A 144,179-nucleotide genomic window follows, 5' to 3' on the forward strand; every position below is an offset into this window, starting at 1 on the left:
GAAGAAAGCCACAGCTCCTCTTTTAGCATGAAGAGCTACTAACTATGGGCCGGCCTTCTCCAGTATCGGGCCTGAAGACACGTCTGGTTGCCTGGAAATGGCAATCACAGTGTGCAGCGCTGCAACGAGTGACCCGCTAACGTTCTGAGCCCCAGATGAGCCGAACGAGGGACCCTTGCATACCCTGACGACATGAACGCCTTCGGACCGACCTGGAGCTGAAGGAGTCTCAGCTGCTGTGACCATGCTGCATCAAATAGGGGGGTGTGATTAGTTGTCCTTGTGCGGTGTAACTGTTCTCACAGTGATTCTTAAAAACACAGTTACTCTTAAAAAACGGACTAAGTCTTGCTGCTGTTTCAGCTTTTTTTTGTGGCCTTGTGCTGAAATGAGATGATAAAACATTTGGTTTGTGTTGATGTTACTTGGGGATGCATATGTTGCACGTGAGTTAAGGATATCAAAATCAAACATTTTTATCCTCGGCGGTGGGAAAAATGCGCGTCTCTAATATTTTGGGCCCCTGTTGGAGGAAATGACTCCCTGGACAGGTTGCCAGTCCACCCCAAGGCCACATTCAGAAAAACAACCACAGCCACTCACGCATATGGACAAATAAAATCACCACTCAGTCTAACATGTTTTTGGACCGATGGAGGAAGTTGGAGTACCTGCAGTAAACCCATCCAAGCACGGGGGAGAACATGCATGACATCCGTATTCTCCAGATGATAATGTCACTAAACTGGCAGCTTGTAAACAAGGAATATTCCTCGTAAGTATTGTTACAACTTCTCCTTTAAATCGTTACCAACCATTTATGTCACTGTAGATGATATGAATCCTGAGGGCATATGGGACAGATACAGTGTGTTTGCAGGAAGAATGGGACAAAATAGCAACTTGGACTGTTTATCACTGGGTATGATGAATGCCATATCACCTTTTAAGTGTTTCAAGAAGGAATGAAAACATAACAAAAGTGGTAAAAACTGTTTTATATTGAAGGCCTGAAATGCAAAAATGAACAGCTGCTAATTATTTATAGTTGACATGAAAAAGCGTGAAATATCTTGGGATATCTTGGATACTGCAAAAACAATAATATCAAAGTACACATGAGAGTGACTGCAGGAGTTTTTCTTTATTTCGTTTCGTCATGCTTGTTACTTGGTGACGCTGCAGCTACAGCTCAGGCGGCAGCAGCACATTTTTTATTTCTCATTTTACTTCAGATGAGAACACTGGACCATGCCTTTTTTATATTTATTATTACCTTTATTAGTACTTGGGCAGTGAGATGTACTTCCACACAAATACACGTGGATGTTTGTATTCCATTGTTCTAAATGTAGACGTCCATCAGCAGTGACGGGGCCAAAATCCAGCAGTTGTTACACTCTTGAAAACACACAGTTGCCTTCCTGAAATAAGAAAACCACATCATTTTTGTTAAATGCTGATTTAAACAGAACCAGTTTGAAAATAATATCAATCTCTGAAAAAAAATCAACAGCACTTACATATTGTATGTAGTCGTTGTAACAACCTGTAAATAATCCAGTAGAAGAAAGTGATAATTGTGAAGAGTGAATATTTGAATGCACACATTCACTTCAAAACTTTAGTTGTTAATAATTAACTACATTTGGGTGAGGCTGCAACTGCAGTTTAAAATAAAAAATCTTCTGAAATAAAATGCTCGTTCCTTTTTTCATCTTCATGATATCGATAAATGACAAGATAATGAATGCTGATCTTTTTTATCATTGCTGTTTTGAGGTTTTGTCAAGCCTTATTTTGTGATGCAGTAGGAGTGAATGCACATTAATCCATCCATCCATGTTCTATTCCCTCTCAATCATGTACAGGGTCACCAGCATCTGCTAGAATCTATTCCAGCTCATTACAGGCCAAAGACAGGGGTTCACCCTGGACAGGTCACCAGTGCAGATGCACAGTAATACATCTTAATAATAATACATTTTTTAAATTGAAGAAAAAAAACAAACTAATGTAAGTCGCCTGGACAAAATAATTAATGGCCCAGAAAAAATGTATTATAGTTAGACCATAGTGAAATGTTAAACTAAAGTCAGATATTGAAGGTGAACTAAAAAGTCAAGGTCCATGAGACTCAGATCACACCATCCATGACTGTTTGAGACAAAGTGGACAACTGAGGACTCCACTGTTGGAAGCAAATCAAACAAAAACCGTACTGGAATGGTCTTTTAACATATGAGACAAAACTGAAGCTTTTTGACAAGACTCATCAGCTCTATGTTTCAGACATAAAAATGAAGAATTCAAACTGAAGACTGTCGCTACATGACCGAGATTCGGTTCTGTTCTTGACCTGCTTTGCTGCGTCTGACACAGGGCGTCTTCGGCCTGTGGAGGTACAATGAAATCTCAAGACTATCAAAGCGTTCTGGAGTGAAATGTGCTGCCCAGAGTCAGAAAGATCGGTGTCAGTCACGAGTCATGTGTCCTCTGACAGAATAATGACCCAAACACACAACTAAAAAAATGTTTGGTTTGTATTTTTTAATAACTGTTGAACTAAAACTTAAAAGCAATGTCTAATTTCCATTAGTCAGCGTTCAGTGTAAAGTAAAGTATTAATTCATGTAAACATGTAAGTTATTTCAGTGACCATTTTGGGTTTTCTTTCATTCATGGAAAGGTACTAACAAATCTATTCAGATGTGTTTTTTTGTTGATTTTAAATACTGAGGTATATTTTAAATACGGTGTGAAATGTGCTGCAAAACTCAATCAACTCAATCATTTGTAATAATTAATCACAATACATAATTTTGTACTGTTGTACAACAGTTTTGAGTTTCCTGTAAGTTAAAGATAATTGCACTTACATTTAAAGCCCTTGAGAAAAACAATATTGTGAAAGAAACTGATATTTTGGTGGAAGCTCAGAGGGACAAGCCATGGCATGCTGTGTAATTTGTTCGTTTGTAAATGTTTTTAATATTTTTTTGACAATAAGGAAAAAACAATTGAAAACATTTCCTTCATTTTAATAATCCAACTCAGTTTCTGTTTTTGTTTTTTTGTTCATATTTAAGCCAGTTCTGCAGAAATATATCAAATCCTGGATAATTAGTCTCCATATGAACCAGCTGATAATAAAAGGGCTGAAATCATGTCTGGTCATGTGGAGTATTAAATTGAAATGAGAAGTCTTCACTTTTAGACTTACAGCCGGTGGTTTCCAATCTTCTGTTGTTGCACCGAGCAAAAAAAGTGTAGTATTGCCACCGGCATGGAAAAGACTCTGATTTACCCTCTTCGATATAAGTAGTTGAAGATAGGTTTATGTATCCCTTGTAATCAGCTGGCTCCATCCCACATGGTCGACCTTTACAAGATGAGCAGAAACAAACAGGACAATTATCAGACAAATATTTTGACTCAAAAACAGATTTAACTTTAATCCTGCTTTTGAAACTACCGGTAATGATCTTGTAACAGAGTTGCTCTGCACCAGCCTGTGTGTAAAAGATACTGACAGAATAACAATTTCACATCTGGCCAGCCTTACACAAAGTGATAGGATTGCTTTGTACTGGGGTATACTAGAAAAGACTGGAGTATATTGGGGTATACTGGTATATACTGGAGTATACAGGTATATACTGGGGGATACTGGTATATACTGGGGTATATTGTGTTAAACTGGTATATACTGGAGCACGCTGGAATATGCTGCGGTATACTGAATATACTGGAATATACTGGTATATACTGAGGTAAAATAGTACAAACTGGTATATACTGGAGTATACTGAATTATACTGGAGTATATTGGTATATACTGGGGTATACTGGTATATACTGGGGTATACTGGCATATACTGGAGTATATTGGAATATACCGGGGTATACTGGTTAGTGCTGTCAAGCGATTACAAAAATTGAGAAATTAATTAATTAAGATCTGTAAATAATTAATCAATCTAATTCATCTCTTTTTCTACCTAACCTAGAAATTGCTGAGAAAAGCCCTCAACTAAAGGTGTTTTCCTTTTTTTCCTCCAAAACATTGATATATAACAACAAAAAAAGTGGCTTTATAAATATTTTTTTTCTTTTTTTTAACAGACCACAACAGATGCAGTCCCAGTTCCTTACATCCACATTTACATCGCCAGCCTCTCGGTCAAAGACTTGCGCATAATTTCCTCGAGTTTAGTGTAAGGGTTTGACACTTCCCCCCAGTTTTTGAGTTTCAGTTCTGTCCCTCCTGTTTCCCATCTGCCCTGATTGTCTGCACCTGTGTCTCGTTATCCCCTGTGTATATCTGGTCTTGTCATTCCCCTTCTCCCTGTCGGTCCGTACTGTTTCTTCCCTCTGTGTTCCTGAGCCCAGTTTTGATCCTTGTTAAAAGGAACCCTGGCTATTAAGACATGTAGGTCTTAAAAGATAAATGTTGGTATCAATTATAACAATGTGATATAAAAAACCTTGTTGATGTCTTCGTTTTTATAAAATTTGAAAATATAATTTAACTCGTAGGTCGCCATTGTTGTTTACATTCTGGGTAGTGACGTCAGACGGTGGCCCCTGCTAGCCCCCGTCCACTGTTTTGACACCCAGAAACAGATGAAAACCAAGCTAAACAGGTGACAGCGCACCAGAAACACAGATCAAAACACAGCTAAACATTAAGGTGACGGCGCACCTACAAAAAAGTAAAAAAAAAAAAAAAAAAAGTGCAGCACCATAAAGCATGAACTATAAAAACACCATAAAACTCAGATAGACTAACAGACCACACGTTTCAACTAGCAGATAGCCGATGCTACAATAAAAACCCCAGCCAGATCTGGCGTCATTAAATAAATAAAGATGTTCTTGCCTATTTGACGCGAAGTCTGCGCCTCCCGCTTCATCAAACTCCCGGGCCAGTCCCCTCAGCCTCTGGTCTGGCATCAAACGGTGGACCCAGCACTGAGGCCGGTTTTAGGGGGCGGCAGGGGGGGGCTATGCCCACCCAAACGTGCATCCTGCCCACCGGGTCTCCATCCCGGCGGCGGCGAGAGAGGATGGCGGTGCGCTGCAGGGTCATAGAGCCAGGGCTACGCCGTCTACGCAGGAGCCCACGCCGTTGACGGCGTAGGCTACGCCGTTGACGCCGTGGCCTAATGCACTGGTAAGATGTGCACGACATTGATCATTTTTGCAGATCTCCCGTGCATCACAGAACTTTGATCCAGTTTGCCTGAACCGAGACGTCTTATGGGCTCCCTCGTCAGCCTCCACGGCCGGGAGATGCTGCTCATCTATGTTTTAGATACCTGTCCCAGTTAAACTAACGCGGCTTATCTTCCCAGAGCCACCGGTCTACGTCATCGCCCCCAGAATGCATTGCGCAGGTAAAACATGGCGCCTCCTGCAGGTCAAAATATGTGATAAACATTGTAGATTTTTAAAGCAATTAGATTATTTTATGTGTTTCTAACAACATATTTTAGTATAAGAGAACAATTGTGGCTAATTAGGGACTACAAGTCTTAATAACCAGGTTCCTTTTAAAGCTTTAGTTTTTTGATCCTGCTCAGCAGCTTTTTTAGGGCCCGAGCACTTACAGTGCGAAGGCCCTATTGTATCTGTAGGAATTCTTTCTTCTGACGAAAGGAAGGCCTTTTTGCCGCCCTAAACGTGCCCAAAAAGTCACCAAATTTTGCACGCAAGGCAGGCCTGGCGAAAAATTTGATATTTAATGGTTTGCATGAATGGGCGTGGCAAAATGGCTCAACAGCGCCCCCTAGAAAACTTTGTGCCTCAAGCCCCACAATACGGTTTGACGGACATGCACGAAAATCGGTACACACCTGTATCATGTCGCAACTTAAAGGAGCATGAGGCTCCTTTTAAGAAATGAGACTCTCTAGCGCCACCCTTTGCCACGACGGCCGTCGGGGGTACTGCAGCCAACAGTGAAGCCGGCACAGGAGAACGGGGAGAACGCGCATGCAGCGTCATGTGACGTCACATCCGCAGGACAGCGCGGGAAATTCGGTCCCAGCATTGCAGCACATTTTGCTGCACACAGCCTGTTCAAGGCAACGGAGAGATACACTAGAGGGCTCATTCGTTTTGATTTGGAACGCTTCATCTGACATAATTACTAGAAAACTTAAAACGTATACAAATTTTTTTTCATAAATCCTGCCTCAAGCTCCTTTAAAGAAAAGTCTCTTGGCGCCATCGCCGAAAACGAACAGGAAGTCAGCCATTTTGAATTAATCGGGTCATTTTGGCGACATTTATGCCATTCCTTCGGCAAATACGGCCCGAACCGTAACATGCACCCACGTGTGTTAAACATCAAAATGTGCGTCTCCATGTTGCGACTACGCGCATTACTTTTCTCTTTCAAAAGTGTTACCGTGGCGACGCTAGACACCAAAAAGCGCGCCCACCCTTCATCTGATTGGTCCATATTTCATAGTTCCCCAAAAGTCACCAAATTTGGCATGCAAGCCAGGCCTGGCGATAAATTTGATATTTCATGGTTTGCATTAATGGGCGTGGCCTAACGGCTCAACAGCGCCCCCTAGAATACTTTTCTTTACCATAACTTTTGAATGGTTTGACATAAAGAGTCGTGGGTGGTGTCATGGGACTCGGTATTGAGTCCTTGACCATAATTGGTGAAAATTAGCCCCGCCCTTCTTCTGATTGGTTATCCCTATTTTCTGCTATAACTTTTGAATGGTTTGACATAGAGAGTCGTGGGTGGTGTCATCGGACTCTGTATTGAGTCCTTGAGCTTCATTGGCCTGAATTAGCCCCGCCCCTTCTTCTGATTGGTTGTCCCTATTTTCTGCTATAACTTTTGAATGGTTTGACATAGAGAGTCGTGGGTGGTGTCATTTCTGATATGCTTATGGGGGGCGGTGGCTGTGAGTGCGAGGGCCCGTTCATCGCTGCTTGCAGCTTTAAAGGGGACCTATTATGAAAAACACGTTTTTTCTTGTTTTAACATATATAAAGTGGTCTCCCCTCACCCTGCCAGCACAGGGGAGATGAAATCCCATGAATTTCTGCAACGTCTGTGACCCCCGCCCGGGAGAATCCCCCAGTGTCATGTGATTTTTTTGAGCCGTTTAGAATCTGCTCCTGTCGTGACATCACGACAGGAGCAGATTTCCATAGGTCAGCCTCCGCTGCTGAAACCACGCCCACAACCAGTTCTCTCCGCCGGCTGGAGCTTCAGCCATTGTTCAGCAGCGGTGACTGTTTTCCACCGGTTTCAACAGCGAGGGACAGTTAAAATGAAGTTTTGCATCGACATTTACCCTCATAAAAGGATCAGTTCCAACAGCACGGACCCGGCAACTGCACACGAGTTATTATTATGTTATTTATATTTGTATGATCTTTGCATGGACTAAGTATTTAGCTTAGCTCCGGAGCACCGGGGCCGCATACATAGCTGCCGGAGCTGCTCACGGACCGGACCGTCGAGGAGCTCCGGGCCCGGAACTCCGAACCCGGGGGAGCCGGCGGCTCTATTAGTACCGTAATACATTTTTCTTCTGTGGTTTCAGATCTTCCAAGCAATGCACCTGGAGCTGTCCAACGACACATTCAGAAGACGCGCGGTCCTTCCTTGAGCCAGCAATAGTGCATACATTTTATTTATATATTTTAACAAAGTTGCCATTTGTGAAAATTCAGTGTTGTGATTTCTTTACAGTTAACATGATTAATTTGTCTTGTAACATAAGAAGTGAAATGATGAGGAATTGGAGTAAATAACCGTGGTGTACCTGTTTAGAATTAAATTCAATCTTCCTGTGTGAAGACGAGGTGACTAAAGGCTGATTTATGGTTCCGCGTTACACCAACGCAGAGCCTACGGCGTAGGGTACGCGTCGATTTAACGCAGAACCGTCGACACGCTTTGCTACGCAGCCGCTGCTCTTCTCTCCGGAGCGACACTTTGTCTCCTCCCCTGCTACACGTTATTCAAGCAGCCAATCAGCACAGAGCCTCATTATCATAGCCTCGCCTCCCCTCAGAATGAAGCACAGAAAAGGCTTTAGAAGCGGTAAAACTAAAGACATGGCCCACAGGCTGAATTTCTGATTTATGTAGAAAAAACAAGCTTTAGATTGTTTTTAAGACATTCAAGGTCTGTTTAAAATATACATTAAATGCCATAATATATCCCCTTTAATTGGTTTTGTCTTTATGGAATAAATCCTGCTTTTTTGACGACTCCTGCATCCTGCTCTCTTGCTTTTGGGTCCTCAACTAAACCATATCCTGACATTTAGTTTGGAGAAGTGCGCTTCTCTGGCTTGATAAATTGCTAACATCTTTGCCGCTAACATTAGTTGTGGCTGTGCTCGCGACCTTGTGCTGCTTCGGTGGTGAGCAAAGTCCTTTCCACAAAGAACACATATCACCTTTATCAATGGTGCTGTTTTTGAAATGTAAATTCCCCATTCACTGGACCGCCAACTTTCACATGCTCCTCCATTTTCACTCCTCCGCTACTCACCGTTCCTCCCCAAGCCTGTCCAGCTACAATGGGAGTCTACCAGTGTTTGCTAACCACGCCCAAACACGGTGACAGCCAATCAGTGTCCACTTCAAGGTGGGACTGACCGTTGTTTTCCACCCCTAACAATTCAAGCACAAGAAGCCCAACGCACAAACAGATTTCATAATAAGGGCAACTCTTGAACAGAAAAAGTAAAGTTAGAGATTGAAGAATAGATTAAGTGATTAAAAAAATACCACTCTAAATATGCCTGTAAATAATTAAATGCAGTTAATGTGTTAATTGACACCCCTAATACTGGTATATACTGGGTTGTAATGGAATATACTGCTGGTATACTGGAATATACTGCGGGTATACTGGAATATACTGGAGTATACTGGTGTATAATGGTATACCAGTCTTACACGCTTCTCTGTTGCTTCTCGAGGACTACCGCCTGCCAATAAAATATAGGAATGCATTATGAATTGGCCGCGGTTATGCGGTCGATGTACAGGACCGTCGTAGTGAAGAAGGAGCTGAGTCGAAAGGCGAAGCTCTCGATTTACCGGTCAATCTACGCACCTACCCTCACCTATGGTCATGAACTTTGGGTAGTGACCCAAAGGACGAGATCGCGGATACAAGCGGCCGAGATGAGTTTCCTCCGCAGGGTGGCTGGACGCTCCCTTAGAGATGAGTTTCCTCCGCAGGGTGGCTGGACGCTCCCTTAGAGATAGGGTGAGGAGTTCGGTCACCCGGGAGGAGCTCGGAGTCGAGCCGCTGCTCCTTCACATTGAGAGGAGTCAGCTGAGGTGGCTTGGGCATCTGTACCGGATCCTCCTGGACGCCTCCCTAGGGAGGTGTTCCAGGCATGTCCCTCCTCCCTAGGGAGGTGTTCCAGGCATGTCCCTCTGGGAGGAGACCCCGGGGAAGACCCAGGACACGCTGGAGAGTCTATGTCTCTCGGCTGGCCTGGGAACGCCTCGGACTCCCCTCGGAAGTGTCTGGAGGAAGTGTCTGGAGGAAGTGTCTAGGGTGAAGGAAGTCTGGGCCTCTCTGTTGAGGCTGCTGCCCCCGCGACCCGGGAACAGATAAGCGGTGGACGATGGATGGATGGATGGATGGATGGATGGATGGATGGATGGATGGATGGATGGATTATGTATTGGCAATTCTAACAAAGTGCCTAGCAAAATAGAATTGGTGTGGAGTTTCTGTCTGAATTTTCAGATTTCCTAACTGGTTTTGTTGATCAGTACAGATAAAGTCATCATTGTGGGTGACTTTTTACATTCATATGGATGTTGACAGTGATAATCTTAAATTAGCTTTCGACAGGTATCTCACGAAAAGTAAACAAACCAACGCACTATTTTAATCATACCCTCGATCTCGTCCTCACCTATGGTGTCGAACCGGATAATCTGTTGGTGTCACCTGTAAACACTCCTATCCGACCACCATTTAATAACGTTTGAATTAAACATTGTTGAATGGAACAGTGGAACATAGCGAAGCAGTTGAAACCAGTGACCTAGGTTTTTCCTCTACAGATGTTGATTTCCTTGTTATTAACACTGCTGATTTGCTGCACTCAGTTTTAGATGCAGTTGCTCCTTTGAGAAAAAGGGTTTTTAACCATAGGAGCTTAACTCCCTGGTATAATTCAGATATCCGCATTTTGAAACAAACTACTACTCTTGTAAATCTGTAGACTCCTATCGTGAATGGAAAGATATTCTAATAGTATATAAAAAAGCCATTCGCAAAGCCATAACAGCTTATTATTCATCGTTGATAGAGGATAACAAAAGTAACCCACGTTTTATGTTCAGCACTGTAGCCAGGCTGAAAAAGAGTCACAACTCTGTTGAGCCGTGCATTCCTGAAGCTCTCAGTAATGAAAACTTTATGAGCTTCTTTAACAGTAAAATCATGGGAATTAGAGAAGAAATCAACCAGTCAGTTGTGGGCATTTCTTCAGCTTTAGCGTTTTTCAAACGGATCATGTGGAGTGTTAAATTGAAATGGAAAGATTTCACTTTTAGACTTACAGCCGGTGGTTTCCAATCTTCTGTTGATGCACCGAGCAGAAAAAGTGTAGCCTCGCAACCGGCATGGAAAAGTCTTTGATTCTCCCTCTTCGATATACGTAGTTGAAGATAGGTATATGTCTTTGTCGTAATCAGCTGGTTTCATCCCACATGGTCTGACTTGTCCTGTCAGAATCAGACAGGACAATTATCGGACAAATATTTTGACTTAAAAGCAGATCTAACTTTAATCCTTCTTTTGAAACTACCGGTAATGATCTTGTAACAGAGTTGCTCTGCACCAGCCTGTGTGTAAAAGGTTCTGACAGAATAACTATTTCACATCTGGCCAGCCTTACACAAAGGGATTTCTTTGTACTGGGGTATACTAGAATATACAGGTATATACTGGGGTATACTGAGGTATACTGATATATACTGGGGTATACTGCTATATACAGGTATATACTGGAGTATACTGGGGTATACTGCTATATACAGGTATATACTGGAGTATACAGGTATATACTGGGGTATACTGCTATATACAGGTATATACTGGAGTATACAGTATATACTGGGGTATACTAGAATATACTGGAGTATGCTGCTTCATAGAAATATTGGATCAATATAGTAATCAATAACTATACTCCTGCAGGCTGGGAAACACAGGTCTGCTCCCTTCACTGCTGCTCCACCTCGTCTGTGATTTACACTTTTTTTTTTTATTGATACATATTTATAATCCTAAACCACTTACTGCACGCTGGGCCTTGAGTCCAGGTTCCATCCTGGCACACGACTCTCCTCCTTGTGGCTGCTGTACCTGTATCATATCCCTCTTCACATTCATACTTCAGTTCAGAAGAGGCAGCAAACACCTCCTGGGGTTCCTGACCAACGATGACCGCATTGCGAATTTTAGGAGGCATGTCGCACGCATTCTGCCTCTCTGAAAAAGAAAAGAACAGCACAAAACTCCTCAACATCATTATGATTCAGAAACTAGAATTATAATTCAAACCTGAACATTTCACATACTTACTCTCACACACAGGCAGATGAGACCATTTTCCATTGTTACACTTTATATTTGAGCCTTTGCCTTGACTTTGCAGTTCATATCCATTGTCACATTGGACCGTAATTATGTGGCGCTCTTCATACCAACCGTTTTGGGTTTCTACGTATTTTCGATTAGGGATAATTGGTGGAATGCAGGATCGTTCATCTAAAGAAAACAGAATCAATATATTAATTTAAAATCACTATGGCAACTCTCTTCATGCAGTCTGGAGCAGAAACTATTGCCTATTTTTATAATTGACTAAGCTTTCGATTATTGAAACAATTGATTGACGAAGAGGATTATGTACTGCGCAACAACTTAATCCCTTTTATTTACCTAACTAGATTTTAAAAGATTGTTTGAGGCATGTGGCAAAACAAAAAGATAACACTAAAAATTGTTCAAAATTCAGTAAAAAATATATATGATTTATTCAACTTGTGCGATGAACAAACCTTGCTGCTCATAAGAAAATAAATGAAAAATAAAAAAAGTTAGGTCAGGCTAAAGGGGACATATTATGGCATTTAATGTATATTTTAAACAGGCCTTGAATGTCTTAAAAACAATCTAAAGCTTGTTTTTTCTACATAAATCAGAAATCCAGCCTGTGGGCCCTGTCACTAGTTTTACCGCTTCTAACCCCTTTTTCTGTGCTTCATTTTAGGGGAGGGGAGGCTATGATAATGTGCTGATTGGCTCCCTGAATGACGTGTAGCAGGGGAGGGAACAAAGCCTGCGGAGAGAGCTGGTTGTGGGCGTGGTTTCAGCAGCGGAGGCCGAACCTCTGCGCCTAGCCCTAGGGTGACGTCACCATAGGTGCAGATTCCAATCGGCTCAAAAAAAATAACGTGACACTGGGGGATTCTGTCGGGCGGGGGTCACAGACCTTGCAGAAATTCATGGGATTTTCTCTCCCCTGTGCTGGCAGGGTGAGGGGAGACCACTTTATATATGTTAAAACAAGGAAAAACGTGTTTTTCATAATAAGTCCCCTTTAACTAAGATTTTCTGCAGTTCCTCGACTGACCACTGGAGGGTGGCTCCAAAGAGCAAGACAATCTCCATGGACCTCCTTGTTAAAATGTCTGACTTTAGAGCAGAAATAAACATATTTACAGCCTGGTTCAAAAAACGTGTTTGATCTTAATTGTTTTGATTTAAAAACTTTTACAACTCTGAGGGGGTTGAATGTTTTTGTTCCACGAATTTGTATAAAGCATTACATTATTTTCCAAGATGATTGTTGACAGTCGGCTCAGCCAATGGCTAGTCGTTATCACTTGGCAAAGCAACCAGCAGTTTATACTGACCCCATTTACATAACAGATTCATGCCAAAAACACAGGATTGGTTGTAAAAGTCGACGTTTAGGTTTCATTTCATTTCACCAGTTCACATAAGCTTTTTAATGAATTTGTGTTTAAATATTTGATTACTAATGCATATTCCTTAAAGTAGAGCTACTATAAATATTTTTTTACCAACTAGTATTAGTTTTATATTAAGAAAAGGCAGAAAATATATTTTAATTCGGGTTCTCTTTACCAATTCAAATAAATATCAAAAATTCAATTAACATTTACAACGTTTTGATACCACCTGTGTTATAATTTTAATTCTATTGGCTTTGTATTAATTAGACTACTTTGAAACGAGTTGAGTTTATTGTTGAAGTGCCTTGAGATGACATTGTCATGATTTGGTGTTTTATAAATAAAGTTGAAAGGTGAAATAAACTGATAATTCCATGGTCACAGATGGATGAGGAGCTTTATAGAAGAGAAGACCATCTCTTTTTAAAAAAGGTAGTTTCAGAGAGGCTGTTCTTCTGCACGGTGTCAAACAAAGCCAGCGAGATGGACCTGATCACTTACCAATACACTGAGGCTCAGGAGACCATATGCCGTCTTGACATGTGGCTGTTGCCCACCAACCCTCCACCACTGGTTTTTTTCCAGTATCGCAGGAGTAAGTCAGTGTTTCTTTACTATATTTATTTAGTTTTGGAGAAAAATAACCTCCATTCAGGACCGGTGGAGCACAAGACAGATCTTCCTGTGCTGAAACAGTGAGGAACAAGTCAGATCTATGATAAAAAAAGGGAAAAAACAAACAAACCAACAAGTGAGTGTGGAACAATCCCTGGGCTGAGCGTTGAAATTCCTTACCATGCAGCGCTCCTGGAAGCACAGCCAGAAGCACAAATCCAAGAAACCTCACAAGCATGTTCTCAGGAATTCAAATGTTGCGCAGCAGAGCAGAACAAAGAGCCCAACTCACATCAGAGTGAGTTAATAATTGTTGGAGCAAATCTTCCAAAGTTAGCAAATGTGGACTACACACACTCTGATGTCACACTGCTGTTCTGCCAAAATGCTGCAAACAAATATTCCACAAACAAGTGTTACACAAGCACATGAAACTAGAACCGAAATTGCACAATTTTTCCATTTGGCCGCTCTGATTTTAGACGATAAAAAGTATCAAAAAGGAATATAATCCCAGGAAACAGCGACCTGAGCTCTGTGACAGTTGATTTCATCCTGAATGATGATGTCATCATTCTTTTGGCTCCCACAGGTTACACTTGCACATTCTGTTCAGTTGTTTATATTTTTCAAAGGTGTGAATATCAGATCAAGTTCAGCGGTGTTTGGAGTGGTCTCAGAGCTGTGATTTATTTGTTTACAGTCCACATTTCAAAATGATTTCCCGGACAAAGTTACAGAGGTCAGTGTTGCAAAACTCAGACTGGTCAAAAGCTGGACTTTAGAAACCGGGGAAAACGTACCCCCAATATGTGATAAAACTAATGAGCTACACGTTTGTTATTAATGATAACTACAGTTAAGTTCAAACATTTTTGGACAATTACCAAAAATCACCACAAAAGATTTGAAATGAAACAGTCAAGGTGTGAACACAGTGTAGACTTTCAGCTTTAATTCAAGAAAACAAACTTGTTTACAATTTAGATTTTACAGATATTTCAAATAAAGTACCTACATTTTAAAGCAGCACAACGGAACTTTCAGCTTTTGTTGAGTTTGGCGCCATCTTTTGGACAAAAGCGGTAGTGCTTTACCAGAAAGAACGCTACGTTTCCCATGAGCACCAGCGCATACTACCGGAAAGATCCTGTCCCGGTCACATGCATTTGTTTGGATAGCGAATGAAGACGGGACGGACTTTTCTGTTTCACCAAGTGAACAGATGGAACGCAAAAAAAAGATGTTAAACTGCTGGAAAGGAACTGGAATTTACCGGGATACCTTAAACAAGGAAGCCAGGGAGCGGTATATGGAGAAAATAATGATTATTAACGGTCTGGATCCATATGAAATCACTACTAAACAATGGAGCTCCTCGTCGGAGCTCCACTCTTTAGAAGGACTTACTGCCGCAGTTCTGCAGAACCACCGTCTCCAGCTACATTGTTTAGGAGTGTTTGGCAGCTGCTTTGGTAAATGTTTGACTCGCCATGTGTTTCAATAAATTTGTATAATAGTACAACATACAGTACATGTTTTGTATCCCTCTTACTTCTCTTTTCTTTGTTTTTGACTGCTATATTATGTTGAAGAGGCTCCGAGGCGTCAGCAATATTTTTGTTTTTCTTGTGAGATTATTTATTTCCTCTGCAGCTACAAATAAGAGTTAATATTTTTTCCTCAACAAACTAGTTTTATCTGAAGATTGGGGTTAATTGCACCGCAGAGAGCTGGCCAGCAACTGCGTTTAGCTGGCGAAGTGGGGAATAAAACCCGTGTTTTGATCCGACCCAGTCTGTGTGAGTGTTTGTGGTTTAAGGCTGATTTATGGTTCTGTGTTAAATCGACGCAGAGCCTACGGCGTAGGGTACGCGGCGACACGCACCGTACGTTGCGCGTCGCCACGTACCCTACGCCGTAGGTCTGCGTCGATTTAACGCAGAACCATAATTCAGGCTTTACTGTGTGGAAGGTTTGGTCGTTACAGCCGCGATCCAAGCGAGCCGACGACTCTTTCACTCTTTTACTCTGTTATCTCAGATACTTGGCTTCCATGGTTCTGCCTCAAAGCAGGAAACCGTTGAAAAGTTAAACCATTAGCGATCTTTTCCCCACGTCTGTTATGTGTGGAGCTGCTGCAGCCACAACGCAGCAACAGCTTCTGCTGAGCTCTGCGCTCCAAGCCCCGCCCATTTTCATCTCGACTGCGAATCGGGAAGGAGGGGGAAGTGACATATGCCGTAAAGCAGTCAAAGCCGTAAAGATTTGTAGTTTTTTAGTGTGGCAGGGTTCCTACCATGCTCCTCAAAGTTACATAGTGCCAGTGAAGGCGATACAGACTCCCTCAGACCATGACAGAGGTGTCATTAAATCTGTTGGAAGTTGATGTACCATCACAATGACTCTGGAAATATGATATTAAGGTGGAAAAGTTACGTAGTGTCGCTTTAAAGGGCTCAAAAGAATATGGACAAGTGACTGAAGGAAATGAGTTGGCCAGGTTCAATCCATTTCCATGTGGCTCGGAGACAAATGGAGCAGATAAAAGGTCTGGAGTTGTTGTCTGGTTGGTTTCACATCATCCACAGATTTTAGAAATGTTTTGGAGAAGGTATCAATGTCAAAAACGTACACTCAACCGTCTTTGTAGTGAATAAGAGTAGATCCCAGGGATGGTGTTGGCTGTGGTTACTAGATGGCTTGTCTATTGTGTTGTTGCTTAGCAGCGGTTTGAGAAATGCTTTGAGTTTATTTTCTTGTCTTCAGTTGGGTCTTCCTTTAGTACCTCGTGGGCGGTGTCATCCAGTAACTGCAGCATTTGTTATTCCTATTGCTCCGTGTCCATTATAACTGTAGTTCTGCCTTTGTCTGCTGGGAGGATTGTAATGTCTTGGTTTTCTCATGGCTTTTGCTTCCTGCTTGGTAATATTGCTGGCAGGTGTTTGGGCCGTTTTTAAAATACCTGCTATTTCATTTCGTTGTGCTGCTCTTTGTCCTTGATTTTGTATTTTTCCACATGCTAATTCTGTTGCCAAATTCAAATCATCATGTGGTATGTTTCTGGGCGTGATGGCGTATTTGAGTCCTCTTGCTAATATGCTGCATTCTGCTTTTGTGAGTTTGTACATTGATATGTTGTGGATCAATCTGCCAATCATGCAATAAAACATACATCGGGGCGACAGGGAGGAGCTTTATTACAAGAAAGAAAGAACACAAAAAAGAGTGCGAGGAGGAGACAACAAGACAAAAGAGAGCAAGAAAAGAAAAGCCACACCACAAATCAGCCATCGCCAATCAGATACCTGCCAAGTCCGACAGATGGGTCACGCCTTGCGTTGTTCATTAAACATCAGCTGATAAATGACGAGTCACACACCATCATGTGACACACTGGTGAAGGATGAAAGATTTCTGCTGAAACATGTCAGGTAAAGAACAACCTAAAATACTTCGTCTGAGAAAAAGAACCAGCAAAGTTTAATTATAAACCAAAGACAAAATTAACTTTGTTGAAATATTGCATGTCACCTGCTGCTGCTTCTATTTCCAGGGTCCAGCGCGGGTGAGGGGGGGGGTGCTGCTGGTCAGGCCCCATGTCTGGCTCCATCCTGCAGCAGCGAGCAACAGCTCCAGCTCAATCTGCAGATGGTGTGTGTACCGCCGAGAGAGAAAGAAGGGATAAGCCAGGCGGCTGGGCTGCTTCCATTTACAACCACCAACCATTTCCACCTACTGCCTGTAATGAACCTGGCTCCCTGGCTATGCTGGCAGATTTGGCGGGCCTGAATCGGGCCTGAATCGGCACCAACAAGAGAGTCGGGTTCATCTCCAGGACGACGGACAAAATATGTGCACAGTTTTTGTAACCTGGCTTTTTGTCACTCTCTTTTTTCCTTTTCTTTCGCTTTGCCGTTCCACTTTTGTGCTTATAGAATAGAATAGAATCCTTTATTGACACTGTAAACTTTGTTTCCAACATCGCTGTGAAAATCTGTTTAGCAGCTCCACATGACAGCATAACACTCACACAGAAACAACACGAATAAAGAAGAAGAAGCACCACTCATGTTAACTTAAAAACGCTCCACCTATGGCGTTTTTCCACTAGTACCTACTCAGCCCGCCTCGACTCGCCTTGCCCTCGTTTCTTTTCAATACCCAGATCAGAAGTAGGAGGTTGGAGCGAAGCTGCTGTGACGTATTTGATTGTGTGATCTAAACGGAGAAGACAACAACATTAAAGATGTAGAACCTGGAGGAGATGATAAATGTGCTGCTGGATCTGTGGCTTGTGTTCGATATCAAGTTAAAAAATGAGAGTGAGAGAAGCTTCAAGCGGCAACGCTTTTTTTTTAATTACTCTTCTCTTGGCCTCCACCTTCAGATCGCACCACTTCTTTTTTATTTCTGCCACAGATCTGTCCGGGGCACTCTGTGACCACCAAATAATGTGGTTTTCCTGCCTCCACCTCAACCACAACATCTCAATCTCAGTCTCCATGAAAATTAGTGGCACGGTTGCTCGACACGTCTCATTCATCCTGACGCAGCAGAAACAGACTGCAGGAAGCCGCTGCGCATGCTCAGCAGGCTCATTTATATGCAAATACAGTCATGAACTACTTTGCATTGCCCATTTATGGTATGAAGTGGGCGTGTAGAGGGCGGAAAATGAGGCGAATTCAGCTGCGCAACCTTCCAGCTGGACTGTGATTTATAAAGCGAACATTGCGTGCAAGTGTGCGTGCATGCGGTTTTATAAATCCGGATTTTTTTGTGCGCCCGCCATTTTTGGCTTTTGAGCACACGTACACTTTTAGTATGAATCCTACGCATTTTTTAATAAATGAGGCCCCTGGGCTGCCAGTAGCTCGAAGCGAGTTCGTTTTGTCTGTTTGTTTGTTTGTTTGTTTGTTTAGTTGTTTTTTTGTTCAAAGAAAGAAATCCATAACAATTAAGTTGCAATTTGGTTGGTAGGATATGTATGTGTTTTATGTATTTTATGTATTAAAATAAATAAATTGGTAAGGCCATATGGCAATTTGAATAGAAAAATTTTTACAATAAGGCTTTGATGGGTAAATACATTTAGTCAGACTATGATGGGAATCAAATTGGTTCAAGAATGAGTCCCAGCCTTGTGGCAAACAGTCCACAGTAATTTCACACTAATTCCACAGACCAGAAGCTGTTTCATTGTCCAGAAGATGCTCAATGGCAGGGAATCAAGTATTCAGGGATGTAACCTGGTGTATAGTTGATGGACACTCCAGGATAGATATAAAACACTGGAGTCAGCCTTTTGGCATGGCAAGGATCTTGATGCATGTTTCCTTTTCTTCAGTCAGTCAACGTGTTCTACCGCCACCTGCTGGATAATGTGCTTGTTGTATTGTTTCCAATTGATGTTCAGTCAAGCGGCGCTATTTCTGGATGAAAATGGTAATACTGTTGGCTCCTGAAGGTTACATTTGTCCCCATAACGGCCCCTGTTTCAGAAAAATCCTAGAACCGCCAGCGTTTCTATTATGAAGAGGAATGAACTCCCTTCACCTCTGCTGAAAATGTTGCACCGCTGTACAATAGAGAGCATCCCACTCTAGGGACGCACGGTGTGACACTCCAGCTGCACCGCAAGGGGGGGGGTCATTGAGTCACGATTAAATCTTGATTTTGATACATATTTACGTATATGTATTGATATGTAGCTGCTTGTTACGTATGTTGCCGTGCTCTGTGGATTTGGGCCCGCCTTGAGTGTATGATGCGCGTGACAGTTCAGATTGCTGCTGTGTCATCAGAAACTCCAACAATGAGAAGGTAGATCGGGTTGATAAGGGCCAGCAGACCAGGACCCAGGGGCCACAGGAGCATCAAAATCCTGCACTGCTCCTGTGCCCTAGCTGTTGTTGTTTAGCAGTACTTGTTTTGTTCTTAGTTGCCTTATTGTTAAAACATACTTTTGTTAATAAATAACTTTCAGCTACCCAATTTCATCTGGTGCCAAACAAAGTTTCATTGTCACGCTGTATAATAACCAGTCCTGGAGTTGAGGGGGGATGAGGGGAGATGGCATCCCCCCCTGAAATAAAAACAGTCCAAATCATCCCCCCCTGTAAAAGTGCCATCCCCCCTTTCCATCCCTTGTCATTTCATCAATGAATGTGGTTTTACTGCTATTTCAACATTAAGAGTCATCACCAGAAAAATAACACGAGAAAAATGTGACAATTTTCACCTGTTTCAGGTAAATTTTCACTTGAAATAAGTAGGAAAATCTGCCAGTGGGACAAGATTTATCTTCTTATTACAAGCAAAATAATTCTGTTCCACTGGCAGATTTTTCTACTTATTTTAAGTGAAAATCTACTTGAAACAGGTGAAAATTGTTGTTTTTTCCAGTGATGAGTTTTGTTTTAAGTGTAATGATATTTTTTTTACTAAAATGAGACATTTTAACTAGAAATAAGACAAATATTCTTGTTAAGATTTTGAGTTTTTGCAGTGATCCATTGTACTTATCCTGTGAAGGACAGAGTCATATTGATAAGTTCAGAAAAGTGTTTTTTATTGTTGTGTTTTGATGTATTTGATGTAAGCCCAGTGGATATTTAAAGCTTACAGAAGGCTGCATTTAACTGCTGCTATGTCATTCCTGCAGTATTTCTGCAGGTGTTTTGGTCACTGCTATTATTTGTAATATATTATATTATTTGTAATCAGCACAAATTATCTGTCCCCATATGATAAAATCCACCATCCCCCCTGATTTCTTTTTACAACTCGAATACTGATAATAACAATTAATGTTGTTTTCCATCTTCTCAAGGACTGGAGCCCATCAGGGAGGGAGGGCGTCTACAGTAACTTCACCGTGCCAGAACACACACATTTCAAAGAAATTATTCTTTTCAAATCAAATCAAACTTTATTTGTATAGCACTTTACATGCATGTATAAAATGCAACACAATGTGCCTCACATAAAACGTTAAAAAACATCAAACTTATTGAAGTCACTTCCCCACTGGACCAGCCCCCTTACTCACACTGAGAGGTAAAAACAGCTGCAACTAGTGGAGAAGACGGGATAACAGCCGATTATCAGCTTAAATTAAAGGCAGTTGGACTTGACAGTGACCCGTACAGTTACCAAGAACCAGTGGTCCATGGACATTAATATTTGGTACAGTTACCAAGAACCAGTGGTCCATGGACATTAATATTTGGTACAGTTACCAAGAACCAGTGGTCCATGGACATTAATATTTGGTACAGTTACCAAGAACCAGTGGTCCATGGACATTAATATTTGGTACAGTTACCAAGAACCAGTGGTCCATGGACATTAATATTTGGTACAGTTACCAAGAACCAGTGGTCCATGGACATTAATATTTGGTACAGTTACCAAGAACCAGTGGTCCATGGACATTAATATTTGGCCATGAATCCAGTTTCCTGATATTTATATGTACTTAATTTCTACACCGGGGAAATACACGAAGCAAAGCTTGAAGGCTTACAAAAGTCTTGACGCTTGGTCCGACTTCAAGGCAGGATTTGTTGGTGAAATTAAAGTGATGAGGACACCGAACTTTATGATTTAACCGTTTAACGTTAGCTACCCAAAAATCCAACATTACCTGATACAAAATGGGAACCACAAATCCACGTTTCGGTGTCTGGAATCCAGTTGTTTCTGTGAATTACAGCGATCCATTTGTCTCTCTTAAGCTTATTTTTCGACATTCTGTAAAACAATAACTCCGATTTCTTGCTAAATCTATGAGTACAGTCGATCTCACAACAGCTCTTTCCCATTTTAGATTATTTCCAGTTGCTCAAACTGAAAGTTTACCCTGACACTCAGTCTTTCTGACACTCAGTCTTTCTGACACTCAGTCTTTCTGACACTCAGTGGGCGTAACCCGCTGTGAAGTCGCATCTGTGACGTCATGCGCATTCCCTCTATACAAGAAAGACTAAAAGGAATCAGTTAAAAGCCAATTTAAAAAGGTGAGTCTTGAGCCTGCTTTTAAAAGCATCAACAGTCTCTGCGGCCCTGAGGTTCTCCGGCAGGCTGTTCCTCAGACGAGGGCCGTAGTAGTGGAATGATGCCTCAGTGTGGGTTATGGTTCTAACTTTAGGAATGATTACCCCCAGCTGGTGGTGCTGTGACAGACAGGCAGAGTATCCATTCATCCTGAAGATTCCCATAAATCATCCAGTGCTCTGTGACTCTGTCCTGCTCCCTGCTGGTCGTGGCTAATGCTCTGTACATGTGAAAGGTGTCCACACACACCTGCCAGGCTTGATGTGTAGCTCCAGTACCCGAGTTGTAAAAAAAAATCAGGGGGGGTGGTGGATTTTATCATATGGGGACAGATAATTTGTGCTGATTACAAATAATATAATATATTACAAATAATAGCAGTGACCAAAACACCTGCAGAAATACTGCAGGAATGACATAGCAGCAGTTAAATGCAGCCTTCTGTAAGCTTTAAATATCCACTGGGCTTACATCAAATACATCAAAACACAACAATAAAAAACAGTTTTCTGAACTTATCAATATGACTCTGTCCTTCACAGGATAAGTAAAATGGATCACTGCAAAAACTCACAATCTTAACAAGAATATTTGTCTTATTTCTAGTTAAAATGTCTCATTTTAGTAAAAAAAATCTCATTAGACTTAAAACAAGACTCATCACTGGAAAAAACGACAATTTTCACCTGTTTCAAGTAGATTTTCACTTAAAATAAGTAAAAATCTGCCAGTGGAACAAGATTTTTTTGCTTGTAATGAGAAGATAAATCTTGTCCCACTGGCAGATTTTTCTACTTATTTCAAGTGAAAATTTACGTGAAACAGATGAAAGTTGTCAAATAAGTAATTTTTCTGCTGTTATTTTTCTGGTGATGATTCTAAATGTTGAAATAGCAGTAAAACCACATTCATTGATGAAATGACATAAGGGATGGAAAGGGGGGATGATTTGGACCGTTTTTATTTCAGGAGGGATGCCATCCCCCCTCAACTCCAGTACTGTGTAGCTCAAACCACAGAATTCTGTGACATAAGAGGATGGCTACGTACCAGGTTTCATGAGTTTTTTTCGAGCCACTTAAAAAAAAAAAAAGAACCGCACTAAGAATAATCATAATCCTTCCTTACAGAAACAACAGAGGCTTTGCATCTCTGGCGCTCGGGCCGTTGTCAAAGAGAGAAACAAAGAATTGATTTGGGGAAAATAGGATATTTCTGATGGACTCTCTCAGGAGAACTTCCCTGCCATGAAACACGGTGGAGACGTTAGGATGTCAAGACTTTCAATGGGATAAGGAGGATGCTTAACTGAGCAGCATCAATAACCAGAGTCCAGGTGTGAAACCCACTGAAGTGTCTGGTGAAATGGAAAACCCTAAAGTATGACCCAACTGCACACTTTCACCACGGAAGAGTGATGAAAACCAACTTGGTGTGGGCAATAAAATGACAAAGAATAGGCAGTCATTGCTTCACTGGTGGTGTTTCCCAGAGCAGTAGTGGGCTCCGTCTACTGACATTCTGACTAATAACTAAAGGATTAACTATGATTAACTAAATGAGGTACACGTTGTTTTTCTTGCAGTGATCCAACCACTTCTGTAACACTGCTTTGGGAATAGTCTTTGCTTTTTAAAAAGGTTTTCCTGCTGTATTTTGTGTGCTTTTACGGATCTTGAGAATGCATTTTGTTTAATGCCACCTGCACTCAGGGCCACTCACTCCCCGACCCTACAAAATAACAGTTTCCTCATCAGACTCCTCCTAGTTTTTTCTTTTGTGTGGCATGCACATTGGTGAATTTCTAAATAACTATATCATCAAAGACCAATGAGGGAATTTCGTTTTTTAGACCATAACTACAATCTCTGTTCATTTTTCGGTAAAGCTCTTCCGTGTCCTGCCACATTGAGATGATATTCATTGGTCCGGCTGATATCAAGGACATAAAACATGAAATTGTATCATAAATCATTCATTGGCCCTATAATTTGGCCAAACTGAGCAAGAAATCTGAGAACAAATTATTTTCTCCTTCATCGAGGTTGTACTTGTAGCATTTTGGATCATCAGGCAGTAGAGCTGGAGAGTATTTATTGTTTTAATGCCTAAAACTCCTGTAAAGAACTTGAGGAGGCGGAGACGATGGACCATGTTGTCTGGACGCCTCTGGTCATGTGACGGGACGAGCTGGCCGACTCTGGCAGCAGGAGGAGGGAAGACCGGTGGGGTGGGCAGCCCGTCAATGTGCTCCCTTCAGGACCCCCGCATCTAGGCTTAGAGCTGAGAGGAGGAGGAGGAGAAGAGAGGAAGAGGGCCATGGGAACGACGTGCACTCCTGCCTGCCCAGCGTGAGTAATGAGCAGAGCCGACAACAAAGGCTCCCTGTCAAGGCCTTGATACAAGCTCACAAACACATTCTTCCACATTTCTGTGCTCATGAGATCGACTGACCACAAGACTCTGACTGTTTTTATATATATATATATATATATATATATATATATATATATATATACATATATACACACGCACACACATATAGTTATTTCCATGTTATATAGTTCACTTTCATTGAAGGTAATAGATAAATATAAATATCAGCCATTCAGAATCCAGCCCCACACTCACAAAGACTTTTGGTTGTCATTACATGTCCATGTCATGTTTGACTTTACTGGTGAAGTTTGTTTCACAAATGAGATTTTAGACTAAGTACATCTACAACTTACGTGGTCTTTTGGGTTCTGCTGCAAACTTTGCTGTTTTCTAATGTTTAAATTGTGTTTTTGTATTTTGATTGTTGTACGGCGACCTTGAGTGCCATGAAAGGCGCCTAACAAATGAAATGTATTATTTTATGCATGCATACTTGCATGCATGCATACTTGCATGCATACATACATAGAAATATTGCAAGCCTTTTATTATTTTAATATTGCTGATCATGGTTTACAGCTTAAGAAAACTCAAATATCCTATCTCAAAAAAATTGAATATTCTGGGAATCTTAATCTTAAACTGTAAACCATAATCAGCAATATTAAAATAATAAAAGGCTTGCAATATTTCAGTTGATTTGTAATGAATCCAGAATGTATGACTTTTGTTTATTTTTTAATTGCATTACAGAAAAGAATTTTATCACAATATTCAAATTTTCTAGGACAGTCCTGTATGTATGTTGTGTATATATATATATATATATATATATATATATATATATATATATATATATATATATATATAGAAAGTTTGACAGTCTCAAGTTATCCTCAAGCAGTTTTGAGATCTGCTTTCAAAAGTGTTTACATATCTTATCAGGTCAAATGTAGGTGCGAACATGTTAACTGCATCACTTTAACAGGAGCCAATCCCAATGAATATCTTGTAGAAGCACCACCCATCATCCAAACCTCCGTCTTCCCCACATGGATCTGGACAAAAGGCAGATAGGTGTTGGACATGTGACCAGTCCTCACAGAACCACACAGACTCCCAGGACCTTCCGCCAGGGAATCTGGAGGAATTCTATCCCATTTCTGTTGTTCATACACAACCGTGCAAACGTTACAAACAGAAACATGGGCAGAAAAAAAAACTCCCGCCCTCTTCTGGTCCTCCGTGGGGCGGCTGGTGGCCTGGGTTTTGGTTTCTTCTTGTCTGCTTCTGGTCTCTCGGGTGGCGTGGTTGTTCCCTCCCTCCCTCCTCCACTGTAGTTACACTTCAGGTAGAGCATCGTTTTCACTTTACACACACACACACACAGTTACACAGACACACACACCTGCTCACACACCTACACACTCACTCTGCAGTTTCTGGGGACAGATAATCGCAGTAGCCTCGTCTGGATTCAGTCTGAGGAACCTGAAATGGTTGCTGTTTTTGACTCTGCCTGTTCCTGTTCGTTTGTTTTCTCTTGCAGATTTCAAAGGCTTGTGTGCCCGTTGTGAGGTTTCCTGTGTGATGCCACCCCTCACCCCACCTCGTATCTGACGTTTAAAAAAAAAAAAAAAAAAAAAAAAAGCTTCATACAACGATGAGAAAACTGGCTTATAGGCTTCTGGGCCGTCATTGCGAGAAAAAAAAAAACACATGTATAAATGTATAACTTTCTATAGTAATATATAAAATGCTCCCATCCATCTACCAAGCAGACCAAAGACGTGTCTTGGATCAAGGTGCGAGTGTTTAGTGCTGCTTTAACGATCTGAACGTGGGGGTCGGTGGAGGTCAACTCCCTCCAGGAGTCCGCCCCCTAGTGGTCGTTTAAGGAACTGCTCCACTGTGGTTGCCAAAGGTTGGGCTGCATTTCCAAGTCCTGACTGATAACCTGGTGATGTAGCCAGACAATATGGGTGGGGGAATCCAGCAGGTGGCAGCGGGGACGCATGCAGCAAACCCAAACAGTTAAGAAGCAGTAGTGTAGGAGCAGAAATGGAGACTCCGAGATCGGTAGAGCGTAGCTTTGTTTACAGGCGTTGGAGTTAAACGCTGACGGAGTCGGCCATCCAACCATCCACAGACAACAAGACTTTTTTCTCAGGCTTTATTGTCCATTTTCATGTGATGATTTAAAGCAACACTTTCCACCATTTCTCATCTATCACAACAAAGAAGAAAAAAAATAGGATTTCATTGCGACCAAGCGATGCTCCGATCCGTCCGACACGTCAACTGGGATGCGACTGCTGGATTGAGATAGTTCACCGAGCCGCGGCAGAGCAGCCGTCTGGCTCTTAACGCGGTTTATTATATACACACACAGATCACAAACAAGCTAAACAAAAATTGGAATAAAGTCTCTTTCCTTAAACCCAGTGGTTGCTTTGATTTGTGAGAGTTAATGTTACATCTATCTGAATCTCAACGGTTTAAGTAAAAATGACAAAACTTTCTCTTGACAACTGAGATTATGATGCTTCCTCCGACGCCGCGCTGCTTCACGTCTCCACCGCCTCCTCCGTCTGCTGCTTTTTGTTTTGTTTTTTTTGTTTTTAAATATCAAACATTTGGTTTTTCTGTTTAACAATCTGAAAACATTAGAAAACAAGTCGAACTAAAAGCACAACATTTCTAAATCTCAATGTCCGGAGCAACAAATCCAGCACGTGGCATAAGGAGTCCTCGGGGAAGTTGACCGGAGGAGCTGCTGGCGCCCTCTTCCTCATCCGGGGCGAGTCGGGGGGGCGTGGTAGGGCGTGGTAGGGCGTGAGGGGGACGGCGCGGCGGCTCGGGGGCAGTTTGGACCGAGAAGAGCTGGAAGGCTGCAGAATCAATGGTGGGATTTTCACCGATGAGCCGTGATCTGTGCTCAGAACCTGAGGTGAGATTTGTGCTTGACCATGTATCTGAAAGCAGAGGAGCGGGCCGGGTCAGGTTGGGCCAATGTTGGAGAAATTACAGTATAAATAATAGGGGTGTAACAATACACTAATCTCACGATACGGTACGATATTATAGCAGTATTTTTTCAACAACCTTGAATGAGGAACATATGACTAGAAAAAATTGTCTTTTATTTGAAAGACACAAAATACAAAACAATGCTGTGCGTTTGCCCTATTGTTCCAGTTTGTAATGCTTTATAACTGTTTAAGTTTTAAAGAGAAAGCCAGGCCAACCATTTTCCACAAACTGAACTTAAAGTAAATGTCAGGTTTACATTATGCATCTTCAGTTTCATACAAGTACAAATATTTTGCCACAAACTGAATAGTTTCTCTCATGTATGATTTGAATTTCTTTTCCAGAAATTTAACAACTAAAATTAAATAAATAAATAAAAGTAAATAAATATATACAATTTTACATCATAAAAAAGATTGATTCATGCTCACGTAAGTGTAAGAGGAGATTTATTTTTGTTAAGAAGGTTATTTTGGTAATTCAGGGTTCATTATTTTATAAATATATTCTTTATATTCTGATGTAAATCAGGGACTATAATGACACTAGTCAGTGTATTTGTAGTGATTAGTCTGTTTTAGATTGGGCGGAGTGATACGCCACAGTACGGCACTAGGTGCTGTGTTGATGTTCTAAAATCCTACACTGTTGAGGGACATTAAAGTACACTGGAACTCAGCAGAAGTTGTCCCCGTGTTTATCCTACTCACCACCCCAAAAAGGTTTAATTTAATAAGGTAAGGCTTAACTCTACACCAGACTTAAAAGTTCAAAGCTCAAAACCCCCCAAGAGTCCCGTGATCGGGACTGCAAAAAGGTACTAGTTTCTTCTGAGCGGAGTAAGATTTTGGTCCGCAGGTCGAGGCGCGGTCGTCACAATAGATTAATATTAATAATCCAATATCGCAATACACTTTGTCACCTCCACAACATGTTTCGTGACGTTTTTGTATCGCGAAATTTCGTGGCACGATATATTGTTACACCCCTAATAAATAATGAGAATAAGGCCGGTAAATACCTGTCCAGGGTTTCCCAGAAGCGCAGGAAGACGGGCCGGTCCAGGTGGCGTCTGTGGCGGCTCACCTCCAGGACCGTCACGTCCCACTTCCCGACGTTGGGATCCGTCTTTGCCTCATCGTACTTCAAATGAAAAGCTCGGACTGGAAGGTAAAAGTAGATTTGTAACGCAGAAGTATAGATGCCAATGCTGTCAGCATCATACTGCACGTTTTTATGCTGCCGTTCATCCATCCATCCATCAATCCAGCCCAGAACTTTCCATGTGCCAAAACATGCAGGTGTTAGAGCTTCATCTTGTTCTTTTCATAATGTTCACGTTATTAAAGTGGAACCTGACTCTTCCTGACTTGTTTTCCAGGACGCCAAGGACCAAAGAAGCAGTGTTTACTGCTCACGACTCAGATCCCATTTGGACAATTTTATTTTCTAATACAGACTTTAATCATCTAAGGAAACTCTTCACAGGCCAGTTACATTTGTTTCTTTTTCTTCTTTCTTTCAAGCCTGCAAATGGCACTAACATTCCCACAGCATTAAAAATCCGTCAAGTTGAAAGTCATTTAGAAGCGTCTGCTACTGCGGTTAAGCCTCCGAATGACAAACTGTCACACGGTCTATTTATACACGTCTTGTGTGGTTATGATTGTAACACGCTGCATTTTCAGCGCAGTACGAGATGACAGGGTCTCAGTGTGAACACACGTTTGCGTTTACAATAGGTGCGGTGCACACCTAGGCGCTTTAGTCAGCGTGAGAACCACAAGCTGCTGCTGCTGCTGCTGCTGTGAAGCTCCCGCTTCATGGATAAAGCTGAAAGTCCATAAATCACTCACTTTTGGCAAAGATGTCGACAGGAGATCCGTCGGGCAGCAGCCAGGGCCAGCCTTTGAACTGCCAGGCAGGTCCCTGCACGAACACGGCCACCACTCGATCCCTGCAAGGACAGAGCTGCATTTAAAACTCACGTTTCCTTCTGAATACAGTAATCCCTGGTTTTTTCGCGGGGTTACGTTCCAAAAAGAACCCATGAGAAGTGAAATCCGCAAAGTAGCAACCTTTTTTTTTTTTTTAAACAATTATTATACAAGGCTTCAAATTGCGGAGATCAGCCCCGCCCCACCGAGACACGAGTAACTGGATTTGAAAGGGAGAAAATGAAAAATGATGAAAAAAAATTACAAGTGCAGCAGGGCAAATTGTGACTGGTGTGTATTTCCCTGCTCTTCTGATGCTGCTGCATCCTGACTCGCTCTGTAGCGTCTTTTTCTTCTAAAGCCGCGGTGCAGGTGTGGTTTTTCCAGAGAAGAACATAGTTATGTGTCGTTGTTGTTGCTCTTTTTTTTCTTCTGGGCAAAAAGATTCTTATAACCCGACATGCCACCATGGATTATATCTGAGACTGTAATGAACGATTCATCAAAGGGTCCCGTTCTTGAGCTGCTGCTGAAGCTCATTGGTCGTTCTCAGCTTGTTGCTAAGCAACCAACGTTATTGACACAGGAAGTGAAGAAGCGGGGAGACTGTTTAGCCAATCAGAATACAGAACACGATGCACAATGCAAATCCGTGAAGCAGCGAGACGTGAAAGGTGAACCGTGTTATAGCGGGGGATTACTGTATAACTTCCCACGGTCACGTAGAACGGTCATTTAAAAAAGACATAAGTGATCAAATTAGACACTACTGAAATGAGAAGTTTGTGATGCTTATTTTATTTTTCCAGTCATGTCCTGAAAGGATTTTCCAGAGAGGCTAAAGAAGCCGGACAGGCAAGATGCTTCAGTTAGCATTGGGTAAGACTCTCCCACTGGTGGCAGCTCCACGACGGTGCATGTCCTCGCCAAGCGGACTGAAATCCTCGTCAGCCCGGTGTATTTGGGGAGAAAACTGTTCAAATATGGGCTAATTAGCTCGGGCCGGTGCTGAAAACCCTCATCGGTGCAAGTCATTTCCAGGCAACGGCCAAACACAGGAGCAGTTTCAATAAATCGTACCTTTGCTGCGTTTCATCTTTGGATTTGTAGCGGGACGCCACTTATTTTTGGTTTATTTCACCGTACGAATTGTTACCGATTACTTTTGTGACACTATATTTGACCCGGTCTTTGTACGTTTTGACCGTATAGTAACGTAATTCTGGCCATTTTAAGAATGAGATGTACCTGCTGTATCTACTGCCCTTACTTTTTAACAACTTGTGCTTTTTATTATTTTACCTCTTTTCTTCTATCTCTTTTCATTTTATTTGTTAGTTACTGTTTAATTGTGTCTTGCTGCTTTCAATGTTGATGTAAAGCACTTTGAATTACCTTGTGTTGAATTGTGCTATACTATTAAACTTGCCTTGCCTTATTTTGTCCTGTACCATCATGCACCTGGCTTGGTGTGTTGGTTGTTTCAAGATCAGTATTCATCAACAAGTACCTGCTGTGCCATGTGCACGTAAACCACAGAAGACTGAACAGAGCGAGCATTTCCCTCATGAGCTTGTGATAGAAGAATTCAGCCTTGGCTACTTGATTAAAGCCAATCCGCTGAGAGCAGCAAAATAACAGCCTTGTGTGCAGAGTGGGAGTCTGATCCAAAAAGATTAACACTGTCCTTAAAGATGTTTTTGTCTACTCCAAGCGTATCAATGAATCATCCTTTGTGCCTTAAAATCTGCACGCTTCCTTTGTTACGTGGTCATTCTGCATTGAGATGCCTCATGTATGTTCTGACCAGTTTACATGCAATTGTTTAAATCTACTGAAATCTGGCTCATTTCTCAAGTCTTATTCTTGGTAACTTAGACACCCAGTTTCAGTCCAGTTATTCACCTATTTGGAAAGAACACATTAAAGAGCATTTAGTGTTTTTTTCCACAACGTGGTGGTCAGGGGGGACGCCAGGGCTGCACGGTGTGATTTCAACTAGAACAATGTAAACGTTGTGCATTTACATTTTCAACATAAAAAAATGAGTGCTTTATCGTTTCCTGTTCGAGTCACACCTACGTCCTTATCAGCTGTTGAACTATTGAAGTCTGTAAACTGGCTTCCTGCATGCACAGCATAATAGCAATGGTGTGAGCGCCTCTTTCATGGTGTACGTTACTGGTAAACTTGAGCAAGGAACACTTCTCCCACTACGTCTTTTTTAACAGGAGATATGACATTAGGGCCGTACAAAGCCATGTTCCTTGGGGAAATCTAGGTTGTACAGTTTCCAAGTTGCTTATTAGAACAGCTACAAGCGGGGGTGTTGCTGTCCTGCCTGATTTGACTAAAGCCCTGAGAATTGACATTTAAAAAGGCCCGGTTTCTCATATAGCGTGATAGGAATGAGGTGTTGGCACCTCTGGTACGACACACACCCTTCAACGAGCGTGACACGAAGAGGAGGATGTGAAACTTCACCCCTTCAATGGAGCTGCAGATGCAACTAAAAAGGAAAATAACCAAAGAGAACAGCGCCGCTCTGCAGAGGTCATACGTGCACCAGCTGGGATGGAGACGTCGTTTGACCTGGTCCAAAACACTTCCTGAACTTTGATTCTTTTCACAGAAAAGAAAATCCAAACGTTCAAATCTCATCACGGCACACCATGTGGGCATGACGTTGCCCCGGTGAGTCTGATACTGGAGTCTGACAATGACGTGCAGCTGCAGAGCAAGTTCTGATGCACTGAAGCTGCAAAGCAGAACGAGACCGGAAGTGGCAGCGTTCATTCGAGTCACTCGGACTCCACTGAGGTCCAGTTTAAAAATAAGCCCATGCTCCCGCCACCACAGCCGTTGGGGGAACGGCCTCTTGCTTCGTGATTCAACGGGGCCAGTCAACCACTAAAAGTGAAACTATGCTTCAGTTGATCAAAAGGTTCTTCATCCTGTGTGGCATCTAGGGCTGGGGATCCATTCAAATGTAAAGAATCAATACTATTCCGATTCTTAAGATTCAGAATCGATTATCACGCTTTGATTCGATTCAATCCGTTTGGTTGGTATTATTAAAAATGTTTTTTCAGCTGTTGCATGAATTATATGACTGTAGTTATGCAACATATTAATACTAGTATTATATTGAGATTCAACAGCAAGTATTGGCAGCTAATGATGCTGTAAGGACCAATCACCTCCCAGAATGCTGATAGAACTGCTTTCAGAAACATCATGGGTCAGAATTACCAAACAAATCCAGGGCAGCAAACAGAGACGGATGAAATTTTTTCCCCCATTTATGAGATTTTGGTTTTTAGCATTTTATGCAAATGTAACCCCAAGATGGTACATAAAGCAAAGAAATAGACAATTTATGCAATTATAACTGAAAACTTGAATGTTTTCATACCATTAAACATATTTAAAGGCAAAAACATGGCACCAGTTATTCTCGTGCCAACAAAATATTCCTTTTTTGGGGATAAACAAAAAAATACCAAGAGTTGGATTGTAATGAGAAAAAAAAAATAAAAATCGATGTTTAGAATATGAATCGATTTAGAAAGGGAAAATCAATCTTTCCAACACAGGCCTAGTGGCATAGTAAAGTAACCAAGCAAGAGGCTAGAAACCGAGCTTACCAGTCCTGTGGAGCCAGTTTCAGCGGCTGATCGATGACCCGGTAGGGGACCGTAACGCTCAGCGTCGCGCCGCCCGGCTGGATCTGGTCTTTGCGCCTCTGAAGCAGAACCTCGTTGTCGCGCGGGATGCCCTGCTTCTTCTTGTCCTCCGAGGTAACCAACCTGGTGCAGAGTAAAGTTTGGCATTTCAGTCTGAACTTTTACTTTTCTCTCTGGCAGGTTACACACGTCCAAGAGGAAATGGTTGTTATTCAAAAGTAGAAAGATTTGATTTTGTGAAAATGTATATTTGAGAAGTTGCTGACTGTCTTAACAGATTTATGAGACATAAACACAGAAGTTTAGAAGAAAAAGTCGGTAAGCCGTGCATCCAAAAACACGCCCCCCCACCACCACCACCAATTAAGTCCTTATGTAACGGGGGAACGTAGCTCTTTTCAAAATACATGGTTGATCTGTTAGTTCCTATGAAGCTCCCAGACCCCTGAGGTTCATCTGGATCTGGTTTGTTGTGGTTCCAGAACCAGAACCAGCAAGGTGAGGCAGCGTTCAGTTATTCTGGTCCTCACCGGTGGAACAAACTTCCTGTAGACCTGAGGTCTGCTGCAACTGTAGATCCTTTAAATCAGGCCTAAAAACATTACTGTTTACTGAATTAAATACTTAACTGCTGTATTCTACTGCCATTACTTTTTAACAACTTGTGCTTTTTATTATTTTACCTTTGTTCTTATTAGGGCCCGAGCACTGACAGTGCGAAGGCCCTATTGTATCTGTAGGGATTTTTCTCGTTTTTTTATTTAAATTTTTCCGACAAAATGAGGGCCTTTTTATCCCCCCTAAACGTGCCCCAAAAGTCACCAAATTTTGCACGCAAGCCAGGCCTGGGGAAAAATGTGATATTTCATGGTTTGCATTAATGGGCTCAACAGCGCCCCCTACAAAAACTTTGTGCCTCAAGCCCCACAAAACGGTTTGACGTAAATGTCAAAGAGGCGTCTCTTTATATGTGTCCAATAATTTCGATTTTACCCCTAGAAATGAACTGAGTGTCCACTTTGAAGGTACCCTAGTGGAATCTGTGTTTATCGAAATCCCATCTTGCCGTCCCTTTAATGGGAAGACTATTATAATTGGCTGTATATACAGACCACCTGATGCTGACCCCACCACATTTAGTGAGGCACTTTTTTCCACTTTGGAAAATGTAAGCAATGAACATAAAATGTGTGTACTTCTGGGTGATTTCAACATTGATCTCTTCAAGAGTGAATTGCCATCTACAGCTGATTTCCTAAACGCACTATATTCTACTTATTTTTTCCCTTTAATTCTTAAGCCTTCTCGAATCACCAGATCTTCAGCTTCACTCATTGACAACATTTTATTCAATTCCTTGGATTTTGAAATCACCTCTGGTTTATTAATTTCAGATATTTCAGACCATTTCCCGATATTTCAGATAATACATACCAATGGAAATTATAAATGCAATAAGTCTGATCATGTGCAAACTAAATATCGCAAATTTAACAAACGTAATATGGAGTCCTTTAAATCCTCTATCAGTGTTGTTTCCTGGGATGAGGTTCTCAGTTTGCAAGATGTTAATGAAGCTTATCAGTTATTTCTAGTTACTCTCAATTCAATTCTGGAGACTAACTTTCCTCTGGTCACTTTCAAAACCAAGATCAACTCACCCAAAGGGAAACCTTGGATGACAGACGAGTTAAAAAAGTGTTCTCGTAAGAAAAATAAACTATATAGGAAAGCTATTAGTAAACCTACTTCTGAAAATGTTGAAACTTACAAAAAATATAAAAACAAATTTACTCAATCATTAAGGAAGATAAAAAAATCATATTACGCTAATAAGTTTACTCAAGCTTCTAATAACATTAAGTCAACCTGGAATCTCATCAACCAGTTGCTTAATCGGAAAAAAACTCAAGCTGTTGTACCTACTGAGATGTTGGGAAAGGATGGGCCCCTCTGTGACTCGAGAGATATAGCTGAGGGTTTCAATGAGTTTTTCATCAACGTCAGCTCTTCCTTGGCCTCAACTATAAAGGACTCTGATATTAATCCTTGTAGTTTTATCAAAGGGACATTTTCATCTCTTTTTGTGTTTGAGCCTCCCAGTACTGAAGAAGTTTATGAAATTACCAAGAATTTAAAAAACACAGCTCAAGGTCACGATGGTATTAGAAGTAGTCTTATCAAAGAATCTATAGATTACATCATTCATCCTCTAACCCACATCTTTTCCCTATCTCTTCAGTTTGGTATTGTCCCTCAAGAACTTAAAATCGCAAAAGTCATTCCTATATTCAAATCTGGTAGCACAAAGGAGTTTGGCAACTATCGGCCAATATCCATACTTCCTTGTCTCTCAAAGATTTTGGAAAAATTGGTTTATGTAAGAATCTCCAAGCACCTAGCTGTTAACAACATCCTCTATAAACATCAATATGGCTTCCGTAAAAAATATTCTACCGAGCATGCATTGCTACAATTTGTCAATAACATTTCTTCAGCTCTGGACGGGAAAAAAAATTCCCTTGGTATTTTTCTTGATTTAAGCAAAGCATTTGATACAGTCAACCATAGAATTCTTATTTCAAAGCTTGATAGGTATGGAATCCAGAATGTTGCCCTCAAATGGCTGATTAATTACCTAGACAATAGACAACAGTTTGTTTTCTCTAATGGTATATCATCTACCAAATCAAAAATTATTTTTGGGGTTCCACAAGGATCAATCTTGGGTCCTTTATTATTTTTAATTTACATTAATGACATGCCTATGTCTTGCAATAATCTTTTTCCTTTATTATTTGCTGATGACACTTGTTTAACAGCTGTTCATGATGACTTCAAGTCCCTTATTGCATTGGTAAATAATGAATTACAAACTGTTTCTAACTGGTTCCAGATTAATAAATTAACTCTCAATATAAAAAAATGTAACTTCATGATCTTCTGCAACAAAAACAAACCTCATACAAAAGAAGAAACCAAAATATTAATTAACGGAACTGAAATCCAACAGGTACCTCACACCACATTTTTGGGTGTTGTTCTGGATGAAGGCCTTAATTGGAAAAACCATATTGATCAAGTATGCAAAAGATCTATGAAGATGCTTGGTATACTGAGGAAAGTCTGTCCCCTGATCCATCACTCCGCTCACTTAACTTTGTATTATAGTTTTCTGTTTCCGTATATGAATTACTGTAATATTGTCTGGTCTGCAACTTATCCATCCTCCCTTAACAAACTACTGATAATCCAGAAGAGATTCCTGAGATCAATCTCTAGATCCAATAGACATAATCCATCCGCACCTCTGTTCAAAAAATACTCTATATTACCCATTCATAAACTCAATGTTTTTCACTCATGTTTATTTGTGCACAAGTTTATCAACAATAAGCAAGATCTTCCGGACACCTTTCATAATTTCTTTAGTTTTTCATCTGACTTGCATTCATACTCAACTAGACACAGTGTCAATCTACATTTACCCTTCTGTCGAACATCTTTTCATCAGTTTAATATTTCATTTAGAAGTTCTAAACTCTGGAACAATTTAGATATGTCTCTGAGGTCCACATTGTCATTTATATCCTTCAAAAAATTGCTGAAAAAACATCTCATGTCCTAATTTTTCAATGTATTCTCTATTATGTATCCTTGTTTTCTTTTCATGTTTATAATGAGAGTTTTCCTATGTTTGTACATTTAATTTTCTGTTTACAGTAGATGACGGGGGTGGAACTCTGTACAAGCCCTCTGGGCTTCGTTCCCTCCTTGCACTATTTTAAAAAAAAATTGTGCTAAATAAATAAATACAAATACAAATGTATTAAAATCGGTACACACCTGTATCATGTCGAAACTTAAAGAAAAGTCTCTTGGCGCCATGGCCGAAACCCAACAGGAAGTCGGCCATTTTGAATTAATCGTGTAATTTTGGCGCAATTTATGCCATTTCTTCAGTCGCTTCTTCGCCCGAACCGTAACGTGCACCCAGGTGTGTTATACATCAAAATGTGCGTCTCCAACGTGCGACGATGGGCATTACTTTTCTCAGTCAAAAGCGTTACCGTGGCAACGACAGATGCCAAAAAGCGCGCCCCCCCTTCATCTGATTGGTCCATATTTGGTAGTTCCTACTTTCTGCCATAACTTTTGAATGGTTTGACATAAAGAGTCATCGGACTCAGTATTGAGTCCTTGACTTTTATTGGATAAAATTGCACTCGCGAGGGCCCGTTCATCGCAGCTTGCAGCTTTAATTGTGTACCGTTTACTGAAGCGTACTCTAAAATTAAATACTTATGATTTTTGAAAACCGCACAAAGTTACACTAGTGATGGATAAGCCCTGAATAACAGGCATTGTGACGTAGAATTGTCAAATTGGTTTGATTCACCGCACGGATTGTTACAGATTACTTTTGTAATAATGTATTTGACCCGGTCTTTGTACGTTTTGACCGTATAGAGATGTAATTCTTGCCATTGTAAGAATGAGATGTACCTGCTGTACTCTACTGCCCTTACTGTTTAACAACTTGTGCTTTTCATTATTTTACCTCTTTTCTTATCATTTTATTGGTTATTTACTGTTTAATTGTGTCTTGCCACTTTTAATGTTGATTTAAAACACTTTGAATTACCTTGTGTTGAATTGTGCTATACAAGTAAACTTGCCTTGTCCTTTCCAGAGATGTGCACAGTACACATTTATGTTTGCGATTTCTGTGTTTCTGTTCTCGTGCAACTAGTCAATCAACATTATGCTGATGGAAGTTTACAGAAAAGAGAGAACAATGTCAGCAGGTATTAGCCGGTACAGAGCTTTGAGCACAGAGTTTAACATGAGCCCGTGTCTGATTCTGTTGCTTGAGAACGGCACTGAAACCAGACATACTGAAGGAAACGGGTCACATGAACAGCAGTACGGCGTGTACCGTCTCTCTGCTCTTAGTCGCACAAACCGTTGAACAATAAAATGATACCTACTTCAGATCCTGCAGGAGATCCTTGGCATTGAGCATCGTGATGAGTGAGGTGGTGGCAGCGGGGATGATGATGATGGGGGTCCGAGACCCTGAAGTCACACAGACAAATCAAATAAATAAAGGTCTTAAAAGCTCATGTGAATACACCTCTGGCAGTACAGCTGCTCAGCACAATTAAAGTACAATAAATCGGTATTTGAGTTACGTGATACAAATATGGTGAAAGTTACATGAAGGATTAAAACTGTACCTTTCTTCTGATTTGGTGGAGGTCTGGCTTGTGAAACTGGAGACAGAAGACAACATGGACAGATAAGCACAAACATCTGAGTGCAGGGATGTACAGTAATCCCTCGCTATAACGCGGTTCCCCTTTCACGTCTCGCTGCTTCACGGATCTGCATTGTGCATCTCGTTCTGCATTCTGATTGGCTAAACAGTCTCCCCGCTTCTTCACTTCCTGTGTCAATAACATTGGTCGCTTAGCAACAAGCTGAGAACGGCCAATGAGCTTCAGCATCAGCTCAAGAACGGGAACCTTTGATGAATCGTTCATTACAGTTCTCATATAATCCATGGTGGCATGTCGGTTTATAAGAATCTTTTTGCCCAGAAGAAAAAAAGAGCGACAACAACGACCCTTAACTACGTTCTTCTCTGGAAAAAACACACACCTGCACTGCGGCTTTAGGAGAAAAAGACGCTACAGAGCGGAGTAAAGTCAGGATGCAGCGGCATCAGAAGAGCAGTGAAATACGCAACAGTCACAATTTGCCCTACTGTACTTATTGTATTTTTTTCATAATCATTTTTCATTTTCACCTGTTCAAATCCAATTAATCTGGTTGTGGTGGGGCGGGGCTGATCTCTGCAATTTGAAACCTTGTATAATAATTGTGAAAAAAAAAAAAAAAAAAAAGTTGCTACTTCGCGGATTTCACTTATCACAGGTTGTCTTTGGAACGTAACCCCTGCGAAAAAAACGCGGGATTACTGTATTCATGTATACTACTGCAGCTGGGCACGCTGGTGCTGCCCTCCGGTGCACGCCCGGACTGTCACATGAAACACGGCTGAGCTGTGGGAAGACGTTGGCTCCGACTCCCGGCTGCTCAACGGACGCGATTCTTCTTTCCCGACAAAAAGTCCTTTCACTGATGTTTCATCCAGATATCAAGAGCATATTTGTCTTCATCTGCTCATAATTCAGTTGGTCATGGAGGAAGTGAGTGGGTCCATTTTCCACACTCTGTAACTTGATACTTTGTTTTGAACCAAATTCTTTTTAACGCATTTTTGTGAGATGACACATCGGCTAATCGAGCGAGACCATAATGTCACAGCCAAGAATGAAAAGCCTTGACAGCGAGCTTCATTTACATTAACAAACTAAAAACAACTGAGACTTTTTATTCTCTTTAAACTCGCCGACAGAAATAAACTAACAGACTGCCACTGTTCTTGTTCAACAGGTCAAAAACTGAATAAACCCTTTCTTCTAATTGGGCTCATCCATTATCTGCAAGAAACTATACTCTCCTGCCATTATTAAGAAAAATACTTCTTTCCAAGTTTCTGAAAATGTCTCACTGACTCTTTCTTGCACAGGAAAACATGTTTAGTCCATGTGAAACACGGTGGGTTCATGGTTAAAGTGTGGAGCTGAGAACCAACCTGGACGCGGCACCGGCTGCAGGGCTAGAGTCTGGGCCTTCCGAGCTGATGCTCCTTCCTGGAAAAGAGATCACACCAGATTTATACACAATTTGTTACGGGGGTTTTGCCCCTTTTTAATGTTTAATTTTGCATTACCATAAACTTGCGCCAAATAAATAAATAAATAAATTAATAATTAAGTAGGAAAATGTGAGTTTTAGAGAGAAAATACCAATAAGGATACTGCTTCTTCTGTACTCGCAGTGAACGAATTGAACCAAGTGAACAGATTGTAGCTTACAGCAGTGATTTAACTCGTGTTCTTCACCTTGGCTATGAATGATTAAAGATGGTTCTGGTACCACCGAAGTTCTCTGTTGTGGTTATGCTGAAACTGAAACGAAAATTTCCCCAATGCCGTTTGCAGGCAGAGCAGCTTTTTCATGCTACAGCTCTGTTTTCACTCTCCCTCTCTCACACACACATTCTGCTCCTGTGAAACTGATACACTTAATAGCCACCATGTGTTCAATTCACTTTCATTTATATAGAATCTATTACATTACAAATTGTCTCTAGAGACCCCCCTGCAGCGTAGATCTATAGCAGCATATCTACCATGAAGCTATGTTTGAGACTAACTATTATAGTCTTGTTCTGTAGCTGCAGCTATGACTACTGACTCTAACTCACTAGAGTTTACACTAACTAGAGGTTTACTAACACCAACTAGAGGTTTACTAACACTAACTAGAGGTTTACTAACACCAACTAGAGGTTTACTATCACTAACTAGAGGTTTACTAACACTAACTAGAGGTTAATAAACACCAACTAGAGGTTTACTAACACCAACTAGAGGTTTACTAAACACTAACTAGAGGTTTACTAACACTAACTAGAGGTTTACTAACACAAACTAGAGGTTTACTAACACCAACTAGAGGTTTACTATCACTAACTAGAGGTTTACTGACACCAACTAGAGGTTTACTGAACACTAACTAGAGGTTTACTAACACTAACTAGAGGTTTACTAAACACTAACTAGAGGTTTACTAACACTAACTAGAGGTTTACTAACACTAACTAGATGCTTTACTAAACAGAAACGTTTGAAGTTTGGTTTTAGAGGTGGAGGTGGTGTCAGCCTCCTTAACCCAGATTAGAATAGACTTTGTCATTGTGCTCAGGTTACAACGAGATTGGTTGGGATGTTCCCACCAAAGTGCAAAGGAAGCAGAAATAGGAGGAATAAATAAGTATGAAAAGCACAGTATAAAAACATAAAAGCAATACAAACAATGTCTGGATAAAGTGCAACAAACTGTGACCTAGACATCACCCCCACATAATTCAAAAAAATACACCTGTTCTCTTATGTTAGTTGTGTATTTAACAGTCTGATGGCCCAGGGATAGTAGGTGTTTTTGAGTCTATTGGAAGTTGGTTCCATAGTAACGGTTCCTGATAGCAGAAGACCCATCCTCCAAATCTACATTTGGATACTCTAAACCTGCTCTCTGAGAACGGAGAGCTCTGCCAGGAACATAAAGTACTATCAGGTCTTGCAAATATCACAGCACCAGGGTGGTCTCTCCTGTGTTGATTCCTGTCAGCACTCGCGCTGCTGCATTTTGAATCAGCTGGAGGATATTTACTTGGACATCCTGCTAATAACTCATTGCAGTAATCTAGCCTAGATTAGAAGATACAAACATGTGAATTCGTTTTTCAGCATCACTCTGGGAGAGGCTCCAAGGTTTCGCTAAGTCATACTGGAGGCCATCCCAACACCATTTAACACCTTCTTTAAAAGGTGGTTGGGACCAAAATGAATAACCTCTGTTTTATCAGAATTTAGGAGTAAAGAATTGGTGGACATCTAGTCCTTGATGTCCCTAAAATGTGCCTGAAGTTTGGCTAATGGTTCTGTTTCATCTTCATAGACAAATAGAGCTGCATATCATCAGCATAGCAATGAAAGTGTATGCCGTGATTCTGGATTATACTTCCCAACGGCTGCATGTATAAACTGAACAAGATTGGCCCTAGCACTGAACCCTGCGGAACACCATAACAGACCCTTGACTGTTCTGAAGAAACCTCATGTACATGAACAAACTGGAACCTGTCAGATAGATATGATTTAAACCAACGTAGAGCTGTCCCTTTAATCCCAACAACATGCTCTAACCTGTGCAGTAAAATGTTGATCTACAGTGTTAAAAACAGCACTGAGGTTCGTGACTCGAACCAGTGCTGTCTCTGTGCGATGATGCATTCTGAACCATGACTGAAAAACTTCAAGCCGCTGCCGGGTGGGCCTGGTGGATTTCTCAGAAAGTCTTCACTACTGAGAACTACAGGAACGCAGATCAACAGACTGTCGGCCTGGCTCCAGTGCTGAACAGAAAATGTAGATTATTTTTATAATCATCTATCAACAACGAATGATAAGCAGTTAAATAGTGGTTAGATCAGAGGGAGTTTACAAGCAACACTAACGTATCAGGTTCTACACCATAGGTGAGGAGATTGAGAGTGTGATTAAAGCAGTGCCTCATTTCATTTACTTTTTTTGAGACACCCATCAATTGTAAAAAGAGAATTAAAGCTAGTGCTGGACGGTATGACCAAAAATTTATATCACGGTATTTTTCAAAATTATATCGGTTTCACGGTATATCACGGTATTTTTTTTTTCATGCACAACTGGGTGTTAACCACATTTTCTAATGATTTGGAAAGTAATTGCTGCAGTAAATTGGCTTAGAATGGCCTATTTTACTGTCAAATCAAATACATTTGATTTAGGCGTGCTTTTCAAAGAAAAAAATATTTTACAAAATTACAAGGTAGAAAATATTTATTGAACATAAAAAACTGAAAATGTTTTAATTTCCCAGCATTATGTGGTTTTGGTTCCACCTCCTGGTGAATGTTAGGTAAAATTCTTATGTGGTTACTTTTTGGTTGGCCAACGATTTATGTTTGTGGTGCAACCGTTACGGGAGCGGCCAGTCTATTTCCTGTTATTAATTGTTTGGTTTTTTCCCCACTTATTCCACCGAACACCGAAAGTGGTTTTTTTGCCATTTTCGGCCGAACAATTTCGGTTACCGAACAATCGGTGCATCACTACTGCTAAACAGTCCCCTCACAAACAGTGTCCAGCGGTGCGGCGGAACGTAGCTCCGCGCGGCGTTCCCAACGTTGTGTACGCTACTGTACATACTCACCGGTATTACAGTGTATAAAAAATTCATATCATAAGAAAAATAAACACCGGTATTCGGTATGAACCGGTATACCGCCCAGCACTAATTAAAGCTGCAAGCAGCGATGAACGGGCCCTCGCACTCACTCTCAAATAATTCTCAAAAACAAGACATTTTACCCACCCCCTTTTCCCCCCGGACAGCATAATCTCAAATAATAGTTTTTGTGGGGAGTGGGTGTGAATACAAATAGGTCAGTGGCACAACCCCCTCTGCTGTAACAGCGCAGGCAGCAACAGCAGCGGCGTGACGTGGTGGGAGAGCGTAATGCCACCAAGCCAGAAGCTGCCTTTCACAGCGAACGCACAACTGACAGCACTGCTGCCACTTTATCTTCCTCCTCCCCCGCCGTTTGCACCCCCATCACTCTCTCACAGACGGCGATGGGAACTGAGCATGAGGCGCCGCTGACTGCGGAGGGTGAAGAGAAGACGCTCAAAAAATGGGCAGAAGCACAGCTGATGGAAAGAACAGGCGCATGAATCAAAGAAGGGAGCATGAGAGGAAAAAAAGCATCGGCATGGAAATAAGAAAAGGAAAAAATTAAAAAAAGAGGAACCAAGAGATGGAAGGCTCAAGCATTTCTCAGATATGGAGCCAGTCTGACCGTTGCTGCTTGGATCTGCATAACAGGAGAAGGATGGCAGTGAACGGACCTGGGCTTGCAGCAAACCGCCAGCAACAGACTCTCTGCTCCTTTCTGCCAAAAGCAGCAGCAACACGGCGCTATTAGAATCAGGTCTCTTGGGATAAAGCGCCGAGACAGACTGCAACACCGGAGCCCCCGTCACACATGTTCGTACCGCGCACAGAGACACAGGTATGCACATTACACGAATCTGGGAGAAAGCAATGATTGTCTGGAATAATCCATTCTCAGTGATGACTGAAGCATAATCCGTCGGAGGAAAAGAAGATTTGTCTCATGATGCGGAGGAAATGGAGGACATGAAACAACAACCCCCAGCTGTATGCGACTTGGACAAGAGCAGGAGGGTGACTGGTGTGTGCAGATTTAATTTCATTACACCCAGGAGTGATGGATGCAAGAAAAGAGACAAGTTCATAAAATAAATTGGGTAAGTTTATGATGTGAAGATTTAGACTGCAGCTGTGCACCAATTAAATGTTACAGCATAAAAACGGTCAAATATCCAAGCAGGGTTTAATATTCCAGTACAATGTAAAGGGCACTTCCCTTTTAAAGGAAACATCTGTTTCCAGCAGTTTGTAACAACCACTGACAAACCAGCCTTTGTCTTTTTGACATTCTCTGACTCTTTTTTTCCCCCCCTTTGCTTAATTTGAAGATGAGATTTAAATCAAGATTTATAAAACACATGCTTCAAGTGTTTTAGTAGAAACTGGAGCTTATTAAAAATCATGGGCTGGTTATTTGGTGAATGACACAATTTTAGAGTTTAAAATAGTCAATTTGCAGCAAAACTTTACAGAGTCACTGTGAGTAATTTACCTCATCGTATGAGGAAAATGTTTTTGGCACTATCACTATGCAATAAGCAGAGTCTGTACATCATTTAAAGAGCACGTCAGCAGGCTCCTCGGCCCCACATAGATTTATTTGCACAAGCAGCGTCTACAGTCATCCTTGTTGTTCATCACCAGCTCTTCTCTTTTTCTAAAGTACAGCTTGCATGGCAAAAACCACTACTACCTGCTAAATGCAGAACGGTGAGTAAAATGCATTGTCAAATACGGAAATCTTCAGTTTCACAATCAGTGAAAAAAAAAGCCTGTACTTGGCATACAGACAGAATTTTCAGAGATGTTTCAATTGAACATGTAGTAAAAAAAACAGCAAAAAAACAAGCCCAACTCTAAAATAATTGTGCCACTTAGTAAGGGGCAGCTGGTAAGGTCTGCAGGGTTCTGCAGCACCGCAGGCGCACATCACTGCGGTTACACAGTTTTACAATCGTTTTACTCAACCCATTTCCCAAACATGTTGTACAACCCTGAAGTGGGCAATACTAATTTCAAAACTGGTACACCCTTCAGAACAAGCGGGTGCAGAGGAGTCAGGCAGCCAACCGCCTGATAAGAGGGCATGACTGAAAATGAGATTTCTGTACTCTGTTGCAAACTGTAGTCAAAATCCTGCAGTGACATTTCATTAATATGTCAGGAAATTGTGGCTGTTGTAAATCAGGGGCAAAATATGACTCATTAAAACAACTATCAGTTAATTGTGTGTGTGACACAGAAACATATATCAAAAATACTTATTTTACTACTTCTCAAAAATAAATCTTTTACAAAAAAATCAGTTTGAAGACAACAAAAAAATGTCACATTGGATATGATTTTTCAATTAGTTAATAATTAACATCTACGTTCAACAGATAGTTGCATGAAATCACAAAATGCACCATCTCAAACATATTTAACATACTTTAGATATAAATACTCAATTCCATTTTATTTATATAGCGTCTATTACAACAGAACTTGTCTCTAGGATCTTTCCAGAGACCCAGAACATAAACCCCTGATCAATTATTACATAAACAATGGCAGGTAACAACTCCCCTAGTGGGAGAAGAACCTTAAGCCAAACAGTGGCAAGGAAAAACTATAAAATATCTAATATATCAAGGTAGTAATAATTCTGTGATTGGCCTTTAATAACCAAGCGGATTAATATCTACTTTTGTGTCTACCAGGTAACCACAAGGCATCAAAGAGATTTGCATACATGGAGGCGATATGAGCAAGCGTGAAAAGCCCTGAAGCATCGGAGTGCGAAAGCTGCGAGCAACTGAACCAGGAGAACCATGCAGTGGAGACGCCGCCACTGTTGTACACACACAGCTAAACTCCTGTATCTCCTCTCGGTGTTGGGCGTGCTGCTTTTCCTGGTCCACCAAGTGTGGCTTCCTAAGCTCGGCGGGACGCCGTGGTGGCGGGGCTACGTCCTGGTGCCTCAGGGGGATCACACCAGCGCGGTCAGATGGAACGCCAGCATCCAACATTCACGACTGAGCTTTGCGTCTCAATCTCAGCTAACTTTCAAGGCTGAAGCCAACGCGAGCTCCCCGGAGAAGCAGGACACTCCTCTCCCTAAAGGCGAGCCGCACTTGGACAACAATGGCTCGGCCAACGGCAGCCAAAGTGAGGACCGAGACTTCAACGGCACAATAACTAACGGGCCCTTCCGTTATATTATCAATGAACCGGACAAGTGTGCCGCGAACCGGCCGCCGCCGTTTATCGTGCTGCTGATCGCCACCGAAGCTCGAGAGGTGGAAGCCAGGAACGCTATACGCCAGACGTGGGGAAGTGAGGATGTCGCCCCGGCTCTGGGATTCATCCGGCTCTTTCTCCTGGGGATGAAAGAGGGCGAACTGGGACTCGTGCAGCAGAAGATGCTGCAGGCCGAGAGCCAGAGGCATCAGGATATCATTCAGCAGGACTTCCTGGATTCCTACAAAAACCTGACATTGAAGACGTTGATGGGAATGAACTGGGTCTCCATGTACTGCCCACGGGCCAGTTACGTCATGAAAACGGACAGCGACATGTTTGTCAACACAGAGTACCTCATTTACAAGTTGCTCAGACCAGAGCTGAAGCCCAAGAAGAACTACTTCACAGGCAACAACATGAGGGGCTTCGCGCCCAACCGAAACAAGAACAGCAAGTGGTACATGCCGCCGGAGCTGTACCCCGGCGACAAGTACCCCACCTTTTGCTCTGGGACCGGATACGTGTTTTCAGGAGACATCGCGAGGAAAATCTATCAAGTTTCTCTGAGGATCCATCACCTGCACCTGGAGGATGTGTTTGTTGGAATCTGCCTGGCCAAGCTGAGAATCGAGCCCACCCCTCCGCCCAACGGCTTCCTGTTCAACCACTGGCGGGTTTCTTACTCCAGCTGCAAGTACAGCCACCTGATAACGTCGCACGGCTTTCACCCAAACGAAGTACTCAAGTACTGGCATCATCTTCAAAGCAGCAAACGCAACGCCTGCCTCAACACGCTCAAAGAGCGATCAGGAAGAACGCACGGCAGAATCAATGCACAGAAACCGGCTCATTGACTGAAACAATGCGGATTACATTTGGTGAAGAGTCCAGGTCTCATATTCCCATCTTAACTGGACATCCGGTGACTTAGCAACTGGCCTCTTATTTACACAGCATCTCAATACAAATACAGAGTAAGGAATGATGACACAATCAACAATTGTCGCCAATTTTGTACAAATGAAAGTTGTCTATCGGAGGGAAACCACGGAGGGTTATGAACACATTCCATCACACTGAAAAACACGACTTTCCCTGTGTTTCAAAAGCACATTGGTCGAATATTAGACCAATCGTACATGCCTGACAAACTGAACCATACGGCGGACACTGCAATGAAGCATTTCCATATTTGTACAAGTCTAAAGGAGTCAAAAGCACAGTTTCTAAAACAGCACCAGCACCAGGTTGAAACTGCTGCAGTCCTACATATAAAACATTTAAAAAAAAAAAGGAATTATGCAAGAATAATTCCAACTCGAAATGTACTACCAAGTTTGCGTTCTGTAGTTTGTGCCAACTATTTTGAAAAAGTAAAATATAGACCAGCAAACATTCTTTGTTATGATCTAGAAACGTGCCGTTTTTAACTGACCATGTCTCTAAAGCACAAGAGAGCTGTAAATGTGCCGTGATGATGTTTAAGTGGATAAACCACCGATCTTACCGTCACTGACTTCAGGGTCATACCGTGGTACGTCCCCATGGTATCAATTTTGAAACCCTCCGTTTCTAGAAGGGGGAAGAAGAAGAAAAAAATGTTATGGCAGCACAAAATAGCTTATTTTAATATTGCATAAGTAATACATGAATATATATATATGTTATGATTGCATCTTTCAGGTCTTTTTTGGTATATTAAGCTCCATGTTGCCAAAACTATGTAAAAAGTTTTAAGCTTCTATTTACTGACTTTTCCAGACCTGACACTGGGATGTTACAACACATGGGTTAAACGGGAGGACAGAAGTTGTAATCCGCGTCGTTGTGGCATAAAGCAAATGTTGTTGTGTACTTCATGTAGCTCTGACTTGTTTGATTAGCGTCTGATTTAAAAGTGGTCACATTAGTAAGTTAGAGGTATTCTTTTAAAGTTGGATCTGTAGAGATTTCAGCTGTCCTTGAATGTACGTGGAGGGAATGGGCGTGTTTACTTGGTAAGTTGCACAGCCAGATGTGTCCTTCAAATGTACACATGTGGATAAATCTGTTGGTACTCTTTTGAAAAGTAAAGAACTGTGAAAGACTTTTGAAAGAACCGAAAATGACCAAAGTTAATGGGATCCAAAAGGATTTATTAAACATTTAACACAATCAGACTTTGCTTTTTATTTTGTCATTAACCTGATACCATTCCTGTAAAACTTGCATAATTTAGCATAAAACGCCTATCCAAGCCATACCAAAAGTAAATTGAAAGCTGTTCTTGAACCGTTTGTAAGTACATAGATGGTTTTGGTCCCTCAATATTTTACACATGTTTTTGTAAGATTGTGTCTAGACCCTTCCAAAAATGGCCATTTGGAGACACTATTGGCGCTTTTGCATTAGTACCACCTTAGCCCGGCTCGGCTCCGCGCGGCTCTTCCCGTTTGTCCCCGTGTGTTTTCGCACTGCCAGGGGAGAAGTGGGCAGGTTGGGGTGAAGCTGCTGTGACGTACTCGATTGCGCAACCGCTTTGTTCATGTCGGCGCTGATCAGAAATCAGCTGGAGCCGCGAGCGGCTGAGAGTAAAACAGCCCGTCTACATCCCTTTTTTATTTCTCTCCTCAGCCACCAGGTTTATGAACATCTGCACCTCAGAGTTGGATCACCAAACAGACGTTTTGCGCTTTATAATTAAATCGCCGCGAGCCGCGGGTCGCTCTCGCTCTGACTCCCGCTTCCTGATTCAAACGTTTGACGGCCCCGCCCCCCGACCAATCAGAGGCGCGGAGGGTGGTGACGTCAGAAATAGTCCCGGCTCAGCCCGATATAGAACCTGGCTGAAATGGTTACAGAAAAAAGTATCGACTTGGAGCGGCTTTACCCGTCTCAGCTCCTAGTGTGAAAGCGCAAAATGGGGCCGTGGCGGGTAGAACCGAGGAGAAGCGATACTAGTGCAAAAGCGGCTCAAAAGGACACTTGGATAACCATGGTCACATACCTAGGATAAAAGGGCATAACTCTTGAACCTTTCGACGTATAGTCATAATTTTGGCCTCTAATGAAAGCTGACAGAGGTATCCTATCCCATATCCAGATTCACAATATTGCTGAAAAGAAGTTACTGAAACATTAAGCTAAACTTTGCATACAAAAGAGTCAAAACACAGACGCATGTTTCATTCGCTGGAAGTGAATTCACTTTACGCATGTACTTCCTTGTTGTGGCTTTATTACCACCCGCTGAAGCGGCACATTGTTGTTTTCAGAATTTCATTGGCTATACAATGTGCCAGTCATCAGCACGATTGGTTCCAATTGGCTAATTCTTTTCATGACAAAAGGAGGACATGGGCTTCATTTCTATACAGACGCTCATTGGCTATTGTAGGTTGTGGAGAGGACAGGGAAGCTCCTGCATGGTTGAATGAGGTGTCAATCAAAAGGACAGCGTACAGACTCCATTTCGACCCCAAGTTATCTGTCATCTATACGTGCAAAGCGGAGTTACAGCGAATAATACGTTGAAAATTTGGGACATTGAGCAGCTAATTTCAAATGATGCAGTGGCCATTTGTGGATATTTACTGGTATAATCATGTATTTTGGACTAAATACTTTACTGGATTGTATCGACTGGTCCTTTCTGAATGTAACCAGACCATTTTTGTGGGAATGCTTTGATCTGACCAGTACTATGAGGCTTCATTGGTGAGTTGCGTCAATTGCGTAAATGTTTGTGGTGTGACACAGGCGTTGATTGCACCTGCTGTTATGATTATATCCTGAAAGGGTTTGCATCGGTGGAATCACAAAAATCTCAGCTTTCCAAAGATATGTCGGATGAGTACGTCACGTAACATATGAGTTGTGTAAATGACCTAGTTTTGTTAATTATGGACTGGGTGGCAACGGGTTAAACTGAATATTTCACACACCAGAAAAACGGCACAAACAAAAATGGCGGTGGCTTCACAGCCTTTCCAGCGGCTGCTGCCGACGAGCTTCTCAAGCGGAGCTCTCAGACCTCTGCAGCCTCGAGGTGTTGCGGCCCGTTCTCTCTGAACAGTGGCTTCTCCACATCTTTACACAGATGTAAAAGTGGACTGAAACCACAGGGAGCCATGTGAGAACAGCCCAGCGTTTTCTTATCAGCCATTCTCCATGCTCGGAGCTGCGTTCTGCCTCGTTATCCTGTTGGAAGACTCACGACCTCTACAGAGACCCAGCTTCCTGACACTGGACAGGATGTTTTGCTTCAGGCCTCATCACGTTTTATACAGAGTCGAAGCCGAAATGTCAAACATTTGGGGCCGCCAGGAACACCATAGCAACAATAAAAGTACGTATATTGATCTGACAGAGCTGTGGCGTCACCTTACGGCCTCCAAAGAGCTTTGGTTCCGTCAGTCTAAAGGACTTCTAGCAGAAGCCGTGTAGGTCACCAGCATGCATTCCAGTTATGGGAGTCCTCTTGGATCTGATTCCATCTTTTATAAATGGTGGGACAATGATGTATTTTGAGCTTTGAGATCCACTTGAATGTCTTTGTTTTCTTGGTTTATTATCTACTTAATTAAGTTTCCCTGCAGTCACATCCCAGGAGGCTGGATATAGGCTAGTGGACTTTGTACTTAATAATATTTGCAGCTACAGCCACACGAGTAGGATGCTACTTGGAGATGGTCTTACAGCCTTATTGACCCTGTTTTTCCATCGTCCATCGTTAGTAAGAGAACTGACACAAAGTACAGAGTGGTTTTCACACTTTAAATTAGTTGATTAATGACTGATAAAAAACACCATGATATTAATTAAGGTTATAAATTAGTTTGACTTGATTAATAATCACTTTTATGAGTACTAATAAATGTGGCCATACTATTTTGTAGAATATTGTTTTAGGATAAGCTTCTAGCTTTTATTGGTTTACTCCATTTCATACTAAAAGGCATCCATGTGTATATTAGGCAACTGTTTTTAATTTAATCACATTCAGACAGCGGGTCCCTTGTTTCCGTGTGCTGTCAGGGTAGCAGCACGTCTGTAAGTACTCTAGCACAGAACGGGGACGCTGCACTGAAGGGCGACTTCTGTTCCACCGGGCTTAAACCTCCCTGCATCACAGAGGTGATCTGACGGACACGGTGCCCTAAAAACGGACTGAAACTGAATCTAAATGACTTAACGGTCATGGAGTTAATAACATGTAGGTTTCAGTGACTCAGACCATCTTAGAGCCAACTTGCAAGCAACCTAACATACAATTCACTAACTAATGACAAGTACAAACCCACTCACCCTCTTTTCCTTTGAACTGCTCCTGAATGTATCTGTTGTAGGGTGCTGGGCCCGGCTGCTTGTTCCTCAAGGACGGATCCTGGAAACAACAGCAGGCACGGACGGTCAGAACTCCCGTTTACTAAACCTAGATCTGCAGAGGCCATTTACGTTCACGACAGCCAATGACACACAAGCCGTTCATGCCGGCCAGCTTCGTAGGTAAATGACCTCTGGATTTCAGGTACAATGGATTACCACTTGGGTCGTGTTCTGTGCTGGTCTCTGCTCCGGCGCTCGTCCTTCTTCTCTGGCTTTCACTGACTGAAGGATGGCAAAGATGTTTTTCGAGAAGTTCTGCATGAAAACGACAGACACACACGTTCAATTTAATGCATGGCGGAAAAAAAAACAACAACTTTTAATTCATTAAACTCCAAGTTCTGCAGGTGCTGCACAGTGCCAGCTCAGTTTTACACTGTGTTCAATCAATACGTGACATCAGTCGCGCCTTTGGGTGTAGCATCTAAGAATTTCTTTCTTTCCAGTTAATCAAGTAAGATAGTTGGACCAAACTAGGGCTGTAATCTTCCAGTCGACTGGTCGATTTATTAGTCCATGCTGCCTGACTCGACTAAAATTCAGATTGGTCGATTCTTTAAATTAATCGGGAGGAAAGTACCAAGTTCTAAAAGGGGGTGTTTGCAGAGCACACCTCTTTCACAGGTAACACCCCTTTGTTTTTGTCATTTTGGATTAGCCCAACCCGCTGACCAGAGATGGTCAGATTTTGAAGTAGAAGGACGAGGTCCGGTGATTTGTTAAACTCTATCATCATCTGTAGTGTGGCAGAATTTCATAAAAATAGACAATGGAAAAAAAGTTAAACACAAACTTTGTAAGCAACAGTTTAATAATATTCTTTCCTATTAATTTTAACATGCTGTAGTGTGTAATTAATTTCAGTGCAAAACATTAGATCAAAAACTATTTAAAATATAGCAACCCCCCCCAAAAAAGCCCAATAGTGGAATTTTTGTTGAAATTTAAGAGCTTCAGTTGACCAAGACTTTTTTGGGTTGATTACAGCCCTAAAAAACTATGCTGAATCTTTTCTACTGTATTTATGATTACTCAGCCTCTACACTGTGTGACAGGAACCTGAATTCATTTTTAAAAACTGAGGATCTACGCCTGGTTACCTGGTTCACGTCAGGGGGGTTTTGCATGTTTGTCGCACTTTATAGTTTCAGATCATCAAACAAATTTATATATTAGACAAAAATAACAAGTAAACACAAAATGCAGTTTTTAAATGAAGGTTTTTATTATTATGGTGAAAGAAAAATCCAAACATACATTGCCCCTAGGTGATTGCCCCCTAAACCTAATAACCAGTTGGGCCCCCCTTAGCAGCAACTACTGCAATCAAGCGTCTGTGATAACTGGCAATGAGTCTTTTCCAGCTGTGGAGGAATTCTGTCCCACTCATCTTTGTAATTCAGCCACATTGGAGGGTTTTCGAGCATGAACTGCCTTTTTAAAAGGTCATGCCACAACATCTCAATGGGATTCAGGTCCAGACTTTGACTAGGCCACTCCAAAGTCTTCATTTAGTTTTTCTTCAGCCATTCAGAGGTGGACTTGCTGGTGTGTTTTGGATCATTGTCCTGCTGCAGAACCCGAGTGGCTTCAGCTTGAGCTCACGAACAGATGGCCCGACATTCTCCTTCAGGATGTTTTGGTTTTGGTGATGTGTTGGTTTTGAATTCATGGTTCCATTTACCACAGCAAGTCTTCCAGGTCCTGAAGCAGCAGAACAGCTACCACCCCCATGTTTTACTGTTGGTAGGATGTTTCTTTTCTGAAATGCCGTGTTACTTTTACACCAGATGTAATGGGACATGCACCTTCCAAAAAGTTCAACTTCTGTCTCGTCAGTCCACTGAGTATTTCCCCAAAAGTCTAGGTGATCATCAAGATGTTTTCTGGCAAAACTGAGACGAGCCTGTTCTTTTTACTCAGCAGTGGTTTTGGTCTTGGAACTCTGCCGTGCAGCCATGTTGCCAGTCTCTTTCTTATGGTGGAGTCATGAACACTGACCTTAACTGAGGCAGGTGAGGCCTGCAGGTCTTTGGATGTTGTTCTAGGTCTTTTATGACTCTCAGATGAATCGTCGCTGCTCTTGGGGTCATTTTGGTCGCCGGCCTCCTGGGAAGATTCACCACTGTCCCATGTTTTCTCCATTTGTGGATAAAGGCTCTCACTGTGGTTCGCTGGAGTCCCAAAGCTTTAGAAATGACTTTGGAACCTTTTGCAGACTGATGGATCTCAATTACTTTGTTTCTCATTCGTTGCTGAATTTCTTTGGTTCGCAGCATGATGTCTAGCTTTTGAGGATTTTTGGTCTACTTCCCTTTGTCAGGCAGCTACTATTTAAGTGATTTCTTGATTGAGAACAGGTGTGGCTGGAGAAATTGAAATCAGCTATCCAAATATGTGATAAACCACAGTTACTTTATGTTTTAACAGGGGGGGGGGGGGGGGGGGGTAATCACTTTTTCACACAGGGCCATGTAGGTTTGGATTTTTTTTCCACCTTAATAATAAAAACCTTCATTTAAAAACTGCATTTTTTTTAACTTGTGTTTTCTTTGTCTAATATTTACATTTGTTTGATGATCTGAAACAGTTAAGCACGACAAACATGCAAAAAAATAAGAAATCAGGAAGAGGGAAAACACTTTCACATGTACCAGGTTGGAAACACTGATATTGTAAATTACTGCCTCTAAAAAGGAACCAGTGAATAAAACAGATAGGTGGATGTATGGACGGACTGATGAGTAAGGGAGAAAGAAAGCCGCGTTACATTTCCTTCAATCCCAAGGTGTTTTTTTTTTTAAATCAACAGCAACACATTCTCCCCAGTTTCTCCACCTTTCTAACAGCCGTTTCCCTCCATCCACGAGACTTAAATCAAATGGAGACCATGCAGCCGTAACTCAGAGACTGAAACCTGAGCTTCGTCGCACCGTTTTGCTGACATCTAGTGAGCTGCTCGTGGTGCTACATTTTACCGAGCAATAAACAGTGCTCCACACATCCAGCCACACCTCACCCCTGTGAGAGTGGCTTCCATGCATGCACACCACGACAGGGGCACGTGCACCAAAATTTATTTCCCAGTATTTTGAGGGTACGTATGCTGGCTATACGATATACAAAGTCTGCATTTTACATGAAACGCATTAAATGGAAAAACTTGCTGCCATGGTCCATATAATAAAACTAGCCGCTTCTCTATCTGGCAACTCAAAAAGGAAAGTGGACATATTGCGCAAGTTCCTGTGTCGTCTTTTAGAGCAACAAAGACGTTTTTAACTGAGATTTTAACTGTTTTCGTGCCATTTTTTATTCACTGTTCTTCATTGAAAATACTCATTTTAAAACAAAGGCTTCATCATTATTGATCTTTTAATGTTCTCAACATCACTTGTTTTATTAAATATTGATGCTGCTCATTTCTAAAGACATTCTGACTTTCTTTTTTTATTATTGAATTTTGAAACAGTTTTATCTGACCTAGTCTGTGCATTACATTCTTTTTCTTCCTTAAACATTTCAACAGTTTCTTTTCCAGAGCATGACTGACACACACTCAATCCTGCCCTGCATGTTTTATATGCTAATCAGCACTTCTAAACAGACGGGTTCTTGTAATTATTCTTAAATTTGACTTTTACCGTTTATTTGATTGAGAATTACAAAGTTTACGGCCTCAAAAAGTTTCACGCCAAAACACTGGTTTTAATTAAGATCTGTACCCACACAGATATCTGATAATATTAGCTGCTATTTAACAGGAGGGCACTTCTCACAAGTTGTGATGTTGTTCGGTTTACAGAACTAAGATTCCCTGCAGTTCCTCCACTGGCCACTAAAGGCTCCAATAGCAACTCCGCATCCATCTTTATGTTAAAATGTCCAACTTTAGAGCAGAAATAAACAAATGTATAGCCTGGTTCAGAAACTTGTTTTGGTCTCAATCGTTTGATTAACAGGACAGTTAATAAACAAGTAATACAATTCTTCGTAATATGATTAATTGACAGTTGGCTCAGCCGATGGCTAGCCGTTACAACTTCCTCATCCGTTTTTGTCATGCCACCACGCTCAGTGAAGTGACTGCTTTTTGATATGTTAAACAGTATATTCTAATAAACATTGGCCAGCAGCTCTGCAGACCTAATGCTTTGACCATTATTGTTTACAGTCTATGATAATAGTCACATTTCCATTTCCCCTAGATTTGTGCAAAACCCAAATATCGAGAAAAAAAATCTTGAAAAGGAAACTGCTCTAATTTGGAAAAAACTCCCCAAATATTGCAAAAATCTTTTTACTCTTTCACAAGGTAGTTTTTCAGACTATGTCTAGAATCCACTTCTATCACAAAAGTGTCATGGAAACACCCTTTTCACATTTCCACGTCTGGCAGTGCTGGATGTGAAGTAACCAGTCAATCTAGAGCAATCTAACTGTAGTTGGGGAGATTTTCTACGTTAAATGTTGATTTTATGATGTAAAGCACATGTTACTATTGTATAAAAAGTGCTACATAAATAAAGTTTGATTTGATGCAGTTATGCTATACTTCCCATTATACATTACATAAGGGTGTTATCTCTGAATAATAATTTAAATAATCATTTGCTGCCTTCATCATCCACCTAGTTTCTCAACAGCGGTAGTGGCAATCGCAATAAGTTGTCAAAGACTTTTTGTACATGATCTTCAACGTTAACATCCTCTTTTTCATTCTTTTGAAGAGAAATCTTGCAGGACCAGAAACGAAGAGTTACAAGAATTAAACTTAGACACAGACCCCCTGCAGCGCTACCTTTATCACAAATTTGTAAGTGTAATGGAAATACGGCTAATTACTAGTAGTACAGTTTTCAAAAAGAGCCAAGCACACAAACGCATTCATCCTCTACCAAACCACCGGCCTCCGTAACTTCAGTTCTCCAGACAAAAAAGTTGATCACCGACCTTGTTTCAAAGATAAAATAAATATACTCAGCAAGCAAGCTCACAGCTGTGAAGGTCAAGTTTAAACCCTCCTATAACTACGTGTCACCACCGACAGGAGTTGGCAAGCGTACCGGAACACCTGGACCGTTAAAATTATCTAGAAGATTCAAAACCTACAAGAAAGCAAATACGTCAAACCACGGACAAGATTCACCTGCGTGTCACACATTTATATCATCAACTTCACAGTACTGTAACTCCTGAAACTTTTTCTAAAAGTAGAGAGCAAGTTTTCCGACAGTGCAGGGTCTATTCACTGTCATCACACTAAACGTACTCTGGCAGGAAAGGAGCCTGACAGAGGACGTTGTGGAGAGTTTGGAGAGCAGTCTCAGAGATATCTGAGATTTAGTCACAAAGAACAACAAAAAAAAAAAGGAGCACAACATGTCAAGCAAGATTTTTGGTCATGCAACGAGAATTTTCTCTACTTTCAGTGTCGCACACGGTGGAGTTTCGCCCTGTTGTATGGTCTCACACACACACACACACACACACACACACACACACACACACACACACACACACACACACACACACACACACACACACACACACACACACACACACACACACACACACACACACACACACACACACACACACACACGTGTGCACATGTGAATGACCAGGTAACGCCGGTTGAAAGACAAAACAAGAACGGACCCCCCCAAAAACGCAAGCCTCAAACACGAACATGGAAAGACTTGTTTAATGAGACTTGTTTATATGTTAAGAGCACTATCAACTCTCATCAAATAAAACTGCCTAACAATATTAATCTAGAATGCGTCATGGTAAAAATCTCTCTCTCTTTAAATGTCTTTGTTTTTTTTTTTATTTGTATGTATCGTAAACCCACAGCTAGTGCAGAATTTTATGATCAGTTTAAGGCCCTACTTAAGTCTCTAAATCACAAAAAGGAGATTATTCTGACTGGAAATTTGAATGTCAACTGGGATAACAAGAAAGATAGGAAAACGTTTAAGACAATTACAGACTCATTTAATTTGATACAGCTAATTGACCAACCGACAAGACTAACCATTCGCTCCAGAACTAAAATTGACCTGCTGTTTTCCAACGAGGCAGAAAGAATCTCTAAGACTTACAATCTCATCACAGGACTCTCAGACCACAATATAATTTTCTTTGCCTGGAAACTAAATAGAAACCGTCTTCTAGATTCTCATAAATCGGTCAAAGAAATCCTCCAATCCTTGCTTCATTCCGGAAAACCAGCAACAAAATGTTGTCAAAGCTTTTAAGGAGCTAGAATGGGAACACTTGTTTTTTGAGGGTGATATAAACTTGAGTGCTGACTCTGACACTAAAAAAAAAAAATAAATAAATAAAAAAATAAATAAAAATAAATCAAGGAGGTTATAATGTCCTTCTCCAGTAAAGGAAGCTCCAGGACAAAGAAATCCAACTGCCTTCCATAGTTCACTCAAGAATGTCACGCATTGCAAAAAGTTAGACACCGGATGTTTAAAATAAAAAAAATCGTTAAAAACCGGTCTAATTGTTGATCGGCAAAACTTAACTTCTGCACGGAATAAAGTGACATCAGGCCTATGGAAAGCTAAAGCAACATTTTTTTAACAAAATCAAGAATGCTAAAGGAAATTACAAAAAGGTGTGGAAAGACATCAATAACCTATCAGGTCAGCGGACTAAACATAATACTAAAGGAATGGAGCTAAATATAAACAACCAATTAGTGAGAGATCGTGTCACCCTGGCTGAAGAATTTAACTCGTTTTTTATTAAGTCTATTCAAGAAATATCCGGTCTGTTCACTGCTCCTGATTGAGTTTCTCACCCTGTCAATCACGAACAGCAAGTTTTTAACATATCTGAGGTCTCTGAAATAGAAGTTTAAAAACATTATTAGCGCTCTTAATAAATCCAGTGCCAAGGATGAGTATGGCCTTGACACAAATTTCTTAATACGCCACAAGGAGTGTCTTGTCTGTCCCATCACTCAGCTAATAAATATGTCCATCAAATATTCTGTTGTCTTGTGTAACTGGAAGGTGAGTGCAGTAAACCAATTTTCAAATCCGGAAGTACATCTGAGCTTAATAACTATAGATCAATCAGTATTCTTCCAGTAATTTCCAAAGTTATTGAAAAATGGGTAGCGAAACAGTTAATAAATCACCTTAATTGTGAACTGTAGGTTCACTATTACTGTAGGTTCACTGTAGGCATTGCATCCATTGGCCATAACTATGTTTGTGGAAAAGACTAAATGCCTCCTTGATAGAAGCGGCTGTGTGGGAGCAGTTTTTCTAAACCTCAAGACGGCCTTTGACACCGTCGACCACCGCATACTGCTGAAAAAACTGTCCAAGTTTAATGTCCCTGCTCAGGCGATCAGCTGGTTCAGATCCTATCTCACAGATCGAAAACCGTGTGTTGTGATTAACAGCGCCAAATCCACTTACCTAAACTGTCCAGTAGGGGTCCCCCAAGGATCAGTTCTTGGTCCCCTTTTATTTTCTGTCTATATTAATGACTTTTTTGATTGTTGTAAGCCCAGCTTTACGTGGATGACGCGGCTATTTTTGTCCCCGCAAAAAACACCACAGAGGCTGCCCAGATTCTGACCTCGGCAATGACGAATGTTCAGGACTGGCTGGTAAACTCATGCTTTTCCCTAAATGTTAAAAAAAAGTGTCTGCATGTTTTTCACCAAACAGCCACCTAAAACTGTCTGTTCTGGCGTGTTTCTGAGGAGAGAGGAGCTTGCTCTGGTAAATCAGTTCAGGTATCTTGGAGTCGTCCTTGACTCAACTCTCATTTAAGAAACATCAAAAAGGTGACAAAGTCGGTCAAATATAGATAATTTTAGACAAATGAGGAATTCACTGTCCACTACTGCAGCTCTCGTGTTTTTACACTGTATGATTTTTTTTCTCATATCGATTACTGTTGTACAAGCTGGGCACTGGCATGTTCTACAGCACTTAAACTGATAGTCACTCTATAAAAAAGCCTGAAAGACATTAGACATTTCTATAGTTAGAGTTTTCAAATTTGCTTGTTTTATCCAAAGAAGCCTACATGGTCTAACTCCGCCACCTCTGAGGGATTAATTAAAAAAAAAGGACTGTCAAAGGCATAAACACCAGGGCAGTGACAGAGGAGATGTTGAGTTTCCCTGCAGGCGACTGCGTTCGGCAGGAATGTTCTGTCCATCTCGAGACCCGTTACTGTATCATTACATACATTTAGTATGTATGCAAATGTACAATTTCCATACATAATAACAAATATGTATGCTATAATGCCAACTTGTGCAATAACATCAGCACACACACGTCAGTGTGTGCCAGAAAAGTGCAATAGGCATCAGCACTTTACAATTCTGAGCACTAAAGCACTTTAACTTTATGGTCACTTAATTACTGGTTTATCAATGGTAACATGTTTTATTGCTTAATGATTTTTATCTAGCTCAGTTGTGTTTTTTAATGTTGTGTTTTGTTGGTATGGATGTCGTATCTCGTATGTCTGCTGGTGTCCGATTCTGTGTCTGGCATTAATTTGCCGCAGGGACGAATGGTGGAAATTAGCCTGTGGCTACAACCACGCACATTTACTCTTGTGTTTATTAATATGTACGGTCCCTGTTCAACAAATAAAGTATACTGAATTGAATGAGGAAAGACATCCTCAGGCAGACTGACCTTCCCGGTGCTCTGGAGAATGGTTGTCCTGGTCCTCCAGACCCTCTCGCGGCTAACAATATCCCTGGTGACATCCACCTCGGCGTCCACGAAGCTTCTCTGCTTCAGGGTTATGTCATCGTCCAAATCTGTCTTGATGGTTGAACGTTTCTTGGCCATAATCTTGGCCTTGATGGCTGCGATCTTCTCCACCGACATGGCCTCAGACAGGGATCTGGCAGCAGTGGAGAAAAAGGTGGACCCTTTGAATGGCTCATTGCTTTAAGGGGAACTCATCTCTTACATGACTAGAACTTACCTGATCTGATCAGTCTGCACGATGCCCTCTTTGTGGCCCTCCAGACGGGCAGCGAGGCGCTCCTTGTCCAGACGCACTCGTTCTTCATCCTTAAGGAAAAACAATATCAAGAATGTAGCTAACTGGAAAATAAGTTCAACACAACCCGCACCTAATCTGTTTTGAATTCATAAAATATACAAAATCCAGTATTTTGTCACCTGCACAGCTGGTTTGAGGTAACCACGCCTTTACATAGGGTTCTGGGGTAAAGGTCACACTAGATTAGAGTTGAGGATTAATAGTTTAATAGTTTCTTTTTACATTGAACGTATTTAAAAAAAAAAAACTTGTCACCATGTTTATCAGCTAATATAAGTACATGGATAGCTATTTTTTTTTTTTTATGACAAGATAGACATATATAAAAGTCGTGCTTATGTAATCTTAAATAATAAGATTATAAAAATCTAAAGTAAAATAATTTATCAATTTTCAATGACATATTTCCTAATTTCAACTTACTTACTTTTAGATTTTTCAGCACAAAAGGACTTCTGCAATTTTTAGCACTTTGAATCCCCCTAGAGGCCGTGGAGGTTTCACAACACTGCCAAACATTTACCGTTTACACCGTAAACGGTTTCGTCCTCAGTCACGCTCTCATCTTTTCCTCCATCATTTGTTTCTGGATTCTCTTAGTCTTCTCTGCCATTACATAAATTCTAGCTCTGAGCTAACGAGTTAGTTTCATCGTTGTTTATGTGTGACAACGTTTTTTTTAAATAGATACGCAGTTGCCCCACTGGCAAAAAAGTGAAATATCACTGTGTTTTATTTCTGTTATCAGGGACAGGAGACTGCTGCAGCGAAACTATGACGAAACTGAACCTGATATTTTAACATGAACAAAAGTCCCTGGCACTTCTTTAAATGATCAAGTGTGTGTTTCACTTCATCAACCAGAATGTAATTACCAGTGTCATTAAAGCACATTTGTCTTTAGTTTAAAGCACCGTATTCCTTGGGGGACACTGCTCAGCCCAGTTTAGATGTTGCCCTGCCCCACTGCACCCCCGCCTGGGTCACCATCAGCTTCTTACAATCTTCCCAAGTCTGTCAATGTCCCAATTATTTGGCTGGTGTGTTAGAGCAGGGCAACATCTAAAACATGCAGGCCATTGTGCCTCAAGCAACAGCAAGCACAGGTCTAAACGAACGGTTAGTTTTCATGCCAACTTACTTCAACTCTTGGTTTTTTGGCTTCAGAAGATACCTCGTCGGCTGCTCTTTTAACTACCAAAAAAGGACGGCAGAAAGGGCATGTGATCCAATTGTACAACAGTTATTTAGGTTTCTAATAGTTTCCATCAGAAAAAACTGCATAAATGTGAAAAAACAAAAGCAACATTTTAATTATGAAATATGACATGCTGCTGTAAATCCCACATCCTTTACGGAGCTCGGTGTGAACTTACCTTGTGTTGGCCTTTGCAAACCTATTTCTATGGGCGCACTTCTGTCGATGCTGGTTGATGTAGCTGTAAATCGACAACAGTAAGAGACAAATACATTAGAGCTTCTGATTACATCAGCACCACAAAGGGTTACACACATAAAAGTTGAAATGACAACACACATCATTACAAAACTGCAAATTTAATTCCTTTTTCTGCACAAAATACTGTTAAAGTCATGCTCAGCTAGGGCCTAAAGCACAGTTCATGGTGTGGACTCTTGTCCTTGGACAGGTGGAACAGGCACAAGCCTGTGAAATTTACAGTAGGACTAACTCTAAAACAATTGCAGTCTATTTCCTCATTCACATGGGACTGAAATTATCAGGGGACCTGTAGTAATTTGTAATAATTACTGAGGCCGTCTGTGATTTTAATACAGAGCGAGTGCATCATGCCTGTGATTTGAAAAGTAACAATTTCCAAAAATGCCCTACCCTATTTCAGAAACCACACAGCCCATGGGATAATCTGAATCCTCAGTCTTTTTTTTTATTATTATCCCCCAGTCACATTTTCTGCCTCTTCCCATGCAACTGTGGAAGTTGCAGTAGTTAATGTGATATATAATGAGTTTAGCCTCTATCATATATAGCCTAGAGACAATATTCTAGGTGGATAAAAATGTGTCACCATCAGGCTATAAAACAAAAAGCCCGGGGCAGCAGAACCAATGAGATGGTACGTGGCTGCATACTGAAGTTAGAAACTTTCTTCCATCAAGCTCAAAGCCTAGTCTGACAGCTAAAAACCTTGAGGCCATAATGCAAGCTGTGGTTGCATAAACCCTTAAGGTTACTGTTACCATGGCAACTTAAGCACAGAGACCTATATGTTATGTTCAGATTTTGTCAGCTGTCAAAGTGACATGTTCTTATAGCTTCCAAATCAATATTCAAAGATCATGTTGATTAAAAGGGTAATGTTTAGTAAAACACGAGGCCTTGACGACATGTGGGAGTCAATGTCTGTACACTAGTAAAAACACAGACTTTGCTTATCCCATTTGAATGTGCCAGACGAAACACAGATGCTGGGACGTTACTTTTCACTTACTGGAGATGCCAAGGTAATATTAGTCCAGTGCAAATAGGGCCTACGATGTACACAGCAAGTAAACACACGATACCAACTACCTAATATCCCACCATTACCCAAAGCAGAATACCCATTGATTTTACAAGCCCGACTTACAACTTTCGCCATTGAGGTATGACAGCAAGCCCTTTCGATCAGGTCGTCTGACGACAGGGATTTTCTCAGTCTATAAACACACATTAAACCAGAATATATATAAAAAAAATACTTTGAGGACATCTGTACGACGGCGTATTAGGGCCAAACTAAGACAAAAAAAATGGGAAATTACGAAAATAAAGTCGTAATATTACGAGAATAAAGTCGTAATATTACGAGAATAAAGTCGTAATTTATGAGAACTCTTAACAGGAAGAGCACATGCGTCTTTTGTGGAAGAGGAGCTGTCTGGTGTAGTATAGTAGTGGTCAGGGCTAGCGGTGGTTCCATCTACTTCCATTCAAAGAGGTTTCGTTGTTTCTCAGGAAACAATGAGGATGGTCATAAAGATTTTCCACTTCTACAAAAGACGCAATTTCTTCCAAGTCTGTGTGGTTCCTTCTTGGAAATAGATGCAGTCGTTTGCACAATCGTTTTAAAGTCCTTATACTGATAATGATTAGTTGCTGATGATGCCAAAAGATTAAGTATTTCCTTATTTGTGAAACCGATACCAAAATATAACTTCACAAGATGCTCAGTATTCCTCATTTTAACACAGGGAGAAGAAGCTCTTCCTGTTGAGAGTTCTCTTTAATTACGACTTTATTCTCATATTATTATGACTTTATTCTCGTAATTTCTCATTTTTTTTGTCTTAGTTTGGCCCTAATACTCCGTCGTACATCTGTGCATAAGCTGGGGTGATTTTCTTTAAATTTTTACATGGATATACAAAAAGATACAGAGGGATCCACTTACTGCAGCTCTTCGCACGTAGGATGGATGCGGCAGGTGCACATTGTTGAGCAAAAACAAGATAGAGTCCAAAGTGTAGTATTCCTTTGGCTGCCCCTCTTTACCAGTACTGGTGGGAGAAACACACGCAAAACAGAACATTTACAGAACAAAAAACAAGTTTGGTTCAACATGGCATTGTTAAAAACGTGAATATGTACATGACATTAAGTGGATCGCACGTTTTGAGAGTTAAATCTGAGATAAAAAAAAAGTTTTTTTTTTAAATTTGATTTGATTTATTTGATTTTTGAACATGTAAAAAAAAAAAAAAAAAAAAAAAAAAACACAAGTTTAAGAAAAAACAAAAAAACAACAAAGAATGTCATTCTTTAAAACTAGTTATCTTGATTTACATTTGTCCAAAAAAACTCAAAAAAAAAATAGTTCGACCGGTTTTGTTGACACCAAAACTATCAACAGTTATTGGGAGAACCAAGCTGACTTAGCAACTTTGGTGACTAAGTTTGCTTCTTTTTTTTTTTAGCCTGAGTAATGTACATAATCACACCCGTGAGAGACAAAAACAGAAAAAGCGAGGATGATTTTGACGGATCAACTCCGGCTAAAGACCTAGCATCACAGAACCATGCTGCTCCTTCAAACACGCACTTAACTGCTCAATTAGACACTGCCATTAATAAAGACACGCAAACTAGTCCATTTGAGTCATTGCATGACATCGGAGCATCACACCGAGTGAACCAGAGAGTGATTTAAGTTCTGATCGCAACGAGGACGGAGCTGGTTAGCATGTTAGCAGAGGAGCTAACGAGCTCTAACGGAGCAGCAGCCGCGGGCCCGGGACAGACAACACATACCCCCAGATTATGTAGTTGGTCTTGACATTTTTCGGCCAGGAGAACTCCCCGAATATGACTTCGTCTCCTTTAGCGACGATTTCTTTTTTCTGGATGTTGTACTGCCGGAGAACGCTCAGCACGTCCGCCATCTTCCCCCGCCTTCCAGCAGTGGCGGCCGAGGACCCCGCTTATCAGCAGGGGGCGGCCCGCCAGGTGCCTGCTCACAATCCCACTTTTCCTCAAACCAGCTTTCTTATGGTTTGTTTTATTCGTTTTTTTTTTTTGTTTTTTGTTTTTAAACTCTATTTAACATTTCAATTCACAAAATTCCTTTGAGGAAACATTAGCTTGCATCTGAAACATTACAAGCTCACAACAGATAATCAAATATTTATACCTATACATTTGTCTTCTACGTGTAGATACATTGTATACATTTTAACAACGGTATTTGTAATTGGTAACAGGACAAGAAAACAGGATAAAAAAGATGAAATAAAATAAAAATCATAAAATAATAAAATTTAAAATATTTAAAATTTAAAAAATAATTAAAAATAATCATAGGGGTTGACATTTCAACAAAAGTGCTTAAAGCAGCACAATGTAACTTTCAGCTTTTGTTGAGTTTGGCGGCTCCTTTGGACAAAAGCGGTAGTGCTTTACCAGTAGTGTGGCAGGGTTCCTCATAGACATATATACATATGTATATATGTCTATGGGGTTCCTACCATGCTCCTCAAAGTTACATAGTGACTCGCCAGTGAAGGCGATACAGACCCCTCAGACCATGACAGAGGTGTCATTAAACCTGTTGGAAGTTGATGTACCATCACAATGACTCTGGAAATATGATATTAAGGTGGAAAAGTTACATTGTGCTGCTTTAAGCGTATTAAAAAAAACACAAGATTGTGACTTAAAGAGCAAGAGACTTTGACATGGTTTCATAAATCATTTATAGACTGATTTTCTTCTGATAGTATTTTTTTTCATTTTTTCATTATTTCAACAGACTATGGAGGGTTTGCTGTTTTTCCATTTATTTTTATGTATATGATATTTTCCCATAATGAGAATTATGTTCACCATCTTGGATACCTTCTTTGACAGACCATCCATATAAATCATGACCTGAAACTTGCTAAACAAAGAGTTGTTGATCCCAATATTTAATCAGCGCTTTCTTGTGGTTTCTGAAGCTGGAATATACAGAAGAGTATTAGGGCCACGCAGGAGAAAAATATGTGAGAGAGGAATTTTTTTTTTTATTGTGCACTTCGAGAAAAAAGTGAATAAAGTTGAAATACATTTCGACTTTTTTCTCGAAATTGTACTTCAACATTAATCTTGACTTTTCAACTTTTTTCTCGACATTTTGACTTTTTTCTCGAAATTGTATTTCAATATTAATCTTGACATTTTGACTTTTTACTCGACATTTAGACTTTTTTCTCGACATTTCGACTGTTTTCTCGACATTTCGACTTTTTTCTCGAAGTGCATTATGAAAAAAAATCTTCTTCTTTGGTCTTAATTGGGGCGATAGAATCAATAACAGTCATAACATTGGAACTGAAACTGTTAACGAGGTCATCAACTAGAACTGAGGACAGGGTTGGTGATGGTGTAAAACCCTGGGTGAATAATGCACAGGTGTTATCATTTACTGTATATAACGCTTTCTGATTACCACTATCATCTTCAACAGGAATGCTTGTTAATAAAAGTCCAGGACGTAAGAGCTGATTGTTTACCTGGGAGGAGGAGACATTCTTAGAAACTGATGCCACCATAATGAAAAGGTAATAAATGGTGCTGATCTCAGAAGCTGCCAAGTTGATAGTCCCATCATCTTCCTGCCCCACTGTGCCTGCCCCCACCTGGACAGACCGGGTAGCACTGTGAGAATCATGTTCATGGACTTCTCCAGTGGGTTCAGCACCATCCGGCCTGCTCTGCTGTGTAGTAAGCTGTCAGCGATGCAGGTGGACCCTCACCTGGTTCCCTGGATTATGGTCTACCTGACAGGTCGACCACAGTATGTTAGACTGCAGGACGGTGTGTCTGAAACTGTGGCCAGCAGCACTGGGGCTCCACAGGGAACTGCTCTGTACACCTTACTTTCAATTCCGAGTCCTGCCACCTGCAGTCTGTCTGACGACTCTGCTAATCGTTGGATGTGTCAGTGAGGCAAAGGATGAGGAGTAAAGAGGCGTTGTGGACTCTCGGATTTATGCAGGACCAAATAATAATAATAATAATAATAATAATTAAAGCTGCAAGCAGCGATGAACGGGCTGTCGCGCGTGCAATTTTCACCAATGAAGGTCAAGGACTCAAAACCGAGTCAGTTGACACCACCCACAACTCTCTATGTCAAACCAATCAAAAGTTATGTGTGGCCCGGCCCCCCCCCCCCCCCACCCCTGGTCATCCCGTTGCTGCTTCCACCTGCCTGCTGTGTGCTACTGACGTCCCCGACTCCCACAGTCTGGCCTTCGGCAGGAGGGTCCCCCCTTACGATCCTGGTCCTGCTCAAGGTTTCTTCCCTCCTAAAGGGGAGTTTTTACCTGCCATTGTTTATGTAATAATTGCTTGGGGGTTTATGTTCTGGGTCTCTGGAAAGCATCTAGAGACAACATCTCTTGTATTAGACGCTATATAAATAGAATAGAATTGAATTGAAAGTTATGGCAGAAAATAGGAACTATCAGATATCGACCAATCAGAAGAAGGGGCGGGGCTAATTTGCACCAATTATGGTCAAGGGCTCAAAACCATGTCTGATGACACCACCCACGAGTCTTTATGTCAAACCATTCAAAACCTATTGCAGAAAATAGGGACTATCAAATATTGACCAATCAGAAGAAGACTTCCTGTTCAGTTTCGGCCATTGCGCCAAGAGACTTTTCTTTAAGTTGCGACATGATTCAGGTGTGTAGCGATTTTCGTGCATGTACGTCATACCGTATTGTGGGGCTTGAGGCACAAAGTTTTCCGGGGGGCGCTGTTGAGCCATTAGGCCACGCCCATTAATGCAAACCATTAAATATCACATTTTTCACCAGACCTGGCTTGGTGTTGAAATCTCTGCTGAAGCTAATATATTATTAAGTAAAGTTGTTGCTTCAGTCAGAGTTGTTTTGGGCCGCTGAGAAGACATTGCTCTATCAAGCAATCAAAATAACTGCCGGTAAATATGAGCAGGTTTCACTAGTTTGTGCGTTTCTTTAGTATCTGTGAGCACATTTCAGTTGTATATGTGAGTGGATACATTTCCAGTTGTACAGTATGTATAAGATTTCACGAGTGAGTGTGAGAGGTTTTCAGTATAGTGTGTAAAAGAGTTGGATTTCATATGTGTTTATGAACGCTAATTCAGAATTATGTCCCTCACGGCGCCTCAGATTTCTATTAAATCTAGTGGATATTTGTGAAACGGAAAACAACAACACTTCAAAGAGCAGCATAGTGTTTTATTAGTGGTGTGATTACATTGTCACTACAAATACTACAGAGAAGAAGGTTCAAACATGAATTTAACCATATGTAAAACATGTTTGCTAACATTCCTCATGGCCACATCAGCAGTCTCAGGAAAACCAAAAATGCTGCATTACCTCTCATTCTTAATCAGTTGCTTAAAAACTATGATTTCAAGTTTTGGCCCCCCCAAAAAAGAGTGAACATTACTCAAACATAAAAACTAAAGTACATGCGTGTATGGCCAGACGTCATGCAGTCCGTTTTCTTAAGAAAGACTGAATTTCACCTGAATGAATGATAACAAATTTCAGCGGTTACTGCTGACTTCATGACAAGCACCGCCACATTTTTAAATGTGAATTTCTCCAAAATGATTTAGGCCTTAATGCAAAACCAATATGGGCCGAGCAAACTTATTCTGTGCATGGAGGAACATAAAGCAGTTACTTCAAATCCCCATAATTTAAGTTATTGCAAAAGTACATTCACTGTGTTTTATTCCAAGAAAATAAAAATTACGGGGTAGTTTTCTTGCATAACATAAATATCCTTACAACAACACGACTTTAGCAGAATCAGTCATGGTAAACAGTTGTTAAATAGCTGTAATTTGCCATTCAACACAATACAGTAATTTCACAGTTGTGATATGTAGAATACATGTGAACATTTGTTCACAAATCCCAACTTCAATTCAGTTTACGTCCCAAAGGACAGGCATGATTTTTGCTTCCAAAGGAAACTTTAGAGAACCCCCCCCCCAAAGAATGGACCATAAACCGTGGGGGGCAAGAAAAGTCTGCTTTTATGGAACAAGCACAGCAGGAGCAGAGCAGACCACTACGGATTTAAGTAAAACAAGCTTAGGGGTAAACAAATGGTAAGAAAACAAACAAAAAAAAGTAGATATGAAACAAAGGCAAAATAAAAATGTTAGTATTAAAACCCCACACACGTTCTGACCACAAGTTATCAGGACAAACTCCAACGAACGACTGTTATCGTCTCTTTAAAGGTATTGTGACATGAAAAACAAATTTTTCTTGATTTTTTGTGTTTTGTTGGGTGTCTTGACATCAATTACACCCAAAAAACAACGAACTTTTAACATTCAGTGTATTGTGTGCTTTCTGGGATTTTCCGCATAACTATGCAAAAACGGCCCATGTGGTTTGGTGGCGGGCCGTTACATATAGACCCGCTAAATCACCGCCCCCTCCACCCAGCTCCCTGCCTCCTCTCCTCTCCAGCGCACCATAAAGGCTGATTTATGGTTCCGCGTTACACCGACGGCGTAGGGTTACGCGCACCATACGCTGAACCCTACGGCGTAGGCTCTGCGTCGATTTAACGCGGAACCATAAATCAGGCTTAACACGGAGCTGTTTAGAGCCTCTTTTGTTCTAATCACCGGAGGAAAACTGCTAAGAAGACCCGCGGCCACTGACTGGACTTAAGATAAGGGGACACTGCTGCTTGCATGCCTTTACTTTTATGATTGTTTGCTGTGGTTCGCCCTGCTGCTTTTCCGTGCATGCTTCGCCTGTCGCTCCCGGCTTAACTCTCCGACGCCGCTGTGAGCGTATGGCTGGAGGAGGAGGTTTGGAGGAGGAGCAGCGCAATGATTGACAGGAAAGGGGGAAAAGGAAGCGTTTTTCACGGCGCAAAAAAACACTGTCATAAAAAGCCAGGAATGGAATACTAGAGTGAAGTTTTTCTTGTTACACTCTTTTAGACACATTTGAGGGATGTTGGCCAAGACTTTTAATAGTGTTAAAAGCATGTTAAAAATGATGTCACAATACCTTTAATGTGTTAATAATTTATAATAATGCTACATAAATGAGAGGAATCCGCTTCCAGCTTTTTGGCATCACACCTGCTAGGTCACACTCCAAACACAAGCTGGACACTACAGGAAACCAGGAAATAAACCTACACTTCTAACGTTCTGAATCATGCCGTTTGACTTATTTTCATCTCCTATCCGTGAGCGAGTTTCCAAAGAACCATCCGGAGCACCGAGCAGTCCACTTCACAGACAGCTGACGTCATGGCAGGCACTCTCACTACACACCCCGTCTTTGTACTTGCTTTACAAAAAAAAAAAAGAAAAAGGAAAAAAGGACATTTCCAGAGTGGTGTCCAGCCCGCTGAACACTTTGTCAATGGACCTCATCGGTGATGGAACGCAGGAGGAGAAACTAAACTAGACGTTTTGGATTCGTGCTCCTTTAGGCCCCTCGACACGTGAGCCGGGTCGCTCCGTTATGTGCCATTACTTCGTTCAAATCTTTTGTGTATCGTCGTGACACGACTCCCAGACGTGTCCAACACCTCGTCAGATGAGTTCCTGGGCCAGGTTGCGGATGACGCTCAGCGCTCCGAGGTCGAGGCCGCAGACGCTCAGCACGCCCCGGTCCTCCGTGTCCGCGATGGTGTGGCCCGTGGACGTCAGCCCACACATCACCAGCTTGGAGGCAGCGCCGGACGCCTGTGGAGAACAAGCAGGTGGTTTGCTCACACCGGTCAGTCGTCACTGGTGTTTCATAGAGATGACTAGTTTAAAAAAGGCAGATACAGAACAAGCAGGCCTTTTTTGGGGGGGCTGCATCTGAAAATAGAGGGAATGCACATGACGTCACAGATGCGACTTCACAGCGGGTTACGCCCACTGAGTGACAGAAAGACTGAGTGTCAGAAAGACTGAGTGTCAGAAAGACTGAGTGTCAGAAAGACTGAGTGTCAGAAAGACTGAGTGGCAGAAAGACTGAGTGTCAGCGTAAACCTTCAGTTTGAGCAACTGGAAAACATCTAAAATGGGAAAGAGCTGTTGTGCAATCGACTGTACTCATAGATTTAGCAAGAAATCGGAGTTATCGTTTTACAGACTGCCAAAAAATAAGCTTAAGAGAGACAAATGGGTCACTGCAATTTGCAGAAACAACTGGATTCCAGGCACCAAAACGTGGATTTGTGGTTCCCATTTTGTATCAGGTAATGTTGGATTTTTGGGTAGCTAACGTTAAACGGTCAAATCATAAAGATCGGTGTCCTCATCACTTTAATTTCTACAACAAATTCTGCCTTGAAGTCGGACCAAGCGTCAAGACTTTTGTAAGCCTTCAAGCTTTGCTTCGTGTATTTCCCCGGCGTAGAAATTAAGTACATAATATCAGGAAACTGGATTTGTGGCCAAATATTAATGTCCATGGACCACTGGTTCTTGGGGTAACTGTATGGGTCACTGTCAAGTCCAACTGACGCTAATTTAAGCTGATAATCAGCTGTTATCCCATCTTCTCCACTAGTTGCAGCTGTTTTTGCTGATGTTTTGCCACTCAGTGCTAGTAAGGGGGCTGGTCCAGTGGGGAAGTGACGTCAATGCAAACCCTCTATTACAACAGAAGTTGTCTCTAAGATCTTTCAAGACCCCAGAACATGACCCCTGAGAGATTAGTACATAAATTATTACATAAACACTGGAAGGTAAAAAACTACCCTAGGGGGAGAAAAACATTCATAGAGATGTGTAATTTAAAAAAGGCCTTTTTTGGGGGGAGGGGGGCTGCATCTGAAAATATAGCATCCAGTTAGTGATTTAGACCTGTTCTATCACATTAACAACTTGGAGGGGAATTAATATGCGTTAGTGGAAGTTCTGAGGTTGTAGGGTTGACCTTAAAACTTGTTACTCCAGAAAACAACCGCTATGAAGTTAAAAGATTGTATTTTTGTGATCTTCCTGCTCTGTGAGTGACGTACATGCTGCTACTACTGACAAAGACACCTTCACAAACCTGCAAGAACTCAATAACCGTCCACATTAAAGCCAGTTTCATGATAATTCATGATAATTGTGTAAAAGTTAGGTGGGTTTTCTTTTTGTTCCTTCTCTCTTTTTAGCACCATTGTCATATTTTTTTCTCTGAATCAAAAAAGAATACGACTATCGGTGTTTGACGACAGCTATTTTGTGTTATTTTATAACTTTAGTAGTAGTTTTGTTTTTTTTCTGTTTGTTTTTTTTTTTTTATTACGTTTATTGGAAAGTGTTTTTTTTTTATTGTGTAATTTGTTTTTGTTTTTTTAATTATTACATTAATTGAAATTTGATTTCTTAGGAAAAAGGGACAGATGGACAGATAAAATAAGCTTATTCTTCTTTTTGTTCCCTTTCATTCAAGGAAAGAGATTTGTTGTAATTATATTGAACTGTTTTGTTTTTCTTTTAATGAATGAAATAAAGACTAACTAACTAACTAACTAACTAACTAACTAACTAACTAACTAACTAACTAACTAACTAACTAACTAACTAACTAACTAACTAACTAACTAACTAACTAACTAACTAACTAACTAACTAACTAACATTACCAATAACTGGATCCCATATATGGGATACTATGCATAAGACTTGGGTGCGGATGTTAAAAAGATTCACATTTTTTTCTGGATTTGAAATCAACGTAGGAGCTGCGTAACCGTTGAGCCCTTCCCTTTTATTTACTCTTTATTTTTGCCGTTCCCTCACCCTGCTCCCCCCTCGTTTTCTACTTCTCATCGGGTCTCATCGGGAACTTTGATGTTTTTGAGGAAGCGCAAGGACGCCAGTTTGACCCTGGACATCTAGTCCAAGATTACTGCAGATGGTACAAAACTTGTTTCACATATATCTAAGATTAAAGAGAACATTCATGTGGTTTAGAAGGTTGTGACTTCAGCATACCGGTAGGTCCCTCTATGACATGGTTATGGGTGGATAAACTAATTATGCTTGCTTTCATTTCCTTGAGTTTGTTAGGAATCCTATTTAAACTGGTGTTTAAACCTTTTTAAATCTCACATGCTTCAACACCGCCTCTCACAGAGCCTGTATTGTTGTGTATGAAGATGAGATGGAAATATTCTCAAAATGTGATCTACCAACCGAATCTGCATCATTCCAGCCTCAGTCCTGATTTAGCAGCGATGCTGGTTAAACACACGTCATTATCTAATTTCATAACACTCAAACACGACATTACATCATTAGACAAACATTCGTGTAAAAATGGAATCAAAAATAAATCAAAGAAAGGTCTCAGAGAGCTTAAACAAAGGTTTGCTTCAGTAAACCGGTGCAGTGGAAAATGAATCAACAAAGACTGACGTAAAATGCTTCATCTTTTTTTATACTGGCAACGAAGATATCTCAAAGCAGTTAAGAAAATTAAAATACGCTTTCTACTATAATATGTCTATACATCTTAAATGCTTTTCAGACATTAGGAGATGTAATGTGAGTTGCTTCATGAGTCCAACACATTCTACGATTACAAGATTGCTCACGACTTTGTTTAATTACGACGGTGAAAGTGATTGAAACAGTCTGCGTATGTTTTAGACCATAAATCAAATGAGCTGTATAACTCAGGTCCTCGCATCATCGCCATCTAACACTTTCCTTTATGATTCATTTATCTGGGTTTCTATTACAGAGCCATATTATTGTTTCCACATTCTAACGGGGAAATAAAGATCTGAACAAGCAGTTGAAAGTTTCAATGGTATATTTCAGCTTGTGAAAGCAGGACGCTGAATCACGCTGGTCTGAGGCGGCTCTGTGACCTCACAGACCTGCGGCTGCTGGAGGGACAACTCTTCAGTCTCGGGCTGATCAGAACCAAGTCACAAAGTTAACTTGTGTCAGTCTCGGACTCGGAAGTCATTTCTGAGAAATAAATTTAATCCCTCAAGCACAGAAAGTTTTTTTTTTTTTTAATGTCCCCTTTTAGTCATAAGTGTAGAGTAAATAATACATTTAGGCAATACATAGTCTGAAAACAATTAGTACATAGTAGTACATAATATCACTGAACCAAACTTTTTTTTCCCCGGTATATATTTCAGTAAATCTGATATAAATTAATTGATTAAAAATAGCTATAGTGACCTTTAAAAGTTACCCGGGTATACGATTTCTGGTGCCAGACACAGCACTTCATGTGTATCATGTGATGCTTCTATTTATTTTGGGATTTAGACAAACTCTCGGTCACAAAAAATCTGAAATTAGCATTTTACAAGATACTTTAACAAGAGCTTTATGATTACACAACGGCACAAAGCTGAGCTTATCAGAGGATCCACATGACTCCCCAATGAATGAGCTCAGTTCCCCTGTGAGCTGGCATGGGAGTGATCCAAATGGAAAAGGGAGGATACCACATTTCCTGAATTAAATCCTTATATTTTAAAGTGCATCTCCGAAGACAATTTAATTAATTGAATTCAACTCCTTCCCAAATCATGAGAAAAACTGGAAGAGAACAAAAAACCAAAGACTAAACATACTTCTCTGTGTTTCTTTAGAGACTCCACCGGGCTCGCTGTCAACGTCCAACATGGGTTGTTGGTCAGAATGATGAACACATCTACAGATTTCCCGTTCTCCACGGCCCATGTGATGGGAAGTGTGCAGTCTGTGCTGCCAGTTGGCAACTGTGACATAAAGGTCAGAGGTCATGAGAAACATATGTTCAGTCAGGTCAATGCCTGCGTAACGGCCCATCTGCTACTGCAACCACCTATGTACATTTGTTAAAGGCAAGGCAAGTTTATATGTGATTCAAAGTGCTCTACAGAGACATTAAAACATCACATAGTAGAAATAAAAAGCATGATTTAAGTTTGACCAAAAAAAGCAATAAAATAAAAACAGAAAAAAGTTTAATAGCAGAAATTAAAGAGAGGCAGACAGCAGTTAAAATACAATAAACAAATGAGATACAAGAAATAAAGGTTGTAGTGCATTATAGGAGATTACTGAAGTGCAACAGTAAATAAAAAGGTTTGCAACCTTGACTTCAAGCAACTTAGAGTTTCAGCAGCCCTAATGCATTCTGGGAGTTTGTTCCACAGGTGAGGAGCATAAAAGCTCAATGCTGTCTCACTCAGTACGTTTACATGCACTAACAGAAAGTGGAATTGTCGCCTTAATCCGACCGATATCGACTTTTTAAAAGCCAGGGCCCTCATTTATCAACAGTGTGTAGAAAAGGTCCTAAATTCTGTCGTAGGAGTGAAATTTAGAATGTGTGTAAGTACAAAAAAATCCGGATTTATCAAACGTGCGGACGCTGGTCGTACGCACATCAGTGATGATAAATCCCACCTGTTCTAAACTGCCGTGCTCGTGCATGGTTACCGTCATTTGCATTCAGAAACGCCTCCAATTGACCATATATGGAGCAACAAAAGCTCCCGCTTGGAGGTTTTCAAACTTTATTGAACAAAATTATGTAGAGTTTACAACAAAAGGCAAATGAAACAAAATAATCAATTATCTACAAATATTCAACATTTGGGGGGGTTGAGAGCAAAAAAAAAAAAAGATACATTTACTGACAAGCTATGGGAAGTGTATTAATAAAAATGAAGAAACAAAGACATCGTTTCATATAAGCTTTTGGCAATATCGTTTTTTTCACAGATTAGTTTTAGAGACGCTTCTCAACCCTGGTCCTCGTGGGCCCCTGTCCTGCATGTTTTAGATGTTTCCCTGCACCAACACACCTGATTCTAATTAATGGTCCTAATTAGCTTGTCACCAAGGTCTGCACAACTCTGTTGATGACACAGGTACTTTTATCACGGTGTGCTGAAGCAGGGTAGCATCTAAAACATGCAGGACAGGGGCCCATGAGGAACAGGATTGAGAAACACTGGCCGCTAAATACAGTTTACATTCATTTTTCAGATGTACAATGGAGGGGTTTTCTGTTATTCCATTTGCATTTATGTATGTGATATTTACCTAGTAAAATAATTATGTTGACCATGTTTGATATATTTCTTGGAAGATTATCCATAAATTAAGATTTGGTAATGGTACTTGTATTTTCTTTTCAGGTCGTCCTGCCAAAGCTGTCTTTTATAGCTTGTCACACCAATTATTCAAAATGTCTGATGTCTTATGGATAATTTTTATTAATTGGAGGAAACGGGGAACATGTGCACATGTTCCCCGTTCAGTCACAGTTCAGCGATCTCAAACTTCACATATAAAGTTTGAGACTCTTTTAATGGGTTCTATTTGTAGTTTTACTGTTCTACCACTAGGTTTTGTGCGTACGCATGGTCGGAGCTGTGCGTATATTTACACGTGTTTCTGCGCACAAATACATGTTGATAAATACCATACTTTGCGTGGGAATGCTCGTACGCACGCTTTACGCACAGATCTGTGCGTACGGTTGATAAATGAGGGCCCAGGTCTACACCTTAGCCGGGCTGTAGTCGAACCGAACTGTAGCTCTGGAGATTGAGTTTTTAGTGCCAGATAATGCGTCCTAATCTGAGTTATTCTGGCATGTACTGTATACCAACCCACGCTCTGACTGCCCCCCCCCTTTCTGGAAGTGACAAGTCGCGAAATGCAGAATATCAACACAGTCGGGGAAGAAGACACACTTTCTACTGCCGTTAAACTTGAACCGTTAAAGTCCGAAGCGCCGGATGTTTACAAGGTCTCGGCGAGACGCCTTCAAAATAAAAGTACTAAATATCGGTCTCCTTAATATATAACAAATAAAATAAAAGCCTGGCTTTAAATAACATTAATGAGAAAACAAACATAAAAACATATTTATAGGTAAAGGTAATTTACATTTTCTATTATTTTATTTTATTTTTTCAAAATTATGTTTTATTATTAATTATTGTTATTATTATTATTATTATTATTATTATTATTATTATTATTATTACTACTATAGAGAAAATAACACAGTTTTTAATGCCAATCTTGTAATTTTATTTAGACATTAAACCGGTCCGCGGTTCAGAAAAGGTCGGAGACCGCTGTGCTAGATGTTTCTCTGCTTCAGCACACCACGGTACAAATGACTGTGTCATTAACGGACTTGTGCAGACCTTGATGACACGACCATTAATTAGTACCACGATGTGCTGAAGCAGAGAAACATGTCAAACGTGCAGGACACCGGCCCACGAGGTCTGGATCCCTGATCCAGAAGACCTGAGGTCATCACGGCCGCGTCTACTTCTGTACCCTGTTAGAACCAAACAAAGTGAGACGGCGTTCAGCTTCCATGCTCCTCACCTGCGGAACAAACTCCCAGGATGCATCAGGGCTGCTGAAACTTTGTTGCTTAAAACAAGGTTGAAAACCTTTTTTTTGCATCCTCTTCACTCCTTATATTTATTATGTAAAGTACCTTCAATTGCCTTGTTACTAGGGATGCCCCGATACTGATACTGGTATCGGTATCGGGGCCGATACTGCTCTCATATACTCGTACTCGCAAAAAGTCTCCGATACCACGCACCGATACTTCATTGTTGTTGTAGTTACTGGTTAGTAGGGCTGAAACGATTCCTTGAATAATTCAAGTAATTCGATTACAAAAAATGATCGAGGAATTTTCTCTGCCTCGAGGAATCGTTTAATTTATTTATTTATTTATTTTTTCGTTTAATTTCACCAGCTCAAAGCCTCGTATTACGCCCGGACCACATTTAATGCGACACAACACGCTGACGCTGCACCATACATCCATGTGCTGGGGGAGAAAGAGGCGGCGGGTATGTTTGTTTTGTAACATGCCGTGCTCAGGCAGTCTGCAATGGCCCAGACGGGAGACACATGTAGTTCAGTGCTTAACTTTTATTTTTAATCCACGCTATATTCTTCTGGTCCGTTCTCTATGTTCCCCCTCTAAAGCCAAAATTATTGTTCCTCGTTAAATCGACGCAGAGACTCCGCCGGGTGGAGAGCGCCGTTCCGGCTGGCGGTGCGGCCTCTGTTGCCACGACTACGCCGTAGGGTACGCCGTAGCCTACGGCGTAGGGTACGCAGCGACGCGCACCATTCTGCGTTGTTGTAACGCGGAACCATAAATCAGCATTTACCCGGTACATAAACCTCTGTTCCCGCTACAGTTTTAACTAAAAGAAAAGGCAGAAAATGTCAGAAAAATAAAAACGTAATAAATCTAACTGGGTAGTTTTCAATTTTAGCTCTGTAGTCATTCATGGATAAAACTAGTAATGAGCTCAGCAGGTCTCATGATTTTATTATGAACACTGCAAAAACTCAAAATCTTATACTTTAACTTAAAACGTAACTAGAACTTAAAATTAGCTTGACACAAATGAAAGTTCAATTGAAACACGTGGGAAAAACACCTAATCTTTTAAGTAATGTGTGTTATCAGGTGTAATGGCATTTTTAGGTTAGAAATAAGAATATTTCTTGGTAAGATCCTTAGTTTTTTGAGTGAATCAGTGAATTTGGTCAACTGGTGTAAATTCAGGGTTTTTAAATACACAGCCATGAACCTACTGGATTATATAATTTAGTCTTAGTGATGTCAATTAACATCTAACATCTTATGTATATTTATAATTGCTCTTTAACTAAACAAAAATATGTTTTATCCGATTACTCGATTAATCGATGGAATTTTCAGTAGAATACTTGATTACTAAAATATTCGATAGCTGCAGCCCTACTGGTTAGCGCCGCTAGGGGGAGATGTTGAGCCGCCCCGTGGCTCCCCAGGCCTGGCAGTCTGGCTGAGCAGCAGCAGCAGAGCTGCTGCTCTGTGGCTGCTGCCAGCTGTTCCATGTTTCAGTAAATTCTATCTTCCTTAATTATACAAACTGGACGGTTGAGTATTACCCTTACTCACAGGGAACTTTATTAAACACTCCACGTAACTCACAGTACAACATAAACAACCCCATTGTTACATTCCGGTTAGCCGTTAGCCGCGTTAGCCGCGCCGGCAGCCCGCAGTCTGTCTTGCTAACTGCCATCGTCCCTTATTTTGAAATATGTCCACACTGCTGACATCCTGCTTGCATTAATTGTCGCTATTTTGCCTTAAACGGCACTGCCAGTCTCACTCACGGGTATCACTCTCTATAACCGGACTGTAACAATGGGATTTTTTATGTTCTTCTTCTTCTGTTTTATTGGCGGATCGCAACCAACTTTAAGGTGCATACCTACTACAAGTGTACAAGAGTGTGTAACATCATTTCATTTAGTTTTTTAAATTCTGTTTGATGGTTTATGTTGTTTCACACGGACGGCTTCAATTGAAGCATGCGCAGTTGATTTACCTGCGACGAGACAGCGCGGAGGAAAGCCCCGCTGGCCGAGTTTTGTTTAAAATTTAATTTCTGTTGCAAATAAAACCTGTCTTCCAATTCATTGCATTTTTAGCCTAGTTATTTTTGTGGTAGAAGTATTGGATCGGTACTCGGTATTGGCGAGTACACAAATTAAAATACTCGTACTCGGTGTGAAAAAAATGGTATCGGGACATCCCTACTTGTTGCTGAAATGTGCTATACAAATAAACTTGCCTTTTTATTTACTGCTACATTTCAGTAATCCACCATAATGTACTACAACTTTTATTTCTTGCACCTCCTTTAATTAGTCCTTAAATTCTGCTTTTAAACTCTTTTTACTTTTTAATGCATTTTTTTAAATCTTTTTGTATGAAGCACTTTGAATTTTCCTGTACATGAAACGTGCTAAACAAATAAACTTGCCTTGCCTTCGAGTCACGATCAACTCTATTTTGGCTCTTGAAAGCGTAACATGAGATCTTTGAGGTATTTCCTAATAGATAAGTGTAGTTACATATTATTCTTTTTCGTCTCTTATTCTCAGTGTAAACTGATGAGTCCTTGTGTATTTTCTCCCGCCTGACCCCTCAACATGCCTTACCTTAACCAGTTCAGCAGTTGTTTCTGCAAGAGTCATCTGAGCAGAGAGTGAGCATGGAGCCACCGTTCCCTCGGAGAAGGCCAGCACATGTGTGTCCACCTCCGTCCTGGCAAAAATCTGTGCAAAAAACACACAATGTTGTAAAGAGCACACAGTTGCAATGACTAAAATCCTTCCCTCTAAATGCATTTCAATTCCCAAGATAGATCGGACGGTAACTGTTGTGATGATGTCTGCTGTTGCTGGGAATAACCACTGGCAGGGCTGTGGACCAAGACAGCGTGGAAAGAATTTCCAAAGAATCCAGTCTGTGTCAACAGGCCAAGCCGTTAACCCAGGATTCAACCAAACGTGGGGGAGCCCGTCTCCAGACCAAAGCAACTGTTCCAACTTTGACCACAATTATCATACCAACGCACACAGTACGGTCACCTGACAGCCGAGTCATCCTTTCTGCATTAAGATGCTCATGGGACCTGAGCCACTTACACTTTGTCATCTGCATGAGTCTGGATCTACTGGATCCTGCGCGACGCGCACCGTACGTGGGAAATGCGGTCTTTTTTTCTGCTATTAAAACGGGATTTGTAATGTGAATTTGCAACACTTTAAACTACAAATAATAGTTTTTGACGTGACATCAGTTATTGCGCATGCTCTCTGTGAAAGGATGAGGCCAATCGGGTCGTAGCTGCTTCAACTGTGCGATTCCTTCACGAGGAGCGACCAGGATTTCAAACACGCTTGATTTTCTTGCGACCTCACGATTTGTGATAGGGAGCTCGTCGTGAGGTGTTAATCTCTCATCGTTACCCCACGTATACTGCACGAGGCACGAGCAACGATTGGGTCAAAATTTGTCCCGATCCAAAAAATTGTCGCACGACTGGAAAAATCGGCTCAAAACGAGCCGATAATCGCGCAGTGTCTGCCCAGCTTTAGGAGGGAAAAAACCTGGACCAGGACCTGGATCATCCTGGCCTGCAGTCCAGGCCAGGATGTCAGCAAGCATATAGCAGACAGCCACACAGACAGGTGAGGGGGTGCAGACCAGCATAACAAACTTGACAACAATGATGGCTATGAGATACTTATGATTAATAAAAAATGGAAGAGGAGAAGAAAAGGGTGAGGGGCACCGCCTAGTGGATCATGTCGGTGTCAAATAAACAGAAAATGACATACAAGGTGATTTCTGGTTTGTTTATCATTGATAAGGTGATTAATGCTTGTGTACTGAAACAACGACAGCCATCGTCACCTCTGCCGAAGCCTGACATGAACGTCCCTAGAGAAATGACCATGCACTGGTTAAACATGGGCTGCAGTCGCTGCCCCGATATCTTCAAACTAGGGCTGAACGATTAATTGCATTTGCAATAATATTGCGATGTGATAAAACGAGATTTTCTAACCGGAAAGGCTGCGGTTTAACCAGGCACTTGATCTGGTCACGTTGCGAGTGAGCAGAGCCGGCAGGGAAAAAAAGTTAACAGTGCCGCGTGTCCGCGTGTAACCTATCTACCCCGGCCTCAGTGTTAGTTTTTAAGACTCATATCCGACACTTTTTAATCCTCATATTGTACATTTCTGTTTATTTCTGTTTATACATTTTACCTTATTTTATCTCTTATTTTATCTCCATATATTTGTTTGCTTTTATATTTTTATTTTTATTTTTACTGTATTGCACCAATCACCACCACAAATTCCTTGTGTGTGTTAACAAACTTGGCAATCGTGGTAAACCCCCTTTCTGATTCTGATTAGGGCTCGGCCAGGCGGGGCTTTATAAATATATGGGCTTTATAAATGTTTTAAATATATGAGCGCGGAGTCGGCGTGGCGAGGAGCTGCACGCGGCGATGAGCCGGACGCGCGTCGGCGGACAGTGGAGTTGCGCTGTGAAGGCTGATTTATGGTTCCGCGTTAAATCGACGGAGAGCCTACGCCGTAGGTTACGCTGCGACGCGTGCCGTACGTACCGCGTACTCTGCGTTGGTGTAACACAGAACCATAAATCAGCCTTAAACCACACCTGCAGCTCGTCAGCTCATCAGGAGGAGAGGTTAAACAGCGGCTGCCAGTTGTTCATTGCTGGTTCGTTTTGTTAACTCTGAGCTTTGTTGGTTTGTTTGTTAGTTTGCAGGTGGTTTTTTTTCTCTCTGTGATTTTTTAGTTATTTGTGAAAAAGTTCTGAGTTTCCTGTGAGGAAGGTTTTTTTGTTCCCTGTGGGAGTTTTTCTGTGTTTTTCTATTAAACTACGCCTCGTTTTGGCTAAAGTTTAACCTGGTTTGGTGTCGTGTGATTGGGTTCAGAGAACGACCCATAACACTCGTGTGTACAGACGTGGGTAGACGTGTTAAAGAGGTAAAGCTACAGATTTCTTTTCTTTATTGTTGTAATCTGTGCTTTAAATAAATCTGACATTGTTTATTTTAAAAACAGACTGATTTATTGCTTGTGTAATTGAAAAATACATTAGAACAGGACCTTGAAAAAATAATCGCATATTAAATCGCAATATTGAGGAAAAAAATCGCAATTAGATTATTTTCAAAAATCGTTCAGCCCTACTTCAAACCGCTAGTTTTCAGACGGGAAGACGGGGGAAGCGTTGCTCCGGCAGGATCTTACCATGGTTACGGCTGCGGCGGCCACGGCCGTGCTGACGGCTGTTCCTGGGACCACGCTGCTCAGCGAGGTGCTCACATCCACCGCCACCAGCAGCCGTTTACCCACCGGCTCCACGTTCTGAGGACGGAACAAAGAGAGTTAATCTCACTGCTGATTGCAGTCTTCACTAATCATTCGTGGTGAACTCTGAAAACAGGAAAGAGCTACCATGAAACTCTTGTAAAAGGCCGATTCCAGAGCTTGGAGAACGCTGTCGTCTGGCTCCCATTTTTTTTTACCCTGATAGCCTTGGCCTCTTTTGTAGTTCTCTAAGGCCAAGAGTATGGTGAAGGGGTGGATCTTTGCCTGGTGATTTCAACACATATTGAAACACTTATTGAATACTGATTCAATATCTCATATTAGAACAAAAAGACATGAATCATTTTTATGTCTTACCTTCTTCAACACTGATTCACTCTGAATTCTTTCACATATAGTTTGTGTTTCTGAATTCCGGGGTTCAAGAATTTTACTCGATGTCATCTTTCCCAGCATCTTTAGCATTGAATGGAGAGGCATTTCCTTCAGCAAGGCTTTCCATACCTACAGAAAAACAACATCAGCATCATTGTCCTCTCGTTTGATCAATTACAGATAAGAAAACAAAAATAGGGACAGTTTTATATCATATCCCCCCCCCTATCCATGTTTCCCCTGTAAGATGTAGTTTGGCAGCTGGCATCCCAGAACAAGCAGCTTTTATCAACAGCACTGCTGTCGCCCAAATGTTTCTGCCATGCCAGCATATAGTGTGTAATCACATGCTGATCCAGCGCTGCACCACCTCCGTGTGAACTTCCACAGGGCAGCGACGGGTGGTTCAACAAAGACAGCTATTCTTCTGCCAATGTGACGGGACGTGTGTGTTTCGGGAGGGTCAAATTATTGGTCCGCAACAAGCGTATGGGACAAGAAGAGTGTAAAAACTGGTACAACCGAAGTAAGAGCTGACCAGCACACTGTTACAACCTGGGGCGGCGGTTGGGGGGTTGGTTTACTTGGATATACTAAATGATCAGGTTTAACCATCCACAGATTTAGTAGACATTAGGGATGGGCGGTATGGAATAAAACATTTATCACGATAATTTCTGGCATTTATCCCAATAACGATAAAAATGACGATAAAAAAAATGCCAATTCAACTCCACCTTTGTAACTATAAATCTATCACCACATTCAGTCTTTGGAGCCCCTTAATCACTGCTCTAAAATATACTAAATACTACTAAACTACACCAATTAAATTGAATTAATAAAAAACAATTAAATGAGCTCCTCGCCCTCAGATCCGCCATGTTTGTTACACAAACACGTCATCCTTCCTTCCTTCCTTCCTTCCTTCCTTCCTTCCTTCCTTCCTTCCTTCCTTCCTTCCTTCCTTCCTTCCTTCCTTCCTTCCTTCCTTCCTTCCTTCCTTCCTTCCTTCCTTCCTTCCTTCCTTCCTTCCTTCCTTCCTTCCTTCCTTCCTTCCTTCCTTCCTTCCTTCCTTCCTTCCTTCCTTCCTTCCTTCCTTCCTTCCTTCCCGTTGTGCGTGGATTTAACGCAGAACCATAAATCAGCTTTACACAAAAACGCCATCAATGGGAATTTATCGTTTTTACTGCGAGATGACAAATTCTTACCGTGGGGAATTTTTTTGACGGTATATCGTGAACGGTAAAATATCGCCCATTCCTAGTAGACATGCCCAAAAACATCAGCCAATACTGGTTGCTGCGATTGGCTGATACTGGCTGATATTTTTTAACGGTTCAGTACTGTTGTGGGAAAAACCTCTTTAAAAACGTTCTTTCCAACTAGGTGAATAATTGGACTGAAAACTGAGTGTCTAAGTTACCAAGAATAAGACTTGACAGATGAGCCAGATTTTGGTAGATTTAATTAAACAGTTGCATGCAAAAGTGTCAAAACCTACATCAGGCGTCTCGATGCAGAATTACGATGACACAAAGGAACATACTGATTTTGAAGCGTAGAGGACGATTCATTCTAATGGACAAAACATCAATGTTCCTACCGCTAACCTTAGGTTGGGCAGAGTACCAGTCTGCACCTGTGGTCGGCCAAGGCTGTAGTCTGAGGTTGTCAGCAGTTTTGTTTTCATCAAGTATGGGAAACACTTTTTTCCAAATCACAAATAGGCCTGTCTTGAAAAAAAAAAACGATTTTCCGATTCTAAATCGATTTTTATTTTAATTCCTAAAAATCGATTCGTATGTCTAAAGATCGATTTTTTTTCATTATTACATTTTCGCCTGGTGAACTTTAATCCCAGTAGTCACGTCATTTAATTCACACATGCGCTGTTGAGCTGTTGCAATTTCTTTCTTTTTTTGCAATTTAAATGGATAGTGAAATGCATATTTGAGTTATTTATTTCTTTGTTATTTATTTCATACAAATAACTTTTAGATTTTTTTTGTTTTTGCCCAAAAAACGACACGAGCATAACTGGTGCCATGTTTTTGCCTTTGAATATGTTTAAAAGTATGAAAACATTAATGTTTTCGGTTATAATTGCATAAATTGTCTATATTTCATTGCTTTATATACTGTCATGGGGTTATATTTGCATAAAATGCTAAAAACCAAATTCTAAAACATTTAAAACCGAAAAACACAGAAAACGGAAAAATTAAATCGGAATGTGGGAAAAACTAAAAATGATTTCATAGGGCCTCTCTTTGCTGCCCTGGATCTGTTTGGTAATTCTGACCCACATGATGTTTCTGAAAGCAGTTATATCAGCATTCTGGGAGGTGATTGGTCCTTACAGCATCATTAGCTGCCAATACTTGCTGTTGAATCTCAATATAATACTAGTATTAATATGTTGCAGAACTACAGTCATATAATTCAGGCAACAGCTCAAAAAACTGTTTTAATAACACTAACCTAAATCAATATCGGAATTGAATCGATTCTGAATCTTAAGAATCGGAATCGAATCGATTCTTGACATTTGAATCGATCCCAGCCCTTATCACAAGTACAATTATCATAAGGACAGCCTTGACAAGTTTGCTTATTCAATCATTTTAATTGTAAAAGAAAAAGAAAAGAACATCTCAGTATTCTAAGCTGTTAAACATGTGTTACCTCCACATGGGTGAGCACGTCACGACAGCACAGTTACTGGGGAACATGGAAGTTGACCCGAAAAGTACGGAAAGTACTGCTGAAAAAATGACTGAATAGCCCTGGAAATGGTATGAGGCTAATGAAACATTAGTCAGCTAAGTGCAAAGCCAGGATAATACACAGTCAAGCCACAGAGAAAGATAATCAGAACTGGCCAAAAATCAGTTCAGACCCCCAAGAAAACTTGGATAACATGGATATATTCCAAGATTATAACAGCAGAATTAATCTGGCTCAGGTTGTGGCAGAGTGGTTCAGGGAGCCTGGGACTTCCTATTCACACATGGACTGGCCACCAGAGTCCAAACCTCCACCCCACTGAGAATCGTTGTGATGTGATGGAGAAGATTTGGTCCCACTCTCCCTTCTCTGATACAAAATCTGGGAGAAAAAAGGAATGCAGCTCTGGGCAGAAGTAAATCTAACGATTGCATGTGCTTAGTGAAACAATGCCAAGGCAAACTGTGCTGACGTCGGCCCAATAAAATACCTGGGTCTGTCAAACAGTGTCCATCTGTGAGTGCACATCCCGCTGCTGGAAAATACAATCCCTCCACAGGATAAAGATCCAGTGACTCTGAAGTGTGTCCAGAGGGATCTACAATCTCCAATTGCTCAGCGAGGCATCAGCTGTTACCAATCACAGGTTTTTTTTATGCCTTTTAGAAAACCCAACAATGTATATCACGCCAAGATTAAGTGATGACGATTTATTGATAGGTCTGCTGTTCCACAAAATGACGTGTTGAGACTTTGGTCCCAGACTCGGTCAACCGTGAAACACTGGCAGTTATTCCGTCTCCAACTATAACTGGTGTGCAACTCCTCGTTTCATTAAGGAAATAAACTTCACCCACCTGTTTGGACTTGAGATGATCCGTCAGCAGCTGCTCCCTCTCCAGCTTGTGCTCCTCTATTAAAGTGATGACCTCCGTCTCGTCACAACTGTGTTTGACTTTCTCCACCACCTGGAGGTATGCAAGCACTTTGGCAACCTCCTCCGAGTTCTCTTTGTCTGCATAAGCAGCCTGGACCTCCTTCCATCCTTTTGTCACATACTTGCTGACCAAGGCGACAGCTGAAATACAGGGGCAACCGATAACATCTTAACATTAAGCAAACTTATCAAAATCAAGAGGTGAATCAGTATTACACATATTCAGTTTCAGCACAGGATTTGGGCGAGTACAGAGTGGCTGTGGAAGTCAGATATAAAAAGCAACTTTGAATTCAAGAGGGGTTATTCAACCTTAAAGAAGCATGAGGCTCCTTTAAAGAAATGAGACTCTCTAGCGCCACCCTTTGCCACGACGGCCGTCGGGGGTACTGCAGCCAACAGTGAAGCCGGCACGGGAGAACGGGGAGAACGCGCATGCAGCGTCATGTGACGTCACATCCGCAGGACAGCGCGGGAAATTCCGGTCACAATTGCAGCACATTTTGCAGCACACAGCCTGTTCAAGGTAACGGAGAGATACACTAGAGAGCTCATTCTTTTGGGTTTGGAACGCTTCATCTGACATTATTACTAGAAAACTTAAAACGTATACGAATTTTTTTCATAAATCCTGCCTCATGCTCCTTTAAGGTAGTGTTAGACTGTAGAAGCGTTATCTTGTTCTCTGTTAGCGATTTCAATTTGTACATTATGAGCATTTCCTTCTTGTGTTTTACTTTCAGTGATGAATTCAACTAAATTGCACTGACAAAATGTATCTCTAACTTTCACCTCAATAAACAAGTAACAGGGTTCATACACATTTTAACCAACAAATTTCCATGACTTTCCCATGACTTGGCAGCAAGTTTCCATGGCTAAACATGACCTAAACATGACCTAAACATCAATGTATGAATGAAATATAGGAATAAAACTATGTAAAAGTCACCACAGTGGAGATCTAATGACAATTATGGTTTTATACAAAATAAACATTTGTTTAAACTAACACTGATATACCAGCAATATGTTGTAGTATATGTTGTAATGTATATCTAATATAACTGTAATAACTGTAATAATAACCGATCTGCATGCTGTGCAAGATGCTAGGCACGTCACGCGTGAGACTTTTCTATACGAAATATTTATTGATCAATTTTAAATCTACCTTATAGGCTGTTATTACTAAATGTTATCATTAAGTGAGAAAAATAAATTCCATGACTTTTCCAAAACTTTTGGGGTGAACTTATGTTTCCAAAACTTTTCCAGGCCTTCAAAATGACATTTTCCAAATTCCATGACTTTTCCAGGTTTTTTCAAAACGTATGAACCCTGAAGTAAACAAATAAATGCAAAGGTTAAGAGCCTCACAAATATATTTTCTGCGAGGCTGTAATTCAAAATGATGCTAACTGATGGCTTCATCTGCTGATACTACGTAGATGGTGTGAAAGAGTGACTGTGTTTCCATGCAGCCAATAAGCCTTTTAAAACCCGAATATTGGCAATAACCCGAATTTGCGCGGCCATGTAAACACAAATAACCCTTTTGAATAACCCGAATTTGCTCATATTCCGGTTTCTAAAAACCTGAATATGAGCCCTGGGTTACTCCTTTTAAAACCAGAATATTCAGTCATGTAAACACAACACCACGCCACACTTTTGGAGTGAGGAGGAGACTAATCACTTCATAAATGTAATGAAGGATATGAACATTTTGGCATTTGTAGACGGTAGAAAGTACCGGGATAGCGAGATTTAAAAGAAGGTGAGCGAAAAGTTGCGCGAAGCAGCATTTGTTTTGAATTTGGATACAGGAAGAAGAAGCGGAAATGACGGGAATTGCGTCATGACGTTCTCCGCGCGTTGCTGGTTTGATCCAGATATCCAGAATGATTAATTACCATGTATACAGGGATAACCCTGTTTGCTCACGCATGTAAACGGAATATTCTGAATGTTTCAGTAACCGGAATATTAGCAATAACCCGAATTTTGACTGCATGTAAACGTAGTCAGTGAGGGCCTGCTCTCACTCACCATCTCTGGACGGCTTGGTGTGGGCGAGCCTGAGCAGGTCCTGGTGCGACCAGCCCTCTCTCTGTTTACATGTGGTCACGGCAGCAGCCAGGCTCATGGCGTCCTGTTCGTTGTACCAGTCAGACACGGCCTTTCTCAGGGCCCGGCCCCAAATCCCACATTTCATGCCCTCTTTCAGTTCTTTTTTGTACTGGATGAAGGAAAACAGATGGGCGGGGTCGCGACAGACCTCCTTCAGGGCTTTGAAGGCCGCCTGCCTCGTCTTCAGCTCCGAGTGCTGGGAGCACAGAGCCAAGGCGAAAAGGGAGGGCCCCAGTCTGACGGCTTGTCCGTCCTGAGTGAACTTCTTTATCTCCTCCACCACCTCCACTCCCCGGCCCTCCTGGAGCAAGGACAGCAGGGCTCCGGCGTTTTCCATGCTGAAACGGCCCTCCTTTCTGGTGGTGTAGACGTCTATCTCCGATCCGTAGCAGAGGAAGCGACGCAGTCTGGCCTCGTCGCTGACCTCCCAGGGGGAACCTGTTGAGTTCAGGGTGTGGTTGCTGGCCGTGCTTCCCGATGGCTCCATGGTAACACGGGAGGAGATCTGAGACAGAAGAAGACACCCATGACAGGAAACCTGATGTACTGATCATAACTCCAATCCACCATGAACAAACCAAAGGCAAGGCAAGTTTATTAGTATAGCACAATTCAACACAAGGTAATTCAAAGTGCTTTACATCAACATTAAAAGCAGCAAGACACAATTAAACAGTAAATAACAAATGAAATAAAATGATAAGAAAAGAGGTAAAATAATAAAAAGCACAAGTTGTTATAAAGTAAGGTAGTATTTAAGTATTTTTAAGTATTTAATTTAAGAGTACGCTTCAGTAAACAGTAATGTTTTTATCCTGATTTAAAGGATCTACAGTTGGAGCAGACCTCAGGTCTACAGGAAGTTTGTTCCACTGGTGAGGAGCAGAATAACTGAACGCTGCCTCACCTTGCTGGTTCTGGTTATGGAACCACAACAAACCAGATCCAGATGAAGCTCAGGGGTCTGGGAGCTTCATAGGAACTAACAGATCAACCATGTATTCTGGTCCAAGACCATTCACGTCTCTGTAGACCAGCAGTAAGATTTTAAAATCAGGGTTCATCATACACATTTTAACCAACAAATTTCCATGACTTTTCCATGACTTGGCAGCAAGTTTCCATGGCTATACATGACCTCTAAAACATTAATGTATGAATGAAATATGGGAATAAAACTATATAAAAGTCACCACAGTGGAGATCTAATAACAATTATAGTTTTATAAAAAATAAACATTTGTTTAAAACTAACACTGATATACCAGCACTATGTTGTAGTATATGTTGTAATGTATATCTAATATAACTGTAATAACTGTAATAATAACCGATCTGCATGCTGTGCAAGAAGCTAGGCATGTCACGCGTGAGAACGCGTGAGACTTTTCTATACAAAATATGTATTGATCAATTTTAAAATCTACCTTATAGGCTGTTATTACTAAATGTTATCATTAAGTGAGAAAAATTAATTCCATGACTTTTCCAAAACTTTTGGGGTGAACTTATGTTTCCAAAACTTTTCCAGGCCTTCAAAATGACATTTTAAAATTCCATGACTTTTCCAGGTTTTTTCAAAACGTATGAACCCTGAACTCTATCCTTTGACTAACTGGAAGCCAGTGTAGTGATTTCATGACCGGTGTAATATGGTCCAGTTTCCTGGTGTTTGTAAGGACTCTGGCGGCTCGTTCTGGATCAGCTGCAGCTGCCTGATAGATTTCTTGCCTGTAAAGATGCCATTGCAATAATCCAACCTACTGAAAATGAATGCATGAATAAGTTTTTCCATGTCTTGTTTAGACAGAAACCCCTTAATTCTAGCAATGTTTTTTAGGTGGTAATAGGCAGATTTAGTGATAAACTTTAGATGGCTGTTGAAGTTCAGGTCTGAGTCAATAATTACACCAAGATTTCTGGCCTGATTTTGTAGCTGTCAATGACATGGGGCCAAAGAACAAAGATGTGGTTAAAAACAACAACAACACACAGAGGAAACTGTGGTTAAATCCAGAGGTGTCAAGTAACAAAGTACAAATACTTCGTTACCTTACTTAAGTAGAAATTTTGGTTATCTATACTTCACTGGAGTAATTATTTTTCAGACGACTTTTTACTTTTAGTCCTTACATTTTCACGCAATTATCTGTACTTTTTACTCCTTACATTTTAAAAACAGCCTCGTTACTCTATTTCATTTCGGCCTTTAAATAAAAACTATCCAGTTAAATTGCTCCATCCGGATAGAGTGAATTTGGTTGTGGTTGTTTCAGATGTTCTTGTCCAGTTTTGTTCTTACATCCGTTCCCTCAGATTCCTGCAACTAAACTTGGATGTACATTCCAATAAAGGTTAGGATAAATGATAACATGCCTCTGAAGTTTGACTTTTTGCACCATTACAATACTTATAGGCAACTAGTCATCATACCTGCTGCTCTCTGAAACACATGTTAATGCTCAATAGTACACATATATGGATCTTTAATATATTTGCATTATACTAAGATGCATTCATTTTCAATGGCTTTTGTCCTTAATGGCTTTTTTCCCCCTTACATTACTTTTACTTTTATACTTTTGAAACCAGTACTTTTATACTTTTACTTGATTAAAAAACTTGAGTTGATACTTCAACTTCTACAGTATTTTTAAACTCTAGTGTCTATACTTCTACCTGAGTAATGAATGTGAATACTTTTGACACCTGTGGTTAAATCAGCACAGAGCCTCCATCATCCCAGCAACATTACTTACTCATAGTCTCGGCGCAGATGACAGAAATAGATTAAATCCGATTAGAGGACATGATGATGCACACGAGACAGGAGAAGCAACAGGGACCTGTTCCCTTCACACTGTAGCATCCCAGGCTGTTGCCAGGGGCAGCGGGGCTAGGCTAGGCTAACACTGCCAGCTCAGACAGCATGCGCTTCACTGGTCTAAAGGCTGATTTATGGTCCCGCGTTATACCAACACAGAGTACGGTGCGCGTCGCCGCGTAACCTACGCCGTAGGCTACGCCGTCGATTTAAAGCAGAACCATAATTCAGGTTTAAACTGGGATTTTAATGAGGTTATTGTCTTTTTTGGTTGCTTTTTTTTAAATAAGTTACACAAAACACAACCACAATCCGTCTCAATTGAAAATTGTTTGTATTTCTTTGATTTCCTTTCCAATTGTTTTGTTGTTTGTTTGTTTTTTTCATTTATTTATTTTATTATTTTTATTTTTTTTCCATTCTTGTTATCTTAATATTTTATTGCTCTCTATTATTTTCAAAAGCTGCCTATGGACAAGTGTTGCGAATTAGCACTTGTGCTAAAACACTTAACCAATGCATCTGGTTTGTCCAATGTAATTGCTATGTCCATATCAAATAAACATGAATAATAATAAACTTGTAGTCACACTTTTGTCAGCACCAACTATTTAATTCCCAGATTTGAGCAGTTTTCCAGCCGGAACTCTGGAGACCGGGACAGTAAAGGCTGATTTATGGTTCCGCGTTACACCAACGCAGAACCTGCGGCGTAGGGTACCCGTACAGGGCGCGTCGCCGCGTTACCCTACGCCGTCGATTTAACGCGGAACCATAAATCAGGCTTGAAGAGGCTCCCTGATGATGGGCGGCTGTCTGCTCACCCGCGCTACCAACCTTTTGGTAGTTTTACACCAAAAACAGAACCTTCGAGGCCAAATTAAAAAGTCTGTGGTAACATGTAGATGATAAACGCACCTACCTGAGTGTAAATGCGGAGCGGTGAAGTTTAGACGGAGCTTGATGCTGCGAGGCCTCCCCTCTGCCGTCACGTGACTGACGCAGTGACGCAGCGACGTGGGGGCGGGGCCACGATGGATGAGAGCAGAGCAGAGCAGAGCAGTGGATAAAACAGTAATAAACACAACTTTTACACCACATACGCAGTACTGGAGTTGAGGGGGGATGAGGGGAGATGGCATCCCCCCCTGAAATAAAAACGGTCAAAATCATCCCCCCTGTAAAACTGTCATACCCCCTTTCCATCCCTTATGTCATTTCATCAATGAATGTGGTTTTACTGCTATTTCAACATTTAGAGTCATCACCAGAAAAATAACTTGTTTGACAATTTTCACCTGTTTCAAGTAAATTTTAAATTGAGATAAGTAGAAAAATCTGCCAGTGGGACAAGATTTATCTTCTTATTACAAGCAAAAAAATCTTGTTCCACTGGCAGATTTTTCTACTTATTTTAAGTGAAAATCTACTTGAAACAGGTGAAAATTGTTGTTTTTTCCAGTGACGAGTCTTGTTTTAAATGTAATGAGATTTTTTTTACTAAAATGAGACATTTTAACTAGAAATAAGACAAATATTCTTGTTAATATTTTGAGTTTTTGCAGTGATCCATTTTACTTATCCTGTGAAGGACAGAGTCATATTGATAAGTTCAGAAAAGTGTTTTTTATTGTTGTGTTTTGATGTATTTGATGTAAGCCCAGTGGATATTTAAAGCTTACAGAAGGCTGCATTTAACTGCTGCTATGTCATTCCTGCAGTATTTCTGCAGGTGTTTTGGTCAGTGCTATTATTTGTAATATATTATATTATTTGTAATCAGCACAAATTATCTGTCCCCATATGATAAAATCCACCATCCCCCCTGATTTTCGAGTACTGCAGATACGCCTCTTTTTTTCTCTCAAATTGTTCCCCTTTGGAGAAGTCAGAGTGGGTCAAACACTACACTGATGAAATATTAAAGGTTGTTTTTTTTTCAACTTTATGTTTATTGAGCAACATTTTCATACATATCACACGTTTCAGATGTCACACGATCTCCTTTTCATTTTTACATTCTACTTTCAAACCAGAAAAGGAAACAAGCAGTAGCTACTGGTCACAAACAACAAGATATAAAACATGTCCTTCTTCTCCTCCAACAGCCACTTTGTGTTTAAAGACTGTTTGGAATGGTTACCCCCCAAAAAAAACAAAAAACAAAAAAAAAACGAACAAGCCCAACAGGCTTTAGAAGATAAAATATCCCAAATATATGTGTGTGGTTTGCAAAGACTTCCCCACAGCCCCTCAAACATTGAATTGTTTGATTGGGGTCTATTTTGGAAAGGATTCCAGGGGTTCTGAAGAATCTATGGACTATTTTCCACTGGTATTCTCTCCATTGGTTTGCATTAGTTACTTTGTGTATTTCTGATGTAATATTATCCCAAACCTCCTCCCTTATTTCTATTTCGAGCTCTGCTTCCCATTTTTTCATGGCAGACAGTATTCGGTATACATGAGATATTGGTCTCCCTATGTGCTTTCCGTTTTGAATTTTTGTCAGGTATTGCTCAATCGGGGAGTCTGATTTTTTAATGCAGTTCCAGTCTGGGTGTTTAAACAAATAACTTCTTATCTGAAGATATCTATAGAAATCCAATCTTGGCAGGTTGAACTCATTCATCAACTGTTCGAATGTTTTCAATTCCTGGTCCTCAATGAGCTGGTGGATGTAGTTAAGATTTACATGTCCCCATCTTTTGTACCCTGCATCCAATTTTGGAGGTATAAAACCCTTTAAATGAGCCACACCCGACAACACAGACACATCTCAAGGGAGGCCAAAATTATTCTGCACCTCTATATTAAAGGTTTTAGGGACCGTCCTGCCCCTTGGTGTCAGGCACTTTTCACAGTATTCTAATAAAATATATGCTCATATTATCTGTAAGTGTGTAAAAGGAGGTTGTGTTCCACTGTAAGAAATGTAAGACATTTCGTAGCCCGACCTTTGTTCTGCTGTCCTAATGCTGGAATACAGTCTCTGTTAAATAAAATTGTTCTTCCATAATGCAAAACACATTTTTCTGTGATTTAAAGCAGCACAATGTAACTTTCAGCTTTTGTTGAGTTTGGCGGCTCCTTTGGACAAAAGCGGTAGTGTTTTACCAGTAGTGTGGCAGGGTTCCTACCATGCACCTCAAAGTTACATAGTGCCAGTGAAGGCGATACAGACCCCTCAGACCATGACAGAGGTGTCATTAAACCTGTTGGAAGTTGATGTACCATCACAATGACTCTGGAAATATGATATTACGGTGGAAAAGTTACATAGTGTTGCTTTAAGAGCCTTCATACATTGTCTTTTGATTATTTTAATTGTTCTCACAGACAGACACTTGCTCTTATTGTCACATTCATCATTTAAATACATAAGACTGCATTTGTGTCTGATTCTACCTCCCCAGCAGACTGCAGCATAAAACAACACACTGACCACAGACTGATAAACATCTGCAGCAACGTACTACAGATGTCAATAGATCCGGATCATCAAATATTTAACTGAAAACCATAATTTATCATTATCCAATGTAAGGGAGTATTAATAAATCGCTTACATTAATCTCATGTAGCTAAACAAGAGATGCATTGCACCAGATTACAGTTCAGTTGCTAATTTATCTGCAATCCATGAAGCAAAGTTTTCCCTCCCCCCAAAATAACACAGAAAAGCTTGTCAAATTACACTTTTAGTTGTCATCCAGCCATTCAATACACGTAACTGACATTGATGTATTTTACTTTTTATTGCAGTTTGTGTTATTTTAACATTTTTGTTTCAGTGAAAGTTGTCTCACATGAGTTTCAAAGACGTTAGGATGAAAAAAAACCAATGTTTTGTAATGCCAACATGTGGTATTAACTTGTCTTCCCATTTCCAAAGAAAAAAAAGGAAAAATATTGCGCCTCCCCTCGTATTATTACTTGTATTATTATTACAAGTATTAGTTCAGTACTATCCCATGACAGCCATATTCGTGTCACATGAAGTCAAAAAAATTACCCTGCTCCATCCCCATTACCCTCTAGTTATTTTTCTTTTCTTCTCTTTTTCCCCCTTATCTAATCACTTCCTTTTTTTCCATCCACCCTCTTTTTCATTATTTCCACAATCAGATTAGAGCTGCAACAGACTGGTTACACAATGCAGAATTGGTAAGGACATGGAAAATCAAAAAAGATATTTTCAAACTGCATGGAATGATTGTTTCCTGTGGGTGCTATTTATGGTCTCAGTAACCGCCCTTTAAATGCATTTTCTATTTTCAGACATAGATTGATTCATTACGGTCACGTCTACCAATAAACATTTTGCACAGAAAACATTTGAAGAAGTCACAATTCAGTGGTCAGTAATTTTGATAGAAGTCAGAATATCTGTTACAGAGGAGAAATACAACTATTCATGGCTGAATTTCATTATAATGTTATACAATCAACTGCAGTTTAAACTTTCCTTCAAGCAGTGTAATTACTACGACGGAGTATTAGAGCCAAACTAAGAAAAAAAAGAAGGAAATTACGAAAATAAAGTCATAATAATATGAGAATAAAGTCGTAATATTACGAGAATAAAATCGTAATATTAAATATATTATAAATATATAAATATAACTTCACAAGATGCTCAATATTCAACATTTTTACACACTCTTCCTGTTAGAGTTCTCATAAATTAACACTTTATTCTTGTAATATTACGACTTTATTCTCATAAATTGCGACTTTATTCTTGTAATGTTACGACTTTATTCTCGTAATATGACGACTTTATTCTCGTAATATTACGACTTTATTCTCATAATTTTACGACTTTATTCTCATAATATTACGACTTTATTCTCGTAATTTTACAACTTTATTCTCATAATATGACGACTTTATTCTCATCATTTTACAACTTTATTCTCATAATATGACGACTTTATTCTCATAATATTACGACTTTATTCTCGTAATATTACGACTTTATCCTCGTAATATTACGACTTTATTCTATTACGACTTTATTCTCGCAACATTATGACTTTATTCTCGTAATTTCCTATTTTTTTTTTGTCTTAGTTTGGCCCTACTCCGTCGTAAATTAGGTTTATGAGGTTTCTGTAGTATTTTGCCACTTTGCTTGTAGCTCTTCCATGTCACCACTGGGTGGCAGACCACACTAGCTGCTGTGGAGAAAACACAGAAGAAAGTACCGGTACACTCATGCTTGTGATTTAAAGTTTGCTGCAACTTTTCAAATTACACAAAGTATTTCATATTGCATTGCTTCATAATGCGTGTATGAAAAGATGAACATTTGAAATGGTCAGAAATAGCTGCAAACTCACACAATAACTAAACAGATCTGCATTCACGTCCATGTTACTTGATTAGATGAACAAAAATCCAGTTTATTCATTCGAGACACTGACTGTCTCAGCCAGAAGCTTCACAGTATTGAACACAACCGTTTCACTTTGGCTAATGTCCGGTTCTCACTCCCCGCTCCAGTTCAAGCCCACTGACTCCACTGGCGGGAGCGCTCAGTCCTGTCAAACACTTTTCATTTTTGAGAGGAAGTGCCTGCATGTGCAGCGTCTGTCGACAGCACTTCCTCTCTGTCTGAGCAACATGTCACACCGTAAAACAGCAGTCATGAGGTCAATCCTTTTGCAGCAGAAGAAGGCCGTTTTTCAGGCTGTCCACCCCAACAGTCTTTAGCCTCCAGGCCATACGGGGTTTCTTGAGGCCTTTCTGCTTTGAAGTTGCATCAATAAGGACTTTGTAGCGCTCGGACTGAATGAAGCGGGGGAAGGAGTCATTCTCCATGAGGCTGTAGATTTTCTTCTGTGCCGCAACAAAGCACGATGGACTTGGCTGCTGGAAACTCTGGCTGATGATTTCTTTTGTGTAGAAATCCAGGTTTACCTGAAGGGTTGTAAAGCAGTAACGCACGGTTATACTTTTACAGTTCTTTAACATTTTTTAAAACATGTTTATTTATGTTCAAATTAAAAAATTATATACAAGATCTTCCTTCTTCTTTTCATAATTTCTTTTCTGTTAATTCCGATATTCATTCTTATGCCACAAGGCACAAAGATGATTTTAATTTACCGTTTTGTAGAACATGTAAACATCAATCTTTCATCACTTACAGAGGCCCCCGCTTGTGGAATTCACTCAATAAATCTCTTAAATCATCACCATCCTTGCCAATATTCAAAAAACATTTAAAGAACTTTCTTATTGTTTCATCTTTGTAATGTTCATTATTTGATCTGAGTTACATTTTCTTGTGTTTTTTTTTTTTTTTTTTTACTCTCCCTTGTGTAGCTTTGTTTAGTTTTTTATTCATATATGGCAAGGATTCTATATAAGCCACCAGGCTTCTTCCTTTCCTTGCATGTTATTTAATTGTTTTTCATTTTTTGTTCATATTTGTCTTATATTGCTAAATAAATAAACTAAACTAAACTAAAACTTAATGGACATCATGCGGTGCATAATGCCAGCTGCATCGGTATTTCAAACCCTATTAAATGTACTACCATTACTTTTTGATTTCAAAACGTTTTGTATGACATGTCCATCTCGCTCACCTGTTTTGGAGAGTCTTCCCTGATGAACTCTTCATAAATACTTGCTGCTTTCTGCGTCCGTTCCTTCGGAGAACCAACAGCTTTGAATTCTTGACAGGTGAGCCAGAAATCCAGGTTTTCCTCACAGAACTCTGACTTTAGAAATTCCCGAAACGCTCTCCGTCCACCTTTTTCAACGCAAGAGAACATGATTTCAGTATAATGACAACACTAACCAACCAATATATTTACTCTGTAGCGCTTGAAAGCAGACGGAAATTACTTTTCTTTGACAGGAGTGCCTCGAGAGATTCTCCCGAAGGGTTTGCTTCATTTGTTTCCTGCCTGCAAACAGGAGAAACACAAGAGTTTAGATGTGGTTTCAGATTGGAAAGAAAACTGTCAGGGAAACACAATATTAAAATGCAGTAAGAACAAATGAAACAGTACCTGCTGATTTTTGTCCATAATGGACTCTGCACGGGTATATGTATTCTGGATTTCCAGCTGACATCCCTGCAAGAGACATTTGGAGTATTAAAATAGTGTAACTTTTTCATGATGCATGATATTAACACCCTCTGGGAAGCCGTGGTATTTTGTAAATAAAATATACTGCACTTACATTCTCTTCATGTCCTTGAGGTCCATAGGTGATGAGTTAGAGAGTCTATTCATCGTTGGAAGTGAATTACATTACCACCGCAGTGAATCATGATTGAAGTCCCTCGGTGATGCACAAAGCCGCTGAATCTCAAAGAATCTCCTTTAAATCCCAGTTCGATCCTCAGTTTCCCGACCTCACCGCGGTCTCCTGACAAAGCCTGCTTGCTGATTGGGGTTAGGGTCAGAATGGAATTTGACTGTGATGACATCACATGATGTTTCTCCCCTGAATGACAGGTTGGAAACACTCCCCCTCTGACCCTACTGCCCCCTTTATCTGCCACGGTTTCTCCTCCTGCAGGAGCCACATGAATGCCTGAAGTGCGTCAAACCCAGATCCCTCCCGAGCAGTTTAATTATAGAACAAAACTTTGTTCTGTGTCACAACCCCCACCGCATTCTCCATGCTTAAACGCGTTAAACAGGCTGATGAAAGTCATTCAGTCTCCATGTTACTTAACTCACCATTCAAGTCTGTGCTATTCATAGTTGCAGGTCATGCGGTCATGAGTTTGTTTTGCTTTCCTTATGAAATTCCTTCTTTCTCTTAAGAACTAACTATATTTACTCCCACTGTGAGTGGATTTCGGTTTCTTTAACATGTTCGTTTTTCAGCGTTTGCTGAGATCTGAAGAAGGCAGAGGTGTCTTCAGTATTCACATTCATTACTCAGGTAGAAGTATAGATACTAGAGTTTACAAATACTCCTGTAGAAGTTGAAGTATCAACTCAAGTTTTTTACTCAAGTAAAAGTATAAAAGTACTGGTTTCAAAACTACTTAAAGTATAAAAGTAAAAGTAATGTAAGGGGGAAAAAAGCCATTAAGGACAAAAGCCATTGAAAATGAATGCATCTTAGTATAATGCAAATATATTAAAGAACCATATATGTGTACTATTGAGCATTAACATGTGTTTCAGAGAGCAGCAGATATGATGACTAGTTGCCTATAAGTATTGTAATGGTGCAAAAAGTCAAACTTCAGAGGCATGTTATCATTTATCCTAACCTTTATTGGAATGTACATCCAAGTTTAGTTGCAGGAATCTGAGGGAACGGATGTAAGAACAAAACTGGACAAGAACATCTGAAACAACCACAACCAAATTCACTCTATCCGGACGGAGCAATTTAACTGGATAGTTTTTTTTTAAAGGCCTAAATGAAATAGAGTAACGAGGCTGTTTTTAAAATGTAAGGAGTAAAAAGTACAGATAATTGCGTGAAAATGTAAGGAGTAAAAGTAAAAAGTCGTCTGAAAAATAATTACTCCAGGGAAGTATAGATAACCTAAATTTCTACTTAAGTAAGGTAACGAAGTATTTGTACTTCGTTACTTGACTCCTCTGGAAGAAGGCCCAGGAAGCTAACAACATTTTAAACATTTTAAAGATGTAAGATGTAGAAAGTTAACATCAAATACTACCACAAGTCAGAAAAAGTAAGATGATGAACGAACTAGATGCAGCAAAGGAAAATTAAGCAAAAAAGACAGTGATTCTCTGATTTACAGTAATAACCCAAAATACCCCCCCTCCTCTACCTTTTTTTGGTTTTGGGTTGTTTTTTTTTTTTGCAATTCAGGCTTGCAGCACAATCCAAAATGAAAGAAAGAAGAGAAAAGATGGGGGAGCAGTCGTGTGGTGTTAAAGTGTCCTTGGGTAAAAACACTGAGCCCCACGATCCCCCCAAATCCCTTTGGTGATAGATCCAAAACTGAGTCAAACTCCATCGACCCTCAGGGGAAAATCTCTGAATTTACAGCAGAGATAAACAAATCTGGAACCTGTTACAGAGAACCGTTTTCACATCCATGACAACTGAATGAATTTCTGCGTACCTCGTCTCGTCAAACGACATATTTTTTTGGATGACAGCTGCATTTCCGTCATTAGCGACTTCACCCTTTCTGGTACATACATTCTGAGCAGGAAATAAAGACCGAACAAAGCATAGTTCTTCTCATTTTAAAGATAATGGCCGGGTTTCCCAGATCAGTTAAGTAGTTCTTAACAGCGAAAGACTTCTTTCAAACCTTCTTAAGGAGCCTGTGAAAGAAAATCGCGTTTCCCAGAGTCGCTCTTAGCTTAAGAATCTCTTTCATTAAGAAGGAAATGTAAGATGCTGCTGACCCAGTCTTTACAACCATCTTAGTGAACAAAGACTCACAGATCCAGCCGCGTCAGGCAAATCAATATCACACCAAGCAATGAGATATCAAAACAATGCACCCCGCACAAATTTTGATCTATTTTATACTTTAGATTTATATTGTTTAGCATTCATTGGTGACAGCAAAGGGGGAAAAAAAAGAAAAATAAGGAATAACAAGTGTGTTCCTGTATATGCTTTATGCATTACGCACAAATAAAACGATCATCATGAATATCATTTATTTGATAATTTGGCTGCTATACAGCATGTTCTCTCTGCAAATCAACCGCGTCACCGTGCGCGAAGCAGAACTGTTTATATGAACACATTGGTGCGTCAGCACTTCAGTCCCCTGGACGTGCTGTCGGACCGCGCTGTCCAGGCAACCGTGACACCTGCCCGAGCCCGAGCCCGAGCCCGAGCACCTACATGTGTGATGACAGGGAAGCAGCAGCTTAACGGGATCCTTTGATGAATCGTTCATTACAGTCTCAAATATAATCAATGGTGTCGGTTTATATTAAAGAATCTTTTTGCCCAGAAGAAAAAAGAGCGAAGACAACGACCCATAACTATTTTCTTCTCTTGAAAAAACACACCTGCACCGCGGGCTTTAGGATAAAAAGACGTGAGTCGGGATGCAGCGGCATCAGAAGAGCAGTGGAATACGTGCGAGGCGGTGCTGATCTCCGCAATCTGAAGCCCTCTATAATTGTAAAAAGAATTTCACTTATCACGGGTTCTTTTTGGAACATAACCCCTGCGAAAAACCAGGGATTGCTGTAATTCCACGTTGCGATTTGCGAAACTCGCCTTCTCTTGGCTCTTGACCGCTCATGTTTTTGAACGCACACACACGCCCACCACGTTTCCTCCCGGTCTCTGCGTGTGGGGAAAAAAAGCCTCACTGTAGCCAGAAATAACGGAGTAACGCACCGTTTGGATGAAAAAGGGTCATTGAATTATATTTATCATCTTAATTTTTCATTATAACGCACAGGCAGCAGGGAATTAATGCGTTAGGTGGCAGTGCTGCATGTGAAAATGCGCTGATAGTGATCGGTGATCGATTTGCCTGGCATCGATTGATTTGGTTTCAGAACCGGACAGCTGCTCCAAAGAGCTTCTGAAAGAGCGAAACTAAAGGACGGTGTTAAGAAGTCATCTGGGAAACACCCGTATCCTAGGGTTCTCTCTTAAGTGAAACCTTCTTCGAACTTCTCTTAAGTCGGATCTGGGAAACCCGGCCAATATGACTTGTTGTCCTGCTGCTCTTAGTAATAGATTCCTGTGAACGGCCTTGGGTTAAAGCTTAGCTAAGAGCAGCCACTTTCCAGCCCCCAGTCAAAATCTCCCTTTACGATGACGGCTACCCTGGGATAACACCCGAATCTAGCGCATCGCCTTCCTTTTTACATGAACTGTGACGGGTTGGTGGCATGTAGGGACAGGAATTAATACGATTTTTACGATTCTAATTCCATTTTTGATTCTGCCTTATGATTCAGTTCCTTATCGATTCCCTTATTGATTCTAATTTGTTGATGGCAGGATGAGGATGAGGAAGTCTGCAAGCTCCTCATCCTCAGGACGTCATAAATTACCGGGGTTTGAACCGTGATTTATGAGCCGTGGACGTCATCATATTATCATCATCACACTACATATTTCTTTCTATTATAACGTGTTGCATTAAAGAGTGAGATGCTCCAGTTTCATTCCATGGATGAAGCTCACTGTACATGTGTAAATGACAATAAAAATAAAATAAAATAAATAAAAATATTTTGAACATGAAACAATAGTGAATTATTATTATTTTTTCGTTTATTTCGGCATGTTTATATAGACACATTTCATCTCCAGAACATTATACATTGCATACTCAGCACATGACGAAAAGGGTACGGGAGAAGCTGACGCTTATCAAAGTCCCGCCCCGTTCTATGTAAGATTCATGATCACATCAACAACAGAATTCAGTAAGATACATAGTTTACCACATAGCAATTTGTCTAATTTCATCCTTCACAGTCCAGATAGCATGTATGTTTGTACACGTGTCCAGCCCACTCATCCTGATCACCGTTCCTGTGATTTACTACTGTGTCCACTGTTCAGTTATTTTTATGTCCAAGTCTCTTTTTGCATGCAATCCACTTTGCAATGGAGGTGCGTGTGTCAATGCAGATTTTGATTAGTCGCTGTCCTCTGGCTCTCTAGCCGCCACAGCCTTTGCCCCCTCCGCTCGTACTGACTTCATCTCCTCCCGAGCTTTGGACACCTCCGACCATACACTGGTCAGTCTCCCCTGGATGTCAGCGAGGCCAGAGAGCAGCTTTGCCTGATCAGCTCTCACTTTTCTCAACTTTTGTAGCATCCAGACCCCGCCAAGCCCTAGGATCACCAGGCCCACCGTCATGCCCGTGAATATATAGACGTCCTCCACGTCTTCTATATCCAGCACCCCAAGACACACCACTTTCCATTTATTCCAACTAAGAATACAAACCAAAACAATAATAAATACATGTAAATAAGAAAACAAAAAAAACAAAAATATAAATAAAAACATGCATACATCATAATGAACATGCTCGAAAATTAGTAGGAAGAAGTAAAGACTTATTAAATCCTACCCCCTAAACTCTATTTCATTATGATCAAAATGAATTTAATTTCTATAACAAAAACAAAAGATATCTATACATATATAACACATACACACATTTCATTTTATTCTTTATTTCATTAAAAAAAAAAAAATGTTCTTAAATTGTGAATGAAAAGGGAGCAGAAAGAAGAAGAATCTTATCTGATCTGCCCCTTTTTCCAAGAAATAACTTCACAAATAACATAAATTAAAAATACTAATAATAAATAACATACACACACACACACACACACACACACACACACACACACACACACACACACACACACACACACACACACACACACACACACACACACACACACACACACACACACACACACACACACACACACACACAGCACATCTAAGGACTCAGTCCATCATCTATTGACCTTCAGCGTCTGCGTCGGACAACTCTCCTGCGTCTGCGGGCGACGCGGGTCCTACGGACTCTCCGGCGCCTGCGGACGGGGCGAGAGCTCTGTCTGCGTCTGCGTGGCATTGTCAAAAGATGTGATGAGAACTAGTAAGAAGGTGTTCTATTTATAAACTCTGTTACAAGCTTGTTGATGGAATGGAATGGTTAATGGAATTGATGACATCATATATTCTTCAATGGAATTGATGACATCATAACTTGATGACATCATATCTTCTTCAATGGAATTGATGACATCATAACTTGATGACATCATATTTTTTTCAATGGAATTGATGACATCATAACTTGATGACATCATATCTTCTTCAATGGAATTGATGACATCATAACTTGATGACATCATATTTTTTTCAATGGAATTGATGACATCATAACTTGATGACATCATATTTTCTTCAATGGAATTGATGACATCATATTATTTGGGGTTTTTAGGGCCCGAGCACTTACAGTGCGAAGGCCCTATTGTATCTGTAGGAATTTTTCTCATTCTCGTTTTTTTTTTTTTTTTTTCCTTCTTCCGGCGAAATTATGGCCTTTTTGCCCCTCTAAACGTGCCCAAAAGTCACCAAATTTTGCACCCAAGCCAGGCCTGGCGAAAAATGTGGTATTTCATGGTTTGCATTAATGGGCGTGGCCTAATGGCTCAACAGCGCCCCCTAGAAAACTTTGTGCCTCAAGCTCCACAATACGGTTTGACGTACATGCACGAAAATCGGTAAACACCTGTATCATGTCGCAACGTAAAGAAAAGTCTCTTGGCGCCATGGCCGAAACCGAACAGGAAGTCGGCCATTTTGAATTAATCGTGTAATTTTGCCGCAATTTATGCCATTTCTTCAGTCGCTTCTTCGCCCGAACCGTAACGTGCACCCAGGTGTGTTATACATCAAAATGTGCGTCTCCATCTTGCGACTACGCGCATTACGTCTCTCAGTCAAAAGCGTTACCGTGGTGACGATAGACGCCAAAAAGCGTGCCCCCCCTTCATCTGATTGGTCCATATGTGATAGTTCCTACTTTCTGCCATAACTTTTGAATGGTTTGACATAAAGAGTCGTGGAGGCGATTCTAGGGTCTGTTGGGGCCCTAGGCAAAAATTTCTAGGGCGCCCCTCAAACCAGCATTCATCACCGTTATGTTATAATAAACTGACACCAACGAAAACTTTATGAAATTTTGTTTTTTATTCCAAATGTTTTTCTTTACCTTCGGCTGAGCTGAATCGGCTCCATTTAAAACTTCCAGAATGAACGTTAAATTCTGTGCACACGACACTGTGTGTAGTTTTTTTTTTTTTGACACTGTGTACAGGTGGATGATCCGTGATCATGGGAATGATGACATGGGGGCCCTTGAGGGAGGTTTCTTACTGGCTACTGAGATGTCATTGATAATTGTCCTATGTTTGTTTAAGATGTGGTCATTGCGGTTACCACATTTTGAGATCTGTGGAGTAAAAACAGCCTTCAAAATACTTTTTTAGTCCTCAATACCCCTGACAGGAAACACCTTTGTTTATAGTAATAATTAAAAAAAAAAAATTTTGGGGCCTCATTGGCCCCCCAACAACTCGGGGCCCCAAGCAGTTGCCTGCCTTGCCTGTTCACCAGCTGCGCCCCTGGTGGGTGGTGTCATCGGACTTTGTTTTGAGTCCTTGACCTTCATTGGCATGAATTAGCTCCGCCCCTTCTTCTAATTGGTCGATATGTGATAGTTCCTATTTTCTGCCATAACTTTTGATTGGTTTGATATAGAGAGTCATGGGTGGTGTCATCGGACTTAGTTTTAAGTCCTTGACCTTTATTGGTGAAAATTGCACGCGCGAGGGCCCCTTCATCACTGCTTGCAACTTTAATTTGGTTTAGTTTTTACTTCATAAAAGTGATGATGTCATAGAAAAAAAGAAAGCAGACTTTTAATTACTTTAAATTACAAAATAGTGAATAAGAGAATGATGACTGTAATAAAACACATCTTACACGGTTACACCTGATAAGTTTGGAACCGGGGTAGCACCAACTCTTTGCCAGTCCGTTACTTCGATGGGCAAGGTGCCATTAAAGTAAGATTAAATAAAGATATGGGTAAATTAAACAGTATGTATGGGCTTCTTTTCAGGTTCAGGTTCGTCTGGCAAAGTGAAAGACTGGAAAGATGGAAAGCCCTCGATCATGTCTTCTAAATTCAGTGGCAGCCTTCAGGGTTCACTTGGTCATCAAAGGTAAAAATCCAATATCGAAATACGCGGTCACCGAGCAGTGAGATTTTATAAATCATATTTTGCATTCTTTGGCAACCCCTGTATCAAAGTATTAGGTTTTTGACAACGAGTTTGTCCATCTAAAGTCAATATCTACTTGTTAAGACACTCCTAATATCCGCAATCAATATGCCAATATGCAGATTTGAAAACCCTGTTGAGAAAACTTTCGTTGTTTGGCTTATACACACACACACACACACACACACACACACACACACACACACACACACACACACACACACACACACACACACACACACACACACACACACACACACACACACACACACACACACACACACACACACAAATGTTATATTCTATTCTATTCTATTCTATTACAGAACTGTAATCTGCAACTGGCTGCTTACTGTAAATGACACCAGACACAAAACTGAAGAGTCCTAGGAAGAAGTTATTTGTGGTCATTGTCCAGTTCTTTTGCTACAGTCTATTGTTCATCAGTGTTTACTAGGAAAAAGCATGGTTCGAGAGTCAGTAGAATCTATATATCTATAGACAGTGACTGGAAAAGATTTGCATAGTTTTCCTTTTACATAACATCGCATAACATCAACAAACAATTTAATGATTGAGGTGGAATTTCAGAGCGTAAAAGATGAGGGAGCAAGCCAGGCTGAACTCTGAACTCTGACCCCTCAGACAACACTGCGTGATGAAGAGCATTCGTGAGGAGCTGATAAAATCCCACACAAGGAGTTACGATCGGGAGCCTTTGTCAGGCACTGCAAAGTTATAAATTCAACGGAAAAAAGCAAAATTAGGGGGCACGGTGGCACAGCTGGTAGTGCAGCTGCCTCACAGCAAGAAGGTCCTGGGTTCAATTCCCGCCGGAGTTTATGACTTCAGAATCGGCCTGCTCACTCCTCAAGTAAAGAGGAGACTTGAGCTCAGTGCAGGGACCTCCTGGGGTTGGCAGAGGGAGAACAATGCCCAGAACTGACTTTGGTAGGAGCACTGGGGGGAAAATGAGGAAATAAATCGTGATAGAAATATTTAAAAAGGAAAATTAATGTGCAAAAAAGAAGCCTCATGTAAACCTTGTCTGGACGAGGCATCGAAAAAAAAAAAAATCTAGCACCTTCCTTGATAACCATGTCTGCCTCACTCTGCTGCACCCTTCACTTTGTATAATATTTTTGTTTTTTTTGTATAATTGTCTTGTAAAATTGTAAATAGGTTATTTTTATTTTTATTTTATTTTGTATTTTTTTTTACAGAACTGTCCCTTTTCTTTTCTTTTCTTTTCTTTTCTTTTCTTTTCTTTCTCTACCTCAAACTGTTGCACCTTAAATGTTTATTCTGTCTATTCTGTATCATAGAAATTCCACATTTTTTATTGTATATTTTATTACCAAAGAGCGAAATTACCGGAGTCAAATTCCTTGTTGGACAATGTTCAAACCTGGCCAATAAAGCTGATTCTGATTCTGATTATGATTCTGATTATGATTTGGGCTCTGACGCCTCTGAAATAGACAACAATGCCGTGGAGTTTGTTTTTGTCAGACAATTTAATATGGCAGATCTTTTTTTTTTATAGAAATAGATGTCAGAAATAGATTTCATGCTCTAACGACCGTTTAAACTCATGTCCCTGGTTCACATTTCTATGATGGCAGCATTCATGCAGGAACGCTGCCTTCCAGACATGTTTCCCAGAGACATCCATCACAAGAAAACTGTGAAACTGTGCGCACACATTACAAAGGTATATGGTGTTGGTCTGGGCTTGTATAAAAGAAAATAATGACTCTATAGCTTAATGGTGGTGTTGTATGTCACAGCAGGCTCTTAGCCGAAGCAATTACCGTAGCGATAAACACTTTGATCGCTTCACAGAAATGTGAAAGAAGTACTTAGAATTTATCAGAGGTGCAGCACTTTTGCAGATTTAAACTAATTAAGAGCAGTAACAGAGATGCCGATCAGCGCGGGAAGTCAGTCGAGAAGAACGGCGCGTTGATCTGAATCAGATACTGGATTTAAGTTGCGTAACACACCAGTAAAGAAGATCGTTTTGATGTCCACACTCCACTAGTATCCACAGTATTGTTTTTTTTTGGTTGGTAAAGAAGCTCGATTGGAATTTTCTTTCCGATTGGAAGTTACTTTTGCAGTTCAAAACACTGTTTAACTGATTTTTTTAAATATTCTTCTACACGAGGCTGGACTTTCTTTACATACCAGGACACAAAAAAGATTGTATTTCATTCTTTATCAGATCATTAAATTAGCTGAACACAGCCTTAGATAGATAATATTATATTACTTTGTGTGCCACATGATTCATTAGCTCGTAAGGCCAACTAAACCAGCAATAATGTGAAGTATGTCATTGCAGTATGATGATATCAGTGTCTGACATCTTTATGGAGGCATTCCCACCCACTCCTCTTCAAAATGACATTTGCTCTAACTAACTCGCTCTACCTACCATGACCTGAATCAAAGCAGTGTACGCATGCTTTCATCCTTCAACACGTCACATGAACACGTCACGGCCCTATTTTAAGACAAACTATTGTAATTATCGATGTCAGAATTATCTCAGGAACTCCTTCTTTTCTTCATTTATTTTCAATGTTCCCGGTGTCTTGAGAGGCTATAGAAGAAAAAGCTTTGGTGGACCATTTAAACTTTTCCAGAAATCCCTGAAAGTGTTTTTTTTTTAATTAAGCTTAAAGATGTAATTGGTTGACATCAGGTTGAGGGTCTGGACTTCTGATTTTGGATCTGGGTCGTTGCTAAACTTTCTTTTCAGGCCTTCTGCTGCAGATCTGGGGCCGGATTCACCAATATGTTCTTAAGAACGATCTTAAGAAATGTCTTAAGATCTAAAATTAAGAAGTTCATAAGAAAGTTCTTAAGTGCAATTCCTCAATATTTTCTTAAGAACCGTCTTAAGAACTGTCATTTCTTACGAATTTCTTATTTTTCCTACTTAGGATCTTCTTAAAATATGTCATTTTATTGCACGCGCCAACAAACAACATTTATACAGGTAGTTTGGTCTTAACCGTCAGTCACTCACTAAACATGGAGAAGGAGAAAAAGAGATGCAGGAACTTTTTAAGGCAGGAGCTTGAGGTTATGATTATTATGAGGTTAATGTGCGAAAAAAAAATACTATTGGGGAAATTAATAATAATTAACTAGGCTACCACGCTAACTAACATGCTAACAAACAGTTAACAGGCACTTTGTGTAATTAATTACAAAGTATATCCTCAAACTATGACCTACTAGTCTAAACTTGTCTAAAATGTTTTGAAAAAGGTGATATTAGAGGCTTATTATTATTATTATTATTATTATTATTATTATTATTATTATTATTATTATTATTATTATTATTATTATTATTACCTTTTCACAGAAGAAATTTTAAGACAGGTCAAGGTTGTCTTAAAGTTAAGAAAAAAGTCAAGAACAAATTTGAGAACTTTTATTTCAAGAATAACATTTATTCTTAAGTTTTTTCTTAAGAAGAAACTTAAGAAGAAAGTCCCCTGATCATTGTTCTGTGGTAGGCCTGAGCTTTAGTAGTTCACGATCGATTCAATCGTGATCGATTCCCCCCCCCCAGCAATCTGTCAAGTTTTAAGTCCTCCTTAAAAAGTAAACAGTGTGTGTTTTTCTTCGTACAGGATTAAATGATCCGATTTACTCAGATAAAAGCTGAGAATATGAGCTGCATCATCATCTGTGAGGAAGTGTAAACACCATGGGATTAGATATACAAAACATCATGTTTCTATGTGAGAGTGGAGTCTGAGGAAGTCCCCCATCGCTGCGTTAAAACCAGCATGTAATCACGCTTATTTAGATGACAGGACAAGTGATATGACGGAAGAGGTAAAAAAAGGAGTGAAACCGGTGAGCTGTAGAAGTCTCAGTCATCATTTCTCATTTCTCTTTTCGGTTCCTGTAAGCGCTGCTATGGGCCCTCATTATTTTTGATCTTAATTATCTCTAATATCTCTTTCATGCCGGAGATCCCCCTCAGCACACAGGCTCACTCACATCCAGCACCCACAATGAGTCAAATAATGCGTATTTCACACTTTAAATTAGACTCCCCTCACTCTCAGCTCTGAAGGTTGTCATGGTTACCAGGTGTTACCAAGCAAACACTGATGGAGGTGAACGTAGTAAACGGTGAAGCTCATAAAAATCGGCACGATAATGATGTCAGTATAGTTCATTATGACGCACGAAACCCGGCATAAACTCTCACATTCTTCAGATCTTCTATTTTAGGTTCAGTAAATCGAATTTTTGAAATCATATTTGAAGGGAGCTGTTTTTATCTCAGGAAAAAAACCCGGACCGCTCACCTGCCTCTGAAAGAGACCTGAAACAAAGCCTCCTTTATTGAACTGGTGCCGCAGTTGCACAGTCACCTCCAGTAATCTGATCATGTGATTCCACAAACAGACTTCTGTCTCATGACACATGTGATAGCCGAACGGGAATGTTTTTAAAACACTTTTTTTTGGTCTCCATTGATATATATATAGTTTTTATTATGAACAGTGGATGGGCTCGCTGTTTTGCATCAGTGGTTTAGAAACGCTCACCAATTACTGCATAATATCTCCTTTCTTCCATTTACTGGCATCGACGCAATAGTTATTTTAGGCGTAAAGATGAATAACAAAGTAGAAAAATAGGAAAATGATCGCTTGCCAGAGTGATCCTCCTGTGTTATTTGAACATCTTGAGTCGGTCTGAGCAAAATGAAATCTAGTAAACCTGCTGATATGTCTTCAGCAAAAGCATTTCTGAAGTCAGAACTATGTTTATGCTCTTACATTTGTTTTGGGATCTAATGTTTGCATCTTAACGTGCGTAAACTCATTCAAAAGGTACATGCGAGATTAAAAAAGGATGTGGTGAAGCTGTCTGCGCTGAACACTTCCTTTTCAGTTTGTGCAACCTTTTACAAAATGAAACCTGGTTTGCCCTCAGAGATAAACTTCCCTTCGGGTGATTTTTCTTTATTTTCTTTTAAATACAAAATGCAGTTTCGGTTTTACTCTTTTCTGCTGCAGTAACAGCAATTTCTGAAGGCGACATCTCTCCTGTAGCTATACAACTCTGAAGGATAAACTGACTTTGTGCCTTCGCAGTGTCGGATGGTGGATGGAAAGCTCAATTCAAAGTATCAAAGGTCAATGACACATGGCGCCGTAAAAAGAGAACTGATGTTGCATCTGCGTTTTTTTAAAAAGAAAAAAAAACCTTGTGACTCTTGTAGCACATGCTCAAGTGTCTAAAAGAGTTTCTGAGGATACACAAGCCACTGTGGTCAAGTGTGAGGACGTACGCACAAAAAACACTTATCTTAAAATATTTAAATACTTATCAGCAGTCAAAACAAAACGCAGTAAAATAAAAAGGAGGACGCAAATGAAGCATCATCAACACGCATTTCCAAAAGGAAGTAAGTGCCAGTGTCACACAGGGAAAACCAGTCTACAACAACAAAGCAAACTTGTCAAGTGAGGGGTTGCCAAAGACAAAAGCAGAACAAGGGTCAAAAATCCAGCTGCAATAAATACTAAAAGGAAAAACTCAGAAGTCAGAGCTGTTGGGTTCAAGGGGAATGTGATATGGGGAACAAATCCAGCTGGTCTCCTACAATGGATGCTGTTGAAACCACATACTGCGCTACCAGTCAGTGTCGCCTAAATAAAGAACATAAAAACTACCTTTCTGATGAACCGCTTCTGGAGTGGTCATGTGACTGGCTCCATCATGGACAGTTTGCTTACTGTGGTCATACAGGTGAGGTACACCCCCCGTCCCCAACCGAAAAAGAAGTCACACATTCTAATATGTGACTGCCTTAAGTTTGTTCACAGCATACATTCGCTGTGGTACTGTTCCAATAAGCTTCTACAATGTCACAACATTCATTTCTGTCCAAAGTTGCATTCATCTTTTTACTAAGATCTTGTGCTGATGATGTGAGAGTCGGACCTCTGTGCAAAGTCTTCTGTAGCACTGTCTGTAGACAGAGAAGTGGAATTACTTTTAAGTGTAACTTTAGAATATAAAACAGGTAAAATACAAGAAAATATTGACGGTGGCCAAACAAATTGTAAATACAGGTCGCACAAATGATGCTGGTGACGTTTCTGTTGCATTATGTGACGTTCTGAAGCCTAAATGTCCGTTTCCCTCCGTTTACAACCAAACGTGAAAACTGAGTTTTTGAAAATCTGTACTTTGGCCGGAGTTTTCAGAAATTTTCGTTTTTGGTGACTTTGAGCTTCATTTTCGTGTAAAAGAACGGCCAAAACGCATGAAAACACCACCGTTTTTGCTACCTGTAAACGGGGCCTGAGGTGTCATCAGTCTCCTGGGATGTTTTCTTTGCTTGATGCCAATCATTTGGCCCTTCTGAAGCAGGTTAGCATCTCTTCCACGACCACAGGATGCATCTCAGTTAAGCTTGTTAACTTGTTGCCAGCGGAAACATAATTTATGCAGTAATTATTCAACGGGAGGATCTTACGTATTGGCTTTGTTAAATCCAGGCTGCAACTTTTTTTCTTTTTTTTGGACAGGCAGAGAGGAGAATGACCTGCAGCTGCAGCTTTCTGCGTGGAGTAATCATCTTGTTTCATGGAACTCTTATTTCAGGAAAGACAGAGAGAGAAAATGCACTTGCTTTCAATGGCAAAGTATCAGCTAAATTCAGGTCGTTACACTTACTAAGACTGACATGAAGAATATGCTGCAGACCAGCTGGCCGGGAATGTAAAAAAAACCGCAGCGTGCATATACATCAAGATCAATAACTGTTTACAACCAGGTGTGAATAGAAGGAGCAGACTAGTGGGGCAATCAGATAAACACAAAACAGGTGTGCAGCAAAGAGGAAGCGCAAGAGAAATGAACATGGGGATATTTTTCACACCTGCATGCTGTGTAGTACAAATGAAACGTGTGGACTGAGGAACAAATAGTTAGAACGTGGGAACGCATTGCATTATGCAAAGCTAAAGTGTTGCAGACTGGAAATGTTTTCAGTGTAGTTCAACATTCACCATGCTGATAGAGCTACGCTAAAGGGGACACCAACATGATCCACTGAGCGGTGACCATCACCCCTCCTTCTCTCCTCTTCTTCTCTTTCCTTTCTTCAGATCAACCCTCAGTTATTAATTATAATTATACCAAGGTCTGTGTGAATACTTGCTTCTGATTGGCTGGCAGGTGTACATTAAAAGTGTTAATGGACACCTAGAAAACAAGTTCAGTCAAATTGCCTGATATCTTTAATATCATTGCGCTGGATCACCTGCCAGGTGGTAACCACGGCAACGGAGATTCAGAGAAGAAGAGCCGGCTACCGCAGGACGGCGACATGAGTGATTTTGTAATTTATTTTAATTTATTTGGTGAATTTAACAATTTTGATTACTGGGATGCAGAAGAGGAGAGAAAAGAAAATGAAAAGAAACCGGAGATGTTGCTGTAGCATAGCCGAGCGGAGCTGAGCGGACTAGAATATCTCCCGTTGCTAAATCGTATCTCAGGTCCGTCCTAGTTACTGGAGAATCAACACTGTCTCCGTTGCATAAGGACCTTATGGGACGGTAGTGATTGTTCCAGGTATTAGTCAGACCCTCAGGTGTTACCAAGGAAACTGAGTTATGGCTTGTTAAAAACCTTTGTAATTTACCAGGTTCCAACGGCTGCAGACGAGAGATTAAATAGTCGCTCAGACGCTCAGCTGTGACTTGTTATAAAACAAATGATTTCAACTGAAAACACATTAAAGCATGAATAACTGATTTAATATTATGTTTTTTGGTAAGTGACCTTGGTATAAGCGGGATAATGACCGCGTAGGACAGTTCACGCCCCCGCGTCATCCATATATTTATGTTAATGGACACCTCGTCGGGCATTATCCCTTACGTATCTCATAGCCATCATTGTTGTCCATTGTTCTTGTAGTTTGTTGTGCTGGTCTGCACGGTCTCCCCGGTGTAGAAATGAAGTACATATAAATATCAGGAAACTGGATTCGTGGCCAAATATTAATGTCCATGGACCACTGGTTCTTGGTAACTGTACCAAATATTAATGTCCATGGACCACTGGTTCTTGGTAACTGTACCAAATATTAATGTCCATGGACCACTGGTTCTTGGGGTCACTGTACGGGTCACTGTCAAGTCCAACTGCCTTTAATTTTAGCTGATAATCGGCTGTTATTCCGTCTTCTCCACTAGTTTTTATAATATTAATAATAATAATATTTTGCCACTCAGTGTGAGTAAGGGGGCTGGTCCAGTGGGGAAGTGACATCAATGCACATCCTCTATATCTTGTCTTTTGTACCTTTGGTACGGTGTGTTTGTGCCTGTACACTCCCTGTTCTTTATCCTCTCTTTCCTATCACCCTTTTCCTGCTCTACCCACCTGACCTTTGGCATCCATGACCTTATGATCCTGGTCCTGCTCAAGGTTTCTTCCCTCCTAAAGGGGAATTTTTCTTGCCACTGTTTGGCTTAAGGTTTTTCTCCCACGAGGTGGAGTTGTTTACTTGCCATCGTTTATGTAATAATTGCTCGGGGGTCATGTTCTGGGTCTCCGGAAAGATCCTAGAGACAACTTGTGTTGTAATAGACACTTTATAAATAGAATTGAATTGAAATTGAGTATTTTTTCTCATTACCCAGCTTTTGCGATTGTTGCATACTACTGTACATACTGTGTTCTGCATTTTGGAAAAATCTGTATGTACAGTATTAACAATATCGTATGCGGTTTTGAAAATGGTCAAAATTTTAAATAAAAAACAGGAAGTAAATGTAAAGCTGTCAAAGATAAGACTCTTGTTAAAACAGCAGTATTTTCATGTGACCACTGGGATCAGCGTTCCCTGTAGCGACGGTATGGCGTACTGCTGGATGTGAGGTGGCTGGTCTGCTGTTTACTGGAAACTTTCCAGGAAGCAGCACACTATCTGGATATGTTTTTGCATACTGTAGATTGTGCATTTGCTCCCGTCCTAAATACTGCCTAGCATATTTTGGTCAAATAAGTTTGCCCCAGCAGTGTGATATGAAGTTCTGAAACCAGCCAGAGACTAATTCAAAACCCAAATCCCAACAACAATCAAAAAAATAAAATCAAATAAAATGAATGTCTCCTCAATTTGCAAAGCTCTACTTTTAAGCAGTTTAAAAAGAGCTTAACATGCACAGAACAGATGTGTGCTTTGGTTGTCGTGGAAACTGTGCATATCTCTGTGTGTGCAGGTGTCAAACACTTTAAAGATGTTGATTGCAGTCACAGCGGTGACAGCTCACCACTGCAATCACTTAGATTTAAATAATCTGAAAGGCAGGTACAGATGTTTTCATGATACTCTTTTTAGCCCCATGACCTGGTTGGGAGCCTTATATTTAGAGTTACCTCTACACAGGTGTGGCCCATTTTAGCCTAAAAATGTGCCTCTTTTTGGTTGCAGTTAATGTAAAATGGGTCAATGTCTAAACTCACTGTTAATTGAACATGCTGAACACTCGACATGGTTGAAGTTACCTTATAATGTACAAAGTGTTGCTTTAGACATTTCTTAGCTCATAAAAAACCCCGATTATGTCATAGATTTGGTCGGTTTGAGTCAGAACGAAGGAGAAGACGATATGAATGAACTGGGGAGTGACTGGCCTCCTGACCTACAAACACATGAATCTAACTCTTCAGGGGTCGGGCCTCATGTGTGGCTGTCTGTCTTACAAAAGATGACTCATTCGACATTGTTTCAAAGTGCAAATGTAGTATTTTCTTTCTTCTCTTTAATTAACACCCACTGATTCATTTTGATGTTCACATTCTCAATTTATCTTCATAGCGTGGATGACATTGTTTTTTTTTTCATGTAGCTTATTACAGTTATAATTCGTAACAGTTGTAACATATAAGTTCAGTATGTCCACACTAATGTCTGGATGTAAAACAGAAAGAACAAATGCTTCAAAAAAACATATATCTCAGTAGCATCTTTGGTCTAATATGACAAGAGAGAACTCAGGATGAGGAACAGAAGCACATGTCTGCGTTTGCACTTTCATCTTGGGTGGAAGGTGCTGTTTGCACCACACACAGTTTCTGTTGTCATCGCGTAGGAAGTCCCCCAGCATCTCCACTGCACAATCATCAGTCCTTTGCCTTCAGACCAACACAATCAGCGTCAGTCTTTTGCTTTGTTGTCATTTCCACGTCATTCCCCGTCCAACTCTACCCCCCAACTGACTGACTGTGTAAAAACTGCGTAGATCTGAAGATAAAACAACAGTTTTACAGAAAGAGTTCAAAGATGTCTCAGCGACTACGTTTCTTTTAGTTGGTCACAGACATATAGCTTACATCATCTTACTACGGGACAAGCGTCCCACTGTGTTAAAAAAGTATGCATTTTTGGTTGCTCAACGGGGGGGGGTCAGAGCTGTTCACCCGCCAACTGTCAAGCTGAAGACGTGCAGTTCAACACTTGTCCCACACAGAGTTCTTTCACTTTCCAGCTTCACTTCCACACAGGGTTTCACAGTTTCCGTCTTTGCTCTTATACATGAATGGTTAGATTGACCGTTATCAGCATATGTTGGGGTTAAATACAGATTTTTAGTTAGATTTACAAGTTACAGGACACAATACCCTGGTGGAGATAACGCATGTTACTAAAGACGAGTCTCCGTTGCTCTCTGCTCATTGCCCTCCACATCTAGTAAATCGTCATGTCACAATTTCTAAAGCTGGATTGTGACATTACGTAAACTAAAGGACGGTGGAGAAATGTTATGTCAGACTGGGTTCTCTTTCCAAACCATTTGGAAAGATGAATATCCCCTTTTACACTTGTCCCACTACAGAGCTGAATTTGTTTCACACCGTACACATTTTCAAACTCTGAAGGAAGGTGCTTGGGAAGTATTTTAGATTTGTCTTGGTTTCCGTCACCGTTTGTCACCGGTTGAGCAACATGCTCTGGAGTCCGTCCATGGCAGTTCAACGTTGGACGCACTGTGACAGTCCAGCTTCTGCACGCACAAGGTCTCTGCTTCATGTTCCTCTTTAAAGCTTCACTGATTCTGACGAGGAGTCCAGTAAAGCCCTGTAAATGTCTGACTTTAGGAACCGTGGGTAGGAGTCCCTCTCCATTAATCCGTAGACAATCCTCTGTGCGTCGTCGAAACACACTGCGGTGGGAGCCTTCATGTACGACTTGATCAGCTCCCTGGTCTTGTGATCGATGTTGATCTGCGATCAGAGAGAAGCATAATGAGACTCAATAAGATCTGGAAATGGCTGCAACTGTGCTTTGTGCTGTGAAAAGATTGTAAAAAAAACTCTGTGCTTACTTCTCTGGGAGCCTCTGCTTCAATGTAGCGTTTGAAGATCTTTTTGGCCCTAGAGGACATCCTGAAGGAAGACTTGATTTTTTTATAGTCCTCGCACATCACCCAAAACTCGAGGTTTTCATCGCTGAACTCCGACTTCAAGAAGGCCTGGAAGATTTTCACCCCGCCTAAACAAGTTGGGAGAGGGAGCCGTAATTAGCCACCGTCGGGTTAGAATATCCACCAGCACATTTGACCCCAGGGCAACAACTCTGTTCGGTGAACTTACAATTGGAAGAGAGAAGTCTCCCCAGCGAGTACGACCACTGAGACACTTCTTCAAAACAAAGCCTGCGAAGGAGCGGAGCCACGTTACCAACACACCAAACACAGAACGGCGAGGATGTTTCACTGGTAGGAAGAACGGTCTTCATAACTTACCTCTCACCACTAGTTGCTTGAGAAGATTTACACTGCAGGCGTGACTTCAAGTTTTGTCCCCTAGTAAAAGAAACATAAACAAACAGAGGTTACAATATTGATCAAATGAAAGACCTATCAGCGGTAAACCGTCAGTAAAGTTCTTACTTGCATCTGGCCGACTTGGTCTTGTCAGTTTCCATGTTGAGGTGCTGCAGCTCCCTTGACGGCGATGTGAGCAGGCTTGGCATGACAACAGCTCTTGGAGTGGTTTGCCGTTAGACCGCTTTCAGAGACGTGGAGCCGTGTGTGTGTGAGCCACCTGCGCAGCGTCGCCGTATATATACGTGCAGAGCAGAAGTCTGAGAACCAGGATGGCGGGTAGCGTCACAGCATCGTTCTGCGCTAACCACAGACGAAGAGGAAGCTGCGGATGACGCAAATGCTCAGGCAGGCGTGTGCACGGCCACAGCTGTCTGATAGTACCGCGCTCCAACCCGAACTGTTGGAGATGCAAATGTTGGACTGTGGAAAATTCAACAGCAGATAGGCAAATGTTTTAGTATCGGCTCTAGGTAAGAGAGGCACGTTTTGGAAACATTTGATGCTATTTGAGAAGACAAGTGTAAAGTCAAATTCAAATAAAACATGCAGAGACTAACGCCATCTTTAGTAGCAATGACTGGAAACGATCATTAGCTGCACAATGGTATCAATGTCTCTTATCATTTTACAATTCCTGCAGCTTCTTTACAATGTTAACTAAGTTTAATTAGTTTCTTTTGTCGGCATTTGTTTATGCACACTGCTGTAAAGGTCCTACGGCAGCATTTCCATCAGTTTGAGGTCTGGACCTTGTCTAGGGATGCAGCACCTTTATTCTTCTCTCTTTCAGACGTGTTAGGGATAATTATCCTGATGCACGGCTCAATTCCAGTTAAGCTCTTGCTTTAGGACAGCTCGCCTCGCATTTAACCCAAGAATAGTTTGGTAAACAAAGGATTTCACGGCTCAGTTAACATCCTGTGGCTGGCAAACAGCATGAATAGAATGATATTTTATTAATCCCGCAAAAGGCATATTAAATAAACACTTTAATACATTGAGAACAAATGCAAAGCAACTTGTTTTGGCTCTTCTCTTGTATGATTACAAATGTAGCTGCGATAAAAAAGTAGAATTAGTCAGAAACTGGTAAATAACATGGACAGAAAGTCAGAAACGTGCTGTCAGGCTGGTGTGGTGAGGACCCAGATGCAGGAGAGCGAAAGGCAGGAGTTCAACAAAAAAGGGTTTATTTCACAAAAAAGGCAAGAACCAAAAACCAAAAGCGCTGCTTGGCAGGATCAAAAACGCACAGGAACAGGGATAAAAAAACTAGAGCAAAAACTTGGCAGGAGACATGGAGGAAAGAAAACAGGATGGAACCACAAGGAGCAAGGGAAAGACAAGACCAGATATACACAAGGGGGTAACGAGACACAGGTGTGAACAATCAGGGCAGATGAAAGACAGGTGGGGCAAAACAGAAACACAAACTGGGGGAAATGTCACACACTGACACATGCAGAATAATAGCATCTGTAGTTAACAAGCATGGCAGGGTTTTGTTTTCTGTTGCGGTCTTGCTGTTCCGTTTGCTGTCTCTGGTCTGCAAATGCAATGAAATACAATCAGGCCTGCAGCTCTCTCACAGCTCATCTACTTAATCTAAAAACCTCTGAAGTACAATTAAAATGAATAAATACAATGAACACAGACAAACAATCTGCATCCCTGCTTTCACCCAGGTGTCATTGTTCTTTATTGCTGCCACCTGAAGATACACGCTGTCTCTGAGACGAGAGGGCTGAGGTTTGACTCTGCTCTCTAAACGTCTCTCTGATGGGAGATATGTCAGATAGAGGAACCCTGATGACGTACAGCGTGTCCTTCATGACGCCGCCAGCGTTCCTCCTGCAGCCTGAAGCGGCTACTACAGACGACCCGTAGGCCTGGGGAGGCTGAGCCTGTAAATTTAGTCCCTGGTATCGCTGTCCGTATCCGGACTTTGAGATCCTGTACGGTGATATCACCAAACCAGACAAGCGTGCATACTTTAAAATCCTTCCCAGCATGCATGTGAAGAACCTCATGAGGGTTTTACTCAACAACCCCCATGATCCTCATGGTAATAATGCAACGAGGTTGCATTATTATCCTTTGTTCTGCCCACATCCAGGGTCAGGTTGTTGTTGTGACACCCAGATGACATATGTTGTGTTTCATCTCTGTATCTTATCTCATCATTATTTATAACAAACCTTTTCAGTGGCATGTTAACAGTGGCATAAGATACAGCGTGAGATGGGTATCTTATACAGACTTTAATATTCTGGGATCAGTCAAAACATCCTGTAGCTCCAGCTGCAAAAACTCAAAATCTTACCATTTGTCTTATTTCCAGTTAAAATATCTCATTTTTAGTCAAACAAATCTCATTACATTTAAAACAAGTGTTTTTTGCTTGTAATGAGAAGATAAATCTTGTTCCACTGGCAGATTTTTTCTACTTATTTTAAGTGAAAATCTACTTGAAAGAGGTGAAAATTGTCAAATAACAGGTTATTTTTCTGGTAATGACACTTGTTTTAAGTGTAATGAGATTTGTTTGACTAAAAATTAGAATTTTTAACTAGAAATAAGGTCAGCCAGGAACCGATGCAGCAGTAGGACTGAACGCAGCCACGCAGCTGTGGTGCAGCTGTTTTTGGCCTTCAGATGCTTAAACGCTGTAAAAGCCAGTGAAACACAATCCTCCCAGATCCGTTCGACTGATATGCAAACTGAAGACAGGTGTGTGGTTATTTATGGACGTCATCAGGGCTTGCAAATTTACCTGTTTTAGCATATTTCTGCATCGGCTCCTGTCAGCTGATTCAAGCGCTCTCACATGCACTTGAATTGTAGCGCTGATGCGTCCACAACGAGCTAAAATGAGCAGAAAGATGTTCAGCTCGGGGGGGTGTTTGATTGTTTGTTTTATTTAGGATCCCTATTAGCATTAGCAACAGCATTAGCTATTCTTCCTGGGGTCCGTCATACACACAACACACAAATTAACACTTAATACATAACAGACATACATTATACATGACAAACAAAACAATAATAGACACAACTCCCTTAGTCTTAGCCTTAGTTGAAATGACCTTATCTTAGAATTCTTGACACCGTTATTGTGATAGGGTTTACTCTACCTGTAATTCTATTCAAACTTCATTCTGTTCCTTCCAAATGTCAAATCATAATTCATTAAATTTTAAAAGATATTGTTTCAACTGAATCTTAAACCAATCTTTGCTACTTACATGGGAAAAGTTGAAATTTGAAGTGAAACTTCATTTACCGTATTTTCGCGACCATAAGGCGCAACTTTTTTTTTTTTTTTTTTTTTTAAATGTGCCGGGCGCCTTAAGAAACGGTGCGCCGTGTCTATGACCTGAATTACGGTAATGTAAGGCCGGCCACCATGAGAACTGTAAAAAGAGAAGGGGGCGGGTGAAGCCCCCGTGAGTTGCGACGTGAATGAGACTCCACTGAGCTGTTTAATGCGAAACAGATGATGAAAACTTTTAAGGATTTGCTTGATGTGTAAAATACAATCAAACTAAGTTTTGCTCCGCTCTATTTAAATAAGCACACTTGGGTGTGTGTGTTCTGCAGCGCGCGTGTGTTTTGCATGTCGGGAACCGAGGAAGCACCTGCCGTGGGTTTGCGGGTCCGATCGCCCCATCCCCGGGGCAGATCCGGCTGAAATGCCGGTGCCTTTTCCCCGGGAGCCCCTACTACAAGTCCATGTGGGCTCCTCCGGTCCCGGCCGGTCGGAAGCGGTCACTTTCCCCGGTTGAAGCCGCGGCTGGAGCAGCGCGGTGATGCGCGCTGCTGCAGCCGACTTCCTGGTTCCCAAAGCGGGTCCGATGACCTGGTTCCCGGCCGTTTTACGAGAAGGGATTTCTGGGGTCTGTCTCAGGTCAGATCAGCTTCACCCTCCGAAATTTGCAGCCAAATCTGTCAGTTATAAACCCGGTACCGGATCCCGACATGCGCGGGTGTGTTCGCGGCGCGACACACACTTACTGGTTTATGTGGCGCTTGCCTGGCGCAGCTAATGGACAGAAACCTATGGTGATTTTTAAAAGAAAAACTTTGCATAAGACGTTTCCAGCCGGAGTCATTATAAGGGCGAATGAAAAGAGGGGGCTGGATGAAGGGATGATGATCAAGAAGCTGAGACAGGTCTGGAAATTCGGACTGGCGCAGCTGAATTAACGGAGCCCCTGTCGCATACAACCCGGTACCGGATCCCCGACAGCGTGTGTGTGAGCGGGTCCAGCGCGGCGGTCCCGGGACCCGGGACCGCCGCGGGACCAGCGCGGGGGGGGGGGCGGACCGGGACCCGGACCGGGACCCGGGTCCCGGGTCCCGGTCCAGCGCGGGGGAGCAGACGGGGAGCGGACCCGGTCCAGCGCGAGGGAGCAGACGGGGAGCGGGACCCGGGACCGCCGCGGTCGGGATTTTTAAAAGAAAAGCGTTCCCTAAAGAGACTTTTCCAGCCAGAGTGAAATGAAAAGGGCTGGATGGATGAGGAGATGATCAGTGGCTGAGACAGGTTTATGTGCAGCAACCCGGTGGTTTTTTAAAATTCTTTAATGCAGAAACAGAATATGAACCTTTGAAGGGTTTGATTGATGTGAAAAGTGAAATAAAATATCAAACTAAGTTTTGCTTCCGCTGTATTTTTAGCGTGTGTGTTCTGCAGCGTGCGTGTGTGCAGCTCCGTCTCCGTAGACGGCGCCTTTTGGGTCAGTGCGCCGTATGTGTGTTTTAAAACCAAAAATGACACACAAAACTGAGGGTGCGCCTTTCCACACAGTGCGCCATATGGTCGCGAAAATACGGTAAACTTATTTTATTTATGTATTTTATGAGACGAATTTGCTCTGTAATGGCCATTAGTCAGCAGATTACTTTATGAGTCTTAGTTTAATCATGCAGAAAACAATGTTTGGCCCAAATAAGGCCAACATTAAAGCTTCCACTTACAATATCGTGGATGACTGTGACGATTCAGAATAAGCAGATGAGACCAAAGCAGCCTTTTTTGAGGGGCCTCTTGTGTCCTCGTTAATACCTGCCAAACCGAAGTCCGGCATGGCCCAGGACACTCAGCACCTGGTGCTGGAGGCCCTGCCCCTCGGCAGACTCCTCCTGCTGCTCATGGCTCTCCTCTCATAACGCTGTTGTTTGCATTTAGGGTTGCCAACCGTCCCTTGAAAAACGGAATCGCCCGTATTTATAAACTAAAGTACACATTCCGTGTTGAGCTGAAAAGGGACGCACTTTGTCCCGTATTACTGTGAGAGTCATAAAATGCCAATGGAAAATGGCATTGAGCTGTTGAAGTTATTTTTTTCTGTTTTACTACAACTGTAGCTACAGTCATGGCCTTTGAGGCACAAATATGTTAACAAGTTTTCTACATGACTTCCTGTTTGCACTTTTGTTATTGCACTAAAAATGTGCACTATTACAGAATGCATGTTCTGCTTTCTTTCTATTGTTTTATATTAATTTATACAATTTAAAGTTAAGCCGCACAGTTTTCCGTTCAAGAAAGATACTTATTTTATTCAGTTTATTTTGTTATTTTGTATTAAAGTAAGATTGAGTACTAGGGCCAAACTAAGACAAAAAAAAAATGGAAATTACGAGAATAAAGTCATAATATTACGAGAATAAAGTCGTAATATTTTGAGAATAAAGTCGTAATATTACGCGAATAAAGTCGTAATATTAATTAAAGCTGCAAGCAGCGATGAACGGGCCCTCGCACTCACGGTCACCGCCCCCCATAAGCATATCAGAAATGACACCACCCACGACTTCCTATGTCAAACCATTCAAAAGTTATAGCAGAAAAAAGGAACAACGAATCAGAAGAAGGGGCGGGGCTAATTCAGGCCAATGAAGGTCAAGGACTCCATAAAGAATCTGATGACACCAGCCACGACTCTCTATGTCAAACCATTCCAAAGTTATAGCAGAAAATCGGGACAACCAATCAGAAGAAGGGGCGGGGCTAATTAAGGCCAACGAAGCTTAAGGACTCATTACAGAGTCCCATGACACCACCCACAACTTCCTATGTCAAACCATTCAAAAGTTATGGCAGAGAAAAGTATTCTAGGGGGCGCTGTTGAGCCGTTAGGCCACGCCCATTAATGCAAACCATGAAATATCAAATTTATCGCCAAGTCTGTCTTGCATGCAAAATTTGGTGACTTTTGGAGAACTATCAAATATGGACCAATCAGATTTCAAAATGGCCGACTTCCTGTTCGGTTTCGGACATGGCGCCAAGAGACTTTTCTTTAAGTTGTGCCATGATACAGGTGTGTGGCGATTTTCGTGCATGTACGTCGAACCGTTTTGTGGGGCTTGAGGCACAAAGTTTTCCGGGGGGCGCTGTTGAGCCATTTTGCCACGCCCATTAATGCAAACCATGAAATATCAAATTTATCGCCAGGCCTGCCTTGCCTGCAAAATTTGGTGACTTTTGGGGAACTATCAAATATGGACCAATCAGATGAAGGGGGGGTGCACTTGTTGGCGTCTAGCGTCGCCACGGTAACACTTTTGAAAGAGAAAAGTAATGCGTGTAGTCGCAGGATGGAGACGCACATTTTGATGTATAACACACCTGGGTGCATGATACGGTTCGGGCCGTATTAATTCTCGAAGGAATGGCATATATTGCTCCAAAATTACGCGATTAATTCAGAATGTTCAAAATGGCCGACTTCCTGTTCGGTTTCGGCCATGGCACCAAGAGACTTTTCTTTTAGTTGCGACATGATACAGGTGTGTACCGATTTTCGTTCATGTACGTCAAACCGTATTGTGGGGCTTGAGGCTCAAAGTTTTTTCTGTCTGAAACCAATCAGATGAAGGGTGGGCGTGCTTTTTGGTGTCTAGCGTCGCCACGGTAACGCTTTTGAAAGAGAAAAGTAATGCGTGGTGTCGGAGGATGGAGACGCACATTTTGATGTATAACACACCTGGGTGCACGTTACGGTTCGGGCCGTATTAACTGCCGAAAGAAGGCATACATTTCGCCAAAATGACACGATTAATTCAAAATGGCCGACTTCCTGTTCGGTTTCTCGACATGACGCCCAGAGACTTTTCTTTAAGTTGCGCCATGATACAGGTGCGTCCCGATTTTCGTGCATGTACGACAAACCGCATTGTGGGGCTTGAGGCACAAAGTTTTCAAGGGGGCGCTGTTGAGCCATTTTGCCACGCCCATTAATGTAAACCATTAAATATCAAATTTTTCGCCAGGCCTGACTTGCATGCAAAATTTGGTGACTTTTTGGGCATGTTTAGGGGGGCAAAAAGGCCTTCCTTTTGTCAGAACAATAAGAAGAAGAAGAAGAAGAAGAAGAAAAAGAATAATTCCTACAGATACAATAGGGCCTTCGCACTGCAAGTGCTCGGGCCCTAAATATATTATAAATATAACTTCACAAGATGCTCAATATTCATCATTTTAACACAGGGAGAAGAAGCTCTTCCTGTTAGAGTTCTCATAAATTATATTCTCATAATATTACGATTTTATTCTCATAATATTACGATTTTATTCTCGTAATATTACGACTGTATTCTCGTAATATTACAACTTTATTCTCGTAATATTATGACTTTATTCTCATAATATTACGACTTTATTCTATTACGACTTTATTCTCGCAACATTATGACTTTATTCCCGTAATTTTACGACTTTATTCTCGTAATTTCCTATTTTCTTTTGTCTTAGTTTGGCCCTAATACTCCGTCGTATTACAGTGAATTGCTGGATAATCATTTGTTTTCCATGTGTTCATGGCATTCAAAAATATGCATCTAATTCAATTCAGGTTCGAGTCAAATGGTTAAAAAATCGTTTCACTCACAAAAAAAGGGGCTAAAATAATTCACCACGCCAGGAAAGGTGAAGGCAATCAGGGTTGGCCGGCCCTGCAGATGAGGTGTCCCTTATTTATTTTTGCGGGAGTTGGCAACCCTATTTGCACCCTCCTGTGCTGCTGCTGCAGACAGGGGGCGGACAGAGAGTGTGGGGGAAGGTGGAGGTGGGGCCGTCCCAGACGACACCAAACTACCACACCAAGGACACTTTTGGTTATGTGGTGTAGTTCTAACACCACCAAGACCCCTCTGTGTTTCCACCGTAGACCAGACAGATGAGCTAGCATATCTTTAGAGATCATTTTGCCTTAAAGTTCAGCTGAAATATCAGCAAATGTTTTTTTTTTTTTTTTTTTTTTAACATCCTCATTTCTTTCTTTGTGCTTTTGAGGCGCGTTGAACAAGATTTAAAATAGTCAAATTCTCACTTCCTCCTCCTTTGTTGACAGAACCGTCTCATTTGTCATCTGGTCATTTTTTTGGACTGCTGTGTTTCTAAACCTCCCCAGCAGCACAACCGCTCCTTTGTTTCCCTCCATCGCTGCAGAAAGCCCTGTCACTTCCTCTGCTTATTGATTGTTTGCTTTAGCCCCGGCCATGTAAGTGACATGACAAGTGTAACTTTCCAAGACGTGAAGCACATTTCCTCCAAGCGACTTAAAATCTATGTATTCATTTTGATGAGAACAAAAGCACAGCTTTTATTTTCAAATATAAAGCCATTTTGTGTAAATGTTAGAATTAATATGATACAAAATAACATTCAAATGTTTTTTTTGTTTCAGTGTTATTTTAGTGTTTGCTTCTGAGCCTTAATTCCTTGTCTGGATTTATCACTGCGAGGATGTATTTATTTTTATGTCCTTATTTCATTTTATCCTGTGATGGCTGACGGTTTTTAATGTTACTGCCTAAAGGCCTCAATGTCGACTTTGTTGCTATGACATAAAGTACTGAATCTTGGTTTTGCCTGCGTCCTACCAGGCTTCCTGCCTCAAAACCAGTTTTCATGACTCTGAATCAGCACTTGAACAACTTTGGACACAATGTTCTGAACAAAATGACCTTTTCTGTGCTGAAGTGTAGCAAGCAAAATCCTCTTTATTAATCAGGACGTGGTACACCAGGAAATTGCTCATCTAGCAGGAACAGTGTTTTACCAAAACTGCAGCCTTCTGGCCCCACCCAGGATGAAGACTATATAAAGTCAGATATGTTCTCTTAAACGTTGACACTTTAAAGAAGAGGTTTCTAAACATTTCTTCAGCACCCCACGTAGAAAGCATTTTCCTCTCAGCGACACCACACGTCCTCTAACATGTTGCACGAAGATATCTCTGTTTAATGAGCATATATTAGCAAGGAAGTGACTTAAACTAAACTTACACATAACCACGAGTTCCTACATTATACTTTATTTTTTCTTTTAAGTTAATTAAATTTGTTTAGATATTAATGAAATATATGCAACATCTTGCAAAAAGAATAGCCATCTTATTGTATAATAGCAGTTTGTTCCTGTGACCTCTAAAAAGTTCACCGAATCATTATTGTCTGACCGACACAGAGTCAGACAAAGATTGTGTTAAGTTTTTGATTTGCTGTTTAGGCACTCAAACATATTTAACATATTTAAAGGACTTTTTATTTTCCGTGCTCTTTAATTGTGATTTTGCAAGAAAAGAAAACATCCTCAACAAGCGGTTTACGCGTCCTTTGATAGAGAGACAGGCCTGAATCACAAGTGACTGTTTCAGTACTGCAGTGAAATAGTAATCAGACACATGAGGAGACGATGTTTCACCCAGACGTTTGTCAGCCACCATTCCCGCCAGGAGTCACCCGCCGGCGACCGTGGACTTCGTCTGGTTTTATTATGAAACAAAGTGGTGGACTGATGAAACAACAGATGCCCACTGACTTCCTTTCAGCCAAAAGCTGCTGGGCGCTGCTTAAAAAAAAAAAAAAGTCAAATCATTCTGTATTTTTGACTTTTTCTTGGATTATCTCTTCTTTTTATTATTCCCTTATTTTTATTCTGATTTTCTTGCAGCTCTAACGCCTGAGTCTGTGCTGGCATTTACCTGGGATTTTCTCAGTCAGTCTGCACTTACTGTAAACGACAAGTCGAAAAAAAGAAAAGTGAAAGTGTAACCGGAGCTGCAATAAGCTGGCATGATATTTGCCTGCACCTGCTCGGTGTTTTTTTGCACCAGACCTGTTCACCAGTTCCAGGCAACTGAAAATGAAAGGGCAAAGAAAGGCAGGCAATTGACCTGGATAAACATGTAATTGAATTAATACACTAATTTACAAATATATTTTCTTTTTATTAATTAAGCAGTCGACTTCTGAATCCATAAATGTCAGTTGTGTCTGGAAAAATACAGTAAACGGACAGTCACAAGCTCGATATCTTGATGAATTTAACCTGGGATGCACAAGTGTCTGAGAAAATACGTGCTGCTCCTGAGATAACGCGTCTTTTGTCAGTGATCTTGTGCGTCTGAAGGAAAATGTTTTGTGTTAGAACGTAGATGTTGATGATTTGCAGTGGCGACATTAAGCGTTATCACAGTTTCTTCATCAGTTGCGACACTCATCCGTGAGTTTCCTCCGTCAGCCGCTGTCACTTCTGCAACCACAGCCTTGTTGAGTTTGTGGAGCCTCGGCTACAGTTTTGCTAGGGTCCTTAAAAAATATAGTTGCGTATTAAACCTTTTTTTTTTTTTTTTTGCATGCTGGCCAACAAAGTCAACCGTCTACCCACAACGAGGTGAGTGCAACCAGAGTCATCTCAAGCGGAAGTTGTGGTGTGGTGTCTGCACAACGCTGCCTCTGCCAAACACACGAGAGCGTCTGAAAATAAAACCCCCCGTACATTCAGAACACAGTGTTCACCCAAACCCCTCAACACACGCCAGGAGAAACCCCCCTGTGTTTATTTACCTTCCAAATGCAAACAAAGATGACGTGGGTGAAGAATTTCAGCCTCTTTCAATATAAAACCCTCAAATCATTGTCTTCTCAGAGACTTGAGAGTTAAAACTCTCCAGAGCCTGTTGAGCTCTTTTGTATTTGCATATTTTTTTTTTGCATAGTCTATAAAATCAGCATGGAAAACACATCATGTCGCAGCCAGAAAAAGCCAAACAACACAACCACAGCCAGAATGTTTTCTCCAAATGCTTGCGCTCTGTTCCCCCTGCATGAGTTTGAAATGGTGTAAACTTTAAGGTTAATGATCTGGGCTGCAGGGAGGCTTTCACCTCTTATTCAAAGCTGGATTTGAAATTCTCTCATAAAGTTTTTCACCATGAGGGATCTGCACCCCCCACCCCGCCTTCCCCACCAACCTGTGCTCGGCATTGCAGATGAGCTGAGCATGAAATGACACAGTCACTACATTCTCAACAGCAGGCTCAGACCCACGTGACTGCAGCCGCCCTGCTGCAGAAACACAAAACTGAAAAGAAGAAGTGCTGAAGTTGTTGGGACTCTGTTGCCACCTGGTGTTTGAGCGACCGGTGACCGTTTCACAATTTAATGATGTCACCTAAGGTTATTTGCATCTTAGTTAAAGCGAGGGAAGAAGAAGAGAGATATTGTTTCTAAACCTGCAGCAGTTTCTATTGGAATAACTTATATAATGAGATAGATTGGAAAAACACATGGGTCTTGTCAAGAAAATGTATTATTACAAACAAAGTAAGAGAAGTTACTTTTAAAATACCTCATAGATGCTATCCAGTCAAGACCAATCTTATTAAATATAAGATAAACATTGACACACTGTTCTTTTTGTGATAATGTGGATGAAACAATATCTCATTTATTCTGGAATTGCACATATACTCGTTCTCTGGATTGACCTTAATATATATATATATGATAATTTTATAAATGCTAAAGTTGATTCTTCCTTTAAGTTGAGCATTCAACATGTACTATTTTGTGTATCAAAAATGATATGACAAGCCCAGACAAAGTATATTTAATCAACCTTCTCTTAATTATTGCTAAATATCATATTCACTGTACTAAATTTGCTAGCCAACGTCCAAATATAATTGTTCTCAAAGCTAAATTAATATTGTATTCAGACAGTCTTAAACAGAATATAAACCCCAAAGCGGTTAAAACGAGAAGCCTATGTGAAAAATACATTTCCTGATCTTTTGTTTTTATTTATATTTCCTCCTTAAACCTCAAACCTTTTTATTTTATTTGGATATATAATTTACTGTCCTTAATTCGTAACTGCATTTTATCCTGAAGTTTTGTACCTTTCCTGTATATATCTGTCAATAAAAAAATAAAATAAAAAAATAAAGGGAAGAAGAAGAAAAAAAACCCAAAACATTCTAAAACAGCTGAATATATATTTTCTAAGGGATTTTAAACCTGCAGTGTGAGAAAAGATTTGATAGAGCAGAAAACAGAGAATTGAATATTTATTTGCATAAGAACATTGAATTTCGCTGCACATTTAGCAGTTCGATTTGCATAATCAAATAAAGTGTTGATAATACTTTACAATCATTTTAGCCTGAAGAATTAGACAATCATGCATAATCTCTTAAAGGATTTAGTTCACTGTCTAAGGAATCACACAGGATAGAAAAAATAAACCCTTCCAAAACCTACATCTACATATATAATGTGGATTGTATGACATAAAGCTGTTTACTAAATCAGAGCGCTACAGCAAATCCGAGCTGATCGGGGCCTTTGTCTGACGGGCCGTCTGTCGTCTTTAATACAGTCACCTGGAGTCGGCCCTCCGCAGGAGTCCCTGGTACATGTCAGACTTTAGGAAGCGCGGGTAGCAGTCCCTGGCCATCAGGCTGTAGACCAGCTTCTGCGCCGTGTCAAAGGAATTCAGGGTGGGCTGGTGGATGTTCTTTGTAATGTTTTCCCTGGCACTGCAGTCTATGTTGATCTGGAATCAGAGCAGTAAGGCCCAGGGCCGTTTACAGCAGCTCTCTGCATCATCCTTCACGCTCCGAACGGAAACCTCAGCTGCTTTACTTTCAGTCCTTCTAGGCAGCTTCCAGAGGTGTCAAGTAACAAAGTACAAATACTTCGTTACCTTACTTAAGTAGAAATTTTGGTTATCTATACTTCACTGGAGTAATTATTTTTCAGACGACTTTTTACTTTTACTCCTTACATGTTCACGCAATTATCTGTACTTTTTACTCCCTACATTTTAAAAACAGCCTCGTTACTCTATTTCATTTCTGCCTTTAAATAAAAACTATCCAGTTAAATTGCTCCATCCGGATAGAGTGAATTTGGTTGTGGTTGTTTCAGATGTTCTTGTCCAGTTTTGTTCTTACATCCGTTCCCTCAGATTCCTGCAACTAAACTTGGATGTACATTCCAATAAAGGTTAGGATAAATGATAACATGCCTCTGAAGTTTGACTTTTTGCACCATTACAATACTTATAGGCAACTAGTCATCATATCTGCTGCTCTCTGAAACACATGTTAATGCTCAATAGTACACATACCGTATTTTCTGGACTATAAGCCGCACCTGCATATAAGCCCCATCCGCTCTATTTAAAAAAAAATAATACAAAAAGATATACAAGATATTTCAGATATTTCTGTTGTTAGATTAGATATTTACTACATGTACAGAAGGATTTTGAACTGTAAATGATGTACATGTTTGTACCTAAATAGATCCTTTCTAACAGTGTCTTTTAACACGGCAGCAACTTTGCTGATTAAAACGGGACAGAAACAAGATAAAATAACCGGTATTTATTTATCTGTTTGAAATCTGCTTCTACCTACTTCTATCTGCTAAAGAAGTAGTGTATTCTTCTTTGCATTTATTTTGTCTTAGTTTTGATTCTAATTCCAGTTAGAGCGCCCCGAGCGGTGGAAGAAAAATCCACAGAATAGCTGCATCTTTGTATAAGCTGCATGGTTGAAAACCTACAGTATGAAAAAAGTAGCGGCTTATAGTCCAGAAAATACGGTATATGGTTCTTTAATATATTTGCATTATACTAAGATGCATTCATTTTCAATGGCTTTTGTCCTTAATGGCTTTTTTCCCCCTTACATTACTTTTACTTATATACTTTAAGTAGTTTTGAAACCAGTACTTTTATACTTTTACTTGAGTAAAAAACTTGAGTTGATACTTCAACTTCTACAGGAGTATTTTTAAACTCTAGTACCTATACTTCTACCTGAGTAATGAATGTGAATACTTTTGACACCTCTGGCAGCTTCTACATCTGCATCAGGTCTGCTTTGAGATTGTGAATTCACGCGGCGTCCTACCTGTCTCGGTGCTTCTGTCTGGACGAACTCTGAGTAGATCCTGTTGGCGGAGGAGATCATCTCTGGCACCGTCTTGATTTTTTTGTAGTCCTCACAGGCGAGATAAAACAGTATGTTTTCCTCGCTGTACTCGGACTTCAGGAACTCCCGGAAAGCGACCTGTCCGGCTGCGTACCACGGGGTGACATTAAGCAGGGGGAATTAAGCAATCAAATATTGCACATTCTGATGAGACTCTCACCTTTACAGCCGAGGACTTTGTCCACAGATTCGCTCCAGGTCTCAACGTCCGCCAGCGGATCCTTGGGAAAGCAACACAATCTACCCTTGAAAAGAGCATCAAGATCTATCACTAGCCCAATAATTGTTGAAGCTCCAAACCATCCGGCAGGATGACTGATCATTTCACATTTGCGGGTCTAACATAGCCTGTAACAAGACCTGTAAATATCCAGTTTAGAAGAACTTCACCTTCCACTCCAGAAACAAACACAATGTTAAGTGAGTGTAGACTTACAGTGAGTGAAAAACTCCTTGGTGTTTTCCACATGGCTGCTGCAGGTGGTTTTATGCTGAAAATCGTAAAGGCCCTACAATCAAATGTGCAGAAACTCACTTTATCGCCATCTCCTCGTCCTCTACAGTGGGAGACAGAGATGAGGTCCTGCCAGGCCGAAGATGGGGTTGTGATTGTTTGGAGATGAGGGAGCCGAGCGCCTGAACAAATCTAAATGACCCCCTCCACCCAGCGTGAATGGAAGATATGGAAATGCGTATGCAAAATGTTGTTGTCGGGAGAGCCAGGGCATCCTACCCGGCCCGTCGCGCCCCGGGGAGGCGAGAGCTCGGCTGTGATTTGAGCTGACCTCATCTTCTGGCCGCAGTGGTGCTGTGCATCAGTGAGTAATGAGCAAGTGGTCAACGGCGTCTGATGATCCGTTTCTCCATTTCTGCACAACTTTATCACAACCTTTTTTTTCATTTTCTATCCATCAAATCAAATCAAACTTTATTTGTATAGCACTTTTCATGCATAAAGATGCAACACAAAGTCCTTCACATAAAACCATAAGCAAACATAAAACGTAGTAATGCGCACACGGGGGGCCAATGCAGCGATTTTAAAACAGGTGTAATGTGCTCCCGCCCTCTGTTTCCTCGTCAGCACGCGAGCGGCTTAGTTCTGTAATAATTGTAGGTTGTACATGTTCTTTTTGGGAAGACCAGAGAGCAGGGCGTTACAATAATCTAAACGAGAAAGAGATAAAAGCATTAGCACCTCCGTACTAGCCTGAGAGAGAAACGGGCGGACTCTGGCTATGTTCTTAAGATGGTAAAAACCTATCTTTGTTATGTTTTTGATATGTGGAATAATCTCTAGGGACACAGGACTAAGGCCCAGTCCCAATACTCCCACTCAGAGCCGCCTGGGAGATTTGCGAGGCCCTGTGCGAGACGGCCTGGGGGGGGCCCTCGCGCGTGAGCGTAGCGAGCGCGCGCGCGAAATTTTTGGGTTTTTTGGGTCGGATCGGGTGTCTATATGCGCAATTTTAACTCTCCAATTAGCAAAATACTGGATACCTTCCCCTGCCTCATCATCATTTGACTTGCCTCGACGCGGGGCCCCATGGCTGCTTGAGACCCGGTCGGATTGGTGATTTTTGTAACAAATTTATCAAACGAGCCTTTCAGAGAGACATTAAACTCTTCCATTTTCTTTAGTTTTTTTCTTTTTTCATCCCCTGATGGAAATTTCCTGAATCTGTCTCGTTCTCTCGACATTGTGTGACAGTTTGTTCCAACTCTCCCGTCTGGATCAGAGCAGCTTGTGTCTGCGCTTGGTCTGATCAGTTGTATTGAACAACAGACACGCGCATCATTGCACATATATTTATTGATATGCACAGACTAGTACATATTTAGGTCTGTAATGGAATGTGACTGTTGATATTTATAAGGGAAAAAACGAAAAAAAAAAAAAAAAAAAAAATTTTTTTTTTTTTTTTTTTCAAAAACGGCCCATAGCGCGAGGCCCCTTGGGGCGCGAGGCCCCGTGCGGTCGCACGGTTCGCACACCCCTTGCGGCGGCTCTGCTCCCACTACCCCTACTTTTCAGCACTACCCCTAAATTTTGCACGTTCCCGTGAGGGTGGTGTCCCAATTCCTCTTTGCATCTGGGGGTAGTGAAGAAAACTAGTGTAGTGGCTATGAATCTGGTCCTACGGATCGAGGGTTTTCAGATGCTCACTAGTTGACCTATGACTAGAAAAATTTCCCAGAATGCTTTACGTCATCATTTGCAGACTGAATTAAAAAAGAAACATGGCGGACATTTCTTATTTTTTAGTGAATAAAATCAATATTTTGAGTTAGTTTCTGCATAAAAATGCGTTTTGATTACATTTCTAGCGAGAAATATGTATTTTACTTTCATAATATTCACTCAGTGGATGTACATAATCACTCGCTTGCCCGTTGTTCGCGGAGATCTTGCCAGAATAAAGGCTGATTTATGGTTCCGCGTTACACCAACGCAGAGCCTACGGCGTAGGTTACGCGGCGACGCGCACCGTACTACGCCGTAGGCTCTGCGTCGATTTAACGTAGCATTTAAAAACAATATTAGGAGAAAATATTTGTGCAAATGCAGTGGTTCAGTTCATGTTCAAAATAGGCCTACCGCCTACGTTATGTAGCTTAAGTGTAAGGTTTACACAAGAAACAAGTTTTCATATAGCCTATGCTGTTGGACCGCTGTTGTGTGGTAATTTTTCTGAATAAAAATATTTCTCAAAATGATCCCCCCTCTGGTTTTTTCACAAATCACACCCTGCATGTATCCATATTTTTTTTCCAACAATATATTTATTTATTTCAAAACATAAAAGTACATACACACTGTATAACCCATCGGACTCAAAACATCTGCCCCAAACTGTGCAGAACCCATGCCCTCAATTCACAACCAAATCGTGACAACAAAAAAACAAATAATACAAACAATAAATATGAATACCTAACGAAAGACAGGAATTTAATACGTAATGAAATAATTATACATTGCTTGAGTAAGTGAAATATATATCAATAAAGTAGTTAAAAAAAAAAAAAAGGAAAATGGGGAGAGTAGAAATAAAACCAATCATACACTTCTCATACAAGTTTGCACTGCACATAAATTGACAACAATCACTCAACACAAGACAGTAAACCTTTTTGAAGCTGCAGAGGGTTATTCATGGATCATCCCCAGGTGTTTCCACCAAACCAGACAAGTCTTTATTAGAAAGAAAGTTTTTAAATGGGCCCCAGATGTCATTAAAGACAGATTGCTTACCCTTGATCATATACGTGATCTTTTCTAAGGGCAGAGTTGCCGTTAGTTCGGAAAGCCATTTACCTATTCTTGGTCTATCCACCATGTATCCATATTTACAAAGAAACTTTGATCATTGAAGTAAGACGTGAACCAGTTAAGAGCAGTACCAGAGAGACCGACCAGGTGCCTCAGTCTATTTAATAATATGTGATGGTCTACTGTATGGAAGGCGGCGGTTAGATCCAGCAGAACCAAGACTGTGAGTTTGTGGTTATCTAGATTACACCTGATGTCATCAAGGCAAACGTTGGCGTTACTGTGGTGGAAGAACTATCTGTGAAGGTGAGAGCAGGACTTAATTACAGCCCTGACGAGCGGCCAGGAAGCGTTGGGAAAAGTTCCTGACCATAAACAAATAGATGTAAACAAACCGACTATTAAGAAAAAGGCTCGTCATCGTGCAATTTGCATCCCAGGAGTGTCTCTGGTGACAAAAGCCTGAGTGAGCGTTGGTTTATTAATATGCCTCAAACATTACCGTCAAGCAACGTGACAGAAATGTTAAATGTTAAGCAGATTATATAGCCTCCGGGGTTCATCTGTGTGGACAGAAAGTTCAGTTTTATTCACAAAACTCTGATGTTGAGGTTGTTTAAGTGACTGAAACAAAGCAAATGCATTTGCAGTATTTATGATGATTTTAGGTGTCATTGTTCTGTAAGATACACAGTAAAGAAGTTAAACCTTGAGAATCTGATAAAGCACTCAAATGTCTGCTTACTTTTTAAAATGATGCATAATGCTGCAGCTCCCCCTTGAAAAAATGTGTTACTCTTTGCTCTGAGAAGTCAACCAGATCTGTTACCAGGGGTGAGAGTCGTGTACCCCAACGCTAAACTGCATCTGGGAAGTTTCATTCTCCTGTATTGCAATGACTCAATGGAAAACTCTGCCAGCCGACATTATTTCATGTAGAAGTCCCCACACCTTCACACATCTGGCCAAGCGTTGCTTTCTGTCAAGACAAGTGTGTGTACATTTTAAGTGTATTGTGTGTGTGTGTGTTTGGGGGGGCGGCCTAGATTTAAATCTTAGGTGCCAACATCTGACAGAGCCCATGCTCTGTTGAATCTGCTTCAAAACTTTACAAATCATGCACAAAGCCAATCATCATCAGTTGCCACAAGACATCCAGAAGTTGTTTCAAATAAAAGAAAATAAATACAAACTCAGGGGAATATGCAATTTTAAAAAACAGCATGTAGGAACAAACATCAAAACCCATTGTGTCTCAGTGATGGGAGTTAATCTGTGGAACAACTGCAAAGATGAAATTAAATCATGCAAATCACCAAGTAAGTTTAAACAAATCTTTAAAATCAATACTCTTTATGGATACAAAACGGAAATGGACACATGAACTGACAACCAGTGACCAAAGTGCCTTGCTCAGCTGAACCACCTTTTCTTTCTCTTTTATGCTTTTATTCTTTTGGAATTCTGTGAAATGAAGAAATTGTAAAAACAGAACATTAGAAGGGGGAGGACTAGAAAAGTTTTTTGAAACTTCATCCTACACCCTTTCAAACAGGAAATATTTATCTACATATAGATTTGTCTCTTTAATTTGCTTTGTTTTGCTTATGTTTTTTTTTTTTTCGGTATATACATTTTATGTATTCTGATTATTTTTTTTGTTTGTTTTAACCTGTTTGAATAAATAAGTAAACGAAACGAAAAACAAATGTTTCTATTTATCTATTTTATCTATTGTCTCTTTGCTTTGTTCTACTCTTTTACTTATTTTTTCTTTTTTCTATACTAATTTTTATGCACTATTCCATAAACCTGCCCAGGGACTTACAGGTGGAAAATAGCAAGCTGCTACAACCTGGCACAATGACCATTCTCTAGTACGAGATTGATTTGTGCCCCGTCCCTGTTTTGAAATAAATACATTACAATTACAAATGTAAAAGTGCAGTATTACACCGTATAGATGATGCAGAAAAGGCTCAGCCCATATGAGCGCCTCGTGTTTGTACTTTTATACGACAGGAGACACAGTGTTCTCTTATTTCAACAGTTCCCAAGGTTTCCTGGGGTGTTGATGAAATGTCTGTGACTTGCTTTTGGTCAAAACACCTCAGAGATGTTCAACGGTGTTCAGCGTCGAGGTCTGGGGCGGCGGGATCTCGGGGACATGTTCTCCGGGACAGGTAACCAGGGACAGGTAATGTGGTTACATCAGAAAACTGAATTCGTCCTTGTTGGGGGGTTCCCTCTCTCCGGGCCCGTCTCCGGTCCCCCCCGCTGCCTCTACGGTGGGGCGCCCCTCTGGTCTTGGAGGGCCACTTTCGTGGGGGACGGGTGCGCCTGCCCGCGTCGGCGGCCGGGGCGGCTCTGTCTCTCCGGGCAGGCTGGCCCCCTGCCGGGTGGGGGTCGTTGGCCTGAAGGGTGAGGGCCTCCTGGCCGCGTGTCCGGCCCGGACCGGGTGGCCGGGGATTGCCTGGGTCGCGGTCCGCCGCCGCGGGATCCCTGGCTGCTTCTTTCCGCGCCGTGGGGGCCCCGCCCGCGGGCCCCCTCGGCCGCCGCCGGGCGGGGGGGGGGCCTCGCAGGCGGTGGGTTGCCTCCCTCCTACTTCTCCCCTCTGTGGGGTTTGCCGGTGGCCTGGGTTCCGGGCTCCTCCTTGTCGGCCTCTGGTCTCGCGGGTGGCGGGGTCGCTCCCCCCCCTCCCCCACTATAGATACACTTCAGGTGGAGCTTTGTTTGGTTTATTACACACACACACACACACACACACACACACACACACACACACACACATACACACATATAGTCATTTAGTCACATGCACACACACACACACACACACACACACACACACACACACACACACACACACACACACACACACACGCATGATCATATACATACACACACACACACATAGACATACACACTGGCTTGTTCACCTGCATGCTGGCTCTCTAGTTTTTGGGTTTAGGTAGCGGTAGCGATAGCTTAGCTCAGACTGCGATCAGATCTCAAGATTTAGGTCGATTGCTGTTCGTGTTTTGGTTGGCTCCGTGCCGGTTTCGTGCTTTGTTTGTGGTTTTTTGTTGCAGATTTCCAGTGCTTGACGTGTGTCTCCGTGTGTTCCTGCTTCCTGGATTGGCAGTGGATGTCGTCACCCCCCCCCCCCACCCCCTCCCCCCCCCCAAAAAAAAAAAAAAAAAAAAAAACACTGGGTTTGTATGTGTATATTTATGTATGTGTACGCATATGTGTGCGTATATATATGTATATATTACATATAGTAATAATGCACATATATACACTTTTGGTTTCTACCGTCATGGTATCAATCAATAATATGTGTGCAGACAAGGTAAAAAAAAAAAAAAAAAAAAAAAAAAAAAAAAAAAAAAGAAAACTGAATTCGTCACCGCATGTATTTACTGTTTCGAAATGCTTATGTAACATCACAACACTTATTACCATCCACTAATGTGTGTGTGTGTGTGTGTGTGTGTGTGTGTGTGTGTGTGTGTGTGTGTGTGTGTGTGTGTGTGTGTGTGTGTGCGTGCGTGTGTGTGTGTGGGGGGGGGGGGGGTCTAGGGCTGTGAGGGTCCGTCTAATCAGTCAAATGTTTTATTGGCATTCAGAGTGAGAACGCCTGTCAGTTTGTTTTCCATCAATAAAACTGCAGCATTATACATGAAATCACACAGGCAGCCTGGGACGCTGTTGATTTCTATCCAACTGCATTCTGTTTTCTCTAAAATCTTATGGTTTTGATCATGGGAAGAGTCGTCCTCTCACACAGCTCACAGACTCTCAGGGAGATCAAAGTGAGGAGTTTATTTGTATAGCACAATTCAACCCAAGGTAATTCAAAGTGCTTTACACCAACATTAAGAGCAGCAAGACACAATTAAACAGTAAATAACCAATAAAATTAAATAAAATTATAAGAAAAGAGGTAAAATAATAAAAAGCACAAGTTGTTTAAAAGTAAGGCCAGTAGAGTACAGCAGGTACATCACATTCTTAAAATGGCAAGAATTACGTTTCTATACGGTCAAAACGTACCAAGACCGGGTCAAATACAGTATTACAAAAGTAATCTGTGCCGATTCGTACGGTGAATCAAACCAATTTGACAATTCTACGTCACAATGCCTGTTATTCAGGACTTATCCATCACTAGTGTAACTTTGCGCCCATCCATCCATCCATCCATTATCTATACCCACTTTATCCCTTGCGGGGTCACGGGGGTCTGCTGGAGCCTATCCCAGCTCATTTCAGGTGAGTAACTGCGCGTTTTTCAAAAATCACAAGTATTTAATTTAAGAGTAGCTTCAGTAAACAGTAATGTTTTTATCCTGATTTGAACGATCTACAGTTGGAGCAGACCTCAGGTCTACAGGAAGTTTGTTCCACCGGTGAGGAGCAGAATAACTGAACGCTGCCTCACCTTGCTTGGTTCTGGTTCTGGAACCACAACAAACCAGATCCAGATGAAGCTCAGGGGTCTGGGAGCTTCATAGGAACTAACAGATCCAGCATGTATTTTGGTCCAAGACCATTCAGGTCTTTGTAGACCAGCAGTAAGATTTTAAACTCTATCCTTTGACTCACTGGAAGCCAGTGTAGTGATTTCATGACCGGTGTAATGTGGTCCAGTTTCCAAAGAAGATGTCGGACCCCTGAGGAGGACTAAACCTCTAAAGAACTCAATTTACCATCCACATGTATTTCTTTGATTGTTATTTTGTTCCTTGTGGGATGGATCATATACGATACAAATGTAATTGCCTGCATTCATGGCTGGTCATGGAAATATCGTAGAGGTGACTGGGAGATTGGATTTTTGTATTTAGGATATTGTAGGAGACCGGTTTAAAGCGACACTACGTAACTTTTCCACCTTAATATAATATTTCCAGAGTCATTGTGATGGTACATCAACTTCCAACAGGTTTAATGACACCTCTGTCATGGTCTGAGGGGTCTGTATCGCCTTCACTGGCACTATGTAACTTTGAGGAGCATGGTAGGAACCCTTCCACACTACTGGTAAGCACTACCGTTTTTGTCCAAAGGAGACGCCAAACTCAACAAAAGCTGAAAGTTACGTTGTGCTGCTTTAATTATGCCTTTATCTTGTTTATTAGGGCCCAAGCACTTACAGTGCGAAGGCCCTATTGTATCTGTAGGAGTTTTTTTCCTTGTTTTTTTTTTTTCCTTGTTATTTTTCCGACGAAATGAGGGCCTTTTTGCCCCCCTAAACGTGCCCCAAAAGTCACCAAATTTTGCATGCAAGCCAGGCCTGGCAAAAATGTTATATTTCATGGTTTGGTTAATGGGCGTGACCTAATGGCTCAACAGTGCCCCCTAGAAAACTTTGTGCCTCAAGCCCCACAAAACGGTTTGACGTACATGCACGAAAATCGGTACACACCTGTATCATGTCCCAACTTAAAGAAAAGTCTCCTGGCACCATGGCCGGGAAGTCTAGATCCTGCAACGATGGGCATTACTTTTCTCAGTCAAAAGCGTTACCGTGGCGACGTTAGACGCCAAAAAGCGTGAGCCCCCCCTTCATCTGGTTGGTCTATATTAGATAGTTCCCCCAGCAGAGACTGTTGATGTTTTTAAAAAGAGGCTCAAGACCCATCTCTTTAATCAGGCTTTTAACTGACTCATTTAACTCTTTTAAATGTCTTATGCTCACCCTTATTTTTAATAAGTTTTATGTTTATTTGTTTTATGTTAAGCACTTTGTGTTGCCTCATGTGTATGGGAAGTGCTATATAAATAAAGTTTGATTTGATTTGATTTGATTTGATTTTCTACAATAACTTTTGAATGGTTTGACATAAAGACTCGTGGGTGGTGTCATCGGACATGGTTTTGAGTCCTTGACCATAATTGGCCTGAATTAGCCCCGCCCCTTCTTCTGATTGGTTGTCCCTATTTTCTGCCATAACTTTTAACTGATTTGACATAGGAAGTCGTGGGTGGTGTCATTTCTGATATGCTTATGGGGGCGGTGGCCGTGAGTGCGAGGGCCCGTTCATCGCTGCTTGCAGCTTTAATTGGTTGATTGTGTTGTATTTATTTTTTGTTATTTTGTCTTTTCTTTCTTTTCTTTTCTTTTCTTTTCTTTTCTTTTCTTTTAATTTTCTAATTTTTATATGGCATATATGACATGATATTGTGAGGAAGGGACAGGACTAAATAAGCGTTCTGCTTCCTCCTGTTCCCTCTCCAACACATTGTTTTGCTGTGTGTTTTATTTTTGGATGAGACTGTTAAATTGTTTTGCTTTTTTTATATTTAAATGCTTTTAATTTGATCAGTTTTGTTGTGTTCGAGACAAAGCCAACAATAAACAATAAAATAAAAGACTATAGATCCATATCGTCATGCCGACCCCCACAGGTTTGTCCAGCAGTCATGATGGACGGGTCGCGTCATTCACTGCCTCTCTTTATGTGGCGCATCCATCACGCTGGCTGGAGTGACTCTGCACTCCACAAACAGCTCCACCGTCCTCCATTGAGTCCAGTCTTTATGCTCACTGACAAAAAGAAGCCTTATTAGCTAAAAATCTGCCAAACTGAAGTATTTTCTGTCACTTCGCTGTGACTTCTGCTGTTAGATTTCAGCAAACATTTCAAGCACCACTGAGGGGTTTGATTATATTGTTAAAATATCAGTTTCAATTCCAGAGAACTTGGGACGCTTAAATGTAAAATGTCAATTAAAAACAGAAGGCAATGATTTGCAAATCTCATAAATACATATTTTATTCCCCAAAGAACATTAATAATATATCAGAAACCTTTGAAACTGACACAAAAAGAGTTTACTGGCATCCACATGCAGGGGAACTCGTGCACCAAAAAAGTCCTCTTTAGCTGCTTTAAGTGGTCGCCGATCATAATTATTTACGACTATTTTCCAGCCACAGTTCTTTCTGGAAGATGATTTTTCATCCTTCCAGTTTTTAAAAATGTGTCAGACAGTTCTTAATCCGGTCTCAGTAATGGTCTGAGTTGTTTTTCTTTGCTTGATACAGACCAGTAATTGGAATTGTCTTTTCCGTGATTGGGAATCTGTCTTCTGACAGGGTTGTCAAGGGAACGAGATGCTCCTACTGCATCAGTTTGGTTAAAAAGACTTGTTGGGGGTGAAACAAATTGATGCTGGACTGCCTGATATTTAAACATTGGACTTAATCACAACACTTAGACTCTGAAATACTTCACAGAGCCTTGAACCATTTCATTTGGGACTGAAGCTGCAGAGCAACCAACACGGTGCCTAGAAACAAGGGTGTGTTTGGGTGAAACCCAGCGTGAAGGTAATTCAGTCTACCCTGATGGGGATGACGTAACACTGCCTTCTTCTGTGCACAGAGGAGGAACCAAACTGAAAGATGAGTTTTTCCGCGTACTTATCCAGTTTCTTAACGCCAGTCCTGGAGTTGAGGGGGGATGAGGGGGGATGGCATCCCCCCCTGAAATAAAAACGGTCAAAATCATCCCCCCCTGTAAAACTGCCATCCCCCCTTACCATCCCTTATTTCATTTCATCAATTAATGTGGTTTTACTGCTATTTCAACTATTATCACCAGAAAAATAACACCAGAAAAATAACTTATATGACAATTTTCACCCTTTTCAAGTACATTTACACTTGAAATAAGTAGGAAAATCTGCCAGTGGAACAAGATTTATCTTCTTATTACAAGCAAAAAAATCTTGTTCCACTGGCAGATTTTTCTACTTATTTCAAGTGAAAATCTACTTGAAACAGGTGAAAATTGTTGTTTTTTCCAGTGACGAGTCTTGTTTTAAGTGTAATGAGATTTTTTTTACTAAAATGAGACATTTTAACTAGAAATAAGACAAATATTCTTGTTAAGATTTTGAGTTTTTGCAGTGATCCATTTTACTTATCCTGTGAAGGACAGAGTCATATTGATAAGTTCAGAAAACTGTTTTTTATTGTTGTGTTTTGATGTATTTGATGGAAGCCCAGTGGATATTTAAAGCTTACAGAAGGCTGCATTTAACTGCTGCTATGTCATTCCTGCAGTATTTCTGCAGCTGTTTTGGTCACTGCTATTATTTGTAATATATTATATTATTTGTAATCAGCACAAATTATCTGTCCCCATATGATAAAATCCAACACCCCCCCCTGATTTCTTTTTACAACTCGAGTACGGGCCCAATGGTGGTCTTTTATAGTGATTAAACACAACAAAACAAAAAACACAGACTGTCAGCCTGACGTGCTGCTGCACCACACAACTTAACTCTGGCTGAGCCACATGGGTGGGACTCTGACCTCTGTGGCCTCTCTGACCACTGGTTGAAATGTGTCGGAGCTCAAAACAAGTCAGCAATGTAAATGGAAGCAGGCGATGGAAAA

General features: G+C 40.9%; 7 protein-coding genes across 12 annotated transcripts; 1 reads left to right on the forward strand and 6 right to left on the reverse strand.

Moving 5' to 3' along the window:
• Positions 1-989: 989 nt before the first annotated feature.
• On the reverse strand, positions 990-13,916 carry LOC133452084 (coagulation factor XIII B chain-like). Of its 2 annotated transcripts, XM_061731276.1 has the most exons (8): positions 13,804-13,916; positions 13,510-13,695; positions 11,609-11,794; positions 11,324-11,515; positions 10,582-10,746; positions 3,224-3,382; positions 1,524-1,549; positions 990-1,424 (listed from the first exon to the last, which is right to left on the reverse strand). In XM_061731276.1, the coding sequence occupies exons 1-8, from the start codon at positions 13,859-13,861 to the stop codon at positions 1,395-1,397; spliced, it is 1,002 nt and encodes a 333-aa protein (XP_061587260.1). In that variant the 5' UTR covers positions 13,862-13,916; the 3' UTR covers positions 990-1,394. The 2 variants fall into 2 exon arrangements, with proteins under 2 accessions (XP_061587260.1, XP_061587261.1); XM_061731277.1 differs by lacking the exon at positions 3,224-3,382.
• A 12,287-nt stretch (positions 13,917-26,203) lies between these two features.
• cdc73 (cell division cycle 73, Paf1/RNA polymerase II complex component, homolog (S. cerevisiae)) lies at positions 26,204-64,717 on the reverse strand. Its single transcript, XM_061732902.1, has 17 exons — positions 64,563-64,717; positions 63,706-63,811; positions 62,902-62,971; positions 61,669-61,731; positions 61,434-61,486; positions 60,212-60,300; positions 59,914-60,127; positions 51,377-51,475; positions 51,140-51,218; positions 47,361-47,425; positions 39,384-39,441; positions 37,960-37,995; positions 37,711-37,798; positions 32,681-32,842; positions 28,953-29,053; positions 28,118-28,259; positions 26,204-27,038 (listed from the first exon to the last, which is right to left on the reverse strand). Exons 1-17 carry the CDS (start codon positions 64,691-64,693, stop codon positions 27,002-27,004), a joined length of 1,593 nt encoding a protein of 530 aa, XP_061588886.1. The 5' UTR covers positions 64,694-64,717; the 3' UTR covers positions 26,204-27,001.
• On the forward strand, positions 42,898-47,970 carry LOC133453055 (beta-1,3-galactosyltransferase 2-like). The gene is made up of 2 exons (XM_061732903.1): positions 42,898-43,725; positions 45,331-47,970. The coding sequence occupies exon 2, from the start codon at positions 45,442-45,444 to the stop codon at positions 46,705-46,707; it is 1,266 nt and encodes a 421-aa protein (XP_061588887.1). The 5' UTR covers positions 42,898-43,725; positions 45,331-45,441; the 3' UTR covers positions 46,708-47,970.
• A 3,304-nt stretch (positions 64,718-68,021) lies between the features above and the next one.
• Positions 68,022-92,497, reverse strand: ro60 (Ro60, Y RNA binding protein). The gene is made up of 9 exons (XM_061732904.1): positions 92,428-92,497; positions 88,601-89,186; positions 86,469-86,689; positions 82,864-83,010; positions 82,633-82,770; positions 82,426-82,542; positions 79,789-79,905; positions 74,376-74,522; positions 68,022-70,530 (listed from the first exon to the last, which is right to left on the reverse strand). The coding sequence occupies exons 2-9, from the start codon at positions 89,166-89,168 to the stop codon at positions 70,378-70,380; spliced, it is 1,608 nt and encodes a 535-aa protein (XP_061588888.1). The 5' UTR covers positions 89,169-89,186; positions 92,428-92,497; the 3' UTR covers positions 68,022-70,377.
• A 2,851-nt stretch (positions 92,498-95,348) lies between these two features.
• On the reverse strand, positions 95,349-98,998 carry LOC133453057 (regulator of G-protein signaling 5-like). Its single transcript, XM_061732906.1, has 5 exons — positions 98,709-98,998; positions 98,534-98,599; positions 98,367-98,428; positions 98,105-98,271; positions 95,349-97,430 (listed from the first exon to the last, which is right to left on the reverse strand). Exons 1-5 carry the CDS (start codon positions 98,759-98,761, stop codon positions 97,164-97,166), a joined length of 615 nt encoding a protein of 204 aa, XP_061588890.1. The 5' UTR covers positions 98,762-98,998; the 3' UTR covers positions 95,349-97,163.
• Positions 98,999-116,096: 17,098 nt separating this feature from the next.
• LOC133452086 (regulator of G-protein signaling 1-like) lies at positions 116,097-118,387 on the reverse strand. Of its 2 annotated transcripts, none has more exons than XM_061731279.1 (5): positions 118,254-118,387; positions 118,103-118,162; positions 117,951-118,012; positions 117,683-117,849; positions 116,097-117,581 (listed from the first exon to the last, which is right to left on the reverse strand). In XM_061731279.1, coding segments are annotated over exons 1-5 (477 nt in total). In that variant the 5' UTR covers positions 118,256-118,387; the 3' UTR covers positions 116,097-117,395. The 2 variants fall into 2 exon arrangements, with proteins under 2 accessions (XP_061587263.1, XP_061587262.1); XM_061731278.1 differs by having other exon boundaries at positions 118,250-118,387.
• A 12,171-nt stretch (positions 118,388-130,558) lies between these two features.
• Positions 130,559-133,104, reverse strand: rgs1 (regulator of G protein signaling 1). 4 transcript variants are annotated; one of them, XM_061731282.1, is made up of 4 exons: positions 132,923-133,104; positions 132,647-132,707; positions 132,406-132,572; positions 130,559-131,039 (listed from the first exon to the last, which is right to left on the reverse strand). In XM_061731282.1, the coding sequence occupies exons 1-4, from the start codon at positions 132,953-132,955 to the stop codon at positions 130,863-130,865; spliced, it is 438 nt and encodes a 145-aa protein (XP_061587266.1). In that variant the 5' UTR covers positions 132,956-133,104; the 3' UTR covers positions 130,559-130,862. The 4 variants fall into 4 exon arrangements, with proteins under 4 accessions (XP_061587266.1, XP_061587265.1, XP_061587267.1 ...); XM_061731281.1 differs by having other exon boundaries at positions 132,647-132,731; XM_061731283.1 differs by having other exon boundaries at positions 132,647-132,726; positions 133,022-133,091.
• Positions 133,105-144,179: the final 11,075 nt, after the last annotated feature.

This window comes from Cololabis saira, chromosome 10 (assembly GCF_033807715.1).
Source record: "Cololabis saira isolate AMF1-May2022 chromosome 10, fColSai1.1, whole genome shotgun sequence".
NCBI classification, from domain to species: domain Eukaryota; kingdom Metazoa; phylum Chordata; class Actinopteri; order Beloniformes; family Belonidae; genus Cololabis; species Cololabis saira.

Excerpts from the sequence above, each read along its gene's own strand:
- LOC133453055 (XM_061732903.1), top strand. The coding sequence starts at position 45,442 with ATGCAGTGGAGACGCCGCCACTGTTGTACACACACAGCTAAACTCCTG.
- LOC133452084 (XM_061731276.1), bottom strand. The coding sequence starts at position 13,861 with ATGCTTGTGAGGTTTCTTGGATTTGTGCTTCTGGCTGTGCTTCCAGGA. Across the intron at positions 3,383-10,581 it reads AAGATTGGAAACCACCGGCT|GTCGACCATGTGGGATGGAG; the intron begins GTAAGTCTAAAA and ends CATCTTGTAAAG. Across the intron at positions 1,550-3,223 it reads AAGATTGGAAACCACCGGCT|GTTGTTACAACGACTACATA; the intron begins GTAAGTCTAAAA and ends GATTATTTACAG.
- rgs1 (XM_061731280.1), bottom strand. The coding sequence starts at position 132,809 with ATGATCAGTCATCCTGCCGGATGGTTTGGAGCTTCAACAATTATTGGG. Across the intron at positions 132,573-132,646 it reads CAAAGTCCTCGGCTGTAAAG|CCGGACAGGTCGCTTTCCGG; the intron begins GTGAGAGTCTCA and ends CGTGGTACGCAG. Across the intron at positions 131,040-132,405 it reads AGACAGAAGCACCGAGACAG|ATCAACATAGACTGCAGTGC; the intron begins GTAGGACGCCGC and ends CTCTGATTCCAG.
- ro60 (XM_061732904.1), bottom strand. The coding sequence starts at position 89,168 with ATGGAGCCATCGGGAAGCACGGCCAGCAACCACACCCTGAACTCAACA. Across the intron at positions 86,690-88,600 it reads CACCAAGCCGTCCAGAGATG|CTGTCGCCTTGGTCAGCAAG; the intron begins GTGAGTGAGAGC and ends CCTGTATTTCAG. Across the intron at positions 82,543-82,632 it reads CCTTTTACAAGAGTTTCATG|AACGTGGAGCCGGTGGGTAA; the intron begins GTAGCTCTTTCC and ends TTCCGTCCTCAG.
- cdc73 (XM_061732902.1), bottom strand. The coding sequence starts at position 64,693 with ATGGCGGACGTGCTGAGCGTTCTCCGGCAGTACAACATCCAGAAAAAA. Across the intron at positions 61,732-62,901 it reads ATACCTCAATGGCGAAAGTT|CTACATCAACCAGCATCGAC; the intron begins GTAAGTCGGGCT and ends GTCGATTTACAG. Across the intron at positions 29,054-32,680 it reads AAACTGGCTCCACAGGACTG|GGATCGAGTGGTGGCCGTGT; the intron begins GTAAGCTCGGTT and ends CTGTCCTTGCAG.
- LOC133453057 (XM_061732906.1), bottom strand. The coding sequence starts at position 98,761 with ATGAATAGACTCTCTAACTCATCACCTATGGACCTCAAGGACATGAAG. Across the intron at positions 98,600-98,708 it reads CTCAAGGACATGAAGAGAAT|GGATGTCAGCTGGAAATCCA; the intron begins GTAAGTGCAGTA and ends TGTCTCTTGCAG. Across the intron at positions 98,272-98,366 it reads GGCACTCCTGTCAAAGAAAA|GTGGACGGAGAGCGTTTCGG; the intron begins GTAATTTCCGTC and ends GCGTTGAAAAAG.
- LOC133452086 (XM_061731278.1), bottom strand. The coding sequence starts at position 118,332 with ATGCCAAGCCTGCTCACATCGCCGTCAAGGGAGCTGCAGCACCTCAAC. Across the intron at positions 117,850-117,950 it reads GAGACTTCTCTCTTCCAATT|GCGGGGTGAAAATCTTCCAG; the intron begins GTAAGTTCACCG and ends CAACTTGTTTAG. Across the intron at positions 117,582-117,682 it reads AAGCAGAGGCTCCCAGAGAA|ATCAACATCGATCACAAGAC; the intron begins GTAAGCACAGAG and ends CTCTGATCGCAG.